Genomic DNA, 144179 nt, shown 5'->3' with positions numbered 1-144179 from the left:
CATTTGTGCGACAGTCCAATGCAAAGAAACAAGAGACATGATGAAGAAAAATCTTTTATTCAGGTTATTTCAAACACTCAAAATATTGAGAGAGCTTCAAATCAAGTTTCAGGAAAATGAGTGGCAAGTTTAGGCAAAAAGCAATATTATGTGCATGTACAAGTTGAATACTCCACATGTTACTCATAGAAGAAATGAAGTTCAATCCCATATTCATGTAATCATTTTGAAAGCTGTGGCATAGACTGAGTCAGTTGAAACAGAATCCACTAAAAATGATATGTTGGGATAATATTCATATACAATCACATGTTGGTGTACTGACTCTACACATAAATCAACTGCATTCACAAAATCTGGCTAGCTTATTCAATATCAAAAGGTAGAAATTTGGTGCTACTTGTCACACTGCTAAGTAAAGCCCGCCGCACACTATACGAGCAGATGGTTCGCACAACATTAAGACCTGAAGTGTGACGTCACAGCAGGGGCGGATCCAGGAATTCTCTAAAGAGGGGGCGTGCCTAATATTTCTGGTGCCTCTTCCGCGTTTTATTTCATTGTTTTTCTTTTTATTTCTTTTGTTTTTTACGAAAAATAAAGGGGAAGGCGTGCGCTGGTTGCGCCCCCCTCTGGATCCGCCGCTGCACGGTCTTGCCAGTTTTCACTCATGCGACTGGGTCTTAGTGCCAGTCGTAGAGATTTGACGTGTTGAATTTCCTCGACCGCTCTTGGGCTTTCAGCCAATCATGATACAATATTATTCAAAGAGTATAGAAGTGCACGCAATGCGCCCTGCGTGCGCTTCTATTTGGTAAAATGTACTGAAGCCAGAACTGTCGTAAGACTAATTGTGCAGTCTGATCGTATAGCGTGCGGTGACGAGTTGTGCAACCAGTCTGATTGTATGGTGTGTGGCGGGCTCAAGACTCACTCGCATGTTATTGTGATCTACTTGCAGCTCCATGGTTTAGTGTCAGTAATTAAACAGCTGTGAGTGAGTGCACCACACAGCCTGAGCTCAAGATCTCAGAACTGAAAAGTGATTCACCATTTCTAAGTCTCTAGTATTACAGATATTATTTGTTATATTCCACATACTAAGAATCTTGCTTGGGGATTGGTCAAGAGCTGATCATGTGATGAAGCGTACTTTTGCCCATCACATCACCAGAGAAGAAAAGTTCGTTACACTCTGTGATGACAGTCATTTTGTTTCGGAAAATTCGGAAAAGTCTGGAAAATTTCAGCTTAATCTGATAATCCCTTCATTCTGGTTGTAACAGAGTTTTACATCCTGTTTTTTGTTCCATTCTTTGCACAGAGCACAGCTTGGTGAGAATAAGCACTTGAATAGACCCTACACTTCAAAAGCCTCATTTCTCAGTGAACACATTTTCCAGAATATGTACTGTCATGCCACTATTTACATACCCTAGGAAATAAAAAGTCCTTTTGGCTTTTGAAGTTAAACATAATTTTAAAGTTTAAAGAGTCTAGTCTTTCAGAATGAATACATGTATGTCCATGACTAAAAACCCATGCCTAGCAACTTTTGGTAGTTTTGTGTTACAGGGTCACATTTTTCTGTGCACATATTTGCTGATACAGTTTATGAATCAATCTAAGAGTGCTCCAATCTGCAAGAAAGGTGTGGCTAATACATCAACTATGATTGGGTGTCACAAAACCATTCTTCATAGACATTACCTGAGATGATGGAGCTAGAGATGCGGCTGCTGCGAAGAAGTCGTCTGGCAAGTTCTTGCACTTCAACTTCAAGCTGGACAGATGGGGCATCTGGAACAAAAATCTGGCTGCACTGTGACCAAACCGTGGACGACCATGAGTCCTCCATATAACGATGTCTAGACTAAGCTCTTTCAACTGCAGAGAAATGAAATACAAAATAGAAACAAGGCATGCAGATACACTGTGGTGGGATAGTGTTCACTGACATACATTTTCAGATCAGTATTGAAGGAACTTTTTTTTATTAGAAAAGGAACATCACATTATCTAATGAAAGAAACTAGTAAAACTTGTCTACAGTGGCCACCCAAGGGAGACGAAAAAAGTGTTTGTCCTACTGTATTAGGTCCTTGTTTAAAAGACCACTCTTAGAATATTGCTCTTGTGTATGGAACAAACTTTCAAAGAGTGATGCAAAAAAGTTTGAATCAGTTCAGAGGAGAGCAACAAAGTTGGTATCTGAAGTTACATCACTGCCATATTCTGAGATACTCAAGTATTTGGGGATTTCATCCCCAGAATATCGATGTGAATGTTCAGATATGATTCAAGTGTTCAAGATTTTGCATGATATGGAAGACTTTGATCCAGCTGTTCTCTTTGTTATCAATGATCAAGTTACACACAGTCATAAGTTTAAGTTGTATAAAGGAAGATGTCGAACTAGTAAAAGGTTAAACTCTTTCAGTCAGAGAGTAGTAGGGCCTAAATACTTGGAATAGCCTTTGTGCGGAAGCTGTCGAGGCAACATCAGTTAACAGCTTCAAGTGTAAGCTCAATGATCACTGGAAGCTGAAACATAGCAAATTTAATCCAGATTGCATAAACTGACCATCCTATGGATACATCACCTGGATCTCCTCAGGCTGAGGATTGAATCCTCTGAATGGCCCTCTACAAGTTTTCAACTTACTGGGCATCATCGTAAGGTAATTCAGGCAGTTCAGGTAATAATGTAGACAGGTGGTCGCTATAAACAGGGTTGTTAACAAGACTTTTCTCTTGGTGGGAATTGTGATAAGTGACTGCATACGGCAGGTGGCCGCTGTAAACAGTGGTCACTGTAGACAGCTTTGACTGTATAAGGGGATGAAGAAACAATGCTTACCTTGGAAGATGGGGCTAGCGGAGCAGCTGTTGCAAAGAAGATGTCAGGCAAGATGTCACACTCAACTACAAGATGGGTGAGACATGGCATTCTGAACAGCATCCTGGCAAAGTCTTGTGCAGCCCTCTCCACCCTGGGAAGCGGGTCCCACCGCCGGATACAGATACGCAAGTTGAGGTCTTCCACCTGTAAGATATTAATGATGAGTAACAATTAACCCTTTCTGTACCAGGTACTTTAGACACGATATACAACCCTATGGAATTTCCTGTGCCAATCAGCATGCGGGGCACACAACGGTAATAAAGGGATGGTATAGTTTTGGTTGCAATGGGGATTCAGGTTTAAAGGGAACGCTAACCCAAAGAGCACTGTGGATAAAGTAAAACAGTAACATTATTAGAACACATCAGTGAAAGTTTGAAGAAAATTGGACAATCAATGCAAAAGTCATGAATTTTCAAAGTTTTGGTGTTGGAACTGCTGGATGAGGAGACCACTAGAGGTTGTGACGTATGAGTGGACAACAATATAAAGAACATATAAAGAAAATTCCACACACACAAAAAATTGTTTTTCATGAAAATTAAAAATTCCATCAACTTGATACTGACATATGTTAAGGGTAGTAATTATTCCCCCTGCTTTCTGAAAGCGGTTAGTCAAGTGCTCTTTCAGAATGCTAGAAAAATGAATTTTTGTTGAAATTCCTTTATATTTTCTTTGTATTGTTGTCCACTCATACGTCATAACCTCTAGTAGTCTCCTCATCCAGCGGTTCCAACACCAAAAATTTAACTAGAAATGTCGCTACAGCGACTGGTTATACCCCCACCAAACAACATTTCATAAGCTTTGGTCAAAACAACATTTCATAAGCTTTGGTCAAAAAACTGAGGAAGTAGTTAAATCCGCAAGATCTTTCCTTGATCTTCTGCCATTAATATGCCGTTACCATGGCAACGTACTTTCGGGTACTGTCGAAAAATACGTCTTGCACATCTACAACAAAAGGCACACATCTGTACCAAGTTTCATGGAAATTGGGCAAAAACTGAGGAAGTAGTTTGCAACACAAATTTTTCCATCATTTTGGTTCATAATATGTGAGCTGTTACCATGGCAACATACTTTTTGTCACTGTCAAGAAATGTGTCATGCTGACCTATATCCTAAGACAAACATTCAATATGAATTCCATGAGAATTGGAAGAACACTGATGAAGCAGTTTTGCCATGAAGCATTTTGCCCTATATTTTACCAATAACATGCCGTTACCATGGCAACGCACTTTTTGCCACTGCGGAAATATGTGTCTTGCACATTAACATACAGTCAAACTCGGATACCTCGACATCGGATAAGCCGAATATCACTTACCTCGGGGGCAAAATGAAAGTCCCGATTGTTCCTATGGAGTTTCCGTGTATTAAAATTCGCGTAGCTCGAAAAAGATAACTCGAAGTTCGGTTACCTCGAAGGGAAATCTAATGTCCCGATCTTAATTAACTTATTGTTTTTCCCAGCATGTTGCTCGAATCGAAATTGTAAACATCACTCAGCATCTCCGATTAAGCGCGCGTGGACAGCGAAGACGTGTCACATGTTTTCACACTCGATTGTAAATATTCTGAGACCAGAACAATCGCGCGCCCAAGAAGAAATACCCGATACACAGCTGACAAGGAAAATCCCCAACACCACACGTACATGGTATGCACATAGCACCCGTGCCAATGGAGTGCTTTACGATAGAGCACTACGCGCTGCCCCATCATTTGCTTTTCTTTAACCACTGTGTTTTGATTTTTGATCGAGACAGTCATACCGTGCGCGTAGATTTCTCAACCGTCGGGGCGCACCTGCTTACGTTGACAGTTATATCTTTGCCATTAATCACGCTCCACTGTCAAAACATCAATCTACCTCGTAGTGCCTTTTTTTAAACTATTTTTTTTTGCCTTTCACGAAGTTTACTTCCCCGAGAACGCAAGCACTGAAACTTTTTTTTTCCAGCAATGCGATTATGAAAATCTGGAAGTATAGGCCGATCACCATGAAGAATAGAATACACAGGGCTCCGCACTAAGTTTTATCGGGCCACCAATAATCATTGATTTTTATTTTCTGGTGGTCGAAAGTAAAATCTAGTGACAAAAAAAAAATCAGGAAAAACATTAGAAAAACTAAATCGGTCCTACTAAACATAGACAAATTAATATTAAGCATTATTGAAGTGATACAGATGTCCATGTCTAAAACAAATGAATAGAAAATTCAATCATCTTACTCAGTGTTTAAAGATTTGACAAGTTAATAGGCGTAGATATTATTATAAAAGTTGATGCCAATATATTGAGGAGGTCAAAACTTACGTTTGAAATGAGAAAATGGGAGCATTTGCTGACATTTGTTAGCATCCGACATTTGTTTTAGCATTGTAAAAAACCGAAAGTTACCGTTATTCATTTCTAAATGTAAAAGCAAACAACCGACATTCATTTTAGAATCTTACGGAGCTGAATACTATCGTAATCCATTTCCAAACGTGAAAGCAAACATCCGCTCTTTGTTTTAGCATCTAACTGAGCGGATTAATACCATTAATCATTTCCAAAATTTAAAGCAACAATCTGTTATTTATTTTTGCATCGTACGGAGCAGAATATTACCGTTATTCATTTCAAACATCCGACATTTATTTCATTATCGAACGGAGCCGAATGTTACTGCTGTCCACTTCCGAAAGTGAAATGAATCATCTGACAATTATTTTATCATCGCACGGAGCCGAATGTTACTGTTTTTCATTTTTGAACGTAAAGGCAGACATCAGACATTTTGGACTATGAAACGTATAGCTGAATGTTACTGATATTTATTTTGAAATGTACCGTAGCAAATATCCAATATATATTTTTTTTTTATCATCGTATGGGGCAGAATGTTACTGCTGTTCACTTCCAAACATGCCAAACGTAAAAGCAATCATTCGACATGTATTTTAGCATCTTCCGGAGCTGAATGCTATTGACATTTACTTTCGGACGTATCCGGCATTTATTTTATCAGCGTACGGAGTTGAATGTTATTGTTATTAACTTCAGAACATCAAAGCAAACATTCGACATTTATTTTAGCATCTTTTGGAGCTAAATGTTATTGCAATTTACTTTCGAACATAGAAGCAAACATCCAGCATTTATTTCATCATTGTCAGGAGTTGACTATTATTGTTACTCTTTTCCGAACGTCAAAGCAAACATCAAACATTGACTTTACCATTAAACGCAGCTGAATGTTACTGTTATTCATTTCGAAATTTAACAGCAAACATCAGACAGTTATTTTAGCATCATATGGACATGATGGAGCAGAATATTACTGCTATTTTCTTCCGAACATAAAAACGATCATCTGACATCTATTTTAGCATCTTCCGGAGCCGAATGCTATTGCTATTTACTTTCAAAAGTATAAGGAAACATCCGACATTTATTTAACCATCGTACGGAGTTGAATGTTATTGTTTTTCATTTCCGAACGTCATAGCAAAAATTCGACATTTATTTCAGCGTCTTCCGGAGCCGAATGTTATCCTTATTCATTTCCGAACGCAAAATCAAATATCTAACATTAGTTCTAGCACCATACGGAGCTGAGTCTTATCGTTATTCATTTCCAAAAGTATGAGCAAACATCCGACATTTATTTTAGTATCATACCGAGTCGAATATTACCGTCATTCATTTCCACAATTAAACGCAAAACTCTGACATTTATGTTAGCATCTTACGTAACCGATTGTTACCACTGTTCATTTTGAAAAGTGAAGGCAAACATCCGACTTTTTTTTTTTTTTGGTGGCACGATCGGGCCACCAAAATCTTTATTTCTGAAATTTTGATTTCATTTCCTATTTTCACTCAATTCATTCATATAAAAGTTGATTCAATTCAAATTGACAAGCATGCAAACAATCACTAGGCACTATAACAGACACCATGTTGAACATCGATAAACGTTGAACATCGATAAACATCGGACAAGTCGAAGAAAATTCGACGTACGCGTACCTCGAAATTCGCGTACGTCGAACCATTTTCTTCAGTCCTGACGAATTCGAGGTATCCGAGTTTGACTGTATTCAGATGAACATCTGTACCTAATTTCATAAAAATTGATCAAAAACTGTGGGAGGAGTTCGCGACGCAAGATTTGTACCCATTTTTGCCCATAATATGCCGTTACCATGGCAACGTACTTTTGGGTACTGTCAAAAAATACGTCTTGCACATCTACAACCCAAGGCACACATCTGTGCCAAGTTTTATGGGAATCGGTTGAAAACTGAGGAAGTAGTTCGCGACGCAAGATTTGCAACGGACCGACCGCCCGACCGACCGCCCACCCGACCGCCCGACCGCCCGACCGCCCGACCGACCGCCCGACCGACCGTCCGCTGATTCCTATATACCCCCTTCAAACTTCGTTTGGCGGGGGTATAAAAATTCATAACTTTTCAAACTTTCACTGATGTGTTCTACTAATGTTGCTGTTTTCACTCAATCCACATTGTTCTTTGGGTTTGTGTTCCCTTTAACCTATTGCAAGATAATTCAAAACCACTTGAATGTATATTACAGATTATACAATTCTTACAGGAATCCAAAGTTTATTTGATGAAAATCAGCTTTGACATGACTGAGACATCCAATCACAAAGTGGAGCTAACAAAAGGTGGGACCTACATTGTACCTTCATTGCTTCATTCTGTTGGTTTCATAATGTAATGTCACAAATCTGGTAAAGTATGACATTGACCAACACTATGGTTTCTGAAGCTTCGACAGGTGACAGTGAGCTAACAGATTATACCTGAGATGATGACGCTTGTGATACTGCAGTCTCAAAGAAGATGTCAGTAAGAGAAAGACAATAAAATTTCAGGCGCTTCAGGAGGGGCATCTGGAACAGGAATCGAGGGATATCCTTTGCTATCTTGTCAGACCAGGGGGTGTTGTTTTGCGTCAGAAGGCCCATGTAAAAGTCCAGATCTTGTATCTTCAGAAGAAGAAATCATTAAAGACTTATCAAAATATTGAGGCAGAGGGAGGTTTGAGGGTTTAACATACCATGGCACATAGAGGTACATGTACATTACAATATCATATCTTTCTCTCAAACTTCTTTTTCCATTTGTCCTTTGACTACATTGACGCATAAAAGCACTCTCATGAAAGAAAAAAAGATAGAAATATTGGAATCTCATGTGATGCTCACTTCACTATACTGAAGAATTAATAGATGAAGCAACTTGTCGTTCTGCATCATTAACAGCACTGCACAGCATAAACCCGTTGTGGACGGTCCAATCGAGCTACAACACATATTTTCCATAGACACCTGCCCGAATATACTCGGAACTCATCCTCAACGGGTCAATATAATTCAACTTTTTATCTAGACACATAACTCTGAAAGCTTTTATATATGCATTCATTGTGTGTCACTTGGATTATGGCAACAAGTTTTTTTTTTAGGCTTATCAGCCATCCAACATCAGAAACTATGGCTCATTCATTATTCTGCTACTAGATTTCAAGCTTATGCTATCAGTATTATAATTATCATTGCTGTTATTTTCACTTTTAGTAAAGCTGTCTTGGGGAATATGGGATATACTGTCGTGTTCTCGCCACACATTACACTATAAAATACCCAACAGGCCCACATGATCAAATCACTACACATAAAATGGATGCGTAGATGCCAATACATAGAGACTCAGTCCGAAAGAGAGTCCCGGGTTACTCCTCACCTGTGATGTCGTAGCACCAGCAGCGAGTGTTGCCGAGAAACCGGGTGGAAAGTCCCCAAAGCTTATCTTCAAGCGAGAAAGATTCGGCAGGCGGAGAAGAAATTTGGCAAAGTGGATAGTCGTTTTCTCCTTGGGTGCGTCATTCTGCATCGAAACGTACAGATCAAGGTCCTGTAGCTGAAAATTGAACAAACAACATTCAGCGTCAATTGCAATGATTTGCTGATAGTGCTACGGCTCTGGCTTTTTACAAATTCACTTAGAGAGTGTTACATAATCTATTTGGTAATTTCCTTTTTTCCATCACTTAAAGGTATTCAACTGTAGTTAAACAACTCAAAAACCTGAACAATCCAGCAAAGTACAATTACATCATCACTAGCATGAATAAGATGGAAGGTGACCTTTGGTGAACTTCAAAGGACAATTGTCCACTTTAATATTACAATGAATGCAGAAATATCAGTACAGCATATCAGTGAACTTTGAGATTAAGTGGATGATCTATTAAAAAGTTATTAATTTCTACATTTTCTTTTTTCTAAATCCAGGTACCATCATTGCTGGATGTAGAGGCTAAATGTACAATAATGCGATGCATCAACAGCACAACAGAATAGAGAAAATATCAAGAGAGATCCACACAGTTTGTTTATATGTTTTTTTTTTAACATGATGAAAGAGTACTTAACTTTAATACCTCCTTCAGAAGACAGGAATAATGATGCTACCCTCAGTATACTCCAGTAACAAAATTATGGGAATGTTTACTCTTCATTGAAGAAATGAAATTTTGTAGAACTGTCTGAAGATTTCCTTTGTATCATACTGTTGTGACATCACAAACTATTACTCTTCCAATGCAATGATGGTGGCAGATAAATTTCAGGGGAAAGTCTCCTAATAGCATCAATGTTGGCACGGATAGCTCATAAAATCTGCGTAGAACTTGCACCATTCTTGCTCTCAAAGATTAAAGCTATGCATGATAATATACCTTATTGTAACTAAACTTTAATGCAATCCTGCCAAAAGGACACAATGACCAACAAAATTCTCATTTTACAGCTTTCTATTTTGACCACAGTGTTCTTCTCTTGCAAATCCACCTACCTTTAATCTACACCTCCTAATCTTGGATATTTCCCTCTTTGTGCATCCAGGCATAGCTTAACTTGTCAAGCTTTTTCAGCAGCAAGTAAAACTATTGTTCAATAAACCATTCAAATTTGTAGATGAGCAAGCTCACTCAGGTGTAGCAATGTACCTGAGTCTAACAGGAAGTCACAGTGACAATAGGGATTATGGTGATTAGCTAGTCTCTATGGTCCTCGACAATTACTTTCCCCACATCTAAGCCAATGGGCGATGAAAGCATCCTGGGAAGGTGCCAATTGGTGAACAAAGCATGTTAATTAAAGATTGAACCAAGTATTTCTTTTCTTTTCTTTTCTGACTTATCAGTTTCAAATCTACATCTCACATCGCATACCTAGGCCAGGAATTAGGAAATATCCACAAAACTTTAACCCGTTGAGGACAGACTGATTTTGCTACAACACACATTTCCCATAGACACTTGCCCAAGTATACTTGAGACTCGTCCTCAATGGGTTTAAATGGCGATAGCAACATCTCGGACGAACTGACAGACGGACAGACAAGATGAAAACATGCCCTCAGCACACCTTGTCAGTATTATCATCATAAAAATTATAAAACATAGAATTTGTAGAAGAATGTGTCTTATCCTGCTCACCGGTGATGAGGCTGCTAGCTCAGAAGCTGTGGCCCATAGGGCTTCTGACACGATACCATCCATACAGGAAACTTCCAGGTGGGTGAGACGTGGCATCTGAAACAGGAATCTGGCGTAATCCCGAAATGGCTTGTCACTCTTATGAGGAGGGTAGGGGTGAAGTCCTCGGTAGTCTACTTTCATACGTTGAATCTGTGATTTTCATGACACACAGGGGAGTACGTGCATGCAGTAAAACATTGAAATAATAACTGAAAAATCATAAGACCATCCTACCCGCATATTTGACTTCACTGTCATTATTTCTGTAAACACAGATACAATTTACAAGCTTTTAAGCAGACCCATGGAGGAATAAAATGACAACACTGAGTAGGTTTACTATTAACATTACAACTTCTGCTTCATTGACGAGATCCCTGAAGCAGCATTTTCCAAACTAAACTGAGATGGAAAATATATTTGTCTTATTTCATTTTATACTTTTAGTCTTCCCTTTCTTCTCCTCTCCTTCTCCTTATTATCATCTTCATCATTATCATTATCATTATCATCATCATCATCATCATCATCATCATCATCATCATCATCATCATCATCATCATCATTATCATTATCATTATCATTATCATTATCATTATCATTATCATTATCATTATCATTATCATTATCATTATCATTGTCATTGTCATTGTCATTGTCATTGTCATTGTCATTGTCATTGTCATTATCATTATCATTTTTATCATTACCATTACCATTACCATTACCATTACCATAACCATAACCATAACCATTACCATTACCATTACCATTACCATTACCATCATTACCATTACCATTATCATTATCATTATCATTATCATTACCATTACCATTATCATTATCATCATTATCATTATCATCATTATCATCGCAATGTCATCGTCATCATCATTATCATCATCATCAACATCATCATCATCACCCTTACCATTACCATTACTATTATTATTATTATCATAATCATTATTGTTACATGTACCTCTGTGATTAATTGACATAATAATTTTTATCATAACTGCATGTATGTGATAGAATTTGAGCCAAAGCAGGACATGCCTGTGATGATCGAGCAAAAGAAGCCAAGGTGGAAGTAAACTCCTTGTGAGACTGAGACGCTGTCAGCTGGAGGTATGTCAGGCAAGGCAGGCTCATGAGGAGTGTGGCAAGTTCTTTGGATGATGACTCACTTGTTGGGAAGTCAGTTCTCAGCCTATAACCCACCATGAAGGTATCAATATCAAAGTCCTCCAGCTATTCATTGAAAAGATAATTATAATCAATATCAACCCGTTGAGGACGGTTTGATTTTGCTACAACATGCATTTCCCATAGACGTTTGCCCGAGTGTACTCGGGACTCGCCCTCAACGGCTTAAAGGTCAAGTCCACCTTCACTGTATACATAAGGACTGAGAAAATGCAGCAATATTATTAGAACACATCAGTGAAAAATTAAGGAAAATCAGACAATCCGTTTCAAAAGTGATGAATTTTTTAAGTTTCCGTGCTGCCATCACTGGATGAGAAGACTAGTTACAGCTTGTGATGTCACATGCACAGAACGATATAAGGAAAGGATAAAGAAATGAACATATTTTCACTTTTCTTGCATAATAGAGCACTTGACTGGCCTCTTTCTGAAGGCAGGGGGAATAATATTATCGTCAACATACAGTACGTCAGTAGCGAGTCGAGGGAATGTGCACTTTTTTGAACAGATGAAATTTTGTGAAATTCTCTTTCTATTTTCCTAATTACGTTCTACGCCTGTGACATCATTCACTGGAGTAGTCTTCTCATTCAGCAGTGGAGTCACATAAACTTTGAAAATTCATGACAGTTGAATGTATTATGAAGGTGAAAAATTGTCCTTTTAAAGAGGATTAAATGTATGAAAAACATACAGTTGTAACAGGTACATTTTGGCCTCTTGACAGAAAGGAAACATGAAAGTTGTAATCAATTGTTTGTACAAAACAGCAAGCTAGAATGGTAAAAGTACCTCTCATATATTAAAACATGGTTGCATGACTGTTGTGCTATATCATGCAGCACAGATCAATTCACAAATTTCTCTCAAATGAGGAGGTGAAAATATGTTAGAATGAGATCTTGTTTCACCTGAACAGACTGTCAAACTTACAATGATAATAATTTAACCTATTTCTCAAGCAATTCTCTGAGAACCTTCAATGCCCCCAAGCAAGATTACTATTCCCAGTCAACAAAAATGGAAAGGCTCTAGTCTGCCTGGACAAAAGCCCCTTTCCACAGTCAACTGCGTGTGCCATCGAAGAATGCAAATTATCGATTGGACTGAGATATGAATGCAGCGTGCAATTGGGCTTTTTTGTTACACAGTATAAGGGCACTAAATTTGGGGTCAGCAAATATAAGAATCTAGTGAATTCAGCCTTGATTGCTATTGTACGTCTTCATGAAAACAAGTTATGCAGCAAAACAAGCGTACCACTACATTGGAAAAGGTAAATTAAACAAAAATACATACTTTTGATAGAGAAAATGAACGCATACATGTATTGAGAGAAGAAACTCTAATCTTTCTATGAAAGTCATTTTTCTGTTCAGCATTGAATAAATAGAATCGAATTTGGACCACAAATGGTGACATTCTTGTCTACCTTTTGGGAACCTAGCATACCAGGTTCCCATAAGGATCTGATCTTTTTAATATTGAAGCTAAACACCAGAAGAATGCCAAAAAAAGCCTCATGCATTGACTTACCTTGGAAGATGACGCCAAGGATACAGCTGTCGAGAGGAACTCCTCGTGGAAGACATTACTTCTGAGCTTAAGACGGGTGAGGCAGGGTAGCTGCAACAGGCATTTGGCCAGGTTCTGGCTGGCCCCCTCAGTCGTCACCAGATCTTTCTTCATCACCAGTATGTCAAGGTGAAGGTCAAGCTCTTCTATCTGGGTCAGAATGAAGAAAATATCGGGAGATATTTGAAAAGCATCTGGGTAACAACTGGCAGAACAAAATAAAAGATAGATGAAGAAAGAAACAGAAGGTAAAAGTGCTGCTTCAAAGCACCCTTGAAACAAAGTTGTCCACAAATAGCTTGGATTTGTACTCCTATTCTCATATGGTGCATTATCACTTACATAAACACAGTTACGTATAATGAAATTGTCTGAAGTAAAAATTCAGGTTCCAAAAATTATTGTCTATTTTTCTATACACTTTTTACTGTTCAACTATGACAAAACTTTGATGCAACAAAAGAAAACTGTGGTCCCGAGAACTTTGATATGATGGCACTCACCTGTACAGTTATTTTCAAGTAAAGATTTCATTAAAAAAAAAATTGGAGTTACCAAAAAAATATTTGACTTGCTATCTTTATACCAGATCAGATTGGCAACATATTATAGAAAATGAGGGCGAGCACGTCTCTGCCTGTTTCACCTCATTTTGTGTAGATTGAACTTAACAAGTCATGTTTAATCTTTCTCAGGTATAGGAGTATGCAGATACCAAGTTCCCCATTCAATGAGGGCGAGATGAAATTTTTTTTGCACCCAAATTTCACCACAACGTAGGTTAGATGGGTTAACAGAGAAACCAGTGAGTCTGATCACCACCTGTGATGAGGAGGCGTACGTTGCAGCCGTGCCAAAGAAGGCATCCACAAATATGCAGCAATGCAGCTTTAAGCGTCGCAGGCTTGGCATCTGGAAGAGGGACTTGGCGAGGTCTCTCACACCGGCCTCAGCCTCTGGACTGTGGTCCATCTTCCAGCGATCAAAATCCAGATCCATCTCTTGAATCTAGGCAGTCACCAGTTAACAGAAGAGGAGAATGAATATGGGTGGCATTAACTCTTCATGATCTTTTTGGTATATTATAATCAATCCATAAAGAAGCATGCAAAATGATAATACATGTGTTTGCTATTTGTCTTGCTTTTTACATTCATTTTTTTTTCTTGTTTTAAAGGAGGTCTTTCCCCTACTACACTCTTATCACGTTATGAATGACTCCAAAATTCCATATCATTGCATTGCCCGGGTTCTTAGTTTCAGGGCTGCCAACATTGGAAACTAGTTGAGAGTGAGACTCCCATAGGCCAATGCTATAATTTAGGAATCAAAATGAGTGAGATCAATAGAAATGCATGCAAATGAAATAAAGTTTTGGAGTGAGAAAGGACCAAAATGAGTGAGTCTCACTCTCAATGAGTGAGAGTTGGCAGCCCTGTAGCCCTGTAGCCCTGCCCTGTACTGCACACTACTACTACTACTACTACAACTACTACTACTACTACATACACATACAACTACAACTACAGCTACAGCTTGTAATACTATTACTACTACATGTACTATATTTCGTCTTCTGCTATGACTAATACGAATACTACACACTGTATATGCTATATATTTAGCAAATTTATTTTTATTTTTTTGTGAATCAGGACTTCCGGCAATCGTAGAGCATAGAGCTGAATGGAGAAATGTATGCGGGCAAGTCACATTCATGTAGGGATAAGAGTTAATATTTTCACATATTTTTGAACTTGCAAATAGCAACCGACTCGTATATTTCATGAAAATAAAAACCTCGTGAAATATTTAACATGTATAGTAGTAGCTTCTACTCCTGTTGTTTGTACAAGCACTGAAAGATCCATCTCCCATACCCTACCTGTGAAGATGTGGTGAATGAAGCGAGTGCTGAATACAAGACATTAGCCACTAAATGGCAATGTATTTTCAGCTTCGTGAGACTCAAACTTTGCATCACAAATCTAGCGAGATCCTTCGCCGCCGTGTCCGAGCCTGGAGAAGCCTTCAGTTTCTTTCTGCCGAGATCCAGGTCTAGTTCTTTCACCTAAAAAGAACAAGTTGTATTATCAGGAGGTACAAATTTAATTTCAATGTGAAAAGACGAGATCTACCAGTGATAATGACAAGGACACATGAGAGTCATCGCGACAAGAGTAATTACAAAGTTTGTTTAGACAAGTTAAATATGAAATTAAAGGTTAATACCACTGTATGACAGTACATCATCAAGAGTGGCTTTCGGTTGATCTCAAAACAAAAATTCCTTTGTCACATATATACACATATATTGCATTGCAACATAATTTTTTTTTAAAAATGTTCTGAAAGAGCGAACAGTTTTTGACAGAACTGATTAGCGGAGGCAATCAGAAAAGTAAAGCAAAAATGCAGTCCCTCTGAATCAAAGGCAAAGAAACTGAGTTATTTCACCACTCAGTGATAATACTGGAAGAATAGACACTCAGATAAATAAGAAGAAATTCATGACTATGTTACAAGACATCAATTATGAATGGAAGCTATCAGATGGTGGAATACCATCAAAGTACCTTAAAGGTACCTGATATGAGAATCTTTGGATATCTCACTCTTTAGTCACTTAGTTGTTGTTCTGTATTTATGATTTTCTTCTGAATTTGTTCCCTCTAACATCCTTCAGCTCTTTGCCCCTCAGTATGGTAATTCCCTCATGGAATACTTGTGGTCAGTCCAGTTCTATTTAAAACAGTGGGTCAAATAAGATTTAAGAAATCTTGAGAAATCAAACTGTGGAATCATTTACAAATGATTAATATTTGATTCCACACTCAGTGATAGTTTCCCCCAAGATCTGTACCACAAAGCGCGCATACACAATGTACTCGTATGGATCCAACTAGAGCAGAAAGAACAGTTATGCACTTGCTTTAAGTCTGGATTTAATGAGCAAGTCCACTCAAAAGTTATGAATTCTCAAAATTCTCAAAGTTTTGGTTCATTCTTTATGGATGGGAACCCTAAAGCCATTGGCGATATCACAGGTGTGGGAGGATGTGATGAAAATATTCAAAGGGAATTTTGGTTCAATATCCTCAGACTTTGAAAGAGCAATTGATCTAGCTCTTCTAGAAATAATGGAGAACTAATCATATTTGTCTCACTATGGTTCAGTGTTAGGTGAAGGAGTTGTGTACTTTTAATAACAAACTAATCATTTTTACATTCCCAAATTTTAAGCAAATTGTGCAATTTTCTGTTGAATGGACATTCATTAAATGTTTTGCTTTTCAATACCTTTCTTCATCAGATGAATCCGCATATATTTGGGAAACTTCAACTTCATCGCATGAACTTACCTGACTAGATACAGCAAGTGAGTCAGCTTTAGCAAAGAAGACATCAGGCATGTCATAGCACTGTAGCGTGAGGGTCTTGAGACAAGGCAACTGCAGCAAGAATGTGGCAATGTCTTCTGCCGCAGCGGCGGAGCGAGAAAACGAACCGATGTCCATCTCCAAGGTCTGAATCTGAAGAAAAAAGAGAATTCTTATTTCATAGATTGCCACTATTCATGGCTGGTCCTGTAAAGTGTCTACAGTTGAATGAAATATTTACAGAGGGATATAGCAGCTTTATAGTATCATACTAGTAATATGTCACTTTGTAGATCACCATGCTTAGCTGCTAAGAAGGAAATGCCGACACATGTCCGATAACTTCTTGTCTTCATATAATACACTTGTCTGACATATTCACACCATCAATACTCTCTTCTTCTTTATGAGTCGTGAGGTCATGAGTTTCATTGTAAACCAAAACATGCATATCCTACCACCAGCATCAAGATGCTTTTTTTTTTGTTGGCTTTTTTTGTGCCAAATATGAGTTTAAAGCCAGACATACATGTGTAGCTTGGTCATAATCTTCTCTAAAAAGTAAAACAGGCAGAAATAGCAACAACACCATAACCAATGTGAACCATGCATATTGTAGGACTCTTTACACTCACCCAAAATTGCATTCAAGCAAGGGACCAATATACCTACACTAGCTACAGTGTACTTTGGTTGCCTAAATTACCCATAAGCAGGCAAAATGGTTTGCACACACACACTTTGTGAAAAGTAGTTTGGTTTTCTTTTCTTTTTTTCTTTGCCTCTCACATTTCGTACTTTCAAAGTCATTAGATATCCCTAATTGGTGAGGATATGTTTTTCTTTGTTTTGTTTTGTTTTTGTTTTTTGTTTTTTTTTTTGCATTTTTCTCTACCTACAGCGAAATTGTGCCACAATTTCAAACAGGCCTGATTACACATATTCAGGACAATTAAAAGTCAAAACTGCAGACTATTATTCTGAAACTCCAAAAAAGTGGTAAATAGATCTTGAACAGTGTAACCGTTGCAGCTCCTACTGTGGCTGTAAGTGTTAAAAAAATGAATCACAGAGAGTTGGACCTGCAACTGCTGTCATGGCAAATGTCACAGAAGGGAACCAAAGTAGGTGACATGCTAACTACTGTAGTGGTAAACATAACAATTACGAATTACGACGTAAAGATAAAAAGAAACTGGCGAATACCTTTCCTTCTGCTCTTTCAGCTCTCGTCAAGATGGAGCAGAAGTCAGCATCCAGATGTGAACAGCGAATGCTTGCAGTACTGAGAGTTGGACAGGAATATACAACATCCCCAAGGAAACGAGAAGTGGTTCTTCCACAAGAGATGTCCGCCACTGTCAATGACTCCTGATGTGAAAAGACAAAGATGTCATTATAGGTGAAATTCACACTTGAAACATAATTGAATCAGCTGTTCATTTATTAGAATGAGTTTGTATCAAGTCTGAAAGAGGTACTATGTAACTGACAAGTTTTATTCATAAATTGTGCCCTTTTCAAAGGAGGTACAATGGTTGATATCAGGGTTTCTTATATCCAGATCACTACTGCGATTTAACTGCACTGCTCATTAAAACACAAGCAGCTGCTTTGATCATTAATTTGAACAATTTCAAATCAGCATTCCCATTGTCACTTGTGACAAGACAGTACAGTCTTTCATACATGGTCAAGATGTTAGAGGCACATTTACATGCATGCTTGGATGGAAATGAGACAACAGCACGGCAGACATTGTGCAAGATCTAAGCTCGATCTTTGATTCCTTTCTTCTCTCATCCTACAGAACTCATTACAATTTGTACTTTATAGATTTATACAACTTTACAGGGGCCACAGCACTATATGACTTTCGGTCACACAACTGACTGACTTTGGATCTGAAATAAAAAAGCGTGTTTACTCTGAGGCTATTGTGATTTATTTCAGATAAAAAATCGGTCAGTCATGCGACTGAAAGTTGTATAGTGTGTGGTGGCCTTTTAGAAATAAATGCTTAAGTATTAAAGCTGACTACAATAAAGCCTTTCTATTTGTTTTACTTCTTCTATAAATACAAACTCAACCTAAAGTCCTATCATAAAGGCCATTTTGTCAATCTCAGGGGAACTACTTTAAATTTCTTACCATTCCATTACTTTGTTATTGGAAAATTGAGCAAAGAAAATGGGATTCCATCGGGATACCGATCCGATGGAATCCTATTTTCTTTGCTCAATTTTCAAAGAATAAATCATATTCATTTCTGGTCAGTTTTCCTCTCTTTACGTTTGTTACATTCCGTTACTTTAACTAAATTTGGGCAGATAATACATATTATCATCTATATAGGACGTTTTAGCGGTGCATTAAAAACGCGTATTGTAGTCCGCTCAATTTTTACCGTTCAATATCAGAGCATATTGAACGAATCGCATAGACCAACGTATTAATTCCCCATAGGCTACAGTTGTTACTTGCCGTTCAAGATCACACCATATTCAATTCTGTCTCGTTTATTGCGTGAGCGCTTGCTGAATGCGCAAACGCTTGCTACTAGTGCGCGTCATTTTGTTACATTTTTCACAAGCGCGCAAACATCTGGCTAGTTCTTTGTTTCATACGCAGTTTTAGGGGCTTCCCCTTTTCAGCGCTGGGATGGGACTGCCAAGTCAACTTCAAAGACGAGTAGAAGCCGGGTAATTTTGTGCAGTTCATGGTTGCTCTACTTGATTGTATAGATGATAATAATTATATTGGATGGCCTTGATTCATGGCATACCAGGGAATATTGCACTCGTTAGAGTCAATATTGCACTCATCTTCGATTCGTGCAATATTGGCCCTAACTCGTGCAATATTCCCTGGTATCCCATTCATAGCCATCCAATATAATATAATTATCCACTGCTGCAAAGAAATACAAACAGAGAGTGAAACTGTGAGTTATCTTTGGGTGATTATCAAACAATTCTGATTGACTCCAATTCATGTGAGACTTACCAGAGGACACCACTTGAGCAAGAAGAGCTGACTGACCGCAGAATGTGTAGGCGTCTCCCGCTTCACTTCAACCGTCTTCACGTTGCTACCAACCACTCTTCCTGCATCCTCTGCACGGCATTCAAAGGCAACACTGGCACATATGTCAAGTGAGGCATGTTGATCTACCAGTTTCCGAGTGATGTCCAACCCGATGTCCCTCCCAAAGGATGCTGTGAACATCAGAAGAAGATGGAACTCTTCATGGCGAAGTAAAACTCTCATCACCAGCTCCTTGTACTTCTCATGGTTGCTGCCATAAAGGGATGCGAGATGCAAGGAAGACAAATATTCTTGAAAGATCCTGTGTGGGAATGTGACAGACGACACTGAAGGCTTGGAGTCAGCTATAGTAGGTGTGCTAATGCTGGATGTCACCTCCTCAACTTCAGTCAAGATTCCAATTTTGCAGCACGTGTCCACAGCATCCTTCCACTGTGTCAGCTTGTGTTCTGGAAAAGCAGGTGTGTTGCCGAGCAACCCTTCAAATGTCATCTCACCAACTTGAAGAATCTGCTCGTCCACATCCCGTGACAGCTCCCTTGCTTTCTCTTCTGTTTGATCTTCACACATTTTAGAAATATACTCTTCTTTCAGACAGTGCATCAGCTCTTCTAGGAGCTGAGAATGAGTTTGTAACTTCAATATGTCATGACATTCCTTGTTGCTTACCAGATCCCATAAAATGCACAAAAGGGCAGAGTAAAATGGAAGCGGGGAAGTGATTTCAGCCATGACATCATTCTTCTTCAGGGCAATCATCAACTCCTCTGCCAGGCTTTCCTCTCCTCTTGTACGGAAGAAATTCTTGATGAAGGCAGTCTGGGTATCCACCCCATACTCCAGAATGTACACTAATCTCATGTTATCAACAAGAATTTCTTTGGGGAAGATCTCAGCTGCCTTCCCCGGCCTTGTTGTGGCAATCACTCTGCAAGAAGCAAATCGATTCGAGCGCAGGACGCTTGCGATATTTGTCATGTGCTTCTCCGCAGAGATGCTTCCTTTGTACTCATCTAATCCATCAAGGATAATCATCACTTTGTCCGGGTGTTCACGCATGAATCTTTCAATTTGTGCAGCGGTTGACGTGTTGGATTTCGACAGATAGGTCTTGGTCACCTCCCCTATGCTCAGGTTGACATCTAGGGTGCCTAGTGGAATGACGATAACCATGTCAAGCTGTGTGAGCACTTTCCCCTGACACCAATCCCATGCGATCTTTGAGCATAGCGTCGTCTTGCCAACACCAGCTCCGCCTTCCACCAAGATGCGATGCGAGAATCTCATATCCACAAGGTCTTCATATACTATGGGTTTCCTCTCCTTGAAGTACTTTTCGTGCATATTTAGTTTCACCTCAAGAAGATCATCAGTTGGTATGATGGCAAATTTCCCCAATTTGACTCCATTTCTAGTGATGCGATAATGGTCCCGTAGATCAAAACCGCACTGAAGGATCTGCTTCTCAGTGAGACGAGGAACATCAGGGGATGACCCTATAACATACAACAAGGAGAATATTTCTCAATCAGATAGTTGTTGACTGTTCAGCAATGGCAAAAGGACACAGGTGCTTGTAATTACTGTCACCAAGGAGGTTATGTATTTGCCAGCATTAGCTGTATGTTTGTTTGTTTGTCTGTCTTTTTATAAAATACTTCAAAACACTTTAAACAGATTTCGATGAAACTTACAGGAAAAGCTGATGACACAAGGAATTGAAGATTAATGGCAGAGATCCTATTAACTGCCAGGATCCATGATACTGTTTTGGGAAGGATTCTATGGCCAACAGACTGGGGAGTAATCCCTCCTTACTCAACCTAAAACCTTTGATGAAAATAAAACTGTTGGACTGTTTGTACAATTTTGTACAATTCGTACTGAGATCACTACATTTTAAGGTACACTCTTCCCACCATCAATCACAACAGCTACTTGAAATGGCTGATTTTAACAGTGTGGTACACTATAATTATAGCTGTACTGGCATGCAAAAACCTCCTCAACTCACCACTAGATGGCGCTGTGGCATTCCCCAAGACTCTGTCAGCAAGGTCATGCATGTTTGCCTCCCATAACTTCTCAACAAATGCCGCCCTCACGATGGTGTCACACGGTAGATTTTTACTCCAAATACTAAAGATCTCCAGCAAGGGCATGTACGCAAATACCCCATGGGCGCTGTGCTTGACAACATAACCATGCAACTCTTCTGGTGTGAAGCCCAACGTCAGTCCAATTCGAGTGTACATTGGTACGTCGAAATGAGCGCCTCCTGTCACCAGTCTGTGCAACTCACTATCATCTATGGTGCTGTAAAATTGACCAAAAAAAAAGATACAGATGAAAAGATTTCAATTACAAGCACTATCTCTTGTCTTGTGAAGTGATACACGGAATTCTTTAGCAAAACACAAACCTGCACTCATTACGTGTAGGTATTTCTTGTTTGCTCTTTTAGTTTGTATTTGGTTTCCTTTTTATTTCAGACTGAAATTCTTTATAATCTTTTGCCCTTCCTGTTCTAAGATGATTTGCTTCATCCCTTTTTATACTTGCAGATTTGGGCCTGCTCCCAAACTATTGGCGCGGTCATGCAAGGAGAGGGGGATTCTGCCCCTAAGATCTTGAAAACCGAACAATGAAATGACATGAAATTTGGCATGCATATTAAATAAACTCAAGATGAATCGATATACAGTATGGAATTTCATTATCATAATCATTAGTTCTTTTATTAATTGCTGATTAAGAATGCAAATTTTTCAGGCCCTGCAGGTTTGTAATTGTATTCATTGTAACCATAAGGAAATAATTGACCTTTCCATAACCTTTGATCTTCACTTGGCAAAGGCAATGAATCTAATTTGTTGAAGAATGTATGAATAAACTATGGGTGCAAACCAGGTTTACATGTATTGAGATATTTCAAGTAGGGATATTTCAAACATATATATTTCAGTATGTGACTACATAGACTCCGTAAACAAGCATATTTATGGGTTCAAGCAATAGGAAAAGAGACTTGTAATGGCACATAACAAAGATCTCTTTTTTTGGGGGGGGGGCCATGCACCAAAACAGTTTTTCTTTTTTATTTCTTCAAAATGGTGTAAAATCAAATGCAAGACTCAAAAGAAAAACTAGAAATGTCACTATGGCGACTGATGCCTCCGCCATAATGCATGATTCTCCCAATAGTTGTATACAGTAGTACAATGTCGTCACAATGAGTGATAACAATTTCACATAACTGGCAAAATATTGATATGACAGGTTTGTCAGAAATGTCCTGAATGTTCACTTTCCTCAAACTGAGGTGGCTATAATTGTCTAAGAGTGAAGGTACCCATATTTGGGGAATTGAGGATTTTTACTTGACTTCTGACCGAACCTGTTATAAGTTTATGCATTGAGTAATTTTCAAGGTATGAAGAAAGAGTGTAATCACAGTACAAAATAGATTTTTTTTTTCATTTAAACCTGACCTTTGACCCTTAACCTTTGACCTCCTGGCTGCAAATTTCCCAGAGAATCTCCATTAGGTAATGCATGTATATAAGTTTTTAAACTAATAATGCGCAAGCATTGCATATACTAGTATATGAGGGAAACAGTAAAATTTTGAGGAGTTGACCTTGACCTTTGACCCTGATTATTGACCCATGACCCCTAAATTCCCTAGATAATCTCTGCCAGTCAGTACATGCATACGTATCAAGTTCCATGAAGATACATTGAACCATTTGTGAGAAAAGTGAAATTGCAACATTTTCACCTAACCTTTGACCTTTTGACCTTTGACCTTAGGACATGAAACTCTCTCTGGAGAATCTTTATGCAGTAGTACATGTCTACACTAAGTTTCAATAAAATACCTCTGGGCATTGCATAGATATGGGGGAAATAGCAACATTTTTAGCATTTGACCTTGACCTTTTGACCTTTGACCTCTTTGCCAATGTCACTAAAATCTCCTCAACTAATTGATCCATCATACATCATATTGGACAAATTTTGGGGAAAGCTGCTCCATCCAGTTTTGAGTTATCACGCAAACAGATAAATTTTAAGATTTGACCTTGACCTTTGACCTCTGTCCGATTTCACTAAAATACTTGTCATGTAATTGTCCCATCCTTTATCATCCTCACACAAAGTTTGGTGAAATTTGCTCAATCCAGTCTTGAGTTATCGTGTAAACAGATACAATTTCATGATTTGACCTTGACCTTTGACCTTTGGTCGATTTCACCCAAAATCTAATCCAATAATTGCCCCATCATACTTTACACTTGGACCAGGTTTAGTACAATTCCGGTCAATATTTCTCAAGTTATCACATAAACGAATGCGGACGGACGTACGTACAGACGTACGGACGTACGTATGGACGGACGGACAACCCGAAAACATAATGCCTCCGGCACCACTTCGTGGCGGAGGCATAAAAAGTCATGTACGTGTAATCTATTAAAGCACTCACACACAAACATACACACACACACACACAAAAAAAAAAATTGCTGAATAATCAACAAAAAAGCCCCCCCCCCCCCTCTCCCGACAACATTTTCTGCTGTTTTGTTGATGGTGTTACTACTCCTGTACTGCTGTAGCCTTTAAACAAGGCGACTCGCTCTGCGTGCCCCCGTATAGCGCGTTTACCCCACAAACCTGTTGGCCGGCGAGTGGAGCGAGCCGCCTTTATCCACTCGTTCAGGGATGTGTACTTTTGTCGTTGTTGTTGCTTTATATTCTTTGACAAATTTGCATACAAATTTGACGCAGAAAATACACACGGCACCAAGGCAAGCCTCGTTAATATTAAGTAACTATTCTTATTCTACTTAATATTAACGAGGCTTGCCTTGGTGCCGTGTGTATTTTCTGCGTCAAATTTGTACGCAAATTTGTCAAAGAATAAAAGCAACAACAACGACAAAAGTACACATCCCTGAACGAGTGGATAAAGGCGGCTCGCTCCACTCGCCGGCCAACAGGTTTGTGGGGTAAACGCGCTATACGGGGGCACGCAGAGCGAGTCGCCTTGTTTAAAGGCTAGTACTGCTGTTGCTGTTTTCTACTCCCAAATAGTGTACAATCAGATGTCCCAACTTAAAAGTTTTAACTCAACGGGAATCCATTTCCATGGCAAACAACAAGCATACAACTCAGAATGTTTCTACCTGTTTGTATTTGGCCCTGGATTCGTTTCAATATCTCCTGCCCTCAGAAGACGACTGGTTGTGATACTGAGAAGATGAGACTCATCCATCATGATGAGAAATGGAGACTGGTGGGTGAATTCAGATGTGTGATTCTGTCGAGTAAATAAAGCATCATATATTTGGCAGATTGATAAATCACATATGGGCTCCACCTAACCAAACTTCATGCAGGCCCTTTTTTTGCCCAGAAATGAATAAAATCTTCATGCACCTACGATTTCCAAAGTACATGGTTCTGTGAATGGAGTGAAATCCATTCCTACACTGTACATGTAGAAGACTATTATATTTCATTTTATACAAGTGAAACAGCAATTTCACAACAGTTCCTGAATATGTAATTGAAACTGGCACAGCAATGAATTTAAACTCATGCAGAACAGTGGAGATCTAGCTCTCACTGAAGCAAGATGGGTAGAATCTCTGCTATCTCTATTTTCAGAAAATGAAATCATACATATGAGTATAATGTCGTTAGGATGCCCATACTACTACATAACTTTTAGGTCAAGTTCGTCAAGTTTGAAGGCACATGAGAAATTTTCAATGCTACAATTAATATGTAAAAGTGAATTTTTCTAAATATGGTGGCAATACTATTCAATTTACTCTTAAAGGGATCGTACAGTTCTGGTTGAGACCTAATTTCAGGTTTCTAACATTTTTAGGTGAGATAATGAGAAATCTCATATGAAATATGAAAGAGCATGCAATTTTATGAGGAATTCAATGTTTATGTGATAAAAATTGGTTTTGAAATGGCCAAGATATCCAAAAAAGAACGATTCTAGTAAAGTGTGGGACCCAGACTTTGTAACAATCGCTTTGTTTTACTTTTTTTTTGGATGTTTCAGTTATTCCAAACCCGATTTTCATCAAATAAACTTTGAATTCCTCTTAAAACGGTAGGCTCTGTACTATATCATAAGTGTTTTCTTGGTATCTTGCAAAAATTTAAAAGCCTAATTCTCATCTCAACCAAAACTGTACTATCCCTTTAAAGGGAGTACTCAGGCTCGAACATCAACCCATTTACAATTAATCCCAAGTGTTCTCAAGCAGGTGTCTACAGGGAAATGTGTGTTATAGCCAAATCAGCTTGTCCTCTATGGATTAAAGTTTGAGGAAGACAATTCCTGTTTTAATGAACTAATTCACTGAATAGTATCAGTCAAATAAGCTAGCATACAAATTGTTTGATGAGCTGAACATGGCACACTTTAATGTCCATGAAGGGAGGTGACAGAACCTTTTCTCTCTCACTTAGCACCTAGTCCAAGCTTGAAAACAACTAAGTCATGAACTGGGATGAAGAAGGAAAACTGAATGAGCGTGGAACAGTTGTATGTAATGCCAGCTGTAATACCAGCCAAAATGTGACAACAGTGGTAGTACTAGTACTAGTAGTACAAAATGTAAATGCTGGGTGCAAGATTGTACATTCGAAGTGCAGGCAAATCCAAGAAATAAGCCACTTTTTATTGTGTGAAATGGGCACGAATGATCGACTTTCACCAGAAACACAAGTCTACACCTGCAATCAATCTCTCAGGCATCTGGTGCAAGGAGCGAATGGTCCGTGTTGCCGTCCGTGGTACACGTACAGTAACCCCAGAGCGCTCCACCAATGTCCACCATTGTCCACTGCATACACTGTGGGAGTCCATTCACTTCAGGTCTGGGTTGGTTGCAGCAGGGAGGTCCTACAGACAAAAAAGAAACAAGAATCTCTTCTTATGGTACCCATGATGCATGTCATAGACAAGACATGTGCTCTATTATTGCAGGTGTAAAATGAACTGCTTTGACAATTTAGCATATATCATTCTTCATTCACAACAAACCGAATGAGGGGCAGGTCACTGTTCCAAACCAATTAGATATTTAGTGGGTACAGAACAGGACAGGCAAACAAAAATCAGGCAAAATGATTGTACCCCTTTAACTGTTAACTGTATAGACTAATTATCATGCAATCAAATACACACATAATAAGCAAATGCAATTTTTCAATCCGAAATATTTCACATTTACGGTATAACCTGGCTAACAAATTCATGCATGTGCCCTGAAAATATATGTGATCCGCTACAACAAAAAGGTCCTAAAGTCGCGCAAGGTCGAAGCCGCGAAAATCGAGTTTGAAGTCAGAGCATTAAAATTGGTCAAAACTTACGATTTTCTGATTTTGATATATTATTGGAGTCTAACATGTCTTCTGTCATCTGACGAAATTTTGAAGCTAAATGATTAAAGGAAAGATTAAAAAATAGCTTTTTTCTGAGCCATGTTTTTTGGCGTTTCAACGAAGCAGAGACTGGTTCGAAAATTTGGATTGAGCGCCACAGATAGGCTCCGCCCCTAACAACGACCAGAGAGATCTCATTGGTCAGTTTGCTACTTGCTGCTAACCGAAGCGTGAAGCTCACACACTGCCCAGTCGACTGGTGCGTGCGTGCGGGGTCCGCTATGCTCAGCCGCTTCTCACATCCTGGTCACTGATTGATTGGTGAGGAGACCGCCGACGCTGATGTGCTTGAATGAACTCTTCAGGGGTTGCTAGGGCTTACCTTCTATTGTCCAGAGGTGAAAACTGACTTGCGTGTCCCTTGATCGCGACTGGATCGAAAGGAAGACATTTAGGGCGCTTTTCTCGAAACAGTGATTTTCCAGACGTCTCGACATGCTCTCTTTTAAACATCGATATCTCCGCAGCCGATTATTTTTATAAAATGTGCTATATATCAATTTAAAGCAGAAAGATTAGGGGATTATATCATGCAATTTTCAAATAATCGACCTCGCCCGACTTTAGGATCATTTTGTTGTAGCGGGTCACATATGTGCAGGATGATGATAATAATGTTATAGGCAGCTAAATTTTTAGCCTACCTTTTGCAGTGACACCATATCAAATATTATCATCTATATAGGACATTTTAGCTGTGCATTAAAAATGCGTATTGTTGTCCGCACAATTTTTACCATTCAATATCAGAGCATATTGAACGATACGCATAGGCCAACATATTAATTCCCCAGGAAGCTACCATTATTTCTGGCCGTTCAAGATCACACTGTTCTGTCTTGTCTGTTGTGCGAGCGCTTGCCGAGTGCGCAAACGCTTCCTACTAGTGCGCTTCATTTTATTACAATTCACAAGTGCGCAAACATCTTGCACCAGGCAGTTTCAGGGGCTTCCCTTTTTCAGCGCCGATCTGAGTTACTGAGTAACTTCAAAGACGAGTAGAAGTCCCCTATTTTTGTGCAGTTTATGCTTGGTCTACTTAATAATAGATGATAATAATTATATCGGATGGCATTCATTCATGGAATCCCAGGGAATATTGCACTCGTTAGGGCCTATAACAGTGTAATTATATCAATCATCATCTATATAGGACGTTTTAGCGGCACATTAAAAACGCGTATTGTAATATTGCGCTCATTTTTTACCGTTCAATATCAGAGCATATTGAACGAAACGCATAGACCAACGTATTAATTCCCCATAGGCTACCGTGGTTACTTGCCGTTCAAGATCACACCATATTCAATTCTGTCTCGTCTGTTGCGCGAGCGCTTGCTGAATGCGCAAACGCTTGCTACTAGTGCACGTCATTTTGTTACAATTCACAAGCGCGCAAACATCTTGCTAGTTGCTTGTTTCATACGCAGTTTTAGGGGCTTCCCCTTTTCAGCGCTGGGACGTGACTGCCGCGAGTCAACTTCAAAGACGAGAAGAAGCCTGGTAATATTGAGCAGTTTATGCTTGCTCTACTTGATAGTATAGATGATAATGATTATATTGGATGGCCTTGATTCATGGGATACCAGGGAATATTGCACTCGTTAGGGTCAATATTGCACTCATCTTCGATTCGTGCAATATTGGCCCTAACTCGTGCAATATTCCCTGGTATCCCATTCATAGCCATCCAATATAATATAAATATTCCCTGGAGTATCACATTGATAGCCATCCAATATGATAATTATAAATGTTCTAGTGCAGTGGTTCCTTTTTCAGTCCTGCTCCCCTGAGCCCAAGTGAGGTACTGATAACAAGAACTTGAAGAAATACTGAAGTGATTTAAAATTAAGGGCAAGAGTTCCTTTTGAGACAGCCACCCAAAAGTGAGTGCGTGCATCCACGCGTATCGCAAGCAAGATTAGGCTAGGTAGAGTTGTATAGATCTGCGCTTATTTAGTACTAGTGTGATTGGGGTGGCTGTCTCAAAAGGAAGCCTTTCCAAATTAACTCTTAACGTGCCATGGTCGCCGAACGGTGACCTTAGTCCTGACGTGCCATGATCGCCTATCGGCGACTAAGAAGAGTGTGAAAAACATTGATCGTTGTGGTACCGTAATGTGTTACACCAAGAAACTGCCAATGATATGTACTGGTAGCTGATTAGCATAGCCATCGTTTCCACTAAAAATTTGAGCATGCTTACATTGGAAACTTTTGAGTAAATACATTATTTTTCAGCTAGATGTATTTTTTTCGCGTCGGGAAAATCCGCAGCGAGCGCACCCTCTGCGAGATGTGTATGGATCAAAATCTCATTGGTAAACCACACGTGTGTATGCTATTGAATCTGCGTGTATTGTCTATGTGGTTCCACTCGCATTGTTCCGCTCAGATGCTGTCCTGCGGAAAGCTGCTTTGATTTTGTCCCTCAAAGAGAGTCAGCTTTTGTTCATCAGTCAAGTCTTTCATCCTTTTGTTTTGGTGAACGTCACTAATCGTCCCCACGCCAGCATAGGAATTGTGTGTGGACAAAGGCCTGCTGATTTCAATAGGGTACCCCCTCCCCTGTCTGTGGTCCGCTTTGACAAAAGGAGGATTAGTAGGTTCTTCCTTCTCAAGTGGACAAAAGACACTTTCCAGGGCCCGGGACAATTACTTTAGTTTCAAATACAGGATCTGGGACTAAAGGACTCAGATTTGTGAATGAATTACTGAGGCAGAAAGAGAAATTGATAATAGGGTGTCTGGAGCATTTTTGTAACTTTTGAAATTCTGTGAGAAACGAATTGTGAATTATTTCATATGAAAGAGACTTACATCATTAAGACATATTTCAAATTTCATGGCGAAATGATGTTTCTATCTTGAGAAATTTAACTTTGAAATCACAGCAATATCACCCCCTTTTTTTACGAGCACGCATGAAAATGTGACCCAAATCATGTTTGCAAACAACGCCGAAAAGCTGCATTCGCGTGTGGATGCCAGCGATCAGATAATGAGCGTACAGCGGTTAGAAAATACGCGTAACAAGCGCAGAAGCCACTCCCCCTATGTCTTGTCATACCCTGTGTGCGCTTCGTGCGTACGTACGTGCTCGGTATTCAGCTTACAGTCGATTCACATGTACCGTATTGAGCGCCCTACAACACGTACGAACCCCGCGTATGTATGCAGGCGCAGCTAGCTAGCAGCAGCTAGGCAGCTAGCGCAGCCCCGCCGGTAAAGTTCGGGGAGCCGAGCAGAGAGCATCGCGATTGTAGGCCAGGGGAGCCGGCATGGCGAGCATGGTTCGAAGAAATATGCAGTCGATTGTCGAGAGCAGGTGCACGCAGCTCGCGTGAAATGCACAAGCTACAACCTCTACAGCCACAGGCTTGGAATTGATGCCACATATTACCACTATTCGTACATGCAAAAATGGCCAAATAAGAGTCTTCCGAAATCTTTTCCACGCCCTTTTTGTCGATCGGGTGTTCGTAATACACCGCTGCCGCTACCACCACAGTAACGTTAGCTAAGGCCTACTTCGTTCGCACTTGGCTAAGCGGACATGATTGTATTCACAACCGATTTCTCGGCTTAGTGCCAGTGACTCGAGCATTGCGAGTGCACTTTCGAAATATAAATGAACAACGATAAGATCATAACCAATCCACAAGTAAACTAATAGTAGTAGACAGAAATTTAGTAGAGTCTGGTTGTTTTGCAAGACGTACGTGATTTGTGAGCGTGACTGTATTCGATATGTACAGTACAGAGTGCATGCTATGTGATGCGTGTTGTAGGAGCTATCGCAAGCGACAGCCCAGTTTCCTGCCTCGTGATATGCACATCATACACAACACATACACACACAAACGTAGTGACACACACACAGTGGTAGCTCTCTAGCTCTGCTGGCAGCATCTGGCGCGCGCCGCATGCACACGCGATCCATCCCCACACAACCGTAGAGGCCATGTGGTTTTAGACGGCGATGCGTAATCAAATTTACATATGCATTAGCCCCTTCGCGCGAAGTTACTATGGATTCTTGCATACGAAGCCCCGCCTAAAACGTTCGCTGTGACCAAAAAATTATTGCAAGGGGTATCTTCAAGGCGATATCCCCACACCTAGGCGTGGAGCTAGCGAAAAACTAGCGGCACCATCGGATTCAGCATGTCCTCAACTACTAGTATGTCTCACGGCAATACAAATACCGAAGCAGACGCTGAGATATGGGGATAGATGTGCTTCTATCGATTTTTACATCAATTTATCGTCGGATTCATGTACCGCCGTTCTGATAGGATATGGAGAAAAACTTCCTCTTTCATATGATACCAAATTTGTTAGGATTCGTTAATGGCATGGTCTGGGGATTTGGCAATAAAGGCGAAATTTTGCTCAAAAATGCTGGGTCAAAACGGCGTAGGCGCGCGGCTCCATTGCATTCTATGGGACTTGCGTGTTATGAGATAGGGGCGCGTTTTGGTCGAGGGTTAGCAGTGCGCGATCAGACACCCTATTGATAAGACAAAATAATCTGCTAGTATCTTTGGAATCATACAATTCTAGAAGGCAATTTTGTTATCATTTGAAAGAAGAGATGTTGCTCTGAAACTTTCTCACAGAGTCAAGGGAGCGTTCTATTGAAGAAAAAACATGACTGACTCTTTTTTTCCATACTACACAAAAATTTCTAATAATATTTTTGATGCATCAATTATTTCTGCAATATATCAGGTTCAGATAGATAGTATGGCAAACTGACTACATGACACAAAAGAACAAAAATTTCTTGATATATATGTTGTGTAGAACTCAATTCAAAACAGTCAATAGTTTCAGAGATATGGCAGTTTTAAATTTCATTGCCAGTCCAGTTTAGAAACGTTCTGGCGTTAGGTAAAAACCTCTGGCACGTTAGGGGTTTTGGGCCTGGCACATTAAGAGGACTTAAGCTGTTACATAACCAGTTGAAATCAAAAACTCAATGTTATATATGGCTACTATGTGCAAAGTAATAAGATGGAGGTGGAAAGAAGTTCCCGGCTATCTATGACAAAATGAATCTGAATGGAGTGGGGACCTATTTCGCGATAATGCCTAGGCTTAGCCCGACCAGACACTGTTACGCTAAGCGAAAACAGTCGCGACTGGGCTGTGTATAGTTAGCCTAGGCTATAATCTATATGTTATTTTTGGTCTCCATATAATATTCTAGCACACTGAATTGGAAGAGCGGCTTGGAGCATGGAACGTTAATAGCCCGACCAGACGCCCTGCCCTTCTCACCTACTACGTTACACTGTAAGTCCTAACTTGTTAATTTTTATACTTTACACAGTAACTGTGGTCGGGCGACCAGCAGCCAGCCGGCCCGAACACCGAACGAACTGTGTACAAGCAGCGCCCGCGGGGCCGCGTCCCGGGGCGGGGTTAGCTTCCCAGTTGCAGTTAGACCTCCCTCTGCCCAACTTTTGGCAATTATTTTCTTCTTTTTTTACAGGAATTTTTGACATTCCATTACCCCTCTAATACACTTACCTAACACAACATCGTGTGTAGCAAATCTCTGACTGGCAAAATCAGAGTAACGATAACAAAGGACTCCATCATGGATCGGCTGACTGCTTTTTAAATACAGGTCGGGTACATGCTGTACACTCATACTGCATTATCAGCTAGAGTGCGGTAAATATTGCGCAAGTTCAGTGCAAGCCCGTGCGTGAACCACAACAGACACACACACCCACGTGAGGACAAAATGAGAAGCACGCCGCCTAGCGGGGGTCAGCGCAACCTGCATGTTCATCGATCGATTAACACCATAACTATCGATGGCTCCGTACCAAATCATGCTGCATATTCCAGTGGCTTGAGTGATGAAGGGGGGGAGATCCAGAGAGAATTGTTAAAGTTGATTTTGAAGATGATAGTTTTTAATTTCGATAAGTCAGCAATCATTTTCTTCGATTACTTATCTTCTTCGATTTCCCTCCTTCATCCGGCGACTGAATATGAAGGACTGTTACAAATAAAGTTCTTCCTTTCGAGGACATCAGCAGAGTATAGCTGAATCTTCTACCAACAATGTATGTACATTGTAATTATATTGAATAATGACGCCCCAGTTGTCGATATTATGATTGAAGGCAAGATATTAGGTGATGTGGATATTTCAACTCTCATCCGGGGTCCATTTTAATGCACTGATAGCCGGCTTGCTCCTGCAAACAGATAGCCCAGCTGTTCAGTCTTATTTGAAGTAGCCGGAAGAATACTAGTAATTCGGATTTACAAAATGTGACCGCTTCCCTGCTACACTGTCAGATTTACAAAGCTGCAATACGGTCTAGTCTGATTGGTACAAGGATATAGACATGTTGATTTAATTTCAGGTGAATAGTGTAATATTTAGGTACTATGGAACTTATATGTGACTTATATGACTTTTAAAGAGTTTTAATCCTTATGTGATTGAACCATTGGCCTACAATTTAGATTGAATTTCGAGATCATTTAGACTGTTTGCAAAGCTCCGGGGTTTTTGTTATAAGTAAATAAGAAAATGATTATACAAACTGCAGACATAGGCCTAATATAGACACAGAGAAAATACACAAAAACACAATGAATTTACATTGCATAAAATCCTTTTATTTACACTTAATACTGATTTTGAAGAGAGCGTTAACTAAATGATAGTTAGCAGTGATTATTCACATAATCGGCAACTTTCATGACCATAAGAACGAGAAAGCCCAAAACTTTGACAAATGGATCTCATAATTTTAATTGGATTCCTACCTGTGAATTCAAGTTTGCTTTAATAGCGTTGAAATTATAATATTCTGCAGGATAATATTATCATCTACTACAATAGCAAAGATCTTTTCCTGAAATTAATGGTAATGATGATCATAGAAACGGAAACCTCTGATAAAAGGGCGAGTGTAATGATAATGATGAGTGTAATTACATGATAACCATTGGAGTCATGTAGTTTTTTACATGAAAATGTTGCACGAACTTTCTCCTATAAATATTACGACGGTCTTATAATCTATAGTTAACAAAAATGGGTATTTTGCCAGCATCATTTCCATCGTTAATTCCTATCATTATTCGATTGTCGCAAACATAACTCAGTTCACTCCGCTTGTGACTTCAGATGAATTATCTACACGAAGAATATTTTTTTTCAAGTGAAAATTAGGCTCAAAGGAATATTAAGCTCTTCAATGAATAAAAACGTAAAGAAACGAAATGCTGGTCATCACGTCGAAAACAACAATAATGATAGCAATGCGTGTAATATCATAAGGACAATGCGCAACTAATAGATTTTGTTTTTGACGAGATAAACAGTGAGAATAATACATTCTGCATGTATTAAACTCGAAAACACAGTTGTAGGAGCTAGCACAAAATAGTAGACATGTCTGCGTGCGGTCAGTTCCAAGTCTGTTCCCTGCACGCACTGTCTTACAATAATACGTTTCTTTACGACAGACATGGAATTCTTCGAAAGGCATTTACAAGGTACTTATGATTTGACAGTATTTCAGTTACACAGTTCTCAAAAGAATCACCGAGCTCAGAAGCATTTCCTGTGAACGATGCCTGGTCCCGACTCGTCGTACTCCTGTTTGCTGATCCACATCTGTTGGAAGGTAGATAAAGACGCAACAATGGAGCCTCCGATCCAAACAGAATACTTCCTCTCGGGAGGAGCGATGATCTTGATCTTCATGGACGGCGGAGCCAGGGCGGTGATCTCCTTCTGCATCCTGTCGGCGATGCCGGGGAACATGGTGGAGCCGCCGGAGAGGACGATGTTGGCGTACAAGTCCTTCCTGATGTCAACGTCGCACTTCATGACGCTGTTGTACACGGCCTCGTGGATTCCCTCGATTTCTTGGCCGATAAACGATGGCTTGAAGAAAGTCTCGGGAGCTCGGAAGCGTTCGTTGGCGATGGTGACGATTTGGCCATCTGGGAGCTCATAGTTCTTCTCCAGGGACGATGACTTCGCAGCGGCCTCTATCTCCTGGTCGAAGTCGAGCGCGACGTAGCAAAGCTTCTCCTTGATATCGCGAACGATTTCTCTCTCGGCTGTAGCATTCGAGACAAAATTGATATTAAAGAGGCATTAACGAGGTTGCGATTTTAATTTACGACAGAGAGACGCACTCGCTTTATCGTTCAAGATAAAAAAAAAAAATGTTTAGACTTTATCCGAGTATTTTATCGTTGCTCCTAGGAAGTTTACAACTTTAAGCCCTGGATGTAATGAATGTTGGCAAACATTCATATTGCTGTTGCATAAGATAATCTGTTGAAATTTGTGTAGATACAGACGATTAATATTTCAATCGCATAGCAAAAGTTGTAAAAAGAATGTATTCATTCCAGAGGAAGGATCTGAGATGAAGATTGAAATCAGTGGTTGAAAAAAAAAAGGTTGATTGTGACAACAATGACATCATTATGCTAGTACAAGGCGTCCTTACCCGAAGTGGTGAACGAGTGGCCCCGCTCTGTGAGAATGGTGATGAGGTAATCGGTGAGATCCCGACCCGCCAGGTTCAGCCGAGTGATGGCGTGGGGCAGCGAGTACCCTTCGTAGATGGGGATGGTGTGCGAGACGCCATCACCAGCATCGAAGACGATCCCTGTTGTCCTCCCCGAGGCGTAGAGGGACATGACGGCCTGGATGGCAACGTACATGGCGGGGGTGTTGAACGTCTCGAACATGATTTGCGTCATCTTCTCCCTGTTCGCCCTCGGATTCAACGGAGCTTCGGTTAGGAGTATAGGGTGTTCTTCGGGGGCGACGCGGAGCTCGTTGTAGAACGTGTGATGCCAGATCTTCTCCATGTCGTCCCAGTTGGTGACGATGCCGTGTTCGATCGGGTATTTGAGGCTGAGAACACCCCTCTTGCTCTGGGCTTCGTCTCCAACGTAGCTGTCTTTAGACCCCATACCCGCCATCATTATCTTTGATAAGAAAACACATCACAACAAAGAATTTTAGTTATCTTATTTTCTCCAAGCGTTAGGCCTATAACATCGTGTGAATTAAGGCGATATTGCATTTACCATTATCATGAAGAAAACCCAATTAAATTTCATTTTCCTGTTCCCTTACCCTTATCTTCCTTCATTCCCCTCATTATTTGTATTTTCTTTTGAATCTTTCTCTTGTGCGGGACATTGTCACTTTAATGACTTTTTTTTTGGTAGAAATACTTTGTTCGATTTACATGGCTATATCGTCAACATTGTTGACGATATTCATATTCACTATCATAATCATTAGTGCTTTCTTTGATGAAAAAATGTTTATGAAATCATCATTACCATTCGAAAGAAAAGAAAAATGGCGCGCATTGTGAACCAGACTATTTTCAGCGTCAAGCAGCATTGTCATAGGATGGTAGACGCATTGGATATCCACAGATCATACTAGAGTAAAACCTTGCACGAGGTCCCATATTCTCTGATTTCTCTAAAATAAGCGCGATTATTCATAATGATATGGCCTTTAAAGAAAGGGAAGCAAATCAAAACTGAACGTTAACCTATAGAACGTTTAGATAATCGTGGATGAAACATAATTGCATTTTTGCCAGGTATTTGTAAATCTGTAAAGAAAGGTCACTCAGACATCCAAGTGGGGCTTTTGTCCAGAGTATGTGGCGGCCATTTTATAGAGTCTGAGCAAATCTAGTCAGACACAACTATGAAAACTATGATACAGATAATACATTGTATAAATTTGACATGGTGAACATTCACACTATTGACACTGAATTATCATAAGACCTTTGCAGTATATGCATGGATATCTTTTCTATGATCGTAGGTCCTAAGTATCTTATTTACTTTTGGATAAGATATAGTAAATTGATTGCATTCACCACTGTTCACGTATATATAGCATTTGAGTGTATATAGTTTTTGCCAGAACGTTTATTGATAATCATTATAAAATGTTTCAATCTTTGAAGTGTTTTTGTCCTAAGACTACAATCAGATTGTCACATTGCTAACAAAATCAGTAGGTGCTTGTGCATGCAATCATAACAATCTCGTGGCTGTTGAAAGTGCCCGACAGAAGCCATGTGCCCTATAAATTCGTAAAAACGCTTTTGAGCGTCATTTGCAGAGCCCTATAAACTTCACTCGACCTTGTTACAGCAGAACAGTGGCTGTTTTGCACAGATGGCAACAACGATAAAAAAATAAACTATAAACGAGTCAATTTATTTTCGATATCACACCTCATATGCTTTGCGAATTAAACAAGCCCAGCAGATTTGGGTCTGCATACCTGATGCCTCGGTCTGCCGACGATAGAAGGGAAGACAGCTCGTGGCGCATCGTCCCCTGCGAAGCCAGCTTTACACATCCCGGATCCGTTGTCCATGACCAGGGGACTGATATCATCATCGCCATACTCAGACATCTTCGCGGGTTTTAATGTCAGCTCTTTCAAGGAGAATCTAACCATAATGATAACGAAATAAAATAAAGTATTCCGCATGTAATGTCTCCTTATTGCTCGCTGTGTGAGTATGGCCTACACAAAACTGTCACACCTTAGACGTCACAAAGTCACACCATCGTAGTCGCTAAATCATTACTTTTTTACGTGGTAAATCATTCATTTCTTTTAAAGGTAGGGAATCCCATTTGCATGCCTTAAATGAAGAGTTGTGTAAATACAGTGGTATGTTGAAGAGAGTATCATTTTAGAAACTCCCATAAAGTATTGAAAGTGGAAGGTAACATTTAGTACATTTTTATTGACCGTTAGATTTTGAATTGAATTTTTTTCGGGGCTCACCGTAAATTCCAGTACATTACTAGGCTAGCTTTGCAGACCCATGCACTGCATGTGTGTCCATCATGTATATATTTTGTGAAGAAAGTTCATCAAAACTTACAAACATTTATATATACATTCTTGCCACACACTCTATATGTTATTACATCAGCTCTTATACTTTTAGATTTGTGTTTATAGATAAAAAATACAGAAGACTGCAACAAAAAGGCTTAAGTGTGGCTGACACACAGAACTACTGAGTAGTTGAGTTTTGAGCATTATTCAAATTGTAGATAACTGTTGACTTCCAAATTTCTCAGCAGTGGCCTAAACAAGTCCCCTGAGGTTCATATTTAATGTTTTGCTGCATTTTGGGAGATCTGTAAAAGGTATCCCCTACCTTTAATGATAATTTATCCTTATACGTGACCTCATTCATCATGGTCTTTTAATCCAACTGGCACAATGAAATCAGTTATTCAATATATTCCATAACCATTCAAGTCTTTGTCTGATGTATAATTTTGTATAATGTGTGCATTTTTTTTTATACATTTGCATTTGCAGTTTGTTCAGCTAAACTGCTTGTATTTATCATCCTTGACTTAATTTGATTTGATTTGAATTATTGGCTTCTGCATTATCGTTGTACTTGCACTAATATTACATGCACATTATGTGTACACACATAGGTATATAAAATACTGACGATCACCAAACATTCAATGCAACCATGGTAATATTTATATAATTACGTAATATAAAGATCCCTTTCGTATTATTATAGTGGGCCTATTCATGCAGTACAGATAGAGCAACCATAATGCTTACCCCTCCCCCATAATGTGGTAATTTGTCGCGTCTGTTTTTACTAAAACTGGAAGTTTCCGGTGGATATACCTTTTTGACATCTAACACTTTGTAGAACTTTACTAACAATAACGGGACCTCCTATCAGTTTTACGACACAATTACGCCACTTATACCTTAGATAATTCTGTATGCCTCAAGCAAGAATGTGAAATAGAAGGGAGTTAAACTTACTTATATTTATTCTCACTCGTTGGTGATGGATGATCCGCCTTGATTGGACTTGAAATAAAGTCTCACTGAAGCTCTCAAAAGGCGCCTTCACAAAAACAATTTCTTCGATGTCAAGTTTTGATGGACCAGAAAGGTACCTGTTGCGCTTGCACTCAGCTGAGTATCATACGGAGACTATTTGGTCGAATGAGCGTTTGCAAGTGGTTGGAAAGCTCTTAGCTGTGCCTTTCTTTTATACCCTTCAGCATCCAACTTCTAAATTTCAAGTGCATGTACTCATGTCCAAATATGGGCTAATCACTCGTATTTGCTTATCTTGAGAGTTCTGAATCACACGAGTGTTATCATATCAATGCATTTCAATTATCTTGCTCCAGATAGCCCTACCTGTCTACGATGATTACTTCTTCGCACCCTCATGCATATTCATAAATGTTGATGACCTTTGCCCCAGAGAAGAGGGCCATAATTATGTTTATTGAGGGAGGCTCGACGTGGACTTATAAGGTAACCCTGTATGACTGAGTGCTGCTGAGTGCTGCGTTAAGATTAGTCAGAACAATGAAATAGTAACCAGGTCAGTCGTAATATGTTTACACGACTGCTACCACTTCATTTGCCTCAGCTAAGTTGACCCGAAGAGTACACGCCATCTTGTTGATCTCATTGGCATGTTTGGTTTTTGATTAATCATATTCGACTTCAGTGTCCTCTGCAACTGTGTTCCCTCCCATAATCACTCACCTGTTTGGTTTTATATTTTTTTAGTATTACTTAGTTGAAGTGGAAACAAAGGTAACGGACCAGCCATAACATCATTCTAAACCTATACTCATTCACTCCTTACGTGAGGATTGATTCCATATTGGGGAATTTTGAGGGTGTTTCTTTCCACTCCATTTTTTTGTGCCAACGCGGTGACCTTTGTATCGGGATTGATATCGATAATTTGCAAGTCATTGATTGCCCTAAAAGGCCCAAATGGCTGAGAGCGTACAGCGGGCCATATCATAGCTATATTATACATACTCATAGTGTAGAACAACCATGCTTAAAGACACTTATAAAGGACAAGTTCACCTTCGTATATGCATGTGCATTGAATGGCTCAGGGAGATGAGACGTGTAACCTTCCTGAATGAAGGCAACAATACTTATAACCCCATTCCATACTAATTTCTGAAATCTCAATAGACTTAATACACAGGCCACCAGGTTCCCGCATGGAATGGGTTAATAGGACACATCAGTGAAAGTTTGAGGAAAATCGGACAATCCGTTCAAAGATAATTATGATTTTTTTTTTAGGTTTCTGCGCAGTAACTGCTGAATAAGGGGGCTGCATGCTACAGATTATCATGTCACATGCGCATAGAATGAATTAATGTCACCGTACATCGTATTGCGATACGTCGAAATATTGTGATCAGTCTATAAAGTCGCCCAAACATGACCTTTAATATCTAATAGACGACTATACTATAAAAAATATAATTATCTAGACAGAATTATTCAAGCCTGGGTATGATGTGGTGCACACGGACACGCTTGTACAAACCGACATTATATATAATATTATATTATATTACAGTGTATATTATTATTCATATTATATTATATTATATTATATTATATTATATTATATTACATTATATTATATTACATTATATCATATTATATTATATTATATTATATTATATCATATTATATTATATTATATTATATTATATTATATTATATAGGCGTAAATGCGGTCACTGTTAATAATCATTTTTAAAGGCAACCACCACACCATGATGAAGTAGACTTGAACAGATAAATTAAGAGAATAAACAAATAAAGTACGCCTCAGTACGCCTACTGGCTGGGGCAACAGTTGCTTAATATAACAATGGTGATAACGACGAAGATGATAATGATAATGATGATGATGATGATAATAATAATAATAATGATAATAATAATAATAATAATAATAATAATAATTATTATTATTATTATTATTATCATCATCATCATCATCGTCATCATCATTCATCATCATCACCATCGTCATTTTATCATACAAGTAATATCAATAATGATTATACTAATAACAATAACAGTCGCAGCAGACGCAAAGACAACGAGAATTTCACGGCCTTGTAGTAACGAGAATAAAACGACACTATAATATAGTGCCGTTTGGCTGCGTCAATTCTACATTCATTTTGAAAAAAAAAAATCATACTCACTTAAAGGAACGACAAGTAGTGGTGATGGATGAGAATTGGGTTTTTAACTTTTTGCAAGATACCAAAAAATCACTCATAAAATAGCACAGAGCATGCCATTCTAAGGAATTCAACATTAAAGATAGGTAGATGAAAATCAGTTTTGGAATGGTTGAGACATTCAAAAACAAAGTAAAACAAGGCAACCGTAATAGAAGGTGCATGGGTCCCATCTTTTTTAGGGTCACTCTGTTTCGGATATTATCTCAGCCATTTCCAAACCAATTTTCATCAAATAATTGTTTTACGGTGAATTCCTTTTGGAATCACATGCTCTTTCTCAAAGGAGGTTTCTCGTTATCTCACCAAAGAATTTTAGAAATCTGAAGTTAGGTCTCAACCAAAAATATCCCTTTAAAACAAACGTTTTATAGTATCGTTCACGATGGAGACCATGTATTGTGATTTTCTGAAAGTGCAATGTACGTCGTGGGCGATTGTGAGGCAGAGAGTGTTACTACATGAGGGATTGTATTATATTGTGTACATGTATGACAGAGACGCGGTATTATCATCCCGTTTATTTCTCTTCTTATAGATTTTTGTCACCAAGCAAACATAGTCCGCAGTCAAAGATGTTTTGGTGTCCGTCGAACCGTCAAAATTTAACCAAAATGAGTTCAGTTAAAAGAAAAAAAAATCACTACCTACTAAACTGGAACCTCTTTGGCCTACAGTTCCACATATTTCTAGGCATAAGAGCACACAGGAATAGATGGAGGGGGGGTAGGGAGAGAGAGGGGAGAAAATAGGGTGGCTGCAGTATGGGCAGTAGACTGCTGATTACGGACGCTAATTATTATTATTGCCATATTACAATTCTTTGGTGGAGATTGTGCAGTCATTGAACAAAAGAGGGCAGCACACAGTACATATTCGGGTTACTGTAAAAGCGATTATGAATCGATCATAATGCAAAAAAAAAATAATCGTTCACTTTACTCACAGAACTTTCTGTGACTGTACTCGATATAATGAGGCTCACAAGGGTAAATATTTCCGCATAAAGACGTGTATTAAGATTCACAATTAAAAAAAAAATATGTAAAAAAAGCTGGGAGAAATGAGGTGTTTCAGCTTCACTAACCAGAAAAAGTTAAATATACCCTTTCATCCATTTAGTATTTTCAAGGGGGTTCTTCAGCTATTAACTGTGTCTAAGGGTTCGCAAAGCTAGACTTCGAGTGCATTTTACTGAGATAATCATATAATTTTTGTACATGCACTAAATCACATATAATAGTCCCTTCAAATTCCATGAGAAAAGCTTTCATCTGCCAACCCAAATGCAGTTCAGTTTTGTTTTGTTTTTGTTTTTTGTGCCAAACTGCATTCTGATTTTTGATTAATTTTTTTCTTCATTTATTTGATTATCTTTGGTACGATTTTGTGAAGCGGTCAGGGACATTCCATTATATTTACAGGCGTGAGCCCTATACACATGAAACGCCATTTTGTATCAGTCTTGTTTGGTTATTCAGTTTCAGCTCTGAGTTGCATGTGCCTTGGGCGCAGATCATGGCCATAACTAGTGGAGGGGGGGGGGTTCAGCTGGAACCCTCCATCCCCCCCCCCCCTCTCCTCCCCCGGTTTGGTAGCAACATAAAAAAATAATTATAATATCAATGACATAATATAAAAGAAATTAATAAAAACAATGAGTTGCGGACCCCCCCCCCCCCCCCCCCCCGTTTAGCAGGAGCCCAGCCCACCCACAAAAAACAAACAGAAAAAAGCAAAATAAAACAAAAAACAATTAAATAACAATGACAACAAACATACAGAAAAAAACAGAAACTGGGATTTTTTTGTTTTTTTTTTAGTGTTTTTTTTTGTGTGGCTTGGGTAGCTTTGTGTGTGTGTGTGTTTGTGTGTGTGTGTGTGTGTGTGTGTGTGTGTGTGTGTGTGTGTGTTTTAACAGCTTGTCAGTTCCTTAGACCCTGAAGTGGCAAAGAACTGAACTAAAAAGGTCCACTTTTTACCAATTCTGAACCCTCCCATAAAAATCCTAGTTACGAGACTGCAGATGTTCTGTGCGTATAATATTTTGTGCGTGGGATGAATTTATGTCTCTAATTTTCGTTTGCTCGGCATGTGCATAAATTCATGTGTCATTTTTCTGATTATGATGCACTGCTTTTTTGGTACAATCATTAATTCTATTGTGCCGTTACCTCTTTCGGTATTTACCTATATTGCGATAAACTTCAGAAAGTAATGGTGTGCTACTAATTATTTATTAGTATCCTGTTGGTGTACATCTCGTATGATGGCCAATGCGTGTAGGCCTATGAAAGTAATTAGGCCTACTTGCCTACGTACAAAATCTTACAAATCTTGCAAACCTTACAGTCAAAGGCAATCAACATGATACCTTTCTCATCATCATAATTATTTCAAAGAGCTAACAGAGAAAACCATGTGCCGCACAGCTGCCTACTGCCCAAGGCTCTGCCTACTTAGAGTGTACAGCGTCCTCTACGGCGGCGACGGGCCAGTCGCAGTGTACGTCGAGTACTCATACATGGCTCCGAAACACTGCGTTTGGAACTTAGAAAATTTAATCGGCTCTTATTTGGAAAATAGAAAATTGTGGAGAGTAATTTGGTATCAGACTGAAGCTACATCTCTCTCAGTAATTCTGCTACGATATTTATGGCGGAAACGAAGAACCCAATAAACATTTTGTTCGAATGTTGTGGGGGGAAAAAAACCGGGCTACTCATTCTCAGTATCTGTACGATTGTAAGCTCATACGTATATGATCGATCATAATCGATCTCTATCGTTTCTTTGGATATAGTGTTTGAAGAATTTACGTAAACAAAATACGATGATTATTTTTAACATTGTAAGTAGTATATTTTTAAAAATTTATTATGTGAACCCTAAATAAGTATATTACGCAAATGTACATACGATCAGTAATTAACAATGGCAACAATACTCTAGTCATAAGATAACCACGTAAAGAAAATATACTGTTTTTTATAAATACGGATTTCATTTCATAAGTTGTATCTTGACAATGTGTGATAGGACGGACGGATAACCCGAAAACGTCTCCGGTACACTTATTCTCCTAATAGTGTACATTATTTGGAAGTGGTCGTGGAGGCTAGCTACCTTCAATCCGGCCACCACCTAAGACTCAAAGAAAGAAAAAGGTATTATACTGAATGCCTCAAAGCATTAAGTGCAGGACCATTTATCATGATACATAGCGTGCGCTGAGGATCTGGCGGGTGAAGACGTGCTCCATGATAGTATTCTACAACAGTCCAGTATCTACGTACCATAGTTTTGCAAACACAGGATCTATTACAAAGTCTCTATCCCTCCCCTGTCCATACAGCTTCAGTACGCGGTGTACTCGTATGTGACAGTGCACGGAGGTGACTCGGGTGAGAAGATTATCATGGCATTCCTGCTGCTGGACAGTGCCACTGGTACTGCTAGTGATGTGTGATGTCTTTTTAGCGCAGACACCTTTACAACCGACAAGGGATTGTGCTTGATCACTCCAAGGAGGTACTAGGCAAGCCTAGTACCTCCTTGATCACTCGGGGGAGATCTTACACCTCCCTGGCTCACTATAAAAAACATACCTACCTGCCCTGCAGCTTCTGTTCTGTTCTGTCTTTTTTTTCTTTTTTTGAGGGGGGGGGGGGGTGCTTGTGTGTTTCCACTATAGGACCAATGAGAGTTCTTGTGGCGATCGTGGTGGTGGTGGTGATGTGTATTCCAGTCGCGTTATCGGTTTTCAAGAGGTGTATGACGGGCCAGAAGTGACGAAATTCAACACAACCATACAACTAGCGCCAAATCCTTATCAGAATGGGGAGGCGCCTTTACTTAATTAAACGGGGGGGGGGGGGGTGCACCACTTTCCTCCGTTTTCTTGTTAAAAAAATAATAAAAAAGAGGGGAGCCCCCGATGCCCATTTTATCACCATGTTTCTTATTTTCTTTTTTGAGATTCTGAGGCTGCCATCTCCATCAAGCATATGCATAAAGACGGTAAGCTCCTGCATTATCTTCTTCCTCTTTTTTCGGAAACAAGTTTATCGTTCAGTGATTCCTTTGATCGCATTATTAAGTTTATACTTTAAAGATTGTGATTATGATACTACGAATGTAATATTGTTTTGTTTTTTCCTATTCTGTTTTCAGATACACGTGTTGTCATCTATGATTAATTTTTCCTTGAAAAACATACAGAAATAAAATCGAACTGGTTTGAACTGAACTGAAATTATTAATTATTTTCATTACCTTTATATAGCATCACATTGTTATAATAATAATACATGTAAGCATCATCATTGTAGTTCAATTGATATCATCACACACACACACACACACACACACACACACACACACACACACACACACAAATATTGTTAACTGCCAGACAAGGTTCATATATAAGAATTCTGTATAGACAACACAGGATTATGACGTTGTCAAATCTTTGAGAACGTTTTTACTTCAACCCATAATACTATGTAGATCCTTGGGATATCTTGTTTGCCTGTTTGTTTGTTTGATTTTGTTTGTTCTTGCCACCATGACATCGCCAAATGTTGCAAAAAGTTGATCCCAAGATAATGTCAATATAAAAATAAAGATTTGATCTTTGATCAGCTAAAATGTGTTGACATTTAGATTTAGCAGTAATTATGATTATAACGAGGCTTTTTAACATTTCATTTCATTTCATTTATTTGTTTCCATATCTAAATGATACAAAGCAATTGCCAAGAAGAATGATAAAAATTAGACCTTTATGTAAAGAACAAAGGACCAAAAGGTAGTTTTGTAAGATTTACTTCATCTAAAATAATAAAAAAGTTCTTTCTGTCTTTTTTTTTTTTTTTTTTGGTTGTCACTGCTCCCTTCACTGCTGCACAAAATATTGAGTAGAAATTTCTCTCCAAATTTACAAATGTAGCTTTTTTATTTCGTGCTGATTATCATTTAAACCGGGGATGGTACAGGTTTGTTTGAGATGGACTTGAGGTGTCCAACGTTTTTTGATGATGATTTTTCTAAGATAATGAGATGATATAAAATGTGATATTGCATATTGTAACTCTAAGAGGATTTCATTTTTTTTTTTACAATTGGTTTTGAAATTAAAAATGGCTGAGCTAACAAAAACAAAGCGATCCTAAAGGTGGGACCCTTGCACCTTTGATTAGGATTGCTTTGTTTTACTTTGGTTTTGAATAACCATCTCAGCCACTTCAAAACCAATTTTCATTAAATAAAGTTTGAATTCCTCTTAGAACAAACTGTTCAACATTTCATGAAGCGGTTTTAAAATATTTTGCAAAAAGTTAAAAGCTATAATAAATCAAATACTATGCCATCTCTTTGAAGGTCGCAACTCGATTTGTATCCTTGGCATAATCTTGCCCCGTTCGTAAAAACAGAACAAATGTGAAAAAAAAATTATCTCGGCAATTCTGAACAGCAGACTGTATCTTACTGCAAAAACCCGTGTTCAAATTGACTACATAGTATAGACAGATCAATATAATCGATATAAGGAGTAACAGTTTATCCGCTCGCATCTCGTTTGACGATACATTCCACGTTCATCCACTGAATGTGCGTGCGCCGGCAATACCTGCTGTATAAAAGATAAAATCGATTTTAAATTTCCTTACCACACAGGCTGCCATTGACTTACAGTTGAAAGCAACTATATAATCAATTTTAACTCTTCGTAAAACAGGGCCCGCTGGCCGTGACTTTCAATCGATTGCGCCTATTTGTATTGACCCGATGGTCGATCATTTCTTAAGGCTTATCATGCAAAATTATAGTTTCATAAATCATTCATGTAGAAATGATCCAATGATTACTACTTTGCTGCTCACTCTTTGCACGTAGAATTGTAATTATTATCTAAAAGATAACAAATTTCACACCAATATGAGTAAAACTTAAAATGGCTAAATTGGCGTAGATATTACATTTTGTGCTGAGATAACCATACTCATATCAATAAAATCCCTTATTTTTTTTTTGACGGACCCGTATACTAATCGTACTTGTTCAGTGCAGGCAGTGTAGGCTTTAGGAGATAAGAGTCTCCGGAATTGGAAGACCATCCTTCCTTCTGTGCTGCTACTGGGCATTTTTCTCAATATGCGCAATTGAGAATTCTTGTAAGTGTGGTCATATGGGGGAACCCCCTTCGACCACCAGCTCCTCTGAAAGAAAGAACCTTAATACTCTTGTCTTTCAGTTACGTAAACATGCACATCTCCTAGACTGCATCAAAGGCAGTGAGAATATCCAGGACAGTCAGGGGAGTCAAACCATCGACGACCAGAGCAAGGAGATGGGAAGAAACTTTCGTTCGCTACACGACGGAAAGACCGAGAGGACGCGGGAATCATCAGATTTGACAGTCCGCACTCGGACTCCCGTCCCCATTTCTATTCACTTTTCCGTGACGATGGAGCAGGAGCGGGAAGATCGCTGATATCGTGCCCAACATCGGGACGGGATAATTTTGATCGAGTACCGTTCTCGTTTTCCCCATGCAGGACGGGAAATTTTTCGGACGTGAGCATGTATACTATAGAAGCAAATTACTTATTTTGCACACCGACCGGGCACGCTCAACCTACCGGCCGCGTCGAGCGTGCATGTTAAAGGGATGGTACAGTATTGGTGGAGATGAAAATTGGGTTTTTAACTTTTTGCGAGATACCACACTTCTGATATAGTACAGAGCACACCATTTTAATAGGAATTCAAACTTTATATGATGAAGATCGGGTTTGAAATGGCTGAAACATCCAAAAACAAAGTGAAACAAAGCGATGGTAAAATGTGGGTCCCACACTTTATCAGAATTGCTCTTTTTTTGGATATCTCAGCCATTTCAAAGCCAATTTCCATCAATAGATGTTGAATTCCCCATAGAATTACATGCTCTTTCATATTTTAAAAGAGGTTTCTCATTATCTCACCAAAAAAATTTAGAAACCTGAAATTAGGTCTCAACCAGAACTGTACTTTCCCTTTGAAAGTTCTCTAATGATGAGGTGATGGGTGATCATGATTGGTGAGAATGAATATAGCAAAACTATAATTATAGATACCCATCAGCAACGGATCCAGGAATTCCGTAAACAGTGGTAAAGGGAGTGTGTGTGTGTGTGGGGGGGGGGGGGGGGGGGGGGGAGGGGAGTTCTTTTAGGGTCATCTTTTAACATGATCTTCTTTCAATTTAAAGGGACGGTACAGTATTGGTGGAGATGAGAATTGGGCTTTTTACTTTTTGTGAGATACAGAAAACACTTATTATGTAGTACAGAGCATGAGAGGAATTCAAGGTTGATTTGATGAAAATCGGGTTTGGAATGAGTGAAACATCCAAAAACAAAGTAAAACAAAGCGATTGTAATAAAGTGCAGGTCCTACACTTTATCAGAATCGCTCTTTTTTGGACATCTCAGCCATTTCAAAACCAATTTTCATCAAATAAATGTTGAATTCCTCATAGAATTACATGCTCTTTCATATTTCATAAGAGGTTTCTCATTATCTCACCAAAAAATGTTAGAAACCTGAAATTGCTGAGTTCTCAACCAAAACTATACGATCCCTTTTAAGGAAGATGTTGAAATATTATAGATTTCTTTACAATGATAACAATCTCATTTATATCTGAACCTATAAAGGTATACATAAAACTAGATTCCAGATCACCTTTCTCTTCCATTCGATTATGTTTCATAATACTCAGTAGACCCTGTATCTTCGATGTTGGTCGAATGTCGAAGCATTTTATTCAAAGCCAAAGGGCATCCTTTGTTTTTTGTTGACAACAGCAATTCCATTCAATAATTTCAAAATTGTCAATGACAGGTTGTTACAATAAATAGGCCTACTATAGAGCATCTCGATGCTAAAAAGTTGTTTTTGCATGCTGTTTTAATCGAATTTTCAACATGAAAATTGTGTGGATCTGCACATCAATAATAATAATAATAATAATAATAATAATAATAATAATAATAATAATAATAATAATAATAATAATAATAATAATATCACTGCAATTCATCTTATATGTGCGTACGTTCTTGAGATCAGCATTATTGTTTATTTGTCTGTTTGGGTTTGATTATACATTTACTCTTTGGGCCAACCCGAAACCTCATTTGTATCCAATGTCAGTGAATTTGATAGATACATAGGCTTATGCATCAATAACACTCCTAAAATTTTCATTATGCATTCTTCACGTTGAGGGCCGGGGATGAATATCTAATGGATCTAGGACGTAGAAAATCAGTTAAAAAATATTATAGATATTGGATATTTAGTTTCCAATGTCTTTTGGCCCTACAATAGGGTTTACTTAGACCCGTCGAAAAAAAAAAATAACAAAAACGATTAGGGTTACGATAGGTTTCAGGGGCAAATGATTGTAACTCAGGGGCAGCGACACGCTTTGTCGAAGTCAATGGTAACCGGGGAAGAGGGTGGGGGCATGGACCTACCCCCTCCCCCCCCCCCCCCCCCCACCCCCACCCCAATCTCATGACTGATTTGTTGTGGTTCGCGGACACGCGGCCGCTGACCGCATGCATGCATGCTCGAAAGTTGCGCAATACACTCTGTACCTGGGCATAATACGTTGTACCTACGTACGTAGGCATATCAGAAATCACTACATTACACACACGTACGTACCATAGAGACCACTGGACCCACACACACGAGTGACACAACCTGGCTGGACGGTACCGTGATGCGATTTTCGATCACGAATTAATCAAATTTCACCTGCACTTTTTGAGTATGACATTCTGAGTGACGTCTCATCGTTCCTGATTTAATTTGCCACACAAGACGTTTTGTCCGGTGAGTGTTTTCGTTTTTTTAACAGGTTTATACACCAGTTGATCACGATCGAGTAATCTACCGGTATAACCTGTTACTAGTGTTAGCATGCCATTACGGTAACTCCCGGGGCGCGGCGGGCGTTCCTTGTACACACAGGGACGTAGGTACTGTGAGGCCACGGGCCGGTTGGTCGTAGTTTCTACAGTACTAGTAGCTGTTTAGTGTATTGATGAATGAAGTGCCCCTGGCCCTGCGTTTATATGCACAAAGTTGGTTGATATGCAGAAATACAAAGCAGTGTACAACTGTAGCTAAACCAACATTCCAAGGTAACCATTCTTTTGTTGTTATTGTTGTTGTTGTGTTTGCCCTATCATAAAGATATGTGTGAAATTTACAAGTTTCATGGGATAATCATGCTTGTTTCTTAATTTTTAGATAAAATTTACGGGTTACATTGGTTCATTGGGGATTTGTGATTTGTCAATGCTCAAAAGATCATACAAAATCTTGAATTTTGGCTGGAGACTAGACTAGTCTATATCAAATATTTTAGGATCCAAACATTGTAGTTGTTCCGCGTATTGGCAGTACTAGAAATAGCAATAATAAAGTCACAACAGAGGAATGCAGGGAATGCATTAATAGCCAATCTTGATTTAATGAATAATCCGAATTTTCGAGGAACCTTCCTCTTCTTCAGGGATGACAGTGCGAATATTCACAATGATGCGCACAACATGCGTTTGTTGTTATTATCTATTATTTTTTTGTTTTGGTTACACTTATTGCGCGTGCTAGCAGGGTAGTAACACCTCACTCTTAAAAATCATTGTGAATATTCGCACTGTCATCCCTGAAGAAGAGGAAGGTTCCTCGAAAATTCGGATTATTCATTAAATCAAGATTGGCTATTAATGCATTCCCTGCATTCCTCTGTTGTGACTTTAAATATTTTAGGATTCATAGTTGCTTTAAGATTGTATTTACCTACCTATACCTATCTATGGATACCTATGGAAGATTCTGAATACACGCTGAGCCTCTGTATTCAGATCCAGGTTTATGTATATAAGATGAGCTGGGTCATGACCAGGTGGCGTGGTGTCGAACTTAAATTGTATGGGTTCATTGTCCCAGAATTTATCCAAACCACCTTCAAAACTGAAGACACTGGGTGCATAGTTCTTGGTAAACTAGTATTCCATGGTTTCCTGATACGTTTGTAAAATTAGTTTCTTCTTGTAGTGGTATGTGATTTTATTTCTACCAATGTCTGTGCACAAAAGGGTCTGCATAAAGTTGTATTTACAATTATCAAACTAGTAGTTTATCTGCCAAATATGATGCCTTTTTTTTTTCTAATCACACCTGAATTCACCTACCAGTCTCCATTTTCCACCATGATGGATGAGTCTCATCTTCTCAGCATCACAACCAGTCGTCTTCTGAGGGCAGGAGATATTGAAACGAATCCAGGGCCATATACAAACAGGTAGACATGTTGTTATGATATTCTGGATGAAATCTGTGTTAAGAAAAAAGTAAACAGTGCGAAGCGGAATACTATTCGTGTCAAACCCATTAACCTGTTGAGGACAAGTCCTAAGGATCGGGCGTGTGTCTACGGCCCACGGGAAATGCGTGTTGTAGCAAGATCAGTCCGTACGTTTTCAACGGGTTAAAACTGTATAGTATGTGGCAACTGAATGGATTATTTTTATTGTGAGAGATCAGGCTATTGTTAAATCTCTTAGACTCTAGACCTCTAATCTGTAAAGAAATTATCTTTGAGTAGATCTTGAAGGTCACAAAATGGATGCTAGACTGTGAAAAAAGAAACAAAAAGAAAGAAACAAAAAGACAACTGGAATACCCAATGATTAATGAATGGATGCACATTCCACTTTTCATTTCAGTAATTCTCAGTAACAGAGATGATGTATTTGATAAAGCCTGTGTATCTTTCTTCATCAATTTTACAGCACCATAGATGATAACGAGTTGCACAAAGTGGTGACGACAGCCACCTATTTCGACGTACCAATGTTCACCCGAATTGGACTGGCGTTGGGCTTTACACCAGAGGAGGTACACGGTTTCGTTGTCAAGCACGGTGTCAGCGGGGCATTTGCGTACATGCCCCTTCAGGAGATCTTCAGTATTTGGAGTAAAAATCTACCGCATGACACCAACGTGAGGGCAGCATTCATTGAGAAGCTATGGGAAGCAAATACCCACGATTTTGCCGACAGACTATTGGGAAATTTCACAGCACCGTTTAGTTGTGAGTACTATGAGCACTATACTTATAGCTCTAGCACCAAGCTTGAAATTAAGCAGTGTGTGTACATTTCAAATTGTAATGAGCTGAGATCTGAAGTAGGTCCCAATAGTTTTCATTTCATCATAGTGTGATAGTGATTAACCCGTTGAGGACAAGTCGCGAGTATACTCGGGCAGGTGTCTATGGGAAATGCGTGTTGTAGCAAACTCAGTCCGTCCACAATGGGTTAAAAGGGGCAGACTTGTAGAAACTTTACATTGACAAGTGCGGCAGCCACCTATGAGAACTACCAAGTGAGATTTGGAATGATTTATTGATGGATGGAATTACTTTCTATCCAGTCTTACTGTTGCAAAAGAAAATAATTGGCAAATCACCTACTCATTACTTTTTAATGTGTAAATTGCCTTGTTCTACTTTGTAGCCAGATCTGAATTGAAAAAATTGTTCAAGCTCAACATATCTGTCAAAATATTCATTGCACTGATTACTGGTCAAAAGACAGATATGATTTCTCATTATGTAAATATTAACACTTTTGACACATACATCCTTTTGCCAATGTTTGGCAGTTAACGACTATCTGATTAAAGAAATATTCTCCTTTTTTATAATAGGGCCATCCCCTAGTGATACTCCCCTCACTGAGAAGCAGATCCTACAGTGCAGCTTTGATCTACGGGATCATTATCGCATCACTAGAAATGGAGTCAAATTGGGGAAATTTGCTGTAATGCCAACTGATGATCTTCTGGAGGTGAGCCTAAGTAAGCATGAAAAGTATGCCAAGGAGAGACGACTCATAACATATGATGACCTCATCGACATGAACCTCTCACATCGCATCTTGGTGGAAGGCGGAGCTGGTGTTGGCAAGACGACACTCTGCTCAAAGATCGCATGGGATTGGTGTCAGGGGAAAGTGCTCACACAGCTTGACATGGTTATCGTCATTCCACTAGGCAACCTAGATGTCAACCTGAGCATAGGGGAGGTGACCAAGACGTACCTGTCAAAATCCAACACGTCAACCGCTGCACAAATCGAAAGATTTATCCATGAACATCCAGACAAAGTGATGATTATTCTTGATGGATTAGATGAGTACAAAGGAAGCATCTCTGCGGAGAAGAACATGACAAATGTCGCAAGCGTCCTGCGCTCAAATCGATTCCCTACCTGCAGAGTGATTGCCACAACAAGGCCGAGGAAAGTAGGTAAGATCTTACCTCTAGATATTCTTCTTGACAACATGAGATTAGTGTACATTCAAGAGTTTGGCTTGGATACTCAGACTGCCTTCATCAAGAGTTTCTTCCGTACAAGAGGAGAGGAAAGCCTGGCAGAGGAGTTGATGATTGTCCTGAAGAAGAATGATGTCATGGCTGAAATCACTTCCCCGCTTCCATTTTACTCTGCCCTTTTGTGCATTTTATGGGATCTGGTAAGCAATAAGGAGTGTCCAGATATACTGAAGTTACAAACGCATTCTCAGCTCATAGAAGAGCTCATTCGCTTTCTGAAAGAAGAGTACATTTCCAAGATGTGTGAAGATCTAACAGAAGAAAAAACAAGGCAGCTGTCACGTGATGTGGACGAGCGGATTCTTCAAGTTGGTGAGATGGCATTTGAAGGGTTGCTTGGCAACACACCTGCTTTCCCAGAACACAAGCTGACACAGTGGAAGGATGCTGTGGACACGTGCTGTGAAATTGGAATCTTGACTGAAGTTGAGGAGGTGATATCCAGCATTAGCAAACCTACTATAGCTGACTCCAAGCCTTCAAAGTCATCTGTCACATTCCCACACAGGATCTTTCAAGAATATTTGTCTTCCTTGTATCTCGCGTCCCTTTATGGCAGCAACCATGAGAAGTACAAGGAGCTGGTGATGAGAGTTTTACTTCGCCATGAAGAGTTCCATCTTCTTCTGATGTTCACAGCATCCTTTGGGAGGGACATTGGGTTGGACATCACTCGGAAACTAGTAGATCAACATGCCTCACTTGACATATGTGCCAGTGTTGCCTTTGAATGCCGTGTGGAGGAAGTTGGTAGAGTGGTTGGTAGCAACGTGAAGATGGTGGAAGTGAAGCGTGAGACACCCGCACATTCGGCGATCAGTCAGCTCTTCTTGCTCAAGTGGTGTCCTCTGGTAAGGCAAACATGAATTTGAGTCCATCAGAATTGCGAGGAAATCACTCAAAGATAACTCACAGTTTCACTCTTTGTTTGCTATCTTTGTAGTATTGGACATCATGTAACATCTACCCCAATATGGTTAAACTAACTTCATAGCTTTTACTGTTGTTTTTTTTATAGATCAAAATAAAATTATGAGAGGTCTTAAAGATTTTCATATAAGGGAGAAAGAAAAGAGAAAAAAATAAAGTTAACCTTTCCACCGACTTTACAAAAGGCACATTAATGAATAAGACTTCATGCCAAGTTCACATTTAGTAGCACTTTGTATCTTCCTTCCAAAGTTTTAGTCAATTGTGTTTCAAGTGTGAATTTCACCTAAATTGTATAATGATATCTTTGTCTTATCACATCAGGAGTCATTGACAGTGGCGGACATCTCTTGTGGAAGAACAACTTCTCGTTTCCTTGGGGATGTTGTATATTCCAGTCCAACTCTCAGTACTGCAAGCATTCACTGCCCACATCTGGATGCTGACTTCTGCTCCATCTTGAGAAGAACTGAAAGAGCCGAAGGAGCGGTATGCAAGGTTCTTTTCTTCTTTACACTTACAATTATAGTATTATAGCTACAGGTGTCAGCTGCTATGGTTCCTGTTTGTTACATTTGCCATGACGGCGGTTAAAGGTCCCACTCTCTGTGATTCATGTTGGTTTCATTTACCATTGCAGTTGAGGCTGTACAAAGGAACTGTTCAAGACATAACTTATATCATGTTGAGTTTCAGAATAACAATCTTGGCACAGCTTTAAAATTTGAAATGTATACTGAAAATATTTTGTTTGAGCACAATTTTGCTTAGAAGCAGAAAATAAGTCATGTGAATCTTAGATTTTCTCTCCATAGAAGATACATTTTTGTAAGGACAGAGTGAAGGGCAGAGAAGACCAACTTCTCCATCTTTCAGTTCTGGGTGCCCCAAACCAACATGTCTGCTTACAGTGTGAAATCAAAATGTGCTGTGTAAAGGTCTAAAGGGCCTTTGAATAATCATTACATCACAAATGCTTAAATATCAGTGAATTTAAAAGCCAATGTATGCCCTGTTTGTGCAATGACCCTTTTCTGCTCATGTGCAAAGTGGAACCCCAAACTTGCTTTGAATATAGTAGCCACTTTACAGGACCAGCCATGAAGAGTGGCAATCTATCAAATAAGAATTCTCTGTATTCTTCAGATTCAAACCTTGGAGATGGACATTGGTTCGTTTTCTTGCTCCGCCGCTGCGGCAGAAGACATTGCCACATTCTTGCTGCAGTTGCCTTGTCTCAAGACCCTCACGCTACAGTGCTATGACATGCCTGATGTCTTCTTTGCTAAAGCTGACTCTCTGGCTGCATCTAGTCAGGTATATATTCATGCTATGAAGATTAAGTTTCTAGCAATATACTGTATAAGCCATATATTTCGCGAGTCTAAATTTTCGCGAACCAAGACTTCCCGCCGATTTTGCGAGTAGTTAAATTAGCGATCATTGAGTCCTGTACTGAACGGAGAAATGTGTACACGTACGTCGCATTCTTATCAGGATCAGAGTCAATATTTTTGCGTGTTTTTAATTTTGCGAATAGCAGCTGACTCGCGAAATTTGCGAAAATAAAAACCTCGCGAAATATTTGGCGTATACAGTATGTGGATTCAACCAATGAAGATGGATTAGTGGCTCAATCAATGAATGTCTAAGGGAACTACTTAGTATATGATGCCAATGCATATTTCCTTTCAATATGTTGTTTCATGATACCCTTCATATCCCTTATGTGGCCAGCAGAATATATAAATACATGACATATATTGTATTATGATTTTTTATACCATTTTTCTTCAGATGTGATGAGCAAGGTCTTGAAAATAAAAGATTTCTTAACCCATCATTTATAGGAACGAACTGACCACAAAATAAACTTTAAGACAAATTTTCGCACTTCGAGGCAAGGGTGAGAGGGACGTTAGAGGAGACACATTTTATATTTTAATCAGATGCAGAGTGTGTTACCTTTAATAAGGACATCAGAGTGACGTAGCCAAAACATCTCCAATGAGGTACCTTGAAGGTACCTTGATGGTGTTCCATGATAGCAATACTCATATTTTATAATTCATTCATGTCTTTTAAAATGGTGAAGTATGCATTCTCATTTACCGTTCAATTCTGTCCATATTCTCACTGAGTGGTTATCTCAGTTTCATTGCCTCCGATTCAGAGGGGATGAGGTTTTTTCTTGACTTCTCTGATTGCCTTAACTCATCAATTCAGTCCTACACTATTGCCTCTTTCATAGTATTTTTTTCATAGTATTATATTGCTCAATCTTGCAATGTACAACATACACTGTATGCAACATTCATGTGAGAAAGGAATAATTAGAGATGAACGAAAATCCACGTTTTATAGTAATTACACTGTCAAATCTACTGTCTATGAATTGGTATTTATTTTTGATTTTGTACACCATCTGTTTCTTTTGTCACAGAAACTCTCTTTGCGATCTCTTCACTTCCCATTATCACTGGCAGACCTCATCTTTTTACCAAAAAACAAAAAGTCAGTGTGTTCCTCCTTTAATGCAACTTGCCCTTTATACTTTAGGTGAAAGAACTAGACCTGGATCTTGGCAGAAAGAAACTGAAGACTTCTCCAGGCTCGGACATGGCGGCGAAGGATCTCGCTAGACTTTTGATGCAAAGTTTGAGTATCACGAAGCTGAAAATGCATTGCAAGTTGGCATCTAATGCCTTCTATTCAGCGCTCACTTCATTTACCACATCTTCACAGGTAAAGAGCCTGAAATTAGTCATACAATTAGTTTCTTACTAGTAGCAAAAGTAACAGTAGTAGTAGGGGAAGAGCAACATGTGTGCATACCACATACAATTGAGTTGTAAAAGTATATTCACAAGTTTTATAGTGATTATCTTTATTCCTTTTGGACTGTTTGAATATCAGTTAGAAGGTAGATGAATTTTGTTCCCCCAATATGTGCATGGCAAATTACATCGTGTACAGTATACCTCCTGCAAGTAACCAATGTAAGGAATTTTGAGTATGATCATGAATATGTTACTGACTCATGCTTTTAAAGTAAGCCTTGTAGTCTCAAATGAACATCTTGTGACTAGCTAGTCAATTCCTTTATCACTTAAAGGGTTACGAACCTTGGCAATGCAATAACTAAGAGTTTTTTAGTCACTGATGTTATGATGGGGGTATATTGTAATAGGAAACACTCATCTTTAAGGAGATGGTATACAATGTACTTTTGGTTTAGATAGAGATTCAGGATTTATTATTATATATATATATGTTATGATACAAAATATTTCAACACGTGTGCCCCTTTACTACTGCTTATTTCTGTGTATTTTTGTTAATGCGCATGCGCAATTGTTTGTTGTTGTCATAGAAGAAATCATAACAAAAGAACGCTTTCATCCACTGAGCTGATCCGAGTCCAACGTTACCGGACACCCCGCACTCTCGCTTGTTTTGTGGATAATTTATCCACATTTAACACCAGTTAATATCGGTAAGTTTGACAAGAAATATCATTTTATTCATTGTGTGACAATGTATGCAAATATTGATTATTTACAGAGTTATTTGAAGTAATTTTATTGAAATTTATTAGGCACTCGGATGCTGAAGTAAAGGAGAGTCATTGAATATTGATAGATTACACTTTGTCGAATTCTAGCCGTAATGAATTCATTTACAAGGCTAAATGTGTGTCATTTAATTTAAGATAAAGAATTTCGTTGACATTCTTTGAGTAAGTGCATCTTGTTCAAATCTTTCTTGCCTCTCTGATGATATGATTTATTTGATGTTGCATTGTCAATGCGAAGGATTGAATTGTTGTAAATATAGATTTATCTAACATAAAGAATAAGAAATTTGTGGATTTTGCCATTTTCGTGTGCGGTGTGCCGGTGTTCAAATGCGCTATGTGGATCACTTTTGGGGCACGCGCGGGGTAGCGCTTTCTTGATGCGCGCATCCTTGTAGGTGCACGCGCGTACCCCTGCTTGCTACCCTGGATGGGAATATGACGAAATAATGGCCATTATGACGTCAACAATACTGTTATTATTATGTTAACAATGATCTAATTAGCATATGCTGTGTAATGAAATTCCTTCTGTTTACATTGCATTATTTACATGTCATCTACTTGACAGTGAGTAATGATGAAATGGATATGTTTTGCAGGTGGCTGAGGCATACTCTCTCCATCACGGAGTTTGTCAGGACTTTGTTGTCTGTCTCCTGTTTTAACGGTAATTATAACCTTTGTAAATTGTAAATATTTTTAATACAATACTACGTTGGCGAGGCTTATATCCAATATGAATTAGATGAACAAAGTTATTACATTAATGTGACAAACATACTAGCCTGCATTAGACACTGAGGTGGAGTGCTCGCTTCCATAGCGTTGTGGTTTCCTCCTCGTTCTTGTTGAGCCTCGACATTTTTCTAGAGTCTGCGCCGCTTCCTCGACCACAAGTTCCTCTTCCTCGTCATCACTTGAGAACGTGCAGGCAGTAAGTAGATTTCGATGGACCGTTTTGCAATTACCTTCGTCGTTACGTATGACATAAACGTCCTGTTGTGGCATTCTACTTTCTACAGTCCATGGAGTTGCCAGCCACCTGTCTGCGAGTTTCTGCCTACCAATAATGGCTTTATTGGCTAATAAAACTCTGTCGCCTTTGCAAAACGGTGCTTCTCTCGCTGCAGTGTCGTAGATCCCTTTCATTTTCTTGCGGGCAGTGTCCGCTTGTTTCTCGGCAGTGTGATAAGCTTCCCGTAGCGTGTTGTGTAGATCGCCAACATAGGCCGATACTTCCTGGGGCTCGTCTTCATCAACATCGTCGTTTCCAGCCATGAGATCGAGAGGAATGCGAGGCTCACGCCCAAACATCAGGAAGAATGGCGAGTAACCGGTACATGAATGCCTTGTGGAATTGTAGGCATGTGTCATTGACTCCACATATTCTTTCCAGTTAGGCTTCTGTGAAGGTTCTAGTGTTCCAAGCATGTTTAGGAGAGTTCCGTTGAACCTCTCAGTCATTCCATTCCCCTGGGGATGATATGGAGTGGTTCTGCTCTTCTCCATGCCAAGGACTTCGCAAAGTTCCTTTATTACAGCTGCCTCGAAACACCTGCCCTGGTCGCTGTGAATGCGTTCTGGTATGCCATAATGTACAATGTATCTACTCCAAAGTGTCTTTGCAACAGTTGATGCCGTCTGATCCCTGGTGGGGAAGGCCTGTGCGTGTCGGGTGAAGTGATCAGTTATCACCAAGATGTTTTCTAGTCCACCTCTTGACGACTCCACGCTTAGGAAATCAAGGCAAACCAGTTCAAGTGTTCTCGTACTCTTGATCGGCATCAGTGGGGCTCTCGATTTGCATTCCTTAGTCTTCCTGACAGTGCATCGTCGACATCGTGAGATATATTGTTGGACAACAGATTTCATACCCGGATAGAAGAATCTGTCTTGCATGAGAGCCAGTGTCCGCTCAACACCAAGGTGGCCCATATCTCGGTGTGCTCTATGCAGTGTCTTCTTCCTCATGCCCTTCGGCAGAACCAACAGCTTGCGGTCATCTGGCCTGACATACCATAGTACTCCCTCTTCACAAATCTCTAGACGATTCCAATGACGAACCAGCATCCTCACAGGGACCTTTTCCTCCTTCAGTTCCCGTGATTTGGGTTTGTTGCGCGTCTGAAGCAACTCAATGACGCGCTGTATAGTCGTATCTTGTCTTTGACATTGGGCGATTTCACAGAGGGACATGCCTGGAACCACCGTTGAAGCCTCTTCCTCTGCATCACGCACTTCCATGGCATTGACTTGAACAACTTTTACTGGCGACGGGTCCTCTTCTGTGCGACTGGTTCCGGAACAAGAGAGATCCAACGTCCTTCTGACATCCTCTGACGAGAGTCTTGAAAGACTGTCAGCATTATCATTTGACTTTCCTGGTCGGTACTTGATATCGAGGTTACATTGAGCCAGATCATTCACCCAGCGTTGACCGTGCGCATCGAGGTGTGCCTTTCCGAGCACATACGTTAGAGGATTATTGTCTGTCACTGCAGTCACCTTCCTACCAAGAACGTAGTCTCGAAACTTCACGGTTGCCGCCCAATGTAGTGCTTTGAATTCCAGCTTGTGTGCTGGATACCTTGCCTCTCCGGGTGATAAGCTTCTGCTGGCGTAAGCAATCACTCGCTCCTTCCCGTCCTGTTCCTGCGCTAAGACTGCTCCTAGACCAGATATGGATGCATCAGTCTGTAGAATAAAAGGCAGTTCAAAGTCAGGGTATGCAAGAATTGGAGCCGATATCAAAGTCTCCTTCAGACATTGAAACGCTTCTTGACATTGCGGGGTCCAGACATCTGCTACGGCTGATCGTTTGCCTGGTTTCACCTTGCTTCCAACCAGAGCGAACAATGGATTAGCCTTCTTAGCATAATCTCGAATGAAGCGTCTATAGTATCCTGTAAAGCCGAGGAAACTTCTGACTTCCTTCTTCGTCTTGGGAATAGGCCAGTCTTTCACGGCTGCGATCTTTTCCGGGTCGGTAGCTACGCCTTCCTCTGAAACGACATGCCCGAGGTACTTCACTTCTTTCCTTAGAAAGTGACATTTACTTGGTTTCAGTTTTAGGCCATGCTGCCGCAACCGGGTGAAGACGTGCTCCAGTCTTTTCAAATGTTCCTCCAGAGTAGAACTAAAGATGATTACATCATCTAGGTAGATCAATAACTCGCTGAGATGCATGTCACCGAATACCGTATTCATCAAGCGCTGAAAAGTCGCTGGGGCGTTCATCAGTCCAAAAGGCATTCTTGTGTATTCATACAGTCCCATTGGAGTAGTAAAGGCCGTCTTCTGCCGGTCCTTTTGCGCCACTTGGACTTGGAGATATCCTGACATCAGATCAAGGCTTGTGAAGTATTTAGCTTTGTGCAGCGCATCCAGGGATTCATCAATTCTGGGGAGGGGAAAGGCATCGCGAACTGTACGGGTATTCAACTTCCTGTAATCCACACAGAGCCGAATTCTACCGTCTTTCTTCCTGACGATAACGATCGGCGATGCAAAGGGACTTTTACTTGGTTTGATGATCCCGGCTGCTTGAAGCTCCTTCAAATGGTCCTTCACTTCACTGAAGTCAGATGGGGGAATTCGTCTGTAAGGCATACGAAAGGGGGTCGGGTCAATAAGAGGGATGTCATGGACTATTGTGTCAGTACATCCAAAGTCTTCCGGGCCCTTGGAAAAGACATCTTCGTTTCTCTGCAACAGTTCCTCCAGTGCCTTCATTTCGGGAGGCGTCAGCTCACCAGTCGGTAGGTTCAAATCAGGAATCTGTGTCTTGACTTCTTGACTGAAAATATTCACCAATATCTCTTGAGGGGAGGCATAGTCTTCCAACTCAATTTCTTTGCCATCAGCTTCATTTTGGATCTCCGGCATTTGAGTTACAATTTCTAACTTCCCAAGTGGTGTATTTCTGTTCAAAGTCATTGTGTTTGCAGACATGTTGGACACTGTTACCGTCACCTTCTCGTTTTCGACAGGAGAGAATGTAGCATCTACTTTGATACCGTGCGAATCATAGCCTTCGACCAGAGCCATAAAACTGCGCCCACGTGTGCACTCTGGAGTACTGGCCCTGATTTCCATGCGCTGTCCTGGATTTATTGTTAGTGGTTTCTTTCCCTCAAACCGTATATCTTCAACGTATCCAGTCTCGTCAGCAAGATCAAGGCCATCACAGTTCAATACCTGGAACGCCAAGAAGTAGGGAGTCGACATCTCCTTTACTTTTCCCATGAAGTCCTTTCCGTACATCGTGTGAATTCTGTCACGGGATGCACGTAGAGCATTGGTGCCTAACAAGCAAGATACTTGTCCATCCTGTCCAATTCCTGGGACTACCAAAGCCGGCACTGATTTCACTTCAGTCCCGAGCATTTGAATGTCTAAAAGGATGATACCGTCATGAGGAATGTCTTGACCTCCGGCTCCTTCTATTCTTACAGGACTTAACTGGACTTCTTGCTTCTGGAGGTGGGGGTTGCTTAAGACAAAGTCTTTTGTGATCGTCGTTACCTGAGAACCAGTGTCTAAGATAGCCATACACGGTTGACCACAAATTATCACCGTAGTGCTGTTCACTGGTCCTATTAACGATTCACCATGGCCATGCTTCACCTCTCCTCCTTTAGGGCTGCGTTGCTCATATACTCCTACACCCACAGATTGCCCTTCATCTGTGGGTCGTCCTAGTTTGACTGCGTATGAAGGGTCGGGCAGGAGCTGGCGATGTGTCCAGGTTGTCTGCATCTGTAACAGATCAACAGTTGTCGGCGGGTCCGTCTTTCTCCTTTGTTAACCTGTTCCTTTTCTTGAAGCCGCTGTTCAAGACTCTTGATGTGACGGTGCTGTTCCTCTATCGTTTGATGGAACAGGTCCATCTGTCTCTCCTGAGTAACGGCCAGCTCGTTCACCATCTTCACAACTGTATCCAGATCTTGGGTGTTTCCCTCTTTCCCTTCCTTCGGCCTGGTCTGCTGTCTGTACACTTGGGCAGAGGCAAGTTTCTCTTCCGCACCGATGACCCGTAATTCTTTCCGAAGCTCCCGGAATGACATGTCTCTTGGTCTCATTGGTGCCAGACGGGCTCTCACCTTCTGATCGCGTAAGCCGTACATGAACTGTGTGGTCAGCATAGCGTCACGGACCGACTCTCCACAGAGGGCTGCCTGGTCACCACGATCTCGTGCAGCCCTTAGTTTAGCCTCTAAAGCCACTGCGTACTCCGACGGCGTCTCATTGGTTTGTTGCGTGCGTGAGTAGAAGTTTGCCATGGGTGATGATGTGACATCACTATCCCCATACTCATCGAGCAGTTCTCTGAATGCCCTCTCGGCCGACAGTTCTCCTCCCTGAAGCTCTAGATTCAGGACCAGGTCACGAGCCCTACCACCCGTGTGTCTGACGACTTCGTTAAAACTCGCGCGGGGAGAAATGTTTCCTCTAGAATCAAGAAGGTAACGCATGTCACGCACCCAGTCATCAACACTCATACCCCCTTTACCTGTAAACACATTAACACTTTTCAACTGCTGTGATACAAGGAGCGTCGGGGTAGAGCTGGAGTAGCGTCCATGATGAACTTCTGGGGCAGGCATCGGGTCGAATCCTGCCAGCTGTAGGGGTGATAGACTTGCTGTCGTCATGCTGGGTGTACGTTGAGAAACGGGGGTGTCACATGGTGATCCATTCGGCGTGATGGGAGACAGATGCGGTGGTCCTGGTGTATCCATCGTGATCAGGTAGTCCTCGGTCCACAGTCCACAGTGTTGCGTTGGTTTTGTTTAAATCTTTATGAATTTAGTTATAATATCGCTAAAACACAAATTGCGGTGATCGTTCTTTCATTCAATCTTCCCGGGTTTCGGCACCAAAAATTATGTCACCGACGGGACAAACAGGTGTCCACTCGGTATTTAAGTAAATACAAAAGAAATATAAATATCAAAGTGGGAGAGCAATTTTCTAAATCTGTTGTTCAAATAAGAAGACTGGGGGAGAAAGAACGACGCATTATTAGCAATTCTTTTAAATTGAATAGTGAATTTATTTATTCATTTATTTTTTAGATCTGAATAACAATTACAAAACAATATATTTTGGAATACAAGAATACAAAGAATGAAATTAAAATGTAAACCTAAAACAACGCAACACTGTGTTCAAGGTGAAGAGCTAAACCATAAGAGCTACACCATCTTCATCGTGATCCACTCAGGCTGTGCACACCAGAAGAAAGAAAATGATTCAACAATAGTTTAGCGAATATCTCATCACATTAAAAGAGACAGATCCACGTGATAATAACAACGAAAATAACAACTATTCTGTTAATAATAATGGCAGCAATTGTAATAAGAAGAATACACGATAAGATAATCATGATAATGAGAGAGGAAATAAGAAGATGAAGTAAAAAAAGAGAAGAAGAAGTAGAAGAAGACGTAGAAGGAAAAGAGGGAGAAGAAGATAGCGATGAAGTAAAATAATACTTTCCCTTATTTTAACAAAGGAAATCAATAATAATATGGATGACATTAATTATTACAATGAAACACATTATGGTACAACTGGTATTACTTCTACGAATACATTCATACAAAAATCATTATTGACCTGCATGAAACATATTTTCATTTGAACTCTAGAAACCAAGCTTTAAATATTATCTTCACTATTCAAAACCTGACGTAATAGTGTGTCGATAATAAGATACATCTAAAAAGAAATGAGGAAATACACCAATGAAAGCAAAGACCTGCAAAACCTCTCTCATCAGGTGGCAAATTATTGGCGACCTATCCAAAACAAGGGTACAAATATTCATAAAAACATATTGGATATAAGCCTCGCCAACGTAGTATTGTATTAAAAATATTTACAATTTACAAAGGTTATAATTACCGTTAAAACAGGAGACAGACAACAAAGTCCTGACAAACTCCGTGATGGAGAGAGTATGCCTCAGCCACCTGCAAAACATATCCATTTCATCATTACTCACTGTCAAGTAGATGACATGTAAATAATGCAATGTAAACAGAAGGAATTTCATTACACAGCATGTGCTAATTAGATCATTGTTAACATAATAATAACAGTATTGTTGACGTCATAATGGCCATTATTTCGTCATATTCCCATCCAGGGTAGCAAGCAGGGGTACGCGCGTGCACCTACAAGGATGCGCGCATCAAGAAAGCGCTACCCCGCGCGTGCCCCAAAAGTGATCCACATAGCGCATTTGAACACCGGCACACCGCACACGAAAATGGCAAAATCCACAAATTTCTTATTCTTTATGTTAGATAAATCTATATTTACAACAATTCAATCCTTCGCATTGACAATGCAACATCAAATAAATCATATCATCAGAGAGGCAAGAAAGATTTGAACAAGATGCACTTACTCAAAGAATGTCAACGAAATTCTTTATCTTAAATTAAATGACACACATTTAGCCTTGTAAATGAATTCATTACGGCTAGAATTCGACAAAGTGTAATCTATCAATATTCAATGACTCTCCTTTACTTCAGCATCCGAGTGCCTAATAAATTTCAATAAAATTACTTCAAATAACTCTGTAAATAATCAATATTTGCATACATTGTCACACAATGAATAAAATGATATTTCTTGTCAAACTTACCGATATTAACTGGTGTTAAATGTGGATAAATTATCCACAAAACAAGCGAGAGTGCGGGGTGTCCGGTAACGTTGGACTCGGATCAGCTCAGTGGATGAAAGCGTTCTTTTGTTATGATTTCTTCTATGACAACAACAAACAATTGCGCATGCGCATTAACAAAAATACACAGAAATAAGCAGTAGTAAAGGGGCACACGTGTTGAAATATTTTGTATCATAACATATATTTTTTTTTTTTGCAAGATAATTAGAAATCACAGGAAAAGGTGGGTCCACCTTTTATCAGGGCCACTTTGTTTTGCTTGGTTTTTTGATATCTCGGTCATTTCAAAACCAAATTTCACCAAATGAAACCAAATAAACTTATTAATCCCTCTTAGAATTGTATGCTTGGGATATTTCATATATAACTGGTTTATAATTATGTCACAAAAAGTTAAAACCTGAATCCCCATCTCAACAAAACTATATCCTCCCTTTAAAGCAAGAAGGAAATTTTGTATATAAATAGAAACAACCATGACACTTGCATGGATGCAGAGGTACACTGTAGTTTGATTGTATTACTATTCAAAAAGACTCACAAGGCTGATGCCAGCCATTTTAATTCCTGTTGTCACTGGTGACTGCCTAGTTTCAAGAGATGGATCTGGATTTTGATCGCTGGAAGATGGACCACAGTCCAGAGGCTGAGGCCGGTGTGAGAGACCTTGCCAAGGCCCTCTTCCAGATGCCAAGCCTGCAACGCTTAAAGCTGCACTGCTGCATATTTGTGGATGCCTTCTTTGGCACAGCTGCTACATATGCCGCCTCATCAAAGGTGTGGATCAATTTCATCTGCTTCTCTATAAGCTATCAAATTAGGGAGAAATGCTGCCTCAGACAGTATTATGGTGCCCTCATTAACTTAGCGACTCAGTCTCTGTGCCTATGTCGCCTCAGAGAGATTAAACATAACTGATACAAGTTTATGAAATCTACACAAAATCAGAAAAGAGGTACAATAATTGCCAACAAAGCACTCATTTTCTAACTTGTGTTGCCAGTGTCAGTGGAAATCACTGGCAAAACACTCAATGAAATGCCCCCAGGTTTTCAATTCTCAGTCATTTAATTTTTAATATCAAGGTATGTGAGGTTTGCTCTTTGTTTGTATGGGAAGAGGGGTCCAAATGGGGGGCCAATTCTAAATTTATGTTGTCCTCTTGAAAACAGGTGATCAAATTTGTCACCGAACGTGGCCATCATTACTGCTAGGGTTATAGAATACATAGTGTAGTAAATCAGCACCATGCCCCCATAGGAGCCCAATGGGATCACAGAGCCCTGAAATTAGAGAATCTATTAGAATTTGTCTTCTTGAGAACCATATAATTATGCTTTGAGCAAATCCGCAGGTGAGAAAACTTTCAAGTTCAATAGCAGATGTAGGGGTTACTTCCTGGGGGCTGGAACCAAGTTGGGGCCAGTTTTCACTTTGTGATCTTCAAGATATAATTTACCATTTGCAGGTGAAACAAAAACCCAGCATTAGTGCTGTTGAGATGGTTTCAACATGTGAGTTTGGGATAGAAACAACCACTGTAAGAATTTGAATCTGTATAAGCGATGTTAAGTACAGGTATTGTAAAATCGACAAAATATGAACAATAGTTATAATGATGAAAATGTTGCCAGCCTACTGTATACCGCCTGCAGTTATGGTTTAATAAGAAAAATGCTAACATCTCCTTGTATTTTAGGCTTTACTGCAAAATTTTTATATGGCAGGATGTTTTGTAATATAACAGACCTACACATGTGCATCAAATGTGATATCTTAAACATTTTTTAATTCACTGTTTCCAAAGGGAAAAAGGAACTTTAAAAGCACGATCAAATTTCTACAAATCCTGGTTTGAATATTTTCCTTATTCTGACCCAGCTAGAAGAGCTGGACATTCACCTTGAGATTCAGGTCATGAAGAAAGATGTGATGAGGATTGGATTGGCCAGTCAGAACCTGGCCCAATGCCTGCTGCAGCTACCCTGCCTTACCCGTGTGAAGCTGAGAAGTAATGTCCTTCAGGAGGAGTTCATCTCGACAGCTGTATCCTTGGCGTCATCTTCCAAGGTAAGTTTGTGTGTTTGTTTGTTTGTTTGTTTGTTTGTTTTTTGTTCATGTTTCATCTGTGAAGATGGCTGGATAGCCCATACTGTATTCAGCTATGCTAAGCTGGTCTTCCATGGGGTCCAGTTGGATGTGAGGTGGGACCAATTCACCGGGTTAAACACCCTGCTCTTTGCGATGAATGAATGAAGTGGGATCTTTTATGTGCATGAGTTGTGACTCTCTCACACATGGGACCTCCATTTTATGTCCTATCCGAGGGACAGAGTGTTTTGCCTCTTGCTAGAGGGGACGGTATGATTACACACAACATTGCTCAGTCCAGACTCAGGTTGCTTGGGTCAGAGGCAGACATGCTACTAACTAAAACCAACTCACTGCCCTAGAAAGTCAAAACGTGAGGCTTTGTGTGACATTCTTCTGGTGTTCAGGGGGGCGTTTCATGAAGCGTTTTGTCAGATATTTCGTCTGACAAAATGTTAAAAGCTACTGAAATCCTTGCATCTGATTGGCTGAGAGCAAATTTGTCCGACAAGTTGTCGGACAAAAATGCTTCATGAAATGCCCCCCAGATTACCCTTTTATGTGTCTGTAAGCTGCTCCAATGGGATGTGTTCTATCAGCCCCAGTCCAATGATGTTACTGCAAAAGTGATTATGTTTGCTAGATTTTAATTTTTGTAAATTTTGTGAATCATGGTCGGGCCGTAAAAGTTAGCAACACAAAAATATTGCAAATGGACAAGCATTAGTGCACTTCCGATAGCCTCTAGGTTCAAATTGTGAAAACAACATCTTGCAAAAATGTCTGTAACCTTCTCATTTGCGCAAAATATCTGTACATGAAAATAAATGCATTCACATTACCCTGTTCTATAAAGTTAGACAGCCTGCTCAGGTGAAACAAGACCTTAGTTTAGCATATTTTTACTTTCAAATTTGAGGAAAATCTTTGAATTGATCTGTGCTGCATGATGTAACACAACAACCATGCAACACTGTTGATGAGAGAGGTATTTTTACTGTCCTGGTGTACTGTTTTGTGCAAGCAATGAATTACAACTTTTGTACTTTGCATCCCCGTACTTCTTTCTGCAAAGAAGTCATATATATCGGTGCTTGGGTTACAAGACCTCGTATCTACAAAATGTCAAATGTTCAGGAGAGCTGAAAAAACATGGCAGCCAAAGCACTGTATCAAATGGGATAGCATTTTCTTTGACATGCCGTGGTGGCTTTATTTTGGGGGTAAGACAGCCAAGATTTGGACAGGACATCACTTAACTGACTATCTGACCATTGATCCCAAAAATATGTCACTTTCACCAAAATTTGAGATACAAGGTCTTGTCACCCTAGCAACGAAATACACCAGTTATATTTGCATGTGTTTAGTCCTCTATACTGAATATCATTGTTTTTGGATTTTTTTGTTTTTCAATGGGTGCCCGTAGCTGGAAGGCTTTGATATCGACACCTACCTGGTGGGTTTTAGGAGGAGAGCTGAGTTCCCAACCAGTGAGACAGCATCCCAGGAATTTGCCACATTCCTCATGACCCTGCCTTGCCTGACATACCTCCAGCTGACAACCACCCAGTCTCCTGAGGAGTTCATGTCCACCTTGGCTTCTTTCGCTCCGTCGTCACAGGCAAGTCTCGCAAGTCTGGCAAATTTTATCACATGTCTGCAGTGATGATGATTATAGTGACAGCGTAAATGCTACAATCAATTATTATGTTGAGGGAGATAATGAGGATGATGCTAATGATAGTAATGATAATGGCAACATGAGAAGCTCTCCGTGAGCGCACACCTCTACCAAACAGCTACTTTCCACCAATGATCTTGTTCTTCCATAGAGATCAGTGATTTCCACCCATACGTATGCATGCTGAAAAATCACCCGATTTCCCAATGTAGAAGCCTTTTCTTACGTCATCAACCCTCAGTTGCGCGGCGCGCCTCACAGTAGAGCACGCGCTTTAGTATGTGTGTGAAAACATCAAAAATGCTTGGCTTGAACTCTCAAGTTCATTGACCCTAACTGCCAAAATATCAAAAATCCATAACATCCATACAAATTTCCAGATCACTACCAAAATGTAATCATCTGTTCCTTGTGTCATTCTCACCCTTTCCTGCAAGTTTTATTCAAATCCGTTTGCAACTTTTTTAGATTTTTTGCACACGGACAAACAAACGGTACAAAAACATAATCTCCTCCCTTGGCGGAGGTAATATTGATTTTGATTGGAGGATGATACAAAAAAAAGGAAGAGTAGGAAATGGACAAGGAACAAAGAGGAAGAGAAGATAAATAGGAGCAAGAATACGACAAGTATTTCCAATATTGATAACCTTTTCACTGTCTTTTGCTTTCTTTCATAAGGGGATTGAGTGAAATATATAATGATATGCTATATTTGATACATGTTTTATGCATAATTACAAGTAGACCAAATGTCAGATTTTTTGATGATTTTGCAGTTTTCATTTCAGTACATATATACATGCATACTGTATACACTGAATATTTCATAAAAATTTTAATTATCGCGAATTTTGCTAGTCAGGTGCTATTAGTGAATTTGAAAACACGCGTAAATATTGACTCTGATCCCAACATGAATGTGACCTGCAGGCATAAATTTCTGCATTCAGTATTGTACCCCACAACTGGGAATTTAACCTCTCGTGAAATTATCCTGGGGCCGCAATACGTCTCACTAAAAATATGTGGCTTATGCGATATTTGTGTGTGTAATGAGTCTTAGTTTGGATCCAATGACCTTGTTATGGAAATCACAGATGCAACATGTGAAAGTAGACTACCGAGGACTACAGAACTGCTGCTATCTTAAAAAAGACAAGCCGATTCGTGATTACGCCAGATTCCTATTGCAGATGCCATGTCTCACCCGCTTGGAAGTAATGTTTTGGGAAGGTGAAGTGCCCGAAACATTTTGGTCGATGGCTTCTGAGCTAGCAGCCTCGTCACAAGTAAGGAAGCTACAAAATGTCTTTCTACAAATTCTGTCTACCTGATAATTGCAGTTTCTTTTTAATGAAAAGTGCACATTCCCTTAACTTGTTATTGGAGTATAATTCTTCCTGCCTTCTGAAAGAGGTATTAACCCTAATCAGGCTGGGGGGGGGGGGGTGGAATCCGCCCCGCCCCCTCGACGTTTCGTGCAATATCTTCGCAGCACGATAAGCTCCCGCCGCGATGTTTCATGACTTTTTTCTTTCAAGTATCGCGCAACTTTTGAGACCAAAATTGTTGCGCCCGCGCGTACCGTTTTGACGCGACGCCCGTTCGAAAAAAATTTGTAAACCCCAAAATTGCTCCAAAACGTGATTTTGTGTACAAATCCAATGCAAATTGTGTTTTTTCAATTAATTCACATAAAGATTCATATCTTGACTTAGAATGGACAAAATTAATTTATTTTAGCATAATAAAGCTCCGAAAAATGTCTGTGACAAATTTTGGCCAAAAAACAAGCAAAAACAAAAGGTCGAAAAACAACGAAATACATAAGAAATTAAAAAAACAATCAAATACATAAGAAATTAATTTCGATACAGATTTTTTTTTATCCTATGTCTCAGGAGAATGATACAAGAAACATTTTTAAAAAGAAATTTGCTTAATTAGAGCATTAATAAGTGATTTAGAGCCCAAAACTGATTTTATGCATAAATTACAATAATTAATTAATATAAAATATAAGAAAAATTTTTCGGAGAAAGCAACCATACATTTTGATAGTATACGTCGCGGGCGTCGCGTGTGCCGATTTTCGGCGCGATCACGCGTTCCATAGGCGAGATCTGAAGGAGGGGGGGGGGGCGGAATCCGCCCCCCCCCCCCCCCCCCCCCCCCCCCCCCCCCCCCCCCCCCCAGATATAGCCAAAAAAGCCCAGCCTGATTAGGGTTAAGTCAAGTGCTCTTTTAAAAAATCAAAATGCATGGAATTCCCTCTATATTTTTTTACTTAATAGTACTGTAGTGATATGACATCAAATTCCTAACTGGTTACAGTGGCACATGATTCTGAAAATCCATAACCTCTGAAACAGTTATCCAATTTCTCTAAATATTTACTGGTGTGTTCTATTAAATTTTCCGTCAGGAACCTTTATTGATTTCCCTGTAATACAATGAAATTTTGCCCACTGCAAACTGGTTGAGGTGGGGATTCATGTTTTGAACATTCCTAAGTGAGATAATGAGAAACCTCTTAGGAAATATGGAAGAGCATGTAATTTTAAGAAGGGTTCAACATTTATTTGATGAAAATTGGTTTTCAAATGGCTGAAAAATCCAAAAAAGTGATAATAAAAGGCGACAGGCCACGCCTTTTATTAGGATCTCTTTGTTTCACCTTGTTTTTGGATATCTCTATCTCAGCCATTTCAAAACCGATTTTCATCAAATAAACTTTTGATACCCCTTGGAATTTCATTCTCTTTGACATCTAATAGAGTGGTTTCTGAATATCTCGCAAAATGTTAAAAGCTAAATCCTCACCTCGACCAGAACTGTACACGCCCTTGGCAGAGACTCCAACTCTCCCGTTTTCGACGGGAGATCTCCCGCCGAAAACCCATTTTTGCAAAATCTCCCGTTCTCCCGTTTGAGATTTAATTTCTCCCGCCCTGGCTCAATGTCTCCCGTTGGAAAGGATTTCTTACTAATTGCTATCGTATTCTGCAAAAATAAGCCTTAGATAGCACCAGAGAGCATCTGTAACCTATAGGAACTTCGCGCTTCGCACACATAAACTTGGAGTCTCCCGTTTGCCAGGGGTTTCAGGCGGGAGAATCTCCAGATCAAAAGGTGCTTCGGGTTGGAGTCTCTGCCTTGGTGATTAGATTTTGAGTTTTGTCACCTATGGGCGTTTTCTTACAGTTGACTTTGAATGTCATTTTCTACATTTTCAGCTGCAGGACCTTGATCTGTACGTTTATAGGAATTCGTATGTGACTCCCGAGGAGAAGGCAGTAATCCACTTCGCCAAATTTCTTCTTCACCTGCCGCATCTGTCTCGCTTGAAGATAAGCTTCAGGGATTTCCCACCCGCCTTTTTGGCAACGCTCGTAGCAGGAGCTACGACATTACGGGTAAGAAATGACTTGGGGCCTCTTTTGGACCAAGTCTCTATGGCTTGACACTTGCACAGCCTATTAACAAAATGAGATTTGCTCATAGGGGCCAGAGGGATTCCTCATAGTGTGATTTGATTCCATTCCGTTCCATTCCGTTCCATTCCATTCCATTCCATTCCATTCCATTCCATTCCATTCCATTCCATTCCATTCCATTCCATTCCATTCCATTCCATTCCATCCCATTCCATTCCATTCCATTCCATTCCATTCCATTCCATTCCATTCCATTCCATTCCATTCTATTCTATTCTATTCTATTCTATCCTATTCCGTTCCGTTCCGTTCCGTTCCGTTCCGTTCCATTCCATTCCATTCCATTCCATTTCATTTCATTTCATTTCTGCATTCCTTTCTGTGTAGTGAGAACACAAATATCATATCCCATAACCACAAGACAGCTCTAATAAAAATGACAGTAATGGCATTGATAATAATGATAATGGTAATGGCAATGGTAATGGTTATGTTAATGATAATGATAATGATAATGATTATTTGAATATAACATTTCTGTATAACCCTTGTCACACGTCCAGTAGCAGGATTTTGAGTGACCCAAAGCTTCTGAAGGTGAATGCCTGATAAGCCTTTCAAATGACTATTGCATAATCCAAGTAAAACTCAATGATTAAGCTTCCAGAGTCCTGTGTATTAGTCAATAGTTGAATCTGTTTAATTAATGTGCACTGTGATAATTTATAATCAGAATAAAACTCTCGTAAAGTGAATTGAGCATTAAATCATACATATCATTCATCGTATCAGACATGTCATACATTGTCCATTATATGCATGATATTTGACAATAACATGCGATGAATTTGTAATAATTTGCTTTACTGCAGATACAAGATCTGGAATTCAGTATGGGCCTACTAACACAAGACAACACAACCTGGACTGAGGAGATAGCGAAGGATGTCCCCCGATTACTATTCCAGATGCCGCTCCTGAAGCGCCTGAAATTTTATTGTCTTGCTCTTACTGACATCTTCTTCAAGTCTGCAATATCAGAAGCGCCATCATCTCAGGTAAATCGTTTAGCTCACTGTCACCTGTCAAAGCTCCAGAAACCATATATTTCTGGTTGCTTTCGTATCTTTAATAGGAGTCAGCCATTAAATAGGCAAATTTGACTGTACTCTGGTGTTACCCATACATACTCACACATCCAGGAACATGCACTCCCCAAAATAATTCAAAGTAAAGTCACACCTTTTGCACATTGAGGGCAGGAATACACCGTTTCTATTAAATTGTCAGTAAGATACACAACAAGCCATTCGACGTCGGACATTGCTGTAAAAGTTCAGTAAGATGTCCTTCGGCTGTGTGGACTGTGAAAGAGTCTCTGCTTCGCAAGCTATTTTTGTGTGTTAACCATTTCCCATCTTATCTCCACAGGTGGAAGACCTCTTCTTGCACATCTGTATCCGGCGATGGGACCCCCTTCCGATTGTGGAGAGGGCGGCACAAGACTTTGCCAGGATGCTGTTCCGAATGCCGCATCTCACCCGTCTAGTAGTGGAGTGTGACACCTTGCCCGACATCTTCTTTGCAACGGCTGCTCCGCTAGCCCCATCTTCCAAGGTGACTGTTGCTTCTTTATCAGCCACAGTATTGCTCAATTTCTTTATACAGTGGAAACTCGATATAACGAGATGGTCGGGACCGAGTCATTTTCCTCGTTATAGCCGATATCTCGTTATATCAGTAGGCATAAAAGAAGGCATAACATAAAGACATTAATTTGCACATGTGGGACTACCCATCATATTTCAATCAATACTGATAACTTGATATTGTGTGTGAGGGAATTACATTGTACTCACCTTTATGGGTAAGAGGATGTTTTTCGCCAAGGAAATCCAATATCAAGAATGTGTTTCTTATTAATTGTAGATGTTTGAATTTGTAAATTTATATAGCTTGCGATTGTATCAAGATCGTCTGTGGATTGGTATTTGGTTATCGTGTGGGTGTGTGTTGTGTGGAAAGCTTGAATATGGTCTGCACAATGCTGTGTGTGTATGTGACACATTCTGTATGTAAATTATGACTGCGTGTGTGTGAAGATGGGGAATTCCCTACGTAGAAGGCCAATCACAGCATCAGATTGCCTCACACCTGCTAAACGTCATGATGATGTCATGCATACATATGGCTGTCCCACCACATTTTCTGCATGTATCAGTGTGCGCGCACACACAGAGTTACACGTACAACATGCAGTGCTAGCTGGAGTGCACTGAAGAAAATGATTATGTGTGTACAAGACAGTTTTTGGCGCATCAAGCTTTACAATCTCGGAAGATGATAGCACAGGCGAAGTAAAGCTTTACCGAAGGCATTTTGCTTAACCTCGCTATAGCAGGTTTGATTGACTATGTTTTTCTTTGTTTGGAAGTCACATAATTTATCTCGTTATAGCAGTTATTTCGTTATAGCCGATCTCGCTATAAGAGTAGCATTTTACATAGACTTGTGTGGAAGGAAATTTGGGACCGGGAAAATTTCCTCGTTATAACCGATATCTCATTATAGCAGTGTTCGTTATACCGAGTTTTCCCTGTAGACTGTATGGTGCTCCCTTTCTGACAGAAAGAAACCATTCAACGCTGACCAAGAAACGTAAGTCTGTGAACACTATCCTAGCACGATGTGTCTTCATGCCTTATTTCTGCTTTTGAATTCGTTTTTTCCGTAGTTGCAAGAGCTTACCCTGGACATCAATATTTGGAGAACTCATAGTCGTCCACGGTTTGGTCAGAGTGCTGCCGGATTTTTGTTCCAGATGCCCCATCTGTCCAGCTTGAAGCTGAAGTGCAGTAACGTGCCGGACGGCTTCTATGCAGCGGCCGCTTCACTAGCCCCGTCATCTCCGGTAAATCTATAAAGCATGGTCATGTGGGATGCTGTCTGTGCTGGTGTGTTAGCTACAATTTTATGCCAGTGGGAATATCATTAGACTACAAGGTTATGCGGTTTAGTTCATGGACAGTAACAGCAAGTTTCTACCCAGATAAAAAAGGGTCTTTGTGTACAATTCATGAGATCAGCCTAATTATACAATCTGTTAGCAGAAGGTAATATTTTGGAACATGTGAGATGAGGTTGGGATATCAAATGATATCTTGAAATTTTGGAGGCTTAGAATAGTGAGTCACTTTCCAGTTCTGAGACATTGAGTCTGTATGGTGCACTCATGCAAAGCTGTACAGTGTAAGAATATGTAACTCTAAACAAACTCGTAAGTGACTTTATATTTGCTGATGTGACTTTAGATCTGACAAATATGAACAGATAGCTACTTGTTTGGCAAACTGGCCAGACTTTGTGGTTGAGGTTAATACATAAAATGTGGTTGATATGCAAATCCTATTCAAACCAATAATATGGTTATGATTTTTCAACAAATTCTGTTGCAACTAGGTTTGTGCCACTACTGTAAGAATTGTCTACCTGTTGTGTGATATTTAATCGATGCATGCACATGTAATGCTTTTAGATTTAATTTGCTACTACCTAATTTCCCCAAACTTAGTTTTGATGTGAGCTAGGAAAGTTTCTCTTAGTATGTTGAGTCTTGAACATGAACTAAAAACCTCCTCTAAGATTTTTATTTGATGTCAGTGTGTTAAGCTTTGAAAATATGCTGAAAAGATTTCTCTTTGCCTTATCTCTAGTTTCTTTGTGTTGTTTCTGGCTAACATTGTTCATCAACATCGCTTTCATAAGTGAATATCTGTCAGTTATACTGTTTTGTTTGTTTGTTTGTTTGTTTGTTTGTTTGTTTTTTCTAAGATCCAGGAACTGGATCTAGATCTTGGCACATTGACCATCAGCCCTGGAACTGAGTCTGCAATGAGAGCCCTAGCTAGGTTGATCTTCCAGATGCCTTGTCTGACACATCTGAATCTGACATGCAATAACTTACCCAAAGTTTTCTATGCAGCGGCGGTCTCTATGCCACCCTCACCACAGGTAGTGTTACTTTTCTCATTATTATTAATATTATTTTTAATTCTTACATACAAACAGAAATTGTACGCATCAACTGTTTTTGGCCTCTTTTTTTAAACTATGAGTGACATTTAGTTGAAATAAAAAAAAAAAAAATGCTGAAACCTGTAAATAATTGTATACTGGTTTATTCTTTTGAAAGGAGCAAACAATTCACATGCAATATGAAGCACCTATAGAGTAGCTGAACCATCTTAAGCCTCTACTCATTGGTCGGATTAAACAGCTGAAACCAGAAGACGTTCAGTCAATATTAATGCACATAGGTCATACTGTATCTGTCAGGTAGAATTTAGTTTGGTCGTGGAATAGATCATTTGTATTATTATGAAACTCTTTCTTTATTGCTCGACTGCTATTCAGGGCAGAGGTAGTTTCAAGCTATTGTATTGCTGGGATGGTTAAGTTGCATGTTATGAGGTAAGAAAAACGGTGCAGATGTATTCTCATGAATTCAGGCAATCATTTTTGTATGGTAACATTTCTTTGCAGCTCACAGACATCACCATCAATGGACGTCCCTATCAACACAGATATGATCAGGAAACACAGGCTTTGCTGCAGGTGAGAACTGATTTTGTTTGCAGCAATCACATTCACTCTGTGTGTGTATTTTCTGAGAGGTCATAATATTATTTGATCTACTTGATGGGGTAAACCTTTTGGCTGCTCACACAGGAAGCTATTGACCGATTCTGTGACGCGCTATGTCTATTTTTGGCATGGGCAGCGCCATTACTGGGTGTCTCAGCCGAACCCCCCTTCCCACTCCCCACCCCTCTCCCTACATTAGTACGCGCGCAGAATGAAAAACTGCTTTAGCCAATGGGCGTGTCGTACTGAGTGCGCGAATGCTTGCTTAGTGCGCGAACCTTTGTTACAAGTGCGTGATAAACATGTTGCCCGGGGTGGGGGAGAGCAGGGGGGGGGGGGGGGGGGGGGGGGGGGTCGGCTCAGACACCCACTATGGCTGTGCCCAGTGCCATGAAATGTCTGCTGCCCTCAACGAACCCGAATCGGTCAATACTGGGAAGATACACATAGGTGAAGTGAGCTATCAGAAGGAGTGTCATGACGTTCACAAATGGTGGTTGGCAGACAATGTTGTAGCAATTGATATTTTGGTAAAAATGCTATGTCAAGTGCAAGTAAACACTGATGCAGTGTACTATAATCATGTAATGTTAGCCTGCAGGTAGCTGCATCACTATCATGAAGGGGAGGGCAGCCTCCTCCAAACTAGATACTGATTTAGAATTGACATTTGAGCTAGGCAGGTTGCTCAAGACCCTTATTGTTCTTGGGTATCTGAGTAATAGACCAGTAAAACAATGTACTGACAAAAAAATTCTTGAACTTATCAAAACAGAAACTCTTGCCCTCTGAAGAAGACGTGTCCTCGTTGTCAGATGATGAAACATCCACCGCACTGATGGAGCCCGAGGTATCAGATGACAAATCATCTGCCCTGAATGTGGAGCCCTGTAAATCAGATGAGGAAACACCTGTCCTGAAGATGGAACCCGTGTCATCTTCAGATGAAGCATCCACCTTGCATTATATGGAGCCTGTGACATCAGATGAGGCAGCATCCACCCCACAGGTGGATCCAGTGGATGTAGGAACAGGTGCATCTCAGGATGGAGAAATGCGCCACTGCCTCAGTGACGATAATGAGGAAGCATCCAACCCACAGGTGGATCTGATGGATGCAGAAATAGGTGACTCTCGGTCTGGTGGAAGGTGTGGCCCACTTTTCCAGCCGTAACTGGAGCGTAGGAGACTGAGGAAGGGTGGCTCTTCCAAAGTGTAGAGTGTCATGATTATTACCTCCCCTCTCCCAAGGTGTAGAGTGTCATGATTATTACCTCCCCTCTCCCAAGGTGTAGAGTGTCATGATAATTGCCTTCACTCTTTCCAAAGTGTAGAGTGTCATGATTCTTGCCTCCTTTCTTCCAAAGTGTAGAGTGTCATGGTTATTACCTCCCCTCTCCCAAGGTGTAAAGTGTCATGATTATTGCCTCCCCTCTCCCAAAGTGTAGAGTGTCATGATTATTACCTCCCTTCTCCCAAGGTGTAGAGTGTCATGATTATTACCTCCCCTCTCCCAAGGTGTAGAGTGTCATGATTATTACCTCCCCTCTCCCAAGGTGTAGAGTGTCATGATTGTTACCTCCCCTCTCCCAAAGTGTAGAGTGTCATGATTATTGCCTCCACTCTTCCAAAGTGTAGAGTGTCATGATTATCATTCCCAACTATAGAGAGATTCTGTTTTTGCCTTTGCTTGATTTATTGCCTTTTGGCAAATCATATGTCAAAAAGTTATGAATGAATTTGAATGAAAGTTTTAGAATAGAGCTGTTGTGGTAAAGGGAACTGGTGATTAGGTACAATTTGGGTTCAATTTCCACTTTGGTCTTGCCATATATTGTCCATGGTATGTATTAGCTGATAGGATGCCACTCAGTGTTTATGTTGACTGAAAAAATAACTACATTGTAAATAGAGCAATATCTAATAAACAAAATCATAAAAGTATAATATAGATAAGAACAGCAGAGCTGAAATGGGGAAGTTAGGAATTTTTGAGGTTTCACATATTTTGGTAGAACAGTGATAATGGTTTTGGTGAAACCATATTGTGCAATTTGGCTAAGACTGTCATTGTTATCACACTGTTGTACACCATGTTCTGAGGATATCTCTTTTCATGTGTGTACCATTCTTCATGTTCTCTACATGGAGTCCCATTGTGTATCACCCTGGAAGAATGTGAATGTTGTTACAAATACATGTATGTCTCTGTGTTATTGTATTATACGTAGTACTTCATAGTACATGTATATTGCTTGTCATTGTCTTTGTACACATGTTTTCTTTTCAATGAATTAATCAAACAGAATGAAATGACAACTATCAATGTACATTTGTTTGCTTTTTAAGAAGAGGGAAAGAGTGTGAAATGTATGTCTTTCATAGCATTTAATGTTCATTTAAAATTGCCATTATCTTGTCAGTTGTAGCCATTATCTTGTCAGTTGTAGCCATTATCTTGTCAGTTGTAGCCAGTTTTATTAGGTTCATGAAGGAAGGATCGCAAAGGTCTTATTTGCAAACAGCTCAGTAATTCTTCGTTTGTTTTTCTCCTGCTCCTTTACGTTATGATGGCAATATTTTAGGAGTAAACTAATGATGACTACATTCACTGTTCGTTATCTTGTGATGTACTGTATTTGTATTGCAAAGTTATATCAAATCTGCATCTATTTTTAAAAGTATTTTGTATTTTTATATTATACTGAGTAGTACATTTAATCATGTATTTCTGACTGTAGATGTTATATGGGCTCTCAGTTGTGTGCCACGTTCATTGATATATATATTGATATGCAAGTGTTTGATTGTGTTTGACTTAATAAAAGCAGTATCAAGCCTGAATGGTGACGAATGCCAAGGCCATGATGGCATCGAGGCTTCTGTTGTTAAAAAAAAAAGAAAAAAGAAAAAAGATGTGTTCATTTAATTACGTCACATCTTCAATACAGGGTACTTTGATAGAAAAAGGTGTTTGTTTTTTTTTCCAATTGACTTTAATAGAGATAGCAAAAGTCAATTTAAGTAATCAATGATAAGAGAAATAAGTAATGCCAAAAATACAAAGCTCCTTGTCGTCACTGTTGATTAACACCTCACTTGAAAAAGGCCAAGTTCATAATATCTCAGGTAAAGTAGCAAAATTGGTGGTTTTTCTAAAAAAGGCTGAATGGTTTGCTTCCAGCACGTGTTATGGTAAATGTTTATGATGCCATGATTTTGCCTTATCTGTCATATTTTGTCATTGTCTGTGGAAACTATCTGAAATATGCTGAAAATGTTCATCAGTTGGGGAGATCATATAATAGGAGATTCTGGCTTCTACCAACCTTCGTAATTTATTGGCTGAAATATGTGTATCTCTGGAATACTCTGATTGTCTTACAAACGTGTAATTTGTTATGTCACAAAAACACTCTTACTCCAGCAAACCCTCAGTTAGAGAAACTTATGGTGTTAAAGATATCAGGCTTATTGACTTTACAAATAGCGTGCTTTATGTATGCCTTTTCCAGACATTTAAAGGCACACAATCGTGGTGAGTGGTTTGTGCCGCACGGAGATGAATGCCACACGCTGCCTCCCCCTTTCTGTATCAAATGTGGTGACCCTGAATGAGAATAGCGCTGGCTCAATGGGTCAGCGAACAACACGCTAGACTACAAGACTCTGTGCTACAAATCTCCTAACCCAAAATGGCTGTCCGAGCGAGCCACGAGAGCATCCGAATGGATGCACACTCTCAGTGCGCGTGCGCATGAAGAGAGGCCAAAAGAGCCACGCGTCTTCTGGCCTCTCTCCTCCAATCACCGCAGCTCGCGGTGCCAATGTTTGTGTATGATGCGTACACACACACGTGTCTCAGTCAGTGGCAGCATTGTCCCACACGTTTATGGATATAGCACCGAGTCTGGCATTGCACCGAGTCTGGCAACTTCGGTCGTGGAGTTTACGTACACTGTACCATAAGGGATGGCGATCTTATGCCTTTAATACATACCTAAAATTTGTTGTGATTATTTTGTTTATGTGTATGTTTGAACTGAATGCCATCATACAATGTGTATCTTTCTTTTTCCTATTTATGGAAGTAAAGTCAAAATTTCAACCTTATGAGATCAGATATTTCTTTCGCATTGTTTAATTAGAAATTGTTACATTTCACATAATGACGGTACAAAGTATGTTTTGACTGATTGTCTTCACATGTGTATGTATTTTTTCCTATCGGCCCTTGATACTTGATACTTGATACTGTAATCCCTCTCGCAGCTCCAAGAAGCTATGCTGGGATGAAACTACACATGTGTGCCATTGGGAGGTGCCATGGTGATGATCTCTATTTACAATAAAAGTGTGCACTGTGCGAGTAAAATCTGAATGCATCCTCCTTTAAAGGATGAGTGATCCAGAAGAAGGCTGCAAGGTTGTAATACATGGGAGAGCAGCTTCTCTGAATGTTGTTAAGGTGGTGGCATGTACAACTTGACTAGGTAGGCGGTTCCAGATCCAAATTGTCCGTGGAAAGAATGAGTACTTGAATGCATCAATAGTTGTCTTGGGTACGTTGAACTTGAGGTCATGATCGTTCCTTCCATAGTAGGTTGCAGGGGTAACCGCCGAGGGCAATGGTAGGCTTACCACTCCTTATTGGATTTTTTGTAAAAAAGAGTCGCCGGTGGTGTAACGTGTTCCATCCGTGTGCCAACACCAGACGGGTAGATGATGTAGACCATCTGTAGTCACCAGCAACAAACCGGGCTGCTGCCTTCTGCACTTGTTCGAGGCTGTTAATGGACGTCAAGGTGTGAGGGTTCCAAACCTCAGAGGCATACTCCAGTTTAGGCCTAACCAATGCTGTGTAGGCTCTACACTTCACTTCCTTTGAGCATGATGGCAATGTTCGGCGTATAAGTCCCAGGGTCTTGCTGGCCCTGCACCTGATGTTTTGACAGTGTGTATTCCAGCGTAGGTCAGGTGTTACAGTTACTCCAAGGTATTTATACTCCGTAACTCTTGGAATAACACCATTCTGAAGGTGGTAGTAGTGGATTTTAGGATTGCGTTTTCGAGTGATTGACATTACTCCGCACTTCTTGATGTTGAAATTCATGAGCCACTTGGATGACCATAATGATAATGTTTTGATAAATTTTGACTTGTGGAATAAAGTCAAAATTTGAAACATATGGGATGAACAATTTCTTTGACATTGTTTCGTTAAAAATTGTTACATTTCACAGAGTGACAGTACGAAGCAACGTGCATTGCCAGAATTGCTTTGTGATGTCACTATTTCTTTGTGACGTCATTTTGCATATAGTATAATTATGCTATTTGCAAAATGTCACAAAAGTGACATCATTTTGCGAATAGTACGCTGTAGAGTATCAGACATGCCAACATTCTGACATACCTTGAAATTCCTACAATCATGTAAAGCTCTTTCAATCAATCCCTAAAGGATACATTTTTGATCCAACATAATATGATAGGCCCTTATAGTAACAGAGGTAGAACTATAGAGTGAGAAGTGAAGTTGAAAGTACTGTACTATTAGTAGTTTTGTTGCTGTCGTTGCTGCCCTTGTACTGACTTGTGGTGGTAGGCCTAGTGTAGTAATAGTAGTAGTAGTAGTAGTAGTAGTAGTAGTAGTAGAAGTAGTAGTTGTAGTAGTAGTAGTATTTCCTCTATCTATCAAAACACACTCTCTCACACACACACATACTATACAATTGTATATATATATATATATATATATATATAACGAAGAATAAACCGGTAATGCAATATTTCGCCAATATAGAGTTTATTGAGCAACTCAAATTTTCGGTGGCTTCCATCCACCTTCTTCAGGAGTCTCGACGCGGAATGTCAATGTCAATGAAAATTTGAGTTGCTCAATAAACTCTATATTGGCGAAATATTGCATTACCGGTTTATTCTTCGTTACATTGGAGCCAATACGTGAATTCGCAACATGTTTGGACCTAGACTAAATATATATACATGTATATATATATATATATATATATATATATATATATATATATATTATGCATATACTTGTATTGCATCAATTATATGCTTTGTGTGTCTGTTCCATTTTCAACTTCCTCCAGTGAGTCCAAGTGATATCTACCCCCCCCCCCCCCGACTCCATCTCTCTCTCTCTCTTCTTTGCTCACTCTGCAGATGAGGCATACAGAAATGCAGGACACAGCTTTTTGGAATACAAGCAATCATACTGTACATGTATTTTACAGTCAGTTTACAATATTACACGGATATGGTACATTTTACCGCCATTTTCTGGTGCTCGTATCACCATAGCATATATTCTTAGATACATGTCTCAAAGATTGAAAGATAGAAAAAAGCTCACTTGTAATTTGTTCATTTTTTTTGTATAGTATTTTTTTTAAATATTGAGTTGACATAGTCGACAGCATAATATTATAAGCACAGGATGATGTTAAATGTTGATGTGAACGTCTATCACAATTACCATCGGACATTACCAGACAATAACCTGCAATAACAGATATGTTCTGTTACGGAGAGCAATGTTTAAGGGAACAGGGTGTGTTAAGGATACGGTGACTACCAAATTACGTAGACAACGGATAAAAAATGTTCTGCAAGATAACACTGAACATCTTTGCCACAACATGTGTCCAGTTGTCGCAGGTACAAATGATATTTGCTTTGATCTTTGCCGCGATTAAAACTTACCTGATAGTTCATTCGAATCAAAGCTTATTTCTCAGTTACTATGGTAATCTCTTCATTTCAACCATTCATTTCTGATTGTAATTTGATATTTTTGTCACTTCTGTTGACAGCTGTTTTGCCTACAAGTATTTTTCAAGAAATGAAACGTGTAGAAAAAAATTCCCCCATACAACAAAACAAACTAATCAAAACTTCAGCAACAGGGACGTAAGAGCAATGCACAATATTACTGCTCTGTTACAGAAAATCGAACACAACAGCCAGAATGTACGCGGGACATGCATTCAAAGTTCCATAATTCAGCCTTCAAATGATTTAAAAGCATTTCCTGTGAACGATGCCTGGTCCCGACTCATCGTACTCCTGTTTGCTGATGCACATCTGTTGGAAGGTAGACAAGGAAGCCAGGATGGAGCCTCCGATCCAGACCGAGTACTTCCTCTCTGGAGGAGCGATGATCTTGATCTTCATGGATGGAGGAGCTAGGGCCGTCAGCTCCTTGTGCATCCTGTCAGCGATTCCAGGAAACATGGTGGTCCCACCAGAGAGGACGGTGTTGCTACAGAGATCCCTTCGGATGTCTACGTCACACTTCATGATGCTGTTAAAGGTGGTCTCGTGGATTCCGGCCAGCTCTTGGCCCAGGAAGGACGGTTGGAAGAGCGCCTCGGGAGCCCGGAAGCGTTCGTTGCCGATGGTGATCACCTGACCGTCGGGAAGCTGGTAGCTCTTCTCGAGGGACGATGACCTCGCGGAGGCTTCCATCTCCTGGTCGAAGTTGAGGGCGACGTAGCAGAGCTTCTCCTTGATGTAGCGAACAATATTTCTCTCGGCTTTAAATCAAACAAAATTCCCAAGATTGCTTAATTCAATATTTGTTTGTTCTATACATTTTCTAACAAATTATCAAACCCGTGACATCTACAGTACTTTCCGTAAGACGGTTATGATAATATGTAGGCCCTATGCTTCATTAATCAAAGGGAAATAAACGTAAAATGTCCTAGTTTGATCAACAAAAACAAACTTATTAGTCTGTGTTCGACTTTTACCCAAGGCAAGTGACGTATGACACTGAAGTTTAGACATAAAAAATAGAAATTGAAACAATAAATTCTTACTATTAAAGCAAGAAATTATTGTTTAAAATAAATCACATCTACCTGTGGACGGGAAGGTGTAGCCTCTCTCGGTGGGAATCTTCATCATGTGATCTGTAGTTTGATCAACAAAAACAAACGTATTAGTCTGTGTTCGACTGTTACCCAAGGCAAGTGATGTATGACACTGAAGTTTAAAACAGAAATGGAGGCAGTAAATTCAAATTCAAGCAAGAGATAAATCACATTTTTTATCTCTACCTGTGGACGTGAAGGTGTAGACTCTCTCGGTGAGCATCTTCATCAGGTAATCTGTGAGATCTCTACCGGTCAGATCCATACGAAGGATAGCATGAGGGAGGGCGTAGCCTTCATAGATCGGCACGGTATGGGAGACGCCATCACCAGCATCGAAGACGATCCCTGTTGTCCGTCCCGAGGCGTAGATGGACATGACGGCTTGGATGGCTACGTACAAGGCTGGTGTGTTGAACGTCTCGAACATGATCTGCACAGAATAAAAAAAAGATAAGAATAAGTCCATGCGGTGTTGCGTCATATTGTGTGAGTAAGTTTATAGTGGTATTTTACATATTAGCAGAAGAATAAAAATTTTTTTTATTCATGTTCCATATTCCATATTTCATATAAGTTTTATATTCCATTTTATTTTGAAAAAAAATGTTTTGAACACAGTGGTCAGTTTGAATCAAAATTGCACAAATGTATAAAGACGTATAATTGACGTGTAATATGAGGAACCCACGAAAAAGCACAGCTTGTAGAATGTGGGTTCAAAAAATATATGATAATTATTATAGGCTTTTAGTACAGTATATCAATGTCAAAAGTGACGTAACATGCAAATATACAATATGTCTAGAATATTATAAAGTCTACGGAATGTACAAAGTATAGTATGATGTTATGATTAAACTTATGGTATCAATGCTAAGGAAAGTAGCAAGTTGATCAAACTAATGAAGTCATCCGAGCGAGGCACCATTTATGTATGCAGACATTTTCAAGTGATCTTAGTGTGATCTTAAATGAAAATTGAGTATAATTTGTTCTCGACTGACGACACAATTATTTTATCATCACCATCAGTAAAAGTTAAATGAATTCATTGTGATAGTTTTCCACAGAGTGGAAAGTGACTTTAATTAAAAAGCTGGTACATCCGGAGTGAAACCCAACATTACACAGAACATAAATACGAATAATCTTACATAGGTCCTAAGTCGTTAGAAAGTTAGAAGTTAGAAAGTTAGAACTACCAGCAACGGGAGAGAAAAACGAATGATGTAACATATACACAATGTCATGCAGCATAAAGAGAAATGAAGCTATACATACCGTTATAATTATTTTCCAAGAAACTGTAGTTGATAAAAACTTGAGGACCTAATATGACTATTGATACTGAACCTTTTGATTTCATACTAGCGGAAAGACGAAAAACAAACAAACAAACAAACAAACAAACCGAGAGAAATGGTGACTCAATAATATTACAAGACAAAAGGGAGGAAGATTGTACCTGCGTCATCTTTTCCCTGTTTGCTTTCGGGTTCATCGGGGCCTCGGTGAGAAGTACCGGGTGTTCTTCGGGGACGACACGTAGTTCGTTATAGAACGTGTGATGCCAGATCTTCTCCATGTCGTCCCAGTTGGTGACGATGCCGTGTTCGATCGGGTATTTGAGGCTGAGAATGCCCCACCTTCTTTGGGCCTCGTATCCGACGTAGCTGTCTTTGGGTATCATGCCATCAGCCGTGAATATCTGAGTGGGTAAAATTTAGTACATTGTAGAACGTATATATCACCGTTCACAATATTGTCAATTGGAACTTAATCGAATGTTTGGTTCGCATTTCCTATCACATTAAATAGTGATGAAATAATTATAACATGAATTCTTGTATCATAACTCAGACTCTGATATCATCTCGCAAATTAGTACATTATGTCCATTAATTTCTTTCATATTTCACTATATAAACCTACATTTTTATAGATATACTGTACTAGGCATTACTACGATGCATACTGATAATATAGATGGTATGAGTACGAAATACAATGTACACATTATCAATTAGTCATTAATTTTTAATTTCATTTTTATTTTCCAAGACACATGAAATGGAACCTTAACTTTTCTCATAAAGTCATATTAATTCCCCCTCTTTCAACATTTCCTGCCAATTAATTATGTTGTTGTTTTATAATTTTTTTCTTCAATTACTTGATCAAGGCAGCGGAATGTGATAGAACGTTGAAGTCAGAGAGAGAGAGAGAGAGAGAGAGTGAAATAGAAAGAAAGAGATTTTTCTTGAACTCAAACAGTGTCAAATGAAACATATTTTACAATTAAGTATGGAGAGGGGTTATCGTTTTACCGGGGAAGTTGGATAGTGTCTTGGTCTTCCAACAAGAGAAGGGAAGACAGCCCGTGGTGTATCATCCCCTGCGAAGCCAGCTTTGCATATCCCAGATCCGTTGTCGATGACCAGGGGAGCGACATCATCATTCACGAAGTCGGCCATATTTGTTGAATTTGTTTTGGTTTCATTAGCCAAGTAAGAGGCCAAGTGAATCTGTGTGAAATAGAATGAAATACACCCGTACATTATCAGCATGGAGTCAATTAAGGAATACCAAGGAGGTTTCAGAAATGGAGTAACAACAGTCTCATTCCTTTTGATCCCATGTTTCATGCCGCCACTCAGAAATATTTGAAGTATGTGCTAAACTGGAGCTGCCTCACAGATAGGAAGACAATGGATTCATGTGGATTGCATCATGACTCGTCACTCTCAATGGAAGATATGTCTTTATGATGGTAATTGCTTTTCGCCGTCCCTTCCTCGAAAACAAGCGGCACATTAATAGTATAGGCACGAGGATGCGCGAATAAAAATTGTGCAAAAATTGATGAAATGAAAATCAGAATAACTCGTTTTTACATGACTTTACACTAATCTAACATATCAATGAATAAAGAACTATACTCGAAAATTATACCTTATCAGTTTCATTTGTCGCAAGCGATCGGAAAGATGATAAAATCGGCTTTGTAGTGAGAGTACAGTTTCAAATATTTTCACGACATACAGCTCAGGTTTACATTTTTGTACATAATCTAGGACGGGATTTACTTTTGTTTCGTATGCTTTATCATTAAGAGAACATTCATTTTATTTGACAAATGAACAAGCAGAATATAGACGATATAATGTTTGAGTTTAAAATGAAGCTTCAGATTGCTCAAAAAGACAGCGGCATGGAACCCTGATCATCAAAGGCACAATAATGCACCTGTGGAATTCTTTTGTGCATCAATAGAAAATTAGCAGCTGTATGAACAATTACAGCCAGTTGGAACTCCATCTCTCAAACCTCCTTGGGAATACTTAGTATAAGAATGCAGACATACATAGTTTGTTTTGTTGGATGCCATAATTCCTATCAGAGAAACCATCAGATCGTGATAAAATCGACGCATTTTAAGCCTCTAGCCAAGAAAAGCATTATCATAATCAACAAATATAGTACATTGATAAATTTAATAGCAAACAAAGTAAAAACATTGAACATTCAAATATTTACCAATATTTGCTGACAATCGGCTGCCGAAAAAAAAAATGCCGACGGCACGGAAGAACTGTGCGCTGTTGCATAAAACTTTTTCTTACCATTAAAAAAGATGGTAAGTAACCATCGCTTCTCTTACCATCGATGGTAGCCTACCATCGTTCTTGAAATCCGTTGCATGAAAGCGATGTTAGGTTGCCATCGATAAAATAATGTAATTGGCAGTTTGAATATTCTTGAACGAGCCTCAGGCGGGCGAACGTGCACACAAATCCCATTGATCGCACAATATTTGCTCCGCGATGGGATCGATCGTGCAGTCTATACATTCGGAAGTCGTCTGCAACACCACTATACATACGGTTAACTAATACACGTAGATCTGCTAAACGCCGGCAGTTCTTCTCTTGCTACAATGAACGTAAGTAAATAGTATCATTGATTCATGTGATACAAAAGTGATTTCCATGTTAAATTGTCATTTTGGAGACGCATATAGTGCCTGACACTCTTGTTTCAATTGTCTGCTAGAAGCGTCAGATCTGAGCAAAATTGAGACACAACAAGATGATCACTCTGTGAAAGTTACAGCAGGACTGAATAAATTGTGGGGTCTACAAAATAATCTGGGCAAGCTCTCAATGGTCAAAAAGGCAATACTATTTTGATTGGTTACAAAATACTGCATATATTAAGTAACTGCAAAACGATTGGCTGTCATACAGTAATTATTCATAGCTGTTTCATTTGCATACAAACCAGACATCACATGACTATCTGACAGGAAGCGAACTGGGCATCCAGGGTTGTGAAAACGCAAGATGTCCCAAACTTGTTCCTGGATGCTGGGTCCTATAAATGGTCACTTCTGTGTGTATGGCCGGTAGATCTGTCTTCTCATGAAGGGAAGTTTCCAATGACTTATGAAGCCAGACCTCGTCCAGTATTTTTATACACATCTGGGACCATCAGGAACTACTTGCGCAATGTTAGATAACAGTAGCCTTATATGGTTTACCCGGAAACCTGGCTTTTGAGAAACAACAATTCTCTGCATTTCTAGTTTTGATGCGTCTCCTCTTGAATATTCATTAAGTGCGCGCGCATTCATTCGTGACCTGTTACAATAAAGTGAGTAAAGACGTTGACCTAGCACGCAAGGATCAGGCACTACACTGCACTTTGAACAAAGTTTATAACGGTTATATCCAAACAGATTGGTATATTATCTAAATTGCGACATTTGTTGTCATCTAAATCATTACATATGATTTACAATGCATTTATTTTCCCTCATATGGCATATTGTAATATTGTTTGAGATAATTGTAATAAGACGCAGGTAAATTTATTGTTTTTATTGCAAAAGAAGGCGATCAGAATATGTTCACACTCTACGTATTTAGCGCATACGACCCCGTTATTCAAGCAGCTAAATGTGTTAAATGATGATATACATACGTTTCAAACTTATATATTTTTGTATAAGTACACGCAAAATTTGTTACCACAAAACTTTTTCGATTATAATACTAACTTTTATTCGCACCCTACAAGACACTCAACAGATTTTCATCTACATAATCCAAAATCTCTTATAGCTCAGGTCAGTGAAACATCACGGACCTGATACATGGAATGCTTTACCCGACTCCCTAAAGACACGAACATCTTTGGTTTTTTTTTTTAAAGCTAGTTTAAAGAAATTATGTTAACTCAATATATTTAGTAAAATAAATTATAATAATTTGATATGATTTTGTATATGTTTAGGTGTGAAATTATTAGTATCATTGTATTGATAAACGGAAGAATAATTATATGTTATAAATGGCCCCAACACAAACATTCAAGTCACCTATTGCACTTGCACAACACTCATTCACATCTTTTCCCTATAAAGCATACTATTGTAATGTAGAACAAACAAACAAACAAACTGTACTTTCAGTGAGAGGCAAACCTTAGTTATATTTCCCAATGAGGCCATCAGCCAAGTCAAGCTATGCCTATGCTGAAGGTCTCCTGCTTCCTTATTAAATCAAATATACTGCCTTATTTGTATTTTATGTAACAATCAATGTTTTACAAAGATTTTTGTTATGCATGTAATATCAACTGCACTTTTGTTTTGTATTGCTCCTTTGTCATTTGGTTATATTTGGTTTGAATGTGTCACATTGATGTTATTCATATTTTATTTGATTTGATTTGAGAAGCAAAACAAAATTCGAACGAACGAACGAACGATGGTCCTATTATAAAAGATCACATACCGGTCCTTTCCTTTCTGATGATGAAAAATCTTGAAATAAACGACTTGCACGCATTTTGGTTGATTGTAACAGTAATTTACTTACCCAAAATATTATCTAATGATTTATTTCATCTCCCATAGTCAGGGATACATATTTATACCAATCCATCTCCCCTTATTGAGAACCGTGTATACCTAAATATGTTTGTTTATACAAGACCTAGCATTTGGAATCCAATAAAGGATTCTCCAAAGTACATTACTATACATTATCTATAAGTACACTGCCAAATAATCAAAATTGCTTGTGTATTAACATTCGAGTTTTCACCTGATTTGACGATGGATTGGTTCTTCAGTAGTACAAATAACCTTCATTAAGGAAACCGATAAGAGCCCTACGATACCAAAACAAAACAAAAACAAAAAACAAAATAACCAGGCCTCTGAATTATTCAGATGAGAAGAGTCGAAATGTGATTTTCAGTTTGAGAGTTTCTTCCAAGCAATACATTTCATTTTATCACTCCTTTCCTCTCACCTTTGAAAAGTTTGCATTTCTTCCCTTATCATTCATTTCATTTCAATATAATGTAATCTGTTTTGTGATATATTCTAACATTCACTTTGGAATACATGTATACTGTACACATTTAATCAATACAATTTGTGACAATGTGCATTTGTATTATGTTTTACCCTTTTGAGAAAAAAATGATTGTAATTGAATTGAATTGTTGTTATCTTCCATGTGTCGGTATAAGACTGTCATTAATCAAATTGACTACTGTGTATATAGGGCATGGTACTAAGTCTGAAAACCATGATGCTGTTTTCTACAGTTTATTTCCTCGATATATTTTTAGGATAATTTCATATGTATCACCCTTCCTTTCACCTATTTCATGTCTATATTTCCCCCTCTTTTCTTTTTCTCGTACTTCATTTTCTTTCTCTACTAACACAAAAATATTCAACCGCACCCTATACACATAATGAGGCTTTTAGTCCACGTGTTGGTTCACACAAAACAGATGAAAACAAGAGATCTTAATGCATTATCAACTTTTAATGGTGCACCCATTAAAAGATGTTGGACGCTAACACTAATAATACATTCCAACCTCTCCTTTTCATATTTATATGTATGTATATATATATATATGTATATATATATATATATGTTTGTGTGTGTATGTGTGTGTCTGTTCAATAGTATTTCTAGTCATCAAGTCATCTTATACCTCTATATCAGTTGTTCCTTTTGTAATTTAAAAGTCTTCATCTTCTCTCGTCCCCTATTTCTCTCTTTCTCTCTCTCTCTCTCTCTCCCTCATCCTCTCTGCAAAATGACCAACACAATACGAAATGTAGGACAAAAACCTATCTCTTAATCTCAATGATTTACCGTAACAATAGTATACATTTTATTTACAATTGCTTTACAAAAAAATAAAAATAAATATTATATATTTACATGGTTTTGCATTTATCTCACAAAGACATTGAAGATGATCTTATACCCAGCATTGCCCAGGGAAGTTTTCACATCCCTGATCTACCAAACCGCTGCTTGGATTAAAAAAAAAAAAAAAAAAAAAAAAAAAAAAAAAAAAAAAAAAAAAAAAAAAAAAAAATTATTATTTCCTCTTTTGTCTCAATAAAGATGGTGCATAGATAATTCATGTAAGTTCTCATCGAAATTCATTTTAACATATTTTAAGGTATACTACAGAATAAATTATTTTCTTCTTTTGTTTTTAAATGAGTTAACATACAAGACAGGATCCATGTCATTACATTAGTCACTATATCTTTCACCATAATTATTGTCGGACTGCGCAGGGTGATATCAAGATAATTATGATTATACTGCTTCGTCACTCTTCAATCTTTAATAACTCAAAAGAACAAAAATCAATGCAACTGAAACCGACATAAGATATACCGTAAACCATTGCTTATACGGACAAGTGTTATGAGCAAGGATACGAGTACGACAGTATCTCGGGGACAGCGCTGGTTCACATTTCGTAGACCAATCTTTGATGCATACATTCTTTCTATCCACTATAAGAATTAGATGACATTAAGAATATTTTCCCACAACCTGTGTTCTGTTGACACAGCTATATCATTTTTAAGTGTTATCATCTTATTATTTTTAAGTGATTTTTGCAGTCCATTTGCATCAATACTCTGTAGAAATTTCATTCTTGTCTAATTGTGAGGTGTTGTTGTCACTTCTGTTTGCGACTGATTTTGGCAACAAATGTAGTTTTCAATGAAAGAAAACATGTGGAAACACACAATTGTCTACTCCATTTAACAAAACAACCCTACACACTTACCAGTATGTATCTTTAGAGTTAGCATGATCGGGTATATAAGAGCGCTGCACGTGACAGCTCTTTGATGGAACAACGGACACACTACTAATCATGCCTGCAAAAGAATGCACACGATATTTCAAGTTCCATACTTCAGCCGATAAATAATTTAAAAGCATTTCCTGTGAACGATGCCTGGCCCCGACTCATCATACTCCTGTTTGCTGATCCACATTTGTTGGAAGGTAGACAAGGAAGCCAAGATGGAGCCTCCGATCCAGACCGAGTACTTCCTCTCTGGAGGAGCGATGATCTTGATCTTCATGGATGGAGGAGCTAGGGCCGTCAGCTCCTTGTGCATCCTGTCAGCGATTCCAGGAAACATGGTGGATCCGCCAGAGAGGACAGTGTTGCTATAGAGATCTCTTCGGATGTCTACATCACACTTCATGATGCTGTTAAAGGTGGTCTCGTGGATGCCCGCCAGCTCTTGGCCCAGGAAAGACGGTTGGAAGAGCGCCTCGGGAGCCCGGAAGCGTTCGTTGCCGATGGTGATCACCTGACCGTCGGGAAGCTCGTAGCTCTTCTCGAGGGACGATGACCTCGCCGTGGCCTCCATCTCCTGGTCGAAGTCGAGAGGGACGTAGCAGAGCTTCTCCTTGATGTCGCGAACGATTTCTCTCTCAGCTGTGGGGCAAACAAAATTCCAAGATCGCTTAATTCAACATCTGTTTTTCTTTACATTTTCCTACCAATTATCAAATCCATGACACCGACATTACTTTCTGTAAGACGATTATCAATCATGTTTCATTAATCAAACAGAAAGTAAAGTAAAGTTCCGTAATTTGGACAATAAAGAAAATCTTATTTTACTATATAATTATGTTCGATTATTACCCCAGGTAAATGATGCACGATACTGAAGTTTCAAAAATATTATCATAACAGAAATGAAAACAATATACTCCAACCTTTTAGGTAAGAAATTATGAATCAAAATCGTTATCACTACCTGTGGACGTGAAGGTGTAGCCTCTCTCTGTGAGTATCTTCATCAGGTAATCTGTCAGATCTCTACCAGCCAGATCCATACGAAGGATAGCATGAGGGAGGGCGTAGCCTTCATAGATCGGCACGGTATGGGAGACGCCATCGCCGGCATCGAAGACAATCCCTGTTGTCCGTCCCGAGGCGTAGAGGGACATGACGGCTTGGATGGCTACGTAGAAGGCTGGTGTGTTGAACGTCTCGAACATGATCTGCACAGAAAATGATCCATAATGTTGCTTCATATTGTGGGAGTACAAATAGCAGAGGATTAACTACAATGTGATCCCATGTGAAATATTTTTTTTCTCCTCAACCGACGACCCATATCCATTATTTTATTTATCATCATCTAAGCTGAATAAAATCATTGTGATAGTGTTCCAATGAGTATGAAAAGTGACTAAGATTAGAAAACTGGTATTTCCAGAGTGAAAGACAACATCAATATGGAGCAGAACTAAGAAGAACTTATATAAGTTGTTAGAAAGTTAGCTGTAACCTACCAACAACAGGAGAGAAAAACGAGTGACCCAATACATACGCAGCATAAGAGAGATGAAGCTATATATACCGTATATATTTTCCAAGAAATTAAGTTGTTAAAACTTAAAAGCTTGAAGACTTAATTATTACGACTACTGGCACGGAACCATAAGATTTTAGACTGGCGGAAAGACGAAAAACAAGCAAGCAAACAAAGAAAGAAACAAACAAACAAACAAACAAACAAACCGAGAGAAGGAAGAAAGATTATGAAGTACCTGCGTCATCTTTTCCCTGTTTGCTTTCGGGTTCATCGGGGCCTCGGTGAGAAGTACCGGGTGTTCTTCGGGGGCGACGCGGAGCTCGTTGTAGAACGTGTGATGCCAGATCTTCTCCATGTCGTCCCAGTTGGTGACGATACCGTGTTCGATCGGGTATTTGAGGCTGAGAATGCCCCTCTTGCTCTGAGCCTCGTCTCCGACGTAGCTGTCTTTGGATCCCATGCCAGCCATGATTATCTGATTACGTGATAATCATATCATAAAGCACATTAAAATGTTGAGATATTGGTAATGTCAAATACTTATGTAAAAAAAAAAAATACACAAACCCATCCATCCCTATCAATGGATGATGATTATTTTACTACAGCATGACATCATAATTTTGGTCTCACTTTATAGTATAGCCTACGTCTCACTGTTTTTTTCCCCGAGGGAAATCGGGTGATGAACGTCCGCTACTTTGGAATGAAGAAGGGTATAAATGTACATAACCTCATCTAGTCCTTTGGCCCATACTTATTCAGAACATTGTTACATTTCTTACCATTCGTTTTTATTTAATTTTGTTTACCTGAACCTACCAGCATTTCTTCATTTTCTTCAGACAATCAGACAATGGAATGTAATCGTGACGTGAGAAAAACAAGAATCAAGACAGCGAGCGAGAGTGATATATTTCTACTTTAAATTATCAACTATGATTGTCTTACCTGGTGCCTCGGTCTACCGACAATGGAAGGGAAGACAGCCCGTGGCGCGTCGTCCCCTGCGAAGCCAGCTTTGCACATCCCGGATCCGTTGTCGATGACCAGGGGAGCGATATCATCACCAACAAAGTCGGCCATGTTTCTTTTTAATGTGTATTGTGTTTATAAAAAGATTGAAAAGCGAAGGGATGTTGTCTGAAAATGAAATGAATAAATGATAGAAATTAAAAATGATAGCTCTCATTATTGATGAACTTTACATGAAACCGAGACTATTTTTGTTGTGTAGTTTGTTTTTTTTTTTTTGTCGGGAATTTATTTAGAATTTATAAAACCATTTCAGAAGAACTCTGTGCATAATTATCTTCACATTAAATAAAAATGAAGAAAAGAACTATCCTCGGAAAACTTGTAATAAAAATTTATGTAATTGAAAACGAAAATTAAATAGTCTTATCTATAATGCTTACCAATAATTTGTTGACGATCGGCTTCCTACAAAATTGCTGAATGCAATTGGTTGATGTAGTGCTATATGAATATGGATATCCTTTCAGATTTTCTCAAGAATGCTCCAAAACTTCTTCCTGGATGCTGGGTCCTAGATGGTCACTTCTGTGTGTGTGGCTGGTAGATCTGTCTTCTCATGAAGGGAAGTTTCCAATGACTTATGAAGCTAGACCTCGTCCAGTATTTTTTATACACATCAGGGATCAGAAATTACTCGCGCAAGGTTAGATAACAGTAGCCTTATATGGTTTACCCGGAAACCTGGCTTTTGAGAAACAACAATTCTCTGCATTTCTAGTTTTGTTACTTCTCCACTTGAATATTCATTAAGTGCGCGCGCATTCATTCGTGACCGGTTACAATAAAGTGAGTAAACATGATAACCTGGCACAAGCGTCAGGCACTACATTGTACTTTGAACAAAGTTTATTCGATCTTCGTTTTCTAACGAAGCATTACTCATTGAACCTTCTATTGCTATAACCCATCCCCCTTCTTTCTCTCTCCCCCAATGTCTAAAAAGGAGGCCATAAGTGTGCATAGTGAGTCAGGGGTTTGGATGTGATAGCGTTTACACAATGTAGGAGCTTGACCAATTCTAAATAAGTCATCATTACACGCATTACAAGTATTTAGAATCATAAATGTAATTTGTGTCGTGACTGAGTGTACATGTGCATTAGACACAAACAACTATTGGAAAATCTGAGATTGAAGCATGAAATTTAATCAAAAATTCGTTCTCCTGTTTCTTCTATTGTATCGCTATTGAGCACATAAAGAAATAACAACCGATTCAAAAAGAAATTTCCTCTGTTTTTTTTTCATTGTCATCACGATCAACACAGAATGATATAAGTGTAATCAGTTTTGTTCCTAGTTACCTGAACCGCCGTTGGTATCAACTTGATCACATTAAATATTAGCTTTGCATAATTTGGATCTGAGCTACGAGTAATTCCGGTAAGATTCATGGCTATTTTGCAAGACAGCAGTGAGTCAAATACTCGTACGATCTGACATCCAAGTTAGGGGCTGACCATTACGCCACTGCCGAACAAGAGGGCACGATATGAAGTCGACAATAGCATGTCCATATTTGGAACGTGTCAATACGGAGTCCCTCGGATCATCTCATTTGCATATAAATCGAGGAGGGCTTCTGTTCAAATAATGGATGCGGCAAACACAGACCTAGTCTTTCCACGCAGACCCTCTTTGAGTGTGAAACGCCGAAGTCCAGTCAGTGTGTATAATGTATGTAAGTGTATTAGTATTACATATAAATTGAGTGCATTATGTCCATTCAAATTCAACAAATCACATTTTTTGGTTCATGTTCGCGGAGTGCAAGGAATACGAAAAGTGTTATGAAACTATAATGAGTTATGTGGCTGTTGGTGTTCTATACTTCTATACAGTGACGAGCTTATAATCGTAATGCACTTGTAACTAGAGGATAATCATGTACACATAGGCCTACACCGCTACACTGCTCACAATACAATATTCAGCCGTTTAACATTTAAACGGCCCTCACAAACTAAAACAAAGCAAAACAAGCAAGCAAACAAACAAACGAAATAATAGATAAAATACAAGATTTATTTTTCCTGAAGTAGGCCCTAAATGTACATGCATAAATGCATACGTCTAGTTACCTTCGTTTTCTCTATCATGATCTTTAACTTCCCTCATTAATAAGTTTAGTACATTTTAAATATCATCACTCAAAATGTGTCAATGATTGATGCATTTCCGCAGTTCTCCGTGTACTGTTCCTCTATCCACTTTAAAGTCCTTCAAGGTCTGGATATCAGACTACTTCCAGAATGACCTTATTCTTCACGTAGGGGAATACCCCTATATGGGTTTAGAGCCATGTATAATGGTTCTGGGGCGATATGAGTGACTCAGAGGATTACTGGGCATAAGTCCACAGTGAGTGATGATTAGTTGTTTGGTTTACCCCTCATGAAGCGTTTGGAGTGGTCATCTGTTTACCTGCCACGCCCCATGAAAAGGGGAATCCCCCATGAGTAACAGGTGCGGATCACTTAAGTTACTTCATTTTGTAAATAACAATTCGTCACTACTGCCTTCTGCAATTGAAATGAGCCAGTTCGTAGTTCCATTACGAGCATGAATATAGGGGAAAAGTTCATTTAAGATAACAGTAAACAGGCTTGTTTTTTATATATCTCTGATAAAAATACATGTAATGTAATGGTTATACAACATGTAGTCCTTTTAAAGGACAAGCTCACCTTCATAAACATAAGGATTGAGAGAATGTAGCAATATTAGTAGAACACATCATTGAAAGTTTGAGGAAAATCAGACAATCCGTTCAAAAGTTATGAATTTTTGAAGTTTTTGTGCAGTACCCGCTGGATGAGAAGACTACTGCAGTGTATGAATAACTTAGATGTCACATGCGTACAACAATATAAGGAAAATATAAGGAGAATTTCACAAAATTCCATCTTTTGAAAAAAGTACACATTCCCCTGACTCGTTACCGACAAATGTTATGGGTAATATTATTCCCCCTGCCTTTAGAAAGAGGCAAGTCAAGTGCACTTTTATCATGCCAAAAAAGTGAAAATATGTTGAATTTTCTTTTACATTTTCTTTGTACTGTTGTACGCATATGACTCACAAGCTGTAGTAGTCTCCTCATCCAGCGGTTCCAACACAAAAATTTAAAAAATTCATAACTTTTGCATCGATTGTGCAATTTACCTCAAACTTTCACTGATGTGTTCTACTAATATTGTTGCATTTTCTCAATCCTTATGTTTATGAAGGTGAACTTGTCCTTTAATACAGATGGAACATTACGTGGAAAGTGTTAGATACTGTAGTAGAAGCACCAAAGGAAACGGTAGGAGCAGTAATTCGTCTTAGTTGTGATATAGTGATAATAGTAGTAGAAGTAGTACATGTACTGTGGTAGTAAAATATTACAATCATAGAAGTAGTAAAGACAGTGGCAGCTGTGATAATAGTAGAAGTATACGAGGAGTACTCCAACTACTGAGGCAGTAATGATAGATAAGGTAGCAACTAAAGTGAGCATGTTAGTCACAGAACGCGTCATGTTTTGTTTTTTGTTTTTTCTTGACAATCATGCTTGACCCCAAAACGTCTCCTGCAGTGACCAGCCCCCATACGGCCAAGATTAGTGAGTCACTTCGGATGACGATTGGGGATTCCCCCGCTTGTCATCACCATCCCCGCCCCCGCCCCCCCCCCCCCCCCCCCCCCCCCCCACCAATCTAGCACGGGTTACTAGAACGTTGTGCTCCAAAATACAGCTGTACACTCGCGGATTGAGTACGTTTAGATACTGTAGTCTAGATTTCAGACCGTTTATGTTACTGCATATGCAACTTACACAGACGAAAACAGAACTACAAACACACACACACACACACACACACACACACACACACACACACGCACACACATACAAGCACACATGCACATAATATACACACACAAGTTCTCCTTCCTTCCTCCCTCACCCCCTCTCTCTCTCTCTCTCTCTCTCTCTCTAGTCTGTTAAAGACAGTGCTACAAAGTCACACCTACTTTATAATACTTTTGATTTGTTGTTGTTGTTGTTGTTTTTGCTTTTATTTGTTGTTCTTGTTTTATACGTTTATAAACAAAATATGATGTGATTGGTCCCCCAGGCCTCTTCATAGCAATTTTTGAATTAAGTGTTGTGGTTGATTACCAGATTAAGCCAAAATCAAACGTCTTCAAAATCAGTGCCCGGTACATTTCTCACAATCCTTGAACAGAAGTAAATTTGAATCGGCACTGTTAATAGCACCGTCAATAATCGTATGACACAATCAGAAAAACACAAAATGAAGCGAATGATGTGAGAAAAACAAACAAACAAAGAATAGCAAAAGTTGATAATAACAGAGTAACCTATTACGTCTCCTGCTTTCTTGGTAGGCCCCTAATACTCAACTGCTTTTTGTTTATATTGTGATGCAAAATTACTGATAATGAAATTCTATAGCATATTTTGTGTATACAAACGCCCAAGTTTATCAATAATCATGAAGGCCTGGTTTAGACACTCACTCGTCGACAAATCAGAATGATACGTGGTTTCCACGATTTATGAAACTAAAAGGCTGAAAATATTAGCACTGTAATGTCAGTTAAAAAACAAAAAGGTCGAGAATTTTGATTGCATTGACACGGGTAGGTAGTCAAGGTAGCCGCCGAATCGCTGTCTATTCTTTAAAGACTAACTTTGATCCTGGATCGTCAATCGATATTCTAGTGTGTACAGATAAACAGTCATGCAAATTGTGATCGCTCAAGAGAATCGGATGTCTCCATATATGGGCATTGAACCCTGGCCAGTGTTTACATGCCCGAAACACAGAGCAATGGTATCTGTTGCACCCATTGGCAACCTGCTGTATGTACGGTGGATAATTATGATTTCTGAGTTGAGCAGTCCATATAGGGTAGGGTAAGAGTGAACACGGCTTATTTTTCGGCGGTACGTAGAGAGCATAATGTGATGTCGTTCTTCTTAATATTGTGGTAAAAAGAAAAGATTTCGATTGAAAACAATGAGCAATGCACATTCCTCCAACAGAATTCATGTAATGTTGCTCCCGTTTCAGATTCCGAGGACCCCAGCTACTTTACGTTGCAGTAGCATCATTATTATCTATTTTAGGAGAGCGAAAGAGCGAATGAAAAAGAAGCATCAAAATTTTATTCAAATTTCATGAATTAAAGACGCTGAGCAAATTGATTTGTTGTACATCCATGTGCATTTTTTTTTTGTCAGACAAAAACATTTATCGGGTTGCTGGGACATATTTGAAAAAAAAAAAAGTCGTGGATCCGGTGACTGCCTTATTTGGTATGTCCACGGTGGGTTCATATTGCCATCTATAAGCTGTATACTGTTGTTGACTGGGCAGCAGTGTACAGGTAGTTGACCAAATAAGGTATTAGAGAGCAACTGCTCCATCCCCCCCCCCCCTCCATACACACACACACATACATCTACACACTTACACACATGGTGATCATAACAACGCTCAAGTCATTATTATTGCGACATTGATAACCGTATCATTCAGTGAAACGAGAGACTGGAATTACCGAAGATTAATACCTACCCCAATAACCACCTATTCCATATCCCGTTTTTCTTGTTGATAGTTACGAATAACCAAATTGCGATTGCTTTAATCCATTTTCTTTGGTAATTGTGCTGACAACATTTTTTTAAGGATTAATGGACTGTCACATTTCACAATGATATCAAATTTTACTGTCTGTCAGATGGACAATCATTATTCTTCGCCCTCTCTTCAAAATCAGTTGAAAGGTTCCGTCAGCAAATACACTGTATGAATGAAAAGCTGAAAGATACGAGGATTCAGAGCAAATATCTTATTATCATTATGATTTAGCGTTTGTCTATTAGATGTATAGCCCTACCTTCTTTGTTATGTCATCGTAATGTACATAAGTGGTCAAGCACCCTTCAATTTTTATCCTAGGACATAGAATCATGTAAAAACTCTTATTGTTATATATGTTGGTGAATCACCGCTTGCGATTGGCTCTTTTCTTATAAACATCTGTAAGAGAGAGCGAAGGGGAGAGACAGACAGAGCGTATGGAGAGAGTAACAATAGAAGAGTGAATGAGTAATCAAATCAACAGCAAACAAAACTCTGCTCCAGTTGGTCTTGTTTATTCACTTCGTTATCTGCCACCGGCGATTCTAACTGACTATGAATATTCATGACAATACCACGACAAGATTTCAAATGCGCACAGCTCCAGTAATCGTTTTTAAAAAGATCCTTTGAGATCGAATCATCTAGGTTTCAGAGCGAACCATATAAGGACATTGCGATCTAACATTGCGCAAGTAATTTCTGATCCCAGATGTGTATAAATACTGGACGAGGTCTAGCTTCATAAGTCATTGGAAACTTTCCTTCATGAGAAGACAGATCTACCGGCCATACACACAGAAGTGACCATCTATAGGACCCAGCATCCAGGAAGAAGTTTTGGGACATCTTGAGAAAAGTTAACAGGAATTCAACCAGGTCTTCGGTGCAGTCAGCAGTCAGCCGATCAGCAACAAATTATAGGTAAACGATATTTGACACTATCTAATTTTAAGTGTCATAATTATATACGTTAATCCCTTATTACATGTTTTTTTCAAGATTCTTTCTTTCCTCATTTGATTTTGTACAAGGCTAATTATACATTGTCTTTCTGAAAAGGTTTGATAAATTCTAACTGAACGCCCGATAAACTTCATCACCTCCCCCTCCCCCCCCCCCCAAAAAAAAAAAAATCTTGTTTCCTGTAAAATTCATGAAATTCCTCCAACGTCTGTAAATAGTTTCAAGAATAGATTAGACAAATACTGGTCAAAAACCATGTTCTTGACTATGCACCTCCAGTTCAGGTCAAGGCGTGTATTTTTTTTTTAAGCCTCTGTCCTTTCTCACACAATGAGCGCTAACACTTTTCATTTTAATCATTGTTTTCTTCCAGTTTCGGACGACTTCCCTTGATAAACACAATATACACTAAAAAATCATGGCCGACTTCGTGGGTGACGATATTGCTCCCCTGGTCATCGATAACGGATCAGGAATGTGCAAAGCTGGCTTCGCAGGGGACGATGCCCCACGAGCTGTCTTCCCTTCCATTGTCGGCAGACCGCGGCACCAGGTAAGACAATATTATATAGTTAATATCTTCCGACAGTAATATATATATATATATATATATATATATATATATATACAATATACAATGCAGTCTCGTTATAACGAAAACAGTTATAACAAATTCTCGCTTTAGCGAAGTCAAATCATTCCTGTCCCAAAATTATTATCTATATATCTGTATGTAATTTTTCTGTTTGGCTACAGCGAGATTTCGATACATAATAAAGGACAAAAAAACCCACCGGTCCCGAGGACTTCGTTATAGCGGGAGTACACTGCACTCTAAAAGTGTACATGATGTATATCATCACTCCCCCTAGCTTGTTCTCTCGATCTCTCGCTTTTCTCACGTTACTATTAAATTCCAATGTCGGATTGTCTCTAGTAACTTAAGAAATGTTGTAAATTCCGGTAAACAATAATCAAGTAAACTTAATGATAACAAATGTAACAATATTCTGAATTAGTGTGGGCCAAAGATCAAGATGAGGTTATGTGTACACGTATGCCCTTCTCCAATACAAAGTAGCGGACGTTCATCGCCTGATTCTGAATTTCTGATTTTTTTATTCTGCCCTCTAAAAAAAAAGATATTTAGGCTACCTATTATTCGTGATACCAAAAGTTAACTAATCATCATCCATTCATGGGGCATAATGTCTTTGTGTCCTTTTTTATTTTACAAAACTATTATCTCAATATGTTAATGTGCTTTATATTATTATTACGTAATGAGATAATCATGGCTGGCATGGGATCCAAAGACAGCTACGTAGGAGACGAGGCCCAGAGCAAGAGGGGCATTCTCAGCCTCAAATACCCGATCGAACACGGCATCGTCACCAACTGGGACGACATGGAGAAGATCTGGCATCACACGTTCTACAACGAGCTCCGCGTCGCCCCCGAAGAACACCCGGTACTTCTCACGGAGGCCCCGATGAATCCGAAAGCAAACAGGGAGAAGATGACGCAGGTACTTTACTATCTTCCTTCTTTTTGACTTGTAATCGTGTCGTTATCTCTCTTAATTTTCGTCTTTGCGTCAGTTTGAATCGTCGTATGGTTCAGTATTAGTAGCAACATTAAGTCTTCAATTAATCAACTACATTTCTTGGAAAATATGCATGGTACAATACCGCTTCATTTCTCTTATGTTGCGTACATGAGTTAGATCACTCGTTTTTTCCCTCCTGTTGTTGGTAGGTTACAGCTAACTTTCTAACAAATTATATAAGTTCTTCTTAGTTCTGCTCTATATTGATGTTGTCTTTCGCTCTGGATGTCCCAGTTTTATCATCATTGTCACTTTTCATACTCAGTGGAACACCATCACAATTATTTTATCTAGCTTAGACGATGAAAAACAACGATTATGTGTCGTCAGTTGAGAAGTACATAATAAAATACACTTTTCACTTTTGTCACAGGTTACAGTTTGTAAATCCTCTGCTATTTGTGTAATGTACCATCATCAACTGACTTCCACAATGTGAAGCAACATTATAGACTTATTCTTATTTTTTGTTACTGTGCAGATCATGTTCGAGACGTTCAACACACCAGCCTTCTACGTAGCCATCCAAGCCGTCATGTCCCTCTACGCCTCGGGACGGACAACAGGGATCGTCTTCGATGCCGGTGATGGCGTCTCCCATACCGTGCCGATCTATGAAGGCTACGCCCTCCCTCATGCTATCCTTCGTATGGATCTGGCTGGTAGGGATCTGACAGATTACCTGATGAAGATCCTCACAGAGAGAGGCTACACCTTCACGTCCACAGGTAGAGATAATAATTTTGATTCGTAATTTATTGCTTGAGTTTGAATTCACTGTTTCCATTTCTGTTCTTAGAATGTTTTATACTTCAGTGTCATACATCACTTGTCTTGGGTAACAGTCGAACACAGACTAATAAGGTTTTTTTTTTTTGTAGATCACACTACGGAACTTCACGTTACTTTTTGTTTGATTAATGAAACAAATGATAATCGTCTTACAGAAAGTAATGTCGGTGTCATGGGTTTGATGATTGGTAAGAAAATGGAAAGAACAAACAGATGTTGAATTAAGCGATCTTGGAATTTTGTTTGTTCCACAGCCGAGAGAGAAATCGTTCGCGACATCAAGGAGAAGCTCTGCTACGTCGCCCTCGACTTCGACCAGGAGATGGAGGCCACGGCCAGGTCATCGTCCCTCGAGAAGAGCTACGAGCTTCCCGACGGTCAGGTCATCACCATCGGCAACGAACGCTTCCGGGCTCCCGAGGCGCTCTTCCAACCGTCTTTCCTGGGCCAAGAACTGGCTGGAATCCACGAAACCACCTTTAACAGCATCATGAAGTGTGACGTAGACATCCGAAGAGATCTCTATAGCAACACCGTCCTCTCTGGTGGGACCACCATGTTTCCTGGAATCGCTGACAGGATGCACAAGGAGCTGACGGCCCTAGCTCCTCCATCCATGAAGATCAAGATCATCGCTCCTCCGGAGAGGAAGTACTCAGTCTGGATCGGAGGCTCCATCTTGGCTTCCTTGTCTACCTTCCAACAGATGTGGATCAGCAAACAGGAGTACGATGAGTCGGGACCAGGTATCGTTCACAGGAAATGCTTTTAAATCATTTCAAGGCTGAATTCTATGGACTTTGATATACCTTGTGTATTCTGTAGTAGGCATACTTAGTAAGAGTTGCGTTGACTGTTCCATCAAGGAACTGCCATGTGCGTCGCTCTTACTGTCTTACGCACCTGATCATGCTATCGCTGAAGTTATATCAAGATTGTTTGGTTGTTTAGACAACCAAACAAAGTTAAAAAGGAACAGACCTTTGTCTTGCGTTTCCACATGTTTTATTTCATTGAAAGATGCCTTTGTTCCTAAAAGCAGTCACCAACAAAAGTGGCAAAACAACACTTTACAATTAGAAACAAAAGATTATAGAATCAGATTATCTGCGGAAAAGATTTAAAAACAATATATCAGTTATAGCGGGGACAACGGAAAGCAGGATATCGCAAAGTATTTGCAATATCATCAGATCGTCTTAAGGTAAGAAGGAGCATGATAGCGTATGCAACCGATATTGGTCTATGAAATGTGAACCCTCGCTGTCTCCGAGATATTATGGTAGTACAAGTACACTGTATTTATCGCAAAATGTATACGTTTCTGTAAGCAAAGTTAACCGTTTTCATGTAATTTGGTGTCAGTTGCATTGATTTCATATCTTTTAGTTATGAAAAACGGAAGAGTGGCAAAACCGAACTTAATCATCTTAATATCACCCTGATCAGTCTGACAGTAATTGTAGGGAACGATAATGACATGTGAAAATGACATAATAATAGGTCCTCATATGCTTTCGGTACATGTTAACTAATAATATAAGAGAAGAAAATATAATAAAGTATATACGTTGACACAAACGAATTGTGAAAGAACCTGCATAAATTATGGTACGCACCACCTTTGAGACAAAAAGGCAATAATAAGTTATTTCGGGGTTTTTTTTTTATATCCGAGAGGTAGAATGGTATACCATGGAGGTGGAAATTTCCTAGGGAAGACCATTTTGAGACATAAATGCAATATCATGTTTTTGTTTTTTTTTGTCCGAGCAGCAGAAAACAACGCTAGATGTATCATATCGATGTATTTTTGTAAAGCAATATTGTAAATAAATATATATCATGGTAAAGATTAAGAATGGGTTTTGTCCCACATTTTGAATTGTGTGGCTCATTTTGTAGAGAAGAGAAAGAGAGAGAGACAAAGAAAGGGAAGAGACAGGGAGACACAGGGGACGAGAGAAGATGAAGACTTTTAAATCATAAAAGAAACAACTAATATAGAGTATAAGTTGATTAGAAATAGATCTGTTGAATATATACACAAACACACACACACACCCACTCATATTACATTTATATATATTACATATAATATATAATATATATATACATATACATATGTATATATATATATATATATATATACATATATATATATATATATATATATATATATATATATATGTATATATACATAAAATGAAAAGGAGTTGGAATATATATATCATCATCATCAGCATCCAACAACTTTTAATGGGTGTACCATTAATAGCTGTTGGACGCTGATAAAGCATTACAGTATCTTCTTTTCATCTTTGAAATTTGTGTGAACCACGTGAAATAAAATTACATGTACGAAGATCCTCATTATATGTGTACGGGGTGGTTGAATGTTTGTGTGTTAATAGAGAGAGAAAATTAGGTACAAGAAAACGAGAAAAGAGAGGGGAAATGCACAAATAAAATTAATGAAAGAAAGGGTGATATGAAATTATCCTAAAAATCACGAGGAAATAAAGAGCGCAGAGAACAACATGGTTTTCAGGCAAGTATATTTACAAACCACGCCCAACACAGAAGGGAATTTGATGTTGCATACCCTCTATCAACACAAGAACGACACTAACAATTCAATTAGATTCAAATCAATTCAACTCAATTCAATTCAATTCAATTCAATTCAATTAAAGTTATCTTTTTTTTTCAAATGAGGTAAAACATAATGCAAATGTACATTTCACAAATTGTACTGATTGATGTGCAAAGAATACGTGTAGTCCAAAGTGAATGAAAAAGAATATTACAAAACAGAGCATGTTGAAAAGAAATAAATACAAAAAATGTAATAAGGGAAGCAATATAAACTTTTCAAAAGTTGACAGGACATTCAATAATCAGATGGTGGAAACATGGATCCTTGGGTCCATGGTGGAAAGAAGTGATCCACTGAAACTCAAAGCCAAATTGTGCCCATCATATTGATTAAGATGTCGGTGTATTCTGTTAGTTGTTGTTGTTGATGTTGATGTTGTTGTTGTTGTTGTCCAGTTGTTGTCGTTGTCTTTGTTGTTGTAATAGCGCTAATCAGTTTGTTTGTAAAAGTGCAGAATAGGAAATTATTATTATGATAATGATGATTAATGATACGGTCGTCATTACAGATGAAAGCTCGAATATTATTACAAAAAAACAACAACAACGATTTGATTTTCTGGCATTGCACGTAGATATAATAGTTATGTACTTATGTATGCGTTTATGAATACAACCGAAAGATTTGGCAAACAAAATTACTATCGTTATCATCAGATCATACGAGCTATATCGTGGTTAGTCATACATAAATAGTTTCTTGAAACAACAGCAGACCAGAGAGAGAGAGAGAGAGAGAGAGAGAGAGAGAGAGCTTTGACTAATTTTAGATGTTACAACAGAGATTATGAGAGAACGTTTCTTGACAGGGGAATTTAGATTAGTAGGTTTATGTGTTTCAAGGATTTTGATAATTATGTTACGCCTGCACTGCGAAGAGTTACATTTGACAGCAACAAAGTTATCGCATATATGTACTTTGAGAATTTGAGTATTGATACAAATCTTACACTTTGTCTTACAACCAATAATTTCTCTCACCAATCAAGAGATTTAAGAACTGATTATTTAGACAACTTATTTAGATGCGCTTGAAGATCTTGACGCAGCGTCTCGCCTTTGATATCTGCTCCTTTTTTAAGGATAACGCACTTGTAGCCATTGTGATTTGTATATTAAGTACAATGATATCCCCCCCCCCCCCCCAAAAAAAAAAAAAAAAAAAAAAAAAAAAAAAAACTACTTATCTTTAATCTTAAATTTGTGGAGCAATATGATGGTTTTGATAATATTTTAAGAGCTAGAAGCAGCGTCTGGAAACAATCCAAGGTCCGTATTCGTCATACTCTTCTTTAGAGACCCATAGACCCCCATTGAGTGGGCTTTGGGTAGCGAACATTGACCCTCCGACCCACGAAGCGTGGTTCCGTGGTGCCGTTACTTTAACTTCCGTTGACGACGGAAACAAAATGGCAAGCTCCTTCTGCAGTCGTTCGCTAAGCCCGGGATACATGGTGGGTCCACCGGAGAGTACGATGTTGGCCAGGAGATCGTTCCGGATGTCGACGTCGCATCTCATTACCGTATACTGAATCATCTCGTGGATGCCTGACACCTCGAGTTCCATTAGACTGGGATCGAAAAAGAGTTCGGGAACGACGAATCGTTCTTTTGCGACGGTCACGACTTTTCCGTCTGGAAGAGTATAGTGCTCTGTGATCGTCGACGATATAATAGAGTTTGCGATCTCCATTTCTCTTTCAAAGTCGAGAGCGACGTAGCACATCCTCTCTTTGATGTCAGTGGCAACTCTCCAATCCGCTATGGCAATGGAAATAAAAACAAGAATTCAAATTTTCCTTAACGTTATAATATTATTGTAGCCTTTTTGCAGGGAAAACAGTTGTTATAGTAAGTTGTTAAATTATCTACCAAATCAGGGTAATCACAGATGCCTTACATGTCCAAACCAGCAGGAGGTTTTGAGGCGTATATTATATCACCTCTTTAATCTACACCAGTCACCTTTTTTGCGACCATTAACTCTAATCAGTAAGTCAGTCAAACAAAAAACAACAACAACAAACAAACAAACAAAAATACCACAATTTTACAAAATTCATTCACCTTTTTACTCTATGTCCTTGATGTCCTCTCTGTATGAATTTTAGCTATTCTGCTTATCTGATTCTATTTCATTTATTGAAGTCACATGGAATACTATGACAAATCACATGTTATTTTTGTCTTTACTCACCGGTGGTCTCGAACGGGTAGCCCCTTTTTCTGAGCAGGTCGAACATCAACTCAGAGTGTGTGGAACCGGCAAAGTCCATGTGACGCACCTGATGCTTCAGCACGTGGCCCTCGTACACGGGAATCGTGTGGATGCTGCCGTGCCCGACGTCGAGCACGAGTCCCGTGGTGATGTCGGCAGCGATGAGGGATGCCACGGCGTGGGGGAGGAGGTATAGGGCTGGCACCTCAAACTTTTCAAACATTTCCTAAAGGAATATAAGTCGAATCTTAGAGTACTTAGGTTTTTTTTACTCACCGTTTGCCCCAATCTATGTGTACATAGCAATTCCGCTGAAGCACGACATGAACATAGAGCGTAATACTGATTATACTCTCGTAAAAATAAATCAAATTCTTCTTTGCGTGTGAAGTCAATTTACGTCTTTTTTTTTAGATTAAAGTCCCTCCATTCTAGAAATGTAAGCATTTTCATATCTATACATCTCCAACTTTTTCATCTCTCCCTCTCTCCGTTTATTTCTCTGAAAGAAGTAACCTATTTAACACTTCATTCATTTCATCACAACATCTATTACTTGTCTTAATCGACCATTGTCCGCGCACTCGTGTACACTGAAATGGCAACGTAAGGAAGGACAAAGGAACAGATATAGGGGTGGGGGTGGGATGGGATCAAGCAAAATGAATTCACTTGCGCCAACTTCTGCCTGTAGACTGTGAGATTCATCGGATGTTCAGTGAAAAGGACCGGGCGTTCTTCGGGGACGACCTGGAGCTCGTCGTAGAAAGTGTGATGCCAGATCTTCTCCATGTCGTCCCAGTTATAGATGAACCCAAATTCTACTGGCCATTTCTTCTGAAGCATCTCCCTCTTCTCCTCCGCTTCACGTCCGATATGAAAATCCTTCTCACCCACTGAGTCGGTTGACGTGTCCTACATAAATTTCACGGTGTGTACGATAACGAATTTGAATCGGCCACTTCGCGGCTTTTGTGTCAATATTAATCACAAAATGTTCGTTAATACCGTATAGGCTCTTGTTTAAAAAGCAGCCTCAAAGCTGCAAGGAGCTAGTACAGCAAAAAGAGATGAAAGGTAGAACGCAAGGAGATTAATAAGAACGGGAAATTGAGAAGCAAAAGAAGGAGGGATTCTACAAGCAAAAAAAAAAAAAAAATAAGAAGGGGGTGGCAGAAATTAATAATAATAATAATAATAATTGACAGTGCTTATATAGCGCATAACACAAAGTGATAATGTCCCTTTATATGCGCTCAAGAAATAAAAAATGAAAAGACTATACAAAAACATACAATTGCACTTACAGTGATGGTACCGAGCTTCATGTTTGCTTACACTGTAAACAAATGCGTTTTCAAGGCAGACTTGAATCTATCAGTAATTTGTCTTAATTTCTGAGGTAAATTATTCCATAAAGTAGGGGCATTAAAAACATATGTTCGTTCTCCGTAAAATTTGGTTCTTCTGGATGGAATAATAAATACATCTTTACTTTTTGATCGAAATTTCCTCTCTGGTGTGTAGATATGAAGTAGCTCCCTTAGATAATGTGGAGCAAACATATGAAAACACTCAAATGCTAATAACAGTATCTTAAACTAAATCCGATTTTTCACTGGAAGCCAGTGTAAGCTTTTTAAAACTGGTGAAATTTGTTCATGTTTCCTGATTTTGGATACTACTCGTGCAGCAGAGTCTTGTATTGATTGTAATCTCTGTATCTGTTTGACCGGCAATCCATAAAGCAATCCATTACAAAAATCATGGTGGCACATGACAAAAGCATGAACTAATTGTTCTACAAAGAACTTTGAGAAATAACAAAACCAAAAGAAGAAGCAAATGAGGAAGAAATGCATTAGAATTGAAACATGAAAGAGGATAATATGATGAAGGGGAAAATATATAGATTACAATACTTCCAAGAAAAAAAAAACACCAACGAGTGAACAGTATGACAATGACAATAGCGGTGCACCTGTTTCTTCGGACGTCCTACAACGGCTGGGAAGGTCACCCGTGGTTCGTCTTCCCCCGCGAAGCCCGCCCGGCACGTACGAGAGCCGCAGTCGATGACTACCGCTGTGCCACCCCCTTCTGGTTCGGTCGTCATTACTGCGACATTCTCTAGGCGAATTAAAAGGCGGGAGGGGTCGATACGAAGGAAAAGGGAAAAAGAAAACAGCAGAGACAGTGATCAACGATATATACGATATGTCATCTATCGGCACAATTCAGTTGGAAATAAGTTTTGCATGCAACTGACTGACAAATTGCCCTACAGCGACGTAAATAAGCACTGAATTGATCAGTGTTCTAGTAGTAGCCATGATAATCATGGGTGTGCGTACTCGAGCAGGATTCGAACCTACGACCTCCTGATTTCCGGACAGGCGTCATCTCCACGAGATCACCGAGCTTCCGTCCGACAGCAAGTGTTGATTCTAGTCCTTGTAGCATGCAACGGGTACTACGTAATTGTGCAAATTAATGAAATTGTTAAGTCGAGATGTTTTTTCATTGCAACTAATTGACACATTGCCCTACCTCTACGTATACATTATGTCTCAGGTTTCATATTCCACTCAGCGCGTTTTGTTCGAGACTAACAGCTGGGCAAAGCTGGGCATGTTCACTGATACCGAACCGGGCTGGCCAGAAAATACGCAAAAACGGCCCATGTGATGGGAAATGACAGTCTATTTTAGAATCTCCAAAACTGCGGCAATAATGCAGCAAAATCAATTTGAATTTGTGTTCCTTAAAGAAAAAAAAACAGATATTAGTATAACTTACAGTAGGCATTAGGCGTAAACATTCATAACTGAATCACGTACGCCTTAAAATTAAAAATAACAACAACAACAACAGCGGGTGAAAGCACGAGATATCGTTTTAATCATATTCATGTATCAATCAAGCAATCACTCTTTCACTCACTCACTCAGTCACTCACTATAAAGTCTCTCTCTCTCTCTCTCTCTCTCTCTCTCTCTCATTAACTCAATCAATCAATCAAGCAATAAATCTCTCTCTCTCTCTATCTATCTATCTATCTCTCCATTTATCTAGCTATCTCTCTACTTGTCTATTTTTTCCTACCTATAATATACATCCCTATAAATAACATGAAGAGTTTGTTCGCAAAAACCGATAAGTCCATTTTTGAAGATTTTGAAGTACGGTCTCTGTCATAAAGTGCAAACTAATACCTTTTAAATGATATATTGGTCACTACATATAAAGAAATATTTTTGAAGTTATGGTCAAAAGAAGCAAAAATTTTCTTATAATTTTTTTCTATATTTTTCTTGACCTTTAATCGCAAATATCTCCATTTGGCAAATATGGACTTATCAGTTGTTGTTTTTTTTTTGCGAACAAACTCTTCACATGCATATTCATTTGTATTTACCTGGCTATATACTCACCGCTTCACCAGATTGAAATATCCCACAATCTGAATGCTCCACGAAGTGATCGCGATCCTTTATAACGTCTTTGCACAGAACGATGAAGTTGGTATGCAAAGATTCCAGTATGAGCGCAATTTTGTATATGATCTACAATGTAATTTCAACCTAGCTGTTACCGGGACCTCGCATATCCATGCCTAGCAGACGACCGCGGGTTCATATTCGTGGTTTGTAGTTTTCTGTGCGTGCAATCGTCTGAATGTAATTACAGTCATCCTCTCATAGCTTCACGGCTGGTTTGACGCTTTATACCCTATCAACTGACACGATTAAAATATTATGTCGGCTCAACACGACACAGAGTACAGCGAAGCGGAATGATGTAGAAGTACAAAGTTCATGATTTTTCACCAAGTGGGATATTTAATTAGTGTAACTAAAGTGCGATCTACTATTACACGTCCACTTGTGAACGCACATTTACAATGTGTACAAACAAACACGAAAAGATATGACTCGAAAAATGTGTCAGGAGGAAATGACGCACATGTAGTCGCGTTTCTTTTTTATGTTTGCTTTACTGTATAATCATAGAGTGTAGATGTGTAATATAACAATAGACAAACTTACGTGCTAAACAATGCTTAGACATGATTTGTCATCACGGGAGCGTAAAGAAGTCGCTAAATGTTCAATCATGAATTATTTTCTATTTTTCTTTTTTTTTAGCCAAATGAAATAATGTTGCCGTTATTTGTTATTGCAGCTTTGGCATTTTTTTTTTTTTTTTTTTTTTTTTGCATGGATAACGAATTAACAGCCATAATTTACTACATAAGTACAAACCTATACGAATTATACAAAATTATTACAAAGTAAAAATATTTTCCTAATAATAAAATAAGATAAATCTTAATGTTGTCGAAAAATATATATATATATTTTTTTTTTTTTTTGGGGGGGGGGGGGGGGTCTGTTCAAAGAGCTAGAAGCAGCGTCTGAAAACAATCCAAGGTCCGTATTCGTCATACTCCTCTTTAGAGACCCACAAACCCCCATTGAGTGGGCTTTTGGCAGCCAGCATTGATCCTCCAACCCACGAGGCGTGGTTCCGTGGTGCCGTCACTTTTACTTCCGCTGACGACGGAAACAAAATGGCAAGCTCCTTCTGCAGTCGTTCGCTAAGCCCGGGATACATGGTGGGGCCACCGGAGAGTACGATGTTGGCCAGGAGATTGTTTCGGATGTCGACGTCGCATTTTATCACCGTGTTCTGAATTACCTCGTGGATGCCTGGCATCTCGAGTTTCATTAGATTTGGATCGAAAAAGAGTTCGGGAACGACGAATCGTTCTTTTGCGACGGTCACGATTTGTCCGTCTGGAAGAGTATAGTGCTCGGTGATAGTCGACGATATAATAGAGTTTGCGATCTCCATTTCCTTTTCAAAGTCGAGAGCGACGTAGCACATCTTCTCTTTAATGTCCTTGGCAATTCTCAAGTCGTCTGTGCAATGGAGATAAAAGCGTGCTCAAATTTTATCTCACGGAAATTAAATGCATCCTTCAGTATGTATAAAAATACCGCTTATTCTGTTTGTTTGTTTGTTTGGTTGGTTGGTTATATTTTCCAGCACTATTGATAACGTTTATGGTCTATGGAGTAATCAACCTCTTTAATGTAAGCATGGCTCTTCAATTTGTAAGGATACCTCCATCCCAGCCTTGCCAAGGATACTCATTCATAAACCTGGGTCTAGAGAGACATCATGGGTACATTATACAGTTCAAGGGCGCAAACACGAGGAGTGGCTTTGAACTGAGGACCCTGGTGTTGGTAGCTTCAGTGCCAATATTAAGGAGTACAGCACTGTAGAGTTCGAAGTGTTATCATTACTACAGCGCTGTACTCCTTAATATTGGCACTGAAGCTACCAAGACGAAAAAAGTTAATGTCGAGTCTTTAAATATGTCATGTTTTGTGGAAGCGGTGTACTGAGGTCATAAGGGATAATGCAGTAGAACTCATAATTTCTAATCAATTCAATTTAAGTCGATATTCTTGAAACTAAGTTCCCATTACACATTCTCTCAACGTGAATTTCACAGTGAAATTCCACAGCATATGGCTTTGTCTTCAATACACAGAGTTTTAATTCTATTATTTGTTTCAAACGATAGAGTGGTAAAACATTCAATTAAGTCGCACCTAAAAAAAGACAGCGATGAATCTTTCAACGTTTTGCATGTTTTCAAGAGAGAGATGTATTAGTTGCAATCAGTTCTGCAAACAAGAGGAGGTGATGACGTACTCTCTTAACGTGTTTCCAATTTCGTTCGAACATAAAATTTCACTGAATTTCTTGCATTTCACATGAAATCAGCATCAACATCAAGATAAAATTACAGTATCTCTCTCTGCTCTGCCATGGACGTCACTGCCCGTTGGTCATTGCTGATGCGATAAGCATCCTCCAGTATGGAGCGCCAAGTGTTGCATGGTCTCTTTCGTTACGAAATGACTAATTTCGTAACGAAAGAAACGACGTGACACTTAGCGTCCCATACTCCAGTTCCCTCTGTCGTCGCCCTAGTGCTCAGCAGCAAGGTGAATAATCTTATAAGTACAGCGTACTCCTCGGGACCGACATTTTTCTTTCGTTATAAAGACATTCTGTCATAACCGAACAGTATAGCGTACAAAGATACATAGATGATATTATTGAGACCTGGATTTTGATTTCGTTGTAACGAGAATTTCGTTATAACCGTGTTTGATATAACGGGAGTGCACCGTTACGTATGTGTGATGATTTAGCAACAGGTGATATTCCTGGGGAAATGTCACATTTGTAATTGGTGTCAATTCTCACCTATAGTCTCGAATGGGTAGCCCCTCTTTCTTAGCAGGTTGAACATGAAATCAGAGTGTGTGGAGCCGGCAAAGTCCACGTGACCCACTGCGTGCCTCAAGACGTGGCCCTCGTAGACGGGAATCGTGTGGATGCTGCCCTGCCCGACGTCGAGCACTAGTCCTGTGGTGATGCCGGCAGCGATGAGGGAAGCCACGGGGTGAGAAAGGAGGTACAGGGTCGGCACCTCAAACTTTTCAAACATTTCCTGAAGGGAGATGATGTGATCTTGTTTCATTTCAGTTCCTTGGTCTGTCTTCTTTTTTTCTTTGTAGTCTGTTTTAAGTACAAGTGTCCAAGTGTATATTATGGCTATTCCATTAAAGCATATCTTTAATTGCAACAAATATTTCTAGCTGTAAATTGCTGATTTAAGTCTTTTTCTCCCTCTCTATATTCTAAAAATGCAAACAAGTACTTGCATGGCATACCAGGTACACAACTTACTCTTAACTTACACTGTTTTCTCTGACAAAAGCTTCCCGGCTCGCTGTTACCCCTCCCCACCCCCCCTCCCCCCAATAGGCCAATGCCACATGTACATATATGTATGTTATACTGTATATGGGTCAGAATTTTGAACGATGTACAATTGAGCCAAAACAAGGCAAAATTTAAAAAGTAGGAAATTCTCCAAATCATTCATCTTACCTGAAAGAGTATAACTCAAGCTTTAATATGAACCCAATTATACTAGGTTTTTCCCAGAGGAACAAGTTTTTATTCACCGCTGAAGTTTACCATGTCCAGAGCAGCGAACGTCCGTGAGGAATAGTACTGCACATACATTTGAATACCATTTAACATAGTTTCCAAAGATCTGATTCAGTTCAAAATCCCAACGAAGTATCTTAAGGGACATGTGTACGTGATTGCAGAATATTAAGCTTGTACTCTTAACCTGTACGTAATGGTAGACAACTGATGATTTAACTAAATTCGTAATTTCTGTGGAAATATTGCTCTTCCGCTAAACACTTTCTTAACTTTACGCGCATTTTACAGAAACTCAATATTTTCACCTCTTATTTCACTATCCCATACTTTAATCCTCACTCCCAAATAATAATATACCTTTTTAAGATGTATCTCATCTGGGCAGTCTCTATAACCCAACAAACATAGCATAGTTTTCATCACGGAGGTTCGCATGTAGCTCACGGACGTTCGGAACAAACAAGATATTGAACAATGCAGCTCTCTTGAGTTGGAAACACATTCTACTCACAACAAACAGCAATTTCATGTCGAGAACAAACTCCTCTGCAAAATCCTGAATAGATATTCCCAATTCTCAATTATATAAGCTTGTTTATCTTCTCATACTGAGGAATTAAAGAAAACAATTTTTCCATCTCTCGTAAATGAACGTACAAACGTACGTGTAATCTCAGTGACGTAGTCCATCCTTGAGAACGAATATATTTATCAACATTTCGTTATCATGAAGTAAATATTCAGGTCCTAAACTTGTTATATAAAGTCTACAGTGCAAAATTGGCTTTTTGTATAACGAACATGATCACAGCTAAAATCATGACAAAGAATCAATATAGAAAAACAAAAGAAATGTGCTCCGTTATAGAAATACGAAGTTTAGCTGGGGAGGGCAAACGAATACGTTAGGAAGAAATCCCTCTGTGTTTGCTCCTTGTGTTACACACTGTTACCGAGGAGAATTTGTGTTATTATATTAGTCAGAAATTATAATAGGTTCGATACTGCGAAGTTTCGTCATAACAAGACACAATAAGTCCAAATAACTTGGATGGATGTTTGTGACTTCGCTATTATACAATACGGTTTGTTATAACAAACCTTTTGTAGCGCGTCATTTCGGAGGCTCGTTATTTATACAGTTTGTCAATACGAAAATTGATAGAGTTCGTATAATTATGAAGCTTTTTTATTCGGTAAATGATAGGAATCTCCAAAGGCTAACCGAAAGGCATATTGATTGGAACATGAAAAATTATGTTTGCTTTTCCAAATGTGGAGAAACAAGTTAACAACTAAAACCCTCCAATTTCAAAACCTCATAATAATTGTTTTCACCTAAACGAATATCAGGCCCATTCCACTTTTAGAAGAACGGACCTAAAAATAGTGATCCTTAATATCTATTTTTGAAGAACATTTCTAATAACAAACCTCCTAAATTAACTACAATTTTTTTTTTTTCCATTTTGGAATAACAAACCTTTGGACATCGGAGTAACGAATCTTTGGAACAGCGAACGTATCAAAGTGCAGCCGTAAACCTATTCTTAATCATTCCTTTTTTTAACATGTGTTTTCAAAGTAAGCACAAAAGCACAAACAAATTGACGATCTCTCTGTCTCTTAAATGTAAAATGAAAAAAAAAAATCTTGGAAAAAATTACAAATGAATATTGCTTTTCATTGATGAGTATAAAACAACACCATGTGATGATAAGCGGAGGATTTGTGTGTTTCCATCAGACAATAATTGTATACTGCATGATTTTTGTTCGCTTGTGACGGCATTTCGATGAATAAAAAACATAAACAAACAAAAACTTCTCCAGAGGAATTTGGTATAACGGGAGTGCACTGGCAATTCTTTTCTCTGTGTGTTGGAGCTCGATCCTTTCTTTGTTTCTCAGTCATTTTCATTCAACTGCTTCCACGTCCTTTTGAAACTGTTCCGTTTCTTATTCAACACATGCTCATTACAGACTTCTTCCGTCATTATCCTGAATGTGATTGCGTAGCACTTTTCGGACTTGCTTTGGTTTCTTTTGTTTTGTTTTTGTTTTCTGTTTGGTCGCAGCATGTTCAGGCTACTGAGGGAATGAGAGAAAATCGTCACGAAGAGAAAAATAAGAATGAATGAAGGCATTTAATATCATGACAATTACAGCGAACGTCCGTTATGGAGACCAAAACTGGATGTGTTCTGTTTGAGACGGCAGCTACCATACTCAAAAGATAAACACTTAGAGCACCTGTCACTAAAAAGTGGCACTGATCCTCTTTCTCCTACTATGTAATCCACTGACTTATTCAACCAACGAACATCCGTGAAAAAAAAACGTTTTCCGTTTGTTATTACAGGTAAATTGAGTGCTGAACGCTATTCACTTTCGGGTATGAGCGGCTCGGTGATTTGGTAATATTTTCAACTAACAATAATCTTATGTGCAGTGATATATTTGTAATTGTCAGAAATTTCCTTTCTCGGACAGAACGTCCGTGAGCGAAACTTTCAGAACCTGTAACGGTACAAATTGTCTCCAGAACCTCATTAGAAAGAAATTTAAACGCACAGAAATTACAGATTACGCAAAATTCCATTTTCCTATAACTTTGTTTTAAGTGTTTAGCTGTTTTTTGTACAATTAGAGGGAAAGCAAGCGTAAAATTGTGAGTAAATTTTCAATTGTTTGTTCATCGTGATCACATAACGCCTTAAAAATTCTGAAACTACTGCTCTAAACTCATTTTCTACTTTGTAAAACTTTATTTGTCGCTATTCGAGCCAAAAGTTTTAAAGAATACAGGACACTTTCGGGACAAGTTATCCCTATCGGAGGGATTGCATACGTCACGGACGTTCGCTGGAATTGTCACGGACGTTCGTTCTACTGATAGGGTCATGTTCCAGGACGGATAACTAATCGGCAGAGAGTACCTAGCCTTCCTAACTTTTTCAAAAATTTGAAAATGTATTGTCAATGCAAATTATAAGAAATTTGACATCCTTACAACATATGTATTGCTCAGAGGGGGATCAGGAGGTGAATTTTTAGAGAAAATATTACTTATTTGCTTGGTTTTTGGTGAATTGCATGGTCCAAAAACTGCGGACGAACCTCAGTCCGCTCCAAAAATGGCATGCAGCTCCTCGGCTAGAGAGCCAAAGGTGAAATGCACCTTCGCCATCAAAGCAAGATGGTGTCCCACTCGAAAACGTTTTAATCATCACGGACGTTCTTTTTTTCTTGGAGGTTCGTCTAAAAATATAATTTCGGTTCCTATTTGACAAAGGATGGACAGAGACTCAAAACAAACATATTATCGTGTTGCTAGATCTTAGTTGATTACGACTCAGAACAATGTCGCCAATAACGTTTCATGGGCTACGATCTTTATTAGAAAATAGCGGAGGCACGTCCGTGACGAAAACTGAGTATAATTTTGCATAAACGAATATTACGTCCCATGTACAGCCAGCAGACGTACAATTTTTGCAGGATATGTTCATTAGGTGGAGCACCAAATTTTCGTATACGTTACAGTTGGGACAACAAAGTAGAATTTGCAGCAGCGATAGAAATAAAAGCATCACGGACGTTCGTCTGTTTAGGACTTTGATATTTTAATTGTTCTCTGTAATTTTATACGTGCTCATAAAGTTCTTATAATTTTGTGGTACATACCCATGATATGTCAGATCCAGAACATGGTCAGATATTAGATGCCACGTACCATTTAAAAAGCACATTATTAGTTTGAAAAACAAAAATTATTGTGAAAATAGCGTTTTTACCGTATTTTTACGCTTTAAGTCCTTGTGAAATGAAAAATATCAGGCAAAAGTCAACCAAATCATATATTTCCTGAAAGGAAATTTACCAATCTTTGAGATGACATGAAAAAATCTGGTTTCTTAGATCATCCTGGCTTGTTCTAAGGGAAAGAATGTCATAAGGTACGAAAATTGGCAATTGTACATCGTTCAAAATTCTCACCCATATGTGTATGTTAATGTCGATGCAACCATTCAACACTTTCACGTATGTATCAAACATTAATGATGTACTTGTATCTTGATTTTGCATACCATCATGTCGATACTGTTATAGATTTTGTATCGCTATATTGCCGATTGAAATGCAGAAATAAAACTGAACCGAGCTCGATCATCACATCCGATATCCAGATCATAGGCAAAGAAGACGGAGAAAAGAGATGTGGGGGGGGGGGGAGATTGTGAGAGAGGGGGGAGAGATAGGGAGAGGGGGAGTGAGGGAGGGAAAGGGGGAAGGGAGAATTAGTTCAAATTCACCTGTGCCAACTTTTCTCTGCTGACTGTGGGACTCATCGGATGTTCAGTGAGAAGGACCGGGCGTTCTTCGGGGACGACACAGAGCTCGTCGTAGAAAATGTGATGCCAGATCTTCTCCATGTCGTCCCAGTTGGTGACAAACCCATATTCTACCGGCCACTTCCTGCTTAGTATATCTTTCTTCGCCTCCGCTTCACGCCCAATATAAATGTTCTTTAGACCTGTTGAGTCGGTTGACGCGTCCTACATGGATTTATACGATGTGAATGCTGTGAATGTGCCAATTATAGTGTTGTGCGGTACAGATCTTCATGACATCGCACATTTTAGAACATGTCTTCCGTTTGTAATTATAAATACAGGGCCCTGTTGCATAAGAGTTGAGATCAAACGTAAGTCTGAAAATTCAAACTTAAGTCCATGAATACTCAGTTCTGATACCTGACTTATCTTAGATTTTCCGATTTATTTGATAATATCTTTTTAAGTCTAGAAGAAGAGGAACAAGAGGATGAAAAGAGGAAAAGAAAAGCAAAAAAGGAGGTGAAGAGAAGGAGGAAAAGAAGAATTAGAGAAATGGAAATGATAGAAAATAAGGAAAATAAAAAGCAAATGCATGAAAATAAAATAGGAAGGGAATTGTGAGCAAGTTAAGGAGAATAAGATGATGGAGAAGAAATAATTTGGATTGAAAAGAAAGAACCCCAGAAACACTGGAAGAGAATGGGTGCACCTGTTTCTTTGGACGCCCGACAACGGCTGGAAAGATGACCCGTGGTTCATCTTCGCCAGCGAAGCCCGCCCGGCACGTAAGAGAGCTGCAATCGACGATCACTGCTGTGTCATTTCCGTCTGACTCGGCCATGTCATTAAATCTATTCTTCTTCTTTTTTCTAGGGAAAGGAAGGATCGGGGAACGATTTGTTTTAAAGAAAAAATAATGCTAAATATGTTATATATGAAGAACAGTACAGGTCACGTGTCACGCACTGACACGTCTTCAGTGTATGCTGCGCCTGCGCAGTGCGAAATAAAGTCAGCTTCGGAAAGGTACTTCTTGGCGTGCACGCTTGTTATTGAGTTCTCCAACTTTCCTCCTATTTCATACATAAGTATTAACGCGTACATAACAAAATTGGCGACGAGGATAAACTCATCAGTTTGATTAGTTTGGTTATACTCTTGTCTACCAAAAATGACAACTTTTGGTAGTATCGGCGAGTTTAACGACAAGGATGGCAGTTGGACTCAGTACGTGGAGCGCATGAGCCATTACTTTGCCGCGAACGACATCTCCGACGGGGGTAAGCAACGTTCGATACTTTTGAGTGTGTGCGGTGCGTCCATGTACAACCTCATATCAAGTCTCTGTGCACCATCAAAGCCAGGAGAATTATCGTACTCTGAGTTGGTTACCCTGGTAACTAATCATCGAGAACCGAAGCCCTCGGTGATAGTCCAGAGATTCAAATTCAACACCAGGGTGCAGAAAGAGAGGGAGTCTCTCGCAGAGTACTTGGCTGAACTGAAACGATTGGCCGATTATTGTGAGTTTGGCTCGATGCTAAAGGAGATGCTGCGAGATAGGATGGTGTGTGGTGTGCGAGATGAGCGGGTTCAAAGAAGGCTGTTGGCAGAGCCCGACCTGAATTACGACAAGGCAAAGAAACTCGCCCTCGCCATCGAAATCGCGGACAAAAACACGGCAGATTTACGTGGTTCTACCCAGTCTGGTGAGGGAACCGTAAACAAACTTGCAAACTCCCGAGGCCGATCGCAGAAACCCTTGGGTCAACGGACACCCCACCCTCTTACGCAACGCCCGAAATCCACACCTCGCTGTGGGTGGTGCGGTCAAGCCGCCCATAAACAACGCAGTGACTGCCCGGCGAAGGACGCAGAATGCTTCCAGTGTGGTAAGCGGGGACACTACTCGTCTGTGTGCCGAGCCCAGCCCAAATCGCACCAACCAGGGGGGACGCGAAACCGAAAGACAAAAGCAAGGGGCTCTCGAAATTATCAGCTCGAGGACGGAGGAGAGGAAGCGTATGGAATTTTCAACAAATCTTCCAGTCCAACGAAGTCTCCTCCGATAACAACCGCAGTACTGGTCAACGGACAGCAAGTCGGGATGCAAGTTGACACTGGTTCCTCTGTCAGCCTAATTAGCGAGGGAACTTGGAAAAAAACGTGGAACGCAAGTCAGAGACCAACCTTGCGCCCCACCCCCACGGTTCTCCGTACGTATACAGGGGAAGCTCTCCAGATAGCGGGGGAGTGCGACGTTCGAGTGGCTACATCACAAGACGCAGATGCTAAGTCAGCGAAGTTGCTTGTTGTCAGGGGCAACGGCCCAAGTCTGCTCGGTAGAGACTGGCTGAGCATAGTCAAACTTGATTGGCACACGGTCAACGCAGTTACGGCCGAGGGGAAGCTTGACCGCCTGCTTACGCAATACAAGCAGTTGTTCGCCCCAGAGTTAGGCAAACTGAAAGGTGTTCAAGTGGAGCTGAGTGTGGACACGAATGTACCCCCAAAGTTCGTCAAAGCACGCTCAGTCCCCTTCCCGCTGAGAGACCGGGTTGATGACGAAATCAACCGCCTCGTAGGAGAAGGAATACTGGAGCCGGTCAAGTACTCGAAGTGGGCGGCGCCCATAGTGCCTATCGTCAAAGGTGATGGATCTATCAGAATATGCGGTGACTACAAAACAACCATCAACACTGCTTTGCGATCAGACACCTACCCGATACCGCGAATCGAAGAGCTTTTCGCAAAGTTAGTCAAGGGACAGCACTTCACGAAATTAGACCTGTCGCATGCGTACCAGCAGCTAGTCTTGGATCCAGACTCTCGCGAATTTGTGACGATAAACACGCATCGGGGATTGTTTCATTACAACAGAATGCCATTCGGTATTTCTACGGCACCGTCAGTCTTCCAGAGAGCAATGGAAACTTTGCTAGCGGACATTCCAGGGGTAGCTGTTTATCTGGATGACTTGCTGATCACAGGTGAATCAATCAGTGATCACCTCGCCAACCTCGAACGCGTTCTTCACACTCTCGAGGAAGCAGGACTCCGACTCAAGCACGAGAAATGTGTCTTCCTCGCAGATGAAGTCCAATATTTGGGACACACGATCACGTCCAAAGGACTCAGCCCGACCGCCGACAAGGTCAAAGCCATCACCGATGCACCCCCACCCAGCAACATCAAAGAGCTGAGAGCGTTTCTGGGAATGCTGAATTACTACGGCAAATTCCTGCCTCACCTTCCGACCACGCTAGAGCCTCTGCACCGTCTCCTTCGTAAGGACGAAAAATGGAAATGGGAACGCGAACATGTGAACGCGTTCACACGGGCAAAAGAATTGCTCAAATCGGCAAGTGTTCTCACTCATTTCGATCCGAGCTTAGAGTTGATTTTGTGCTGTGATGCAAGTCCATACGGCGTTGGAGCTGTACTAGCGCACAAAATGTCTGACGGATCGGAAAGGCCCATTGGATTCACATCACGTACCCTGAGCAAAGCGGAACGCGGTTATTCGCAGCTAGACAAGGAAGGACTGGCGATCGTGTTTGGCGTCAAAAGATTCCACCAATATCTCTACGGAAGGAAATTCGAAATTGTCACTGACCACAAGCCTCTCTTAGGTTTGTTTGGAGAAAACAAAGCGATACCCCACATGGCATCACCGCGAGTTGTGCGTTGGGCAATCACTCTTTCAGCGTACGATTACCAGCTAACGCACAAAGCGGGGGCAGCGAATGCGAATGCTGACGCATTGAGCCGCCTTCCGCTGGCACCTACGATCGCAGCCGTACCCGTACCTGGTGACATTGCCCTCCTCATGGACGCGATGGAGAAGACGCCACTCACACCAGCGCGAATACGCGCCCTCACATCGAAAGATCGAGCGTTGTCGCGAGTTCGGCATTTTGTGACACATGGATGGCCAGATACGCGGATGCTGACGAAAGATGATGAGCTGAAGCCATACGTCAACAGACGCGATGAATTGAGCGTACAAGATGGTGTGATATTGTGTGGAACTCGTGTTGTGATACCACAGCAGGGTCGTGCACAAATGCTAGATGAAATCCATGCTGCGCACCCAGGAATTGTGGCTATGAAAGGAAGAGCTCGCAGTTACGTATGGTGGCCACAAATCGACAAGGAGTTGGAGGAGCGAGTGAAATCGTGTGCTCAGTGCCAGATACACCAACGCGATCCAGCAAAAGCGCCACGGTGTCCCTGGGAACGACCGTCACAACCTTGGTCACGCGTTCACGTCGACTACGCCGGTCCCATCGACGGCAAAATGCTCCTTGTCGTCATTGATTCCCATACAAAGTGGATGGAAGTCGCGATCACAAAGAAGTCTACCAGTGAAGCGACTATAGACAAGCTGAGAGAAATCTTCGCCGCTCACGGTCTGCCACACACGCTCGTCAGCGACAACGGACCGTGTTTTGCGAGCGAGGAGTTTGCGACATTCATGAGCAAGAATGCCGTAAAGCACATCCGAGGAGCGCCATATCATCCCGCTACAAACGGGCTAGCGGAGCGCGCGGTCCAAACTGTGAAGGCGGCATTGAAAAAAATGAGCGGACCTCTTCACGTGAAATTGTCACGGTTCCTTCTCAGCTACAGAACAACTCCGCACTCAACGACGATGCAGACGCCAGCGGAGCTGCTCATGAAGCGACAACTGCGAACACGACTCTCGGCAGCGGTGCCTGATGTCGATTCAGTTGTCGAGGGAAAGCGAAATTCGCAAATGCAAGGTCGCCGTTCTCCACCACTTCGCGAATTCGAAGTTCATGCGCCGGTGTACGCGCGAAACTACGGGCAGGGAGACAAATACGTGCCTGGAGTCGTCATCGAGCGTGCAGGGCCTATGCTATACACGGTGGAGGTCGTCTTCAGGGGTCAGAAGTTTCGCTGGAAACGACATATCGATCAGTTGAAAGCGAGAATGACGCACTCCGTGAAAGAAGACAATGACAGAGCAGTCGAGATGGACGCGAGTGTCGCGTCTCGCGATGACAAAGCAGAGAGCGACAATGCAGTCAACAGTCGTGGTGAAAATGCAGTCGACAACCATGATGAAAACGCGGTAAACGATCATCCAGTTGACGGCGAGCACGATCACAACGACGATGTTGCTGTCGAGACGCGTAAAGGAACCGACAACGAAGTAGTAGTCGAAGCGACGCGCAAGACGTATCCCAAACGCGAAAGACGGAAGCCAGATTACTACGGATTTTAATGAACGGACTCGAACTGACCAGGATTAAGGACTTTGATTTCCGGACTTGGTGCTTAGTGATTATCTTAAGTCATTTGGGTTATTAAAAAAATATATTAATGTATGAAAACAAAGATGAAGAAAATAAAAGAGTTACAATTATGCAAATATTTGGCGACATTACTTCAAATGAAAAAATTATAATTTTGTGGTTTGAGAAGAAATATTTTGTTTTTTGGTTTATTTGGAAGTTTATCATAAATGAGTTTTCAGCTAAGGGGGGAGAGATGTTATATATGAAGAACAGTACAGGTCACGTGTCACGCACTGACACGTCTTCAGTGTATGCTGCGCCTGCGCAGTGCGAAATAAAGTCAGCTTCGGAAAGGTACTTCTTGGCGTGCACGCTTGTTATTGAGTTCTCCAACTTTCCTCCTATTTCATACATAAGTATTAACGCGTACATAACAAAATATTTCTACAATATTTCTACACCATACATGTAAGAATGATTGTCTATTACGTTATTACATTTGATGAAATTGATCTCAATTCCGGAGGTGATCAATTCTACAATTCCTCAGAGTATTAACCTTCAATTTGTTAAAAGAAAGTGGTGCTCATTCAGTCGTCATTTCGTATTTAGGTCGAACGGGTCCCAAGACTGACAAGTATTATTCACACAGAATGTAAGACTTATATAGCCTTTACCCACTGCACTTTGTCAAGTAAACGGTTGGTGCTTTTCTACCTGTTTGCACGTTTGCTTATATATCCACACACTTCACGCAGATCTTGTATGGTATTATGATCAACCGTAAAAAGGCGCAGTTTGACATTAAAACGTATTATAATGCTCACTAATATGATTTGAAACATATCTCTCTGTTGTATGATAATACCCCTCCCTCTATCCTCCTCCTCTCTCTCTCTCTCTCTCTCTCTCTCTCTCTATCTATCTTTCTATATATCTATCATTCTTTATGAATGTCCGGCGCTGTTGTTATGCCTTTTAACTTACTTTTCAATACTGCGACTATAATTCTATGCGGTTTTTTTTTTTTCATATCATTTATGAGGGCATGCATTCTCTGAATACTCGTGCATGCAGAATCCACGGGCTTGCCCAGGAATATATAAACCATCAGCTACATCACCTATATTTGTATCTATCATCTACATGTGTCTACCAAAATAATTAGGTTAGCGTAGCAGTTAATGACTGTTCAACTCTATAATGTCAATCGTTCAATCAATCAATCAATCAATCAATCGATCGATCGATCAATCAATCAATCAATCAACCAATCAATCAATCAATCAATCAATCAATCGATCGATCGATCAATCAATCAATCAATCAATCAATCAATCTGTCTATCTACCAACCAACTCAATCTGCTACTCTACTTACCCAACCTTTATAATGTAGGCCTACTTAGACACTTATAGTCCTATCAAATCTATATCTGCATTGTTTGTTTGCTGACGGATATACCTCACGCGGTTCCATATAGCCTACGTACAAGTTCCCCCACAATCTATATCCCCGTCATCCCCCCCCCCCCCCCTTTAATGATCCCTATTCAGCTACTGTTAATCACATATCACGATGAAGTATTATTTGTATACCTACGTAATGTGATTGCAATTAACCTCGCTGGATGAGACGGGACCTCGCATCACACCATGCCGAGGCTGTTCCGGCGGCCGGCTGACTTCCTCCGCGTCGGTTCTCACTCCACTATCATAGTGGCATGTACACTGTTCTATTCGTAGTTTGCAGCAATTCTCTCACGCCTGCTCACCGGCATGCCCCATTTCACAAAGTGGATTGTCGATTGAACACAACACACAAGGCAGCGAAGCTGAATACCCACCATAAAAAATGTTCATAATATTTCACGGAGAGGAATATTACAGTGTACAATATATTTGTAACTGAAGCGTGCTATACGAGTTCACTGTATTACACGTCCGTCAAAGCACACACAGACATCATTAATTTTTGTATACACACAAACTTGGATATCATGCGCACACAAACTTGGATATTATACGCACACTGACACACGGACAATTCGTAGCCCGCAGTTTATTTTGTGCATGAAAAAAAAAACACACGACTTGGTTGATCGAGTTTCCCTTAATGTCCTGTGAACTCCGTGGACTATACCGAAATATGCAAATTAGACATATGAGGCCCTACATACAATGTGATCTGAAAGCTTGGTAAAATCCCCAAATATTAGTTCAGATATTCCCCTTGCACGATTTGATTGTACCATTTTATTTTCGACAAACGTAACCCAGACCAGCAAGAAAGTAGTCCACCAGGTAAGCTCAGATATGAGAAAATCGGGTGTGGAGTTAAGATATGTGCAGGAAAATACCATGTTTATGTCTTTCTTTATATATATTTTTACAGGCATGTATGTGGTTTCAAGTCAAATCACTTAATCGTCTGGCAATTTTCTCGGATTCGAAATGTCTACATTCTCATGATAACATGAAAATGATATATAATATGTAATAATTATTGAGTAAGCTGTCTACGTGTTGGTATGATGATATCATCAAAAATAAAATTGAAACCAAGTTCATGTTGTATTCACCAACAGTGTTCTGAAATAAACTGTTGTTGAATGCAGCATGAACTTGAATTATATGTATATACCCATATCAATACACTTTTGATTATAAGTTCTTGATTCTTAAAGGGGATGGCTAGTAACTGATCAGTGGGAATCAGTGGGAATGCTGGAGGATGATTGTTCCAATCCTTGTGGGGTTCATTTAAGAGTACATTATATATCTATTCTTGTGTGAAAATTATTTGCCTCAGAATGGTCTCATATTCGAGTAATGTGCAGTTTAATGTTTCCAGGTAAGCATCCCTGGTCAGTGACGGGGCATTAATCTGCACATTACTTGAATATGAGACCATTCTGAAGCAAATAATTTTCACACAACAGTAGATATATAATGTACTCTTAAATGAATCCCACAAGGATTGGAACAATCATCCCTCAGCATTCCCACTGATTCCCACTGATCGGTTACTAGCCATCCCCTTTAAGAATCTTAAGAATCCTTTTGCCCAAAGAGAAATACTAGCACTAACACCGACTGTTAACAGTCATGTAATGCTATAATTATTACAACTTCCATTATATCAAACAGCCCCAAGGGGCGTTTGAATTGGATTTTAGTTTCTTTTATTTCAACATGGCCTCTCAGTTCAACCAGAAAATGTTGTTCTTCCTGAACTACTTGTCCCAGTCCTTGAATCTGAACGCATAAAGGCTTACTGGGGACCCTCCTGGCTGGTAATTTGATTTTTCTACTTTGTATTTCTTATCATATGTTTTCTCTCATGAATGACATGTTTATTTCTCATATGCAACATTATAGCCGTGATAAACGATGACTTTATTTTTATTGTTAATTTGTACCATACAGAAACAAGAAATGAATGAAATTAAATTAAATTAAATGACAGGCAAAACTAAAATCAACATTCTGGTGTCTAATTCCAAATTTGCTGAACGCTGACTGAAAAAGAGACACAAAAAGAGAAATTCCCAACTTTTTCGTTATGGCAATTTGCATAATACAGAAAAGTTGAATATCATAAGGGTGGATTATCACTTTCAGGCAAGAGCATTATTACAAAAACAGTGAGTCTCCCCAAAGAGATATAAAAGCTACAAGATACATTGACATACATATACAAGATTCTATGGTCATGTCAACAGTTTAGTGTGTTACATTTCATACACCTCTGTATTCTCGTATAGTTGAGGCTTACAATCACAAACGGATTAGGACTACATTCAAGAGTTGCAGAAAAGAGGAGATGATAGGAAAATGTCATTGTGTATAAACCTGGATACAGGTTGTGACATCATCAACTATTCTGTTACTTGTCCATACAGAGTGTGCCATGGTTGTACAATCGATACCACTGTTGAAGCCTATTTTGTCTTTTATGTCCGATTCTTGTACACATTATTCCATTTCATGCATTTAGGTTGTTTAATTACATTCCATTTTGTTTTAATCGAAGTCATCTTGAACATGCAATGGAATTGCACTTTAAGCCGAGTACGGTTACTTTTTTTTAATGTCGACCACTAATGAGTTTCAATTATCAAGATCGGTTATTCTAATCAAATGAAAATAACACTTCTTGAAAATAAAGTAGCTTCGTCAAATTTGAGCTGTAAATACGAAAAGCCATTGTCTTCTTTCCTACTGAATAGTTCGAAAAAATGAGGCTAAAGAAATACCGATTCCACGGGCAGATTTAGAACAATGCGAGGTAAAAATGAGTGAAAACATCTTATTGTCTTAAATACAAGAACAAATAAATCGTTGATTTATTTAATTTGTATAATCTACAAACAAACCTTGCTCTGTCAAACACAACCCTAAACAGGTCGGGAGATATCACATTTTGCATGTTGTAACTTGACAGCATCATGTACTTGAGCAGCAGAGATTAATTAAGCATGTGGTAAGAGTACGAGGAAGGTGAGGATACATTGAGACAACAAACTCTCATCAAGAAACAAGTTACTTGCTTCGAAAGTCAATTCAAATCAAATTAAAATTAATTTCCGATATCGCAATTTTACCCGACACAATCACAAAAATCAGTGCAATGCAAAATAAAATGAATATCTAGAATCCATTTCATTATTTTTATCATTATTGGAAAAGAAAGAAAATGAAGTCATTCCTTCTACACGTTCTATGAGTATAGAATTACAGTTTACAAAACGATCCTGATCTTAAGTAATAATGTAAATGGGATCAAGTAACAAGCATGTTTCTGACATATCATACAGTTAGAAATCTAATATAGAGGCCGGTTAGAAAGAGGGTAGAAGAACGGAATATAGTACATACATATGCATAAAAAGTACTGAATATTGGAATTACGAGCAAAATCGTAACTAACATAGAGACGACAGACATCTTAAAAATAGTCAGTTATGTATTTCTTACAAATGAACATTATGTTATAATTATATCAATATCTAAGAGAGACGAATTTTAACAAGAGCCGCACTGTTTGTTTTCTATCGCTTTGTACACACGAAGGCTTGTGATATACAGCAACATTACATGAGACGATTTTAATGTAAGCATTCTTGTATGTTGAAGTGTAGGAGATGGTTATTGTCTTCAGGTTACTCTGGCAACATTTGATATGAGAGGGGATACAGTATGGTGAGTAGCAAAAAGTTTAGAAACACTTCTTGTGAACGATACTGGGACCGTGGCACTCATACTCTTTCTTGCTAATCCACTGCTGTTTGATGGGTGCAAACGCAGCCAAGACGGACCCACCCATCCAAGCAGAATGCTTCTTGGGGTGAATGACTTTCACTCGAGCCGGTGGTTGCACCACGGTGCCGAGCTCGTCTTGCAGCCGTTCTTGGAGCCCACGATACATGGTCGCACCTCCAGCGAGTATGACACCGGCCAGAAGTTTCTTGCGGAGCTCGGCGTCGCAGTCCATCACGGCGTCGTAGATGACCCGGTGGATGCCGGGAGAGTCTTTGCCCAGGAGCGTGGGTTTGAAGAAAACTTCGGGAACGAGAAGCCTTTCCTTGTCGATGGTGATGGAGTGGCCGTCAGGCAGCTGAAAAGTTTCTGTGATCGTCCGAGGGTTCGCTGTCTCGCGATCGAAGTCGCGAGCAACGCCGCAAAGTTTTTCCTTGATGTCGTCCACCGTCTTCATGTCTTCATACCACCAAAGGAAATAATTACCAAAAGTAAAGATATTAAAGATTTACATTTTGTACATACAAACAGTGCACAATATACTGACTCTAACTGCGTATTCCAAATTGGTATATGTCGGTAATACATAAATTTTCAATAATTTTAAAATAATTTACATTGAATGTGATAACTGGTAGATTACTTTATTATCAGTTAGAATCTTACCACACTGATCGGTGAAGTATGCAGTGGAAGGAAGGAATAGATATTTCAATGAAATCTATTTAAAAGCAAGTTGCTGACGTTATCCAATGTAATATATCATATGATATAATAATAAGTAATATATCATTATAGAATTATACGAGTTATCAAGTGAGAGCGTTTTGTTCTGAAATTTTCTGTCTATTCCTAGTATTTTCAATATCGCCCTTTGAGTGTCTACATATTTAAACGCATCAATAATGTAACCATCTTCTGATATTGTCCTAACACTGACACCAAGTTTTAGTGCCCCGGGCGAATGGTCTACCGATATTGTCGAGCCTTGCACCATTATGAATAATCTGCCCTTTGATTCGTCAGAGGCAATAAAGAACGTAAAGGCGTAAACCAGTACCTAATGTCTCGCTGTTATATCCACGATCCTTAAGCAGTCCCAGCAAGTATTCCGAATGATGGGAGCCAGCTGATGCTACTTGACGGATGGCATGACGTAGGCAGTGGCCTTCGTAAATCGGTACCACGTGACCAACTCTTGCCCCGACGTCCAATACGACACCCGTCGTTCGCCCGGCAGCGAACATTGAGGCGACTGGCTGGCTGACTATGAAGACGGAAGGGACGCCGAACGTGTCGAACAAGCACTGAGGGCAAGAACGAAGGACAAGACGGGAGTGATACACTCTGAGAGCTAACCCATGTCAATCAATTTTTCCAGACCCAAGTTTGAGTTTGAGTTTATTCAATTTTCGCCGCTACCCACTCTTTTCATCCGATGGCTGTTCTTTTGTGAGAAAAAGGAGAAAAAATGAGCGCGAGATCAGCTATAGAGACAGGGTCTATAACATGGCTTTTCATTCGGAGGATTTTTTTTTCTTTGGGGGGGGGGGGGGTCTATTTTTATCTATTCATTTATATTTTTTTAATGGCCGTATACGACAGGTGTATATAGGTGGCCGGTAAGGCAGGTTTGACCCTATTCCGAATTTTAAAATCGGTTTAAAATATTAGAATGTAATAGGCTCCTACTACATAATAATCAACTATTGTCTTTGTACACCAGACTTTGTAACTGCAAGACGCAGAAGAACAAAATATTTTAGCCGTGATACCTGTATGGCCTTCTCTCTGTTGGCCTTCGGGTTACTCGGGGACTCGGTGAGGAGGACGGGATGGTTCTTGGCGTCGACGTTGAGCTCGTTGTCGAAAATGTGATGAAAGATCTTCTCCATGTCGTCCCAGTTTGTGACGATCCCGTCTTCGACAGGCCAAACGAGGTTTAAGATACCTCTCTTGCTCAGAGCCTCTTCTCCAACATAAGAACTCTTGCCTACCACGCTTTAGGTTACAATCTAGAAGACACAATGCAAGTTCGATGAATTTTGAGAATCTTGCAATATTAAAGACATAACAAAAATGATAAACACAAAACTTTTTGCACATTTATCATTTAACATCAAAGTTGAGTAACATATCCTGATAATTGGAGCAGTTATAAACATGATCAAGGGCAATGTACATTTCATTCAGGATTTAGATGAATTCAGAACTTACAATCGAATTGATTGAATCTTAAATAGGAAGTTTCCCAAAGCACATCTGTAGATTTACTGAATGCAGAAAGATTTGTAAAATACTGCGTGGCAGTTTAAGGGTAATTCGTTATAGCGAAAGGTATCAATTTATTATTGATATTATCATTAAGATATCAATTTCGCAGACTTTTAAAAAAATTTTTCTGGTGCATGTTGAATATTTCTCACACTCCGAAAGGCCGGGGTCGAAAGAAAAAAGTTCAAAGTTTAACGTGCACTCTGTCCATGGTTTGAAACCTTCCAAACAAGCTTCGTGATGTCAAATTGGTAGAACGATACTCTTAACGATGAAAACAATTCCGAATCTCAACTATTGTGTTCTGAAAGACCTAGTTTGAGCATGTTGAGTGGTCTTCTTTTCTTTATTTTATGTGTATATATCATGTTAACAATCGCTTAATATATTCTAATTCTTGTGGAATCGAGGAGGATTAAACAAAGGTATATCCATTCATAGCCTTAGAATAGATTGCATGACTATCTTCAAAACTTCACTGAGTGTTCCACAGATTTCTGGGTTTACCGAATCAGCATAATGTTTTGTGAAATCTCCCTTACGGCCGTGGTGGTAGTCGCATTGGGTGCACGTCACTAGACCGACACCCACGAGTCATATAGCCTACGAGTTATACAGCTCGCTATTCATATAGCCTATGAGTTCGACACTAAGCAAACAAGGCCCAAGAGACTGAGACATTAAACCCCGTGTATCTGTGGAACTCCTGGGCCCTGTTTCATAAAGCTGTTCGTAAAGTTACGAACAACTTACGAGCGACTGGTGATCAGTTCTGAAGTGCTATAGACCTACTTATCAGAATTTCAATAATTCAGAACAAGAACCGATCACCAGTCGTTCGTAAGTCGTTCGTATTACTTTACGAACAGCTTTATGAAACACCCCCTGGGCTGTTTTAACTAGCGTCGGTCTCATGGGTTTTATTTGGCTAGTGTCGAAATCGTGGGCTGTTGGACTTGTGGGCTGTATATGACTCATGGGTGAGGGTCTTGTGGGATGACCCTATCGCGTTTTCTATGGCTATACTACTCGAACATAAATAACTTGATCCTAAGAATCGGGGGATGGAGTATGCACATGATGTAGTTGAAGTCATCAGTTTCAGACTCCCCTTACCTCTCTTCGGAGATGACCTACGACCGACGGGAAGACAGTTCGCGGATCCTCATCACCCTTCAGCCCTACCCGACAAGTGAGAGACCCGACGTCGATGATCACGGGCGGTACCTCTTCGTCTGCCTGTGCCATGATGGTTCTTGTATAGCTTTCAAAGATTGTAAAGTCAAAGAGGATTGATCGCCTAAATGCAATATTCCATTCCACTCCATTCAATTCAATTCAATTCCATTCCAGTCCATTCCATTCCGTTCCATTCAATTCAATTCAATTCAATTCATTTATTGTCATTCTTCCTTTTCCAACAAAACATAACACAGAATGAATCAGGAATTATAATCATGAAAATAATACACTCGACTTTCCAAAGGATGATAATACAGATAATCTCAGGTCTCTTAGTAATGAAAATTTGTAATATGTATTAATTCAGCAAGTCCAGTACAGTGAAGTTCATTTCATAATGCTCTACAGAACGACCCAATTAAAGGTGAAATATTTTGCTTCAAACATCTACATGTACCAAAAATATTGTTTTCTAAGCATCTTCAGTTATGCACACAAACGCACTCACTCGCAGACATAAACACACATAATAATTATACACTCACATATAATCATGCACATTATAAACACACTAAAGCAGTCAAGAATAAATGGGAAGAATAAAACACGTGTTGTTTATAGTATGTATACTTTGCTGTACTTGATATTACCCGGTGAATCTTATAGGCAACTTTCAAATATGTATATAGTCAAACGTAGAAATCAAGAAGATGGGATCACGATATAAAGTAGATTGATGAGAAAAAGGGAGATCAATAGTATTTTCAGCTCACATGCTGTACATGCTGTATGTCTAACAAGAATTCACCAATGGAATACTGACTGAGAAGTAGTCCTTCATATTACTTCTATAGGGCTATATCTTACCGTGACTGATGCTGTACATCAGGGAGTTGAACTGACTGGGTCTGTCTTTCCACTATAGAAGCTTCTGCCAGGTTAGTCTTCTTGCGATCTGCATGCGTGCTAATATCATACATAATATCAATATAAACTGCCTTTCCCCATTTTATGGTTGACATTAGATGGTTTGGTTCGGTCAAAGTACAGTCAATGTTTACAGTTCTCCGTTTATAACTATTAGGTGTTTGTATAACAAGATGTCATTTGTTACCCTTGTCCAGAGGCGGTACAGGGTGCTTTGAAAGTCTAAATCTGTAGGAAAAGATACAAGTGTATGATGGTGATGATAATTGTGATGATGATAATAATAACAATATTAATGATAATATTGATAATAATGATAATAATAATTCAATTCAGTTCAATTTTTATTTCATTTTTCAACAAGAACATAATTACAGACATATGTGTTTTTTTTTTTTGTAACAGAAAATAAGGTGCGTAAATCTGTATAGGATGAAAAAAAAAGTACAAATGATTGTAGCACTTTACGATGATTATACATAGTCATAAAACTCAAGTGATTAGAAGTAAATAAACAACATGCAAAATTCGAAAAATGGACATCATAGAGGGATCCGCTAATTCAAAAAAGACAAAACTTGTAGGATGTAGGCCCCTATGTGCGAAGAAAAAAAATCATTAGACTTAATGTAATGATAATAACAATAATAACAATAAGGATAATAGCAGTATTTTGATGAGGGATGATAATTTTGGCTGTTTTTGTTCACCACTGATCTCAGATTGTTATCACTGTAATGTTTATCACGCAGGTCTTTGTAGTTCAGTCTAAAATAATCTCAAATCTATCTTTTGTTATATTATTCGACATATTCAGCTCTCACTTCATAATTTGTCATTTGTGGCAACTGTAAGTTTCATGTAAGAACTCCTTTCTAATAGCTTCTGGGAATCTCCTCTCTACAAGCATATTGCTTCTTTGTGATAGTAGATTCCTCGCATTCCACATTTTTGTTATCCTTTTTTTTTTGGTAATAGACAATTTGCGCTTTCAATTCTTAATATGTTTATGATTTACATGTGAATGTGGAATATGGAACAATAAAACTAAGCGAAAATCCAACAAGATGTAAATTACACTTAAAATCACTGATATGACATTCTTAGTCCGTGTGCTTGATAATTTACCGAGTCCAATACAATACAATTGATTCATATATCAATCAATAATAAATCGCGCTAATAAGACTTAGTTTATGATTCTAATCCGTACATGATGGAAACTACTCACCGATGAAACATTCATCAATGACATATCTACCATAATTAATAGGCCTATGTATACAAAAAATACACAATACCAATTCATTATTTTGTGGTAAAAACGTATTGACGTTCAGTAACTAAGCAGTGACAATCATGATACCAATACTTCTTCTGTAAAGGAGAAACCATGAAGTTCTGCTTTAGAGATATAATTATATCGTAAACAATTTACCAACTGACTACTCAGAAAGAATGAAAGATAATTTAATGAAGGTAAATGATAGTAACATTTCTTACCTGTAGGTAGAGTAAAGTTATAACACGTGCAGTCACGATGGATGCAGCCCACGTTCACATAACATTCACAAGGGATGCTGTAATTTTTCTCAGAATCAAGAGCAACTTGGATTTCAACTCCACTTCAATAATAAATATTCATATTTCTTGGCTGGATGAATCAGATTTGAGAGGGATTTTTTTTCCTATGCTTGTAAATTTATATACATATTATTTCCCAGAACGCCCAAAGATCTAAGGGGGGGGGGGGGGGGTCGTCGATTTTGGGGGCATACAAGACACATTTATGAAACCTTAGTTAAACTTTGTTCGTATATATATATATATATATTACTAACATGCAGTGCGTGTTTACATATTGACATTTCATGTTTGATTAGTGTCAGTAGTGGCACTGTGATCGTGCTATTTATATGCTTTTCAGGATCTACAGTATACTAGTTCTTAGTATATGGCGAAATCAAAACAATATAACTTCATGCAATGCGTGTAGCATAGGAAATCTCAATTTGAATGCCAAACATGAATATTCATGAGAGGGAAATCGACCGAAAATTTTCGCCACATATGGTAATGGTGTGTGCTGGTGCGGAATTGGGGTTGGGGGACAATAATACTTGTAATATTGTGTGATAGGCAAACAAACGTACTACAAAAGAGAGCTAGAGAGAGTGTCTGTGTGTGTGTGTGTTGGTGGATGGGTGTGGGTAGGTGCACGGCAGGATTCGGGTGAGGGGTTGGACACGAAATGTCTGATTTATTTCTGATTCACGGTAGTTATGACTTCAAGACCATCATTCTGCCTAATAATGATTATTACAGTACATCGAACTGTGCTGCTTCCCAGAATATTCACGCCCTCTAACGACGAGAGAAGTGACCGGTCCAGCTGGATGGATCTCGGCTAAAGGCACGGGTGCCACGGCTGTCGTGGGCGGATGGAAAGGACTATGAAATATGGCAAAGTGTCTGGAAACCATACTAGATTCATGAAAGGGCTGACTTGTTTGGGTTTGGGTTGGGTAATGGAACAGTTTATTCCTGCATTTAAAAAAGAAAGACAAACAAACAAACAATCAAACTTCAATTCAAATGATATAAACCATGGCGAATGCAATAATCAAAATTTTAACAAAAGTATTACGATAGTAGAAAACATGGCACTACAATGTAGTAATGATAACAGTAAATGATGCAAAAAGATCAACAAGACCTACAAAGATTAAAAAACACATACGATGGAAGTAAATGAAGACATGAATATAAGAACGACCCGAGTCCAATTTTTGGCCAAATTCAGTTTGACATGGGAAATTGTAGCTTATGCATGGACTCATCTTGTGTATAAATGATAAATCCTAATTACCCCCGGAAGTGCCTGAAATGAATGAGTTAAATCTTATATCAATGTAAGAATGAAGGACTTGGGTCATTCTTACATTCATATAATAGCGCCCTCTCTCATCCTTCTCTCATCTCTATAGCAGAATATCATGTATAATATGAATCAAAGAACGACCCAAGTCCACCACACAAAATGGCCTCTCCACAATTAATGTAAATGTTAATTGTCATAATAATATATGTTCTGATTTGTATATACAATGTTGCCTTCCCATCACAGTTAAATAGAATATTATTGGACAAATAAAAAAGATACGAAGTTTTTTTTAAAGTTTACTCGAAATGGTCTTCCATGGACTTGGGTCGTTCTTATAATACTCAAATGGAGTCTCATTTTATGCTGAGAACATTCAATAATGAAAAGACCCGTTCATTTATTTTTGCATAAGTGCATTATGAAAGTTGAATGAAATAAAAGATTTATTGGAAAGAGTAGCTATGTGTTTGCGTATAAGAGGAAGGGGGTCACCCCCCCCCCATAGCAAAAAACAAACAAACAAAAAAACAAAAAAATATATAGGTTCCTTAGCCCCCCCCTTCTCCCCCCTCCCCTTCCTCTTATACGCAAACACATAGCTACTCTTTCCAATAAATCTTTTATTTCATTCAACTTTCATAATGCACTTATAAACTAGAGATTGTAATTTGTCATCACTGACAAATTAAGGTGATCCGATTTTTTTTTAAATCAATGATTCGAGTCCTGATAGTGCAAAGTCTCAGCTACAACATATTTATTAAAATCTGAGAGAAATTCACCGAAGCATAAGTAAGATAGTGCTCGATAAAGAGAGTCATGTCAATTTTCACATCTAAAAAATTCCCTCCCATAGAGATAATACGTCATAGCGAAGATAGAAAAAGAAGTACATATGACCTTTGACCCCACTTTGCACAGACAAGATGGCATCTGAGCAAAAAGTAGTTATTTTATGAAATGATTCCTGTAACATGGTCTTTACGTGTGCAAAATATGGGAAAGATAGGACATGTATTCACCAAGATACAGGATGAAACATCTACGACCTTTGACCCTAATTTACATACCCAAGATGGCGTCTGATTAAGTAGTTGTTATTTTATGAAATAATGTTCGTGACATGAACTAAACATGTGCAAAATATGGTGGTGATAGGGTATGTTTTTCTTGAGTTATTGCACATAAAGTTGTAAAAAGAAAGAAATATTACAATACATCGAAGATAAGCTGTAATTTCAACCAAGTTTTTTTACGTGATCCCGACAACGTATGAAAAAACAAAGGGCACGTTTACGATAGCCCTACGTCTCAGCTACAACATATTAAAATCTTAGAGAAATTCACCCAAGCATAAGTGAGCTAGTGCTCGATAAAGATAGTCATGTCAATTTTCATTTCCATAAAAATTGCACTCCCATAGAGATTACACGTAAACTGGTCAAATTTGACAAGGTTACCTTCAATCCATTTTTTCGAGGTGATGTCGTTATCTAATCAAAAATATGTAACTACATTTATGAAAGAGCATTTCATAAGCTACAACATATTGAAATTTAGATGGAAATTGGCAAAGGATAAGTGAGATACGTTCGAGTAAACTTGAAATTTGATGACGTCATTTTGAAAATTTACTTTTTTTACTTTATTAAGAAATTTGATATCTTTTAATCATTTTTCCAGCATTGCCAACCCATGAAATGACATGTACAACTCATCAGCTTTCAGAATATGTAAAGAAAATGGGGGGTCACCGTCCATCCTGGCGAGTAAAATCGGGTTTAAAATTGGCGTTTTTTTGGCATAGTTGCACTGTATAGCGCCATTGACGCGCGCGCGGAATTTCAACTTTGACGGGCCCGTATGACGTCATATTGAATCGGATCGACTTGAAACTTGGTAGAAATATTCCTTGACATTTCGGACATCTGATCCGTGTGAAAAAATTGAAAATTTCTATTTCATATTAGCTGTGCGTGCGAATATGTGCGCGCGCGTACGCGTCCGTCCAATTTTTTCAATTTTTCAAAAAATGCTCCAAATGGTCTGAAACGTGTGCAAAAAAATTTTGAGCTCGATTTTAGCATACAAATATTTCAACGCGCGCGTACGCGCGCGTTTTGAGATAAAAATGAATTTTGAGAATATGAGTAGAATTCGCTTGACTTGAAATATATGTGACGTAAATTTCATTGAAATATTCCATTCCATTAATGAGATATGCATGAAAATGTGTTTTCATATAATGACGTCATAGTGACGTCACGGTCGACTGATCACTATGATTTTACTTGTGCTGTCGTCTTTGCGACATGATACATATATGGTATAAGTTTGACATTGAGAGGCAATGCACTTTCTGAGCTAACCTCTGCACAACTTTTGAGGAGAAATAAAGAAAGAAACAAAGAAAGAAGAAAGATTCAGTACAGATACAGAAGGTGATCCGAGAGGATACTCGGATCACCTAATAAAAAAATGCCGTCCCAGCTTCTATCAAATTTTATCTGCCGATGGAATCTCACATCTCAGAAACATTATAAAACGTCAATATTATTGAATTAAATTGAATTGAATTGAATTGAACATAAGTCTGTATAATCATTTGCTTCAGAATGGTCTCATATTCAAGTAATGTGCAGTTTAATTTTTCTAGGTTAGCATGCCTGTACTGAACAGTGACGGGGCGATTGAACTGCACATTACTTGAATATGAAACCATTCTGAAGCAAAGAATTTTCACACAACAATAGATATATAATGTACTCCTAAATGAATCCCAAAAGGATTGGACCAATCATCCCCAGCATTCCCACTGATTTCCACTGATCAGATACTAGCCGCCCTTCTCATTCTCGCCCGAGGCAATGTTGACGTCCGGTGACCGTGAGCATCGTTCCATATCTTCGCAAAAGAAAACGTCTGGTATTCAGGCTATACAACTTCTGTCGAGAAATCTCCTTGTACACACACACACATACGCAAGGGTGTCCATCGAGTAGCTTCCTGCCGTAAACAACGTACCGCTATAACAGTGAAGAGAGTGCAGAACGACACTAATAAAACACGACAGTGTGTTGTGGGCATTGTGTGAACGTTGTGATGATTTTTGCCTAGATGTCGTCTAGAGACATCCCCTGAAGCTTGATACACCCGTGACATTAATTTTTTACAGCGATATCGACCCGTACAGTGGGTCTCTACCTTCAGATGAAGCGAAAGTGTACCCGACTCGAGGACATAACTTATAGCGGCTAGCGGCTGGATACAACGGCCGAGCATGAGTCTGTGCACGATCACTGCGGGGGGATCACTTGACTTATTTTACTAAACAGGTAAGACACGGTGATTCCTATCGATGTATTCATACTACAATCTGTATCATGTTTTGACCGCCAGAGCCCTTCTGTTGCAGACCCGGAAACGATGAGAGAGGTATACACTGTACTTCCGTAGAGATAGGTCTACTGTCTACATGCAACGGACGTATTTTGGTATCGCACGCCTTTCTGAGCTGGTTCGGTTGTACGTTTGTTATGATATTCTGTATGCCATGTGCGTCAATCTCTCGCGCTAGCTCAGCCACGCCCATCTACCATTTCTAACGACATTGGTAAAACAAGGTACATAGTCATGATAGTGTAATATTGTATTCATAATGTAAATACATCAGACATTACTACAACTGCTAACTTTACTGCTATACCTCTACCAACGTATACCTAGCTACTGTACTTAGTGGCCTGCTATAGCTATTACTACTACTGCTAACTGCTGAAGTACTGCTATATTACTACAGTGTACTATACTACTACCACTACTACTACTACTACTACTACTACTACTACTACTACTACTACTACTACTGCATAGCTGCTACTAAACCTCGCTGGATCCTGTCAGCAGCATGGACAGTGTCGATCATTTGTAATATCTTGAACAACTGAATATGACCTATATCTCTTCGCACACGTACGGCCCTCTGCTTGTCATGACTCACCGATCGTCAGTGGGTCACCCCCCCCCCCCCCCTCCCATAGCAAAAAAAAAAAAAAAAAAAAAAAAAAACATCTCCCGTGAAAGAAAACTGATATATGACACGGATATACTACACATTTAAGCCGACTGTCTACAGCATCAGGATACAAACAAGAATATTAGAAAATGGATTTCAGTTTTGGATCCATTCCATACAACTCGAACTTAGCATCTTCACAGCTATTTCATTTTTTTTCCACGAAGAGAGATCGTAAAAGCACAGTGATAGTGTACGACGCATGTACTAAATAAAGCTCTGTCTTATTAGCTGGGAGGCCCTGGATTCGAATTCGAGTTAGACAAGATATTTCAACCACACTAGGGCCTACCTCTCTTGAGAACAGAAACCTTAACGTTGAGGTGGTGATAAGACCCATCGGTAGAACAATACAAGAGGATGAGCTGAACTGTCCTTAGCAAGTGCTGTCTAAAACAGCGCATTGTTGAGTGTATCAAGAGGACTATCTGTACTGGTTTTGTCTGATTGCATGTGTATACTTTCGGTTGTCAATTTTTCGTGACTGTGGCACAGTATTGATTCAGAACTT

General features: G+C 39.3%; 9 protein-coding genes across 9 annotated transcripts; 2 read left to right on the top strand and 7 right to left on the bottom strand.

Moving 5' to 3' along the window:
• Positions 1–17685: 17685 nt before the first annotated feature.
• On the bottom strand, positions 17686–26520 carry LOC139720460 (uncharacterized). Its single transcript, XM_071631818.1, has 5 exons — positions 26467–26520; positions 24891–25024; positions 21713–22014; positions 19657–21194; positions 17686–17694 (listed from the first exon to the last, which is right to left on the bottom strand). The coding sequence occupies exons 2-5, from the start codon at positions 24980–24982 to the stop codon at positions 17686–17688; spliced, it is 1941 nt and encodes a 646-aa protein (XP_071487919.1). The 5' UTR covers positions 24983–25024; positions 26467–26520.
• Positions 26521–34525: 8005 nt separating this feature from the next.
• Positions 34526–37682, bottom strand: LOC139720393 (actin CyI, cytoplasmic-like). The gene is made up of 3 exons (XM_071631756.1): positions 37514–37682; positions 35691–36177; positions 34526–35292 (listed from the first exon to the last, which is right to left on the bottom strand). The coding sequence occupies exons 1-3, from the start codon at positions 37646–37648 to the stop codon at positions 34775–34777; spliced, it is 1140 nt and encodes a 379-aa protein (XP_071487857.1). The 5' UTR covers positions 37649–37682; the 3' UTR covers positions 34526–34774.
• A 13910-nt stretch (positions 37683–51592) lies between these two features.
• Positions 51593–58913, top strand: LOC139720459 (NLR family CARD domain-containing protein 4-like). The gene is made up of 7 exons (XM_071631817.1): positions 51593–51700; positions 52191–52492; positions 53110–54647; positions 55051–55215; positions 55873–56043; positions 57286–57382; positions 58906–58913. The coding sequence occupies exons 1-7, from the start codon at positions 51609–51611 to the stop codon at positions 58911–58913; spliced, it is 2373 nt and encodes a 790-aa protein (XP_071487918.1). The 5' UTR covers positions 51593–51608.
• Positions 58914–84923: 26010 nt separating this feature from the next.
• LOC139720391 (actin, cytoplasmic-like) lies at positions 84924–88260 on the bottom strand. Its single transcript, XM_071631755.1, has 4 exons — positions 88114–88260; positions 87252–87494; positions 85970–86216; positions 84924–85441 (listed from the first exon to the last, which is right to left on the bottom strand). The coding sequence occupies exons 1-4, from the start codon at positions 88258–88260 to the stop codon at positions 84924–84926; spliced, it is 1155 nt and encodes a 384-aa protein (XP_071487856.1).
• A 5804-nt stretch (positions 88261–94064) lies between these two features.
• LOC139720390 (actin CyI, cytoplasmic-like) lies at positions 94065–97033 on the bottom strand. The gene is made up of 5 exons (XM_071631754.1): positions 96893–97033; positions 96426–96617; positions 95710–95949; positions 94911–95157; positions 94065–94582 (listed from the first exon to the last, which is right to left on the bottom strand). The coding sequence occupies exons 2-5, from the start codon at positions 96558–96560 to the stop codon at positions 94065–94067; spliced, it is 1140 nt and encodes a 379-aa protein (XP_071487855.1). The 5' UTR covers positions 96561–96617; positions 96893–97033.
• A 6523-nt stretch (positions 97034–103556) lies between these two features.
• Positions 103557–106311, top strand: LOC139720389 (actin CyI, cytoplasmic-like). The gene is made up of 4 exons (XM_071631753.1): positions 103557–103691; positions 104427–104666; positions 105229–105475; positions 105794–106311. The coding sequence occupies exons 1-4, from the start codon at positions 103557–103559 to the stop codon at positions 106309–106311; spliced, it is 1140 nt and encodes a 379-aa protein (XP_071487854.1).
• Positions 106312–109437: 3126 nt separating this feature from the next.
• Positions 109438–112531, bottom strand: LOC139720458 (actin-5-like). The gene is made up of 4 exons (XM_071631816.1): positions 112397–112531; positions 111088–111330; positions 110395–110641; positions 109438–109958 (listed from the first exon to the last, which is right to left on the bottom strand). The coding sequence occupies exons 1-4, from the start codon at positions 112529–112531 to the stop codon at positions 109438–109440; spliced, it is 1146 nt and encodes a 381-aa protein (XP_071487917.1).
• A 2288-nt stretch (positions 112532–114819) lies between these two features.
• LOC139720457 (actin-1-like) lies at positions 114820–116963 on the bottom strand. Its single transcript, XM_071631814.1, has 2 exons — positions 116707–116963; positions 114820–115340 (listed from the first exon to the last, which is right to left on the bottom strand). The coding sequence occupies exons 1-2, from the start codon at positions 116948–116950 to the stop codon at positions 114820–114822; spliced, it is 765 nt and encodes a 254-aa protein (XP_071487915.1). The 5' UTR covers positions 116951–116963.
• A 15322-nt stretch (positions 116964–132285) lies between these two features.
• Positions 132286–135836, bottom strand: LOC139720456 (actin-like). Its single transcript, XM_071631813.1, has 4 exons — positions 135717–135836; positions 134102–134341; positions 133387–133633; positions 132286–132785 (listed from the first exon to the last, which is right to left on the bottom strand). Exons 2-4 carry the CDS (start codon positions 134219–134221, stop codon positions 132286–132288), a joined length of 867 nt encoding a protein of 288 aa, XP_071487914.1. The 5' UTR covers positions 134222–134341; positions 135717–135836.
• Between the last annotated feature and the right edge of the window lie 8343 nt (positions 135837–144179).

This window comes from Diadema antillarum, unplaced genomic scaffold, assembly GCF_040938485.1.
Source record: "Diadema antillarum isolate AM-2024a unplaced genomic scaffold, OU_Dant_1.0 scf00000128, whole genome shotgun sequence".
Classification (NCBI taxonomy): domain Eukaryota; kingdom Metazoa; phylum Echinodermata; class Echinoidea; order Diadematoida; family Diadematidae; genus Diadema; species Diadema antillarum.
This window is presented reverse-complemented; position numbering and strand designations above follow the sequence as displayed.

Excerpts from the sequence above, each read along its gene's own strand:
- LOC139720460 (XM_071631818.1), bottom strand. The coding sequence starts at position 24,982 with ATGATGGATGAGTCTCATCTTCTCAGTATCACAACCAGTCGTCTTCTG. Across the intron at positions 22,015-24,890 it reads CCAGGGCCAAATACAAACAG|CACCATAGATGATAGTGAGT; the intron begins GTAGAAACATTC and ends TCAATTTTACAG. Across the intron at positions 21,195-21,712 it reads TGCCACAGCGCCATCTAGTG|GGTCATCCCCTGATGTTCCT; the intron begins GTGAGTTGAGGA and ends TGTATGTTATAG.
- LOC139720393 (XM_071631756.1), bottom strand. The coding sequence starts at position 37,648 with ATGTCTGAGTATGGCGATGATGATATCAGTCCCCTGGTCATGGACAAC. Across the intron at positions 36,178-37,513 it reads TCGGCAGACCGAGGCATCAG|ATAATGATGGCGGGTATGGG; the intron begins GTATGCAGACCC and ends TTCTTATCAAAG. Across the intron at positions 35,293-35,690 it reads CCACTCGTTCACCACTTCGG|CCGAGAGAGAAATCGTTCGC; the intron begins GTAAGGACGCCT and ends CGAATGCTACAG.
- LOC139720459 (XM_071631817.1), top strand. The coding sequence starts at position 51,609 with ATGATGGATGAGTCTCATCTTCTCAGCATCACAACCAGTCGTCTTCTG. Across the intron at positions 51,701-52,190 it reads CCAGGGCCATATACAAACAG|CACCATAGATGATAACGAGT; the intron begins GTAGACATGTTG and ends TCAATTTTACAG. Across the intron at positions 56,044-57,285 it reads CTCTGGCTGCATCTAGTCAG|GTGAAAGAACTAGACCTGGA; the intron begins GTATATATTCAT and ends TTTATACTTTAG.
- LOC139720391 (XM_071631755.1), bottom strand. The coding sequence starts at position 88,260 with ATGGCCGACTTCGTGAATGATGATGTCGCTCCCCTGGTCATCGACAAC. Across the intron at positions 86,217-87,251 it reads ACAGGGAAAAGATGACGCAG|ATCATGTTCGAGACGTTCAA; the intron begins GTACAATCTTCC and ends TATTCTGTGCAG. Across the intron at positions 85,442-85,969 it reads CTACACCTTCACGTCCACAG|CCGAGAGAAATATTGTTCGC; the intron begins GTAGAGATAAAA and ends TTTGATTTAAAG.
- LOC139720390 (XM_071631754.1), bottom strand. The coding sequence starts at position 96,560 with ATGGCCGACTTTGTTGGTGATGATATCGCTCCCCTGGTCATCGACAAC. Across the intron at positions 95,950-96,425 it reads TCGGTAGACCGAGGCACCAG|ATAATCATGGCTGGCATGGG; the intron begins GTAAGACAATCA and ends TCACGTAATCAG. Across the intron at positions 95,158-95,709 it reads ACAGGGAAAAGATGACGCAG|ATCATGTTCGAGACGTTCAA; the intron begins GTACTTCATAAT and ends TTTTCTGTGCAG.
- LOC139720389 (XM_071631753.1), top strand. The coding sequence starts at position 103,557 with ATGGCCGACTTCGTGGGTGACGATATTGCTCCCCTGGTCATCGATAAC. Across the intron at positions 103,692-104,426 it reads TCGGCAGACCGCGGCACCAG|ATAATCATGGCTGGCATGGG; the intron begins GTAAGACAATAT and ends TTACGTAATGAG. Across the intron at positions 104,667-105,228 it reads ACAGGGAGAAGATGACGCAG|ATCATGTTCGAGACGTTCAA; the intron begins GTACTTTACTAT and ends GTTACTGTGCAG.
- LOC139720458 (XM_071631816.1), bottom strand. The coding sequence starts at position 112,531 with ATGACGACCGAACCAGAAGGGGGTGGCACAGCGGTAGTCATCGACTGC. Across the intron at positions 110,642-111,087 it reads ACAGGCAGAAGTTGGCGCAA|GAAATGTTTGAAAAGTTTGA; the intron begins GTGAATTCATTT and ends ATATTCCTTTAG. Across the intron at positions 109,959-110,394 it reads CTACCCGTTCGAGACCACCG|CGGATTGGAGAGTTGCCACT; the intron begins GTGAGTAAAGAC and ends CCATTGCCATAG.
- LOC139720457 (XM_071631814.1), bottom strand. The coding sequence starts at position 116,950 with ATGTTTGAAAAGTTTGAGGTGCCGACCCTGTACCTCCTTTCTCACCCC. Across the intron at positions 115,341-116,706 it reads CTACCCATTCGAGACTATAG|ACGACTTGAGAATTGCCAAG; the intron begins GTGAGAATTGAC and ends TCCATTGCACAG.
- LOC139720456 (XM_071631813.1), bottom strand. The coding sequence starts at position 134,221 with ATGGAGAAGATCTTTCATCACATTTTCGACAACGAGCTCAACGTCGAC. Across the intron at positions 133,634-134,101 it reads ACAGAGAGAAGGCCATACAG|TGCTTGTTCGACACGTTCGG; the intron begins GTATCACGGCTA and ends TCTTGCCCTCAG. Across the intron at positions 132,786-133,386 it reads ATATAACAGCGAGACATTAG|ACATGAAGACGGTGGACGAC; the intron begins GTACTGGTTTAC and ends GGTGGTATGAAG.